The 144,179-nt window shown below is 44.9% G+C and overlaps 1 protein-coding gene across 1 annotated transcript; it reads left to right on the forward strand.

Annotated features, from left to right (window-relative positions):
* The first annotated feature begins 7,562 nt into the window (after positions 1-7,562).
* Adamts16 (ADAM metallopeptidase with thrombospondin type 1 motif 16) lies at positions 7,563-121,520 on the forward strand. Its single transcript, XM_028873676.2, is given in 23 exon segments — positions 7,563-7,790; positions 7,908-8,013; positions 15,337-15,671; positions 45,306-45,567; positions 48,786-48,985; positions 50,745-50,828; positions 54,862-55,021; positions 56,375-56,480; positions 62,389-62,526; positions 67,178-67,331; positions 69,325-69,420; positions 74,765-74,913; positions 76,267-76,439; positions 78,216-78,346; positions 79,764-79,887; positions 80,772-81,016; positions 85,287-85,425; positions 91,024-91,150; positions 108,908-109,109; positions 109,209-109,403; positions 111,597-111,821; positions 118,382-118,529; positions 119,599-121,520. Coding segments are annotated over 23 exon segments (3,675 nt in total). The 5' UTR covers positions 7,563-7,730; the 3' UTR covers positions 119,715-121,520.
* Positions 121,521-144,179: the final 22,659 nt, after the last annotated feature.

Genomic DNA, 144,179 nt, shown 5'->3' on the forward strand with positions numbered 1-144,179 from the left:
AAACAAATGAGTGTGATCCCAAACAGTAGAAGAGCAATGAAGGAAACCGGCCAGGATAAGGAAATGGCAATCGATCACACCTTGGGCTTAGAAGGGACACAGAAAAATGTGAAAAGCGTTACCCACTGCCGCTTCACGAAGGGCAATTTAGAAAAGGTGGTTTGTCCTTCAGTGCTTGGCTTAAGGATTTAGACTTGGTAAGAGTGATATGCCACATATTTGAGTGAGAAAAAAAATGGTAAAGAGGCATAATCTACATTTCCACTAATTTTCTTTATTTTTATTATAAGATCAGCTACTTCTAGGTCACATTATAGGACATTTTGAGATGGGTATCAAACTGGATTTGGCATGTTTATGTGATGCTGGTCAAATGTATCCGTCTTTTTGACAGCAGAGGCACAGAAAACCAGAGGTGCTGAGAAGTTTGTGTTTCTGGTAAGATTCAAAAACTGAGTGGGTGAATTTCTCAGGAAATTATGTCTTAGCTTATCAGAAATCATGAAAATTTGCATATTTCAGAGGTTTTTTTTTTTCTCAGACAATTTTGTTCACAGAGAAACATGAACAGTGAGGTCCTGAGTTCAGATCCCTGACTTCCATGTAAAAGTAGGGGAAGGTGGCATATGGTGATAGTGTGTACCCTAGTAAAATTTGCCTGAAGATCAAAGAGCAGAACAATCCACTAGATTAAACATAGATGCCAGGCAGTGGTGGCACACACCTTTAATCCTAGCATGGAAAGCAGAGATCTGTCTGGATCTTTGTGAGTTCAAAGTCACCCTGGATTACATGAGATTGATTCAGTCTAGGAGAGAAACAGAGTCAGGCAGTGGTGACACACACCTTTAATCCTAGTATTTAGGAAGCACACATGTCTTTAATCCCAGCACTAGGAAGGAAGCAATATGGCTGGGCAGAGAAAGGTATATAATGCATGAGGAGACAAGAACTAAGCCCTTTTCAGCTGGAGATTTTTTTGGCTGAGGATTCAGAGACATTCAGTCGGAGGATTCGTGGAGTTGGAGAGGTGAGATGTGGCTTGTTCCTTTGTCTCTCTGATCTTTCATCATTTACCCTAATAGCTGGCTCCAGGATTTTATATTATTTAGAAATTTGAGCAACATCTGGCTTCTAACTTTTGGAGCATGAATTCACGAAAACTCCACTTGCCTGTGGCTTTGTAGCCACCGGCACAGGTGGGAGCAGCCAGAGTCTCCACCCCACCTCTTGGGATTTTGTTTTGGACACCAAGTGGTCTCTGGGATAGACTTCTACATCTTCCTTAGAAGCTTCCTGTTAATAGCTAAACCTAAAGGTGTGTCTGTTGTGTTGATGGTGAAGGTAGTAAACTGGGAATGTTGGTATTGCTTGACACCAAATTCAGAAGCTAGACAAATAATAATTGAATCTCTGGCTTTTGAAAATGCTAGTGCACAATGCAAAAGGATAATTAGGTCATTAAAGGCAAGAGCGACACCCTTGGAAGAATGGATCTGAGATACAATCGATATTGAATCTCATGACCATGTTGATGCTTGGATAGGAAAGGTGTTGAAGAAAAATTGAAATGTTAAATGCTTCAGTTCTGGTAAACAAAGTCACCTAAAAAGAAACTGTAAACAGGGTATTTCTAGGAACAATGATTTGTTAAGAATAATCCCAACAGAACACCCTTCCCTTCTGGATTATGCAGAAGGTGTGGCAAAGGCAGACATTGGACTAATGAATGTAGATCAACTAGGGACAGTCAAGGTAATCCTTTGGCATTGGGAAATGCCTTGAGGGGCCTCTCACAGGCCCCATGTTAAATTTGGTTCAGTCTTATCCTGTCATCATGGAGCAAACTCCAACAGGGCCCAGGGTGCCAGTGTCAAGAGGGCCCAGGGTGCTAGTGTTTGGAGAGGAGATCAGGACTCTGGCAGATGTCCCATCATCCCTAGAACAGCAGCAGTGTGTGTCTCCCACTGAAGAACGTGTTATCGGGGCCTGGGAGTAGAGGTGGGAGAGAATGAGAGAAGGTATGGAAACTGTCATGTTTCCAATACAGTCATGCTATAAGATACAATCCTGATTTAAGAAATAATACATGTGGGGAAATTAATTTCTTCAGAGAGGAAATGCAGACAAAGAAAGAAACTCATGGCAGCAAAGTGCTGCAGTGTAGGTGAGAGACCTTGCTGCACATTAGACTGCACCACTGTGGTGGGCTCACGTCAAAGAGTTTCAATCAGTAGAAGAGTTCTTTAACTGTAAAACCCAAGAACATTGGTAACACAATGCATAGAAAGTTCCCACAAGCCCCTGCAGCTCTTCAAAGCATGTATTTTCCAGTATATAGAGAGTAGCTGTGTGTGTCTCCCCATTGGTTTACAGGTTCACTGAGGAAGCGTCCTCCATTATGAATTCTCATCAAATACCTCAGCATTTTTAACTAGTAATCCTAGACCTAGGGAGGCTAAGGTAGCAGGATTGCTGTGTGAATTTGAGGCCAGCCTGGAACCACATAGTAAGTTCTAGGTTAGCCTGCACTACAGAGTGAGACCCTGTCTCAAAACAATTGAAAAAAAAATTGCCAATTTTCATACAAAGAAATCCCTTTCTAGGAAATATACATTTTTAAATGGCTTAAGAAGAAAGAAGATACCCAGCCTAGTGGTGTATGCCTGAAATCCCAGCATTTGGGGGCTGTAGAAGGGATGTAGTGATATTTGGGATAGCTGGGGATTCAAAGCTAGGCCCTATCTAATAAGAGAATAAAATAAAGAGGGGGTAGAAGTGGAGAAAGAGAGAGAGAGAGAGAGAGAGAGAGAGAGAGAGAGAGAGAGAGAAAGAAAGAAAGAAAGAAAGAAAGAAAGAAAGAAAGAAAGAAAGAAAGAAAGAAAGAAAGAAAGAAAGAAAGGAGAGAGGGAGGGAGGGTCGATGTCACTCATTTTAACTACTTGTAGACTTTGTCCCCAAACAAGCTCATATTTTGACACACACAAACTTTAACCTATTTGACATGGGGGCACCTGGATTTGATCTACTGCCTTCCAACAACTAGAAATGAAGGTCCTGCTCAGCTCTCCCTGGAGGGTGACTGGAGGTGACTAGGGAGCCTGACTGTAAGAGGGAGGTACTACAGCCCCAACGGAATGAATGTGCTGTTGATCTTTCCGCAGCCCAATCCTGCCTGCTTAGTCACTCAATGCAGAAAACACTCTCCGAAAGCTAGCCCAAATCTCCAGGTGCTGAACGCATAGCATGGTGCTGTGGTTTGAGTCTGAAACGTCACTGCAGGCTGGTGTTTTGAGCACTAGTTAGTAGCCCTGTTTTGGAGCTATAGGTGTTGTAGGAGGCGTTGGCACGTGGATGCTAGGAGTGGGTCACTGGGGAAGACCTTTGACCCTGGCCCCAGTCTTTGTTCTTTGCTTCCTGGTCCACACCACACAACAAGCCCCTGCCTCTGCTCCGTCACCATGCACTGAAGTCTCAGCTTTGCTCCTCACAGTGAGGGACTGTGACCCTCTGGAACTGGGAGCCAAAATCAGTCTTTTCTCCTTGAAGTTACTGAGCCATCAGAGGATGAATACACACAGGGAACAGCAGTACCCACGTAAACCTGTACAAGGAGGAGGTTTTTAGCAAACCTCGGGAGGTTGGAGGTGATAAGAGTCGTTTTCCTCCCATGGCCTCCAGTGGAAAGCCATAGTGTGCATTCCTCTGCATCAGACAACTGGTGAGCATCACTTGGTCAGCAGAATGTGGCCAAGTGGCAGTGTGACAGCCTCAGCCTCAGACTGAGACTGCTCATGTCTCTCATGCAGCTGCTCCCAGGGAACCTGGCAACCACCCTGACAATATTCCCATGCCAGCCTGCAGGGTAGGATCAGGACCACAGGCCAAAATGAAATGCAAGAGAGTGAGCCAGACGTCCTCTCAAAGGCAACTCTTTCACATTCTGATGGTTCCTGTGTGGCAGCAGCTGATTGACAGCCAAGGTTGCCCAGTTACTTCTACCTCTGGGTTCAGCAGAATAAAACAGGTCAGCTAAGCCCCAGTTTGGTGGACTACGGGCTTGGCTGGGAAGTGTTTTTATTTTCAAAGTGTCTTAGCAACAGCTCTATTATACAGTCCACATTATGGGAAGGGGAACAAGGGCCTCGTGGCAGGGGAATGAGGAACTCTGGTACATTATTTCATGTGTGATAGTGGTTATCACAATTTATGATGAAAAATTACTACAGTAACGAGAAAGGACAGAAAGAGGAAATACAGGGGATAATCTTACAGGAAGGAGAAGGAACCCACAGTTGGGAGTCGATGGCAGCCTCTCACCAGCTGAGATTCAACAAGGGCTGTACAGTTGGTGTTTGCAGCGAAGGTTGTCAACATGGACAATACTCTTTTTATATAGAGCTGTCTCCAAACAAGAATGTTAAAATAGCAACGAATCACACTTCATGTCTGGGCATATATGACCTTGAGTGTGGCCTTACTCCCGTCCCAGATAATTTTTTTAAGAATCTCACAATTGAAATGTTACATTGACTATACCCTAACTTCCTGCACATCCTTTGTGATGTAGTGTTTGACCTTGTGAGCTGTAATTCTATACTGCCCCATGCTCCTTGGGAACCATCCTGTGAACTCATTCAAGTCCTAGTGGGCTTTTGAAGAGAATGGCTTCAGAACCCACCAAACACACACGTCACTAATATGAAGACCACCGATGAAGTGTGAGCCTCATCTGGAACATGATTTTGGACATATCCTGTCCTTCTACCAAGAAACCCCCTTTCTATCAGCCATACCCCCACACACTTAGATCTATGTGTTTAAAAAAAAAAAACACTTTAATAAACTCTAACTCGACTTCAGGCCGGCACATTTTGAAATTCCTTCCTGCAGTGAAATCATGAATCCCAGCTTCACCTGAGTGGAGGCCTCTGCCAGGACTGCTGGGCTGTGTGTCTCCTACTGCACCATCGCTGACGTAACTAAAAATGACAGACTTTTAATAGAAATACTTACAGATTGAATACAATGCAGTCACTGTCACAGACAGTGTCATTGTGAGAAGGAAGCACCTGGCAGTGTAAACTGTGGTGTTCCTGCCCGAGCTAAGCCTTGCCATGATCAGTAAGGGAAGTCTACCGCAAGTGTGCGGTTTTGAACTCAAGCCCCAACGTCATCTGCCCTTCTTGCCTTCAATTTTCCTTTCTTCTTTTATCTGTGAACTGCGACATCTCAAAGTGAAGAGGAATGGAAGGCTTGCTTCATGGAGAGCAGCAGACAGCAGGAATCCAGTATGGCTCTCCTGTCACCTCTCAGCCAGCAGGACAGTTCGGGTTCGCCCCAGAGACCCGAGGACTGCAATCCCTACCATCACTGCCATGGTCGGGTTGAACAAAGGGTCTTGATCTGATTTAGGTCTGGGGTAGGACTTTCCATCTGGCGCACCCTGATTTCCAAAGCTATACCTCCCCATATTCACAGGAAACCCTAACCAATAGGATACTTGGTTCCAACCCTTATTTTCTCCCAGACTGGAATTTTAAATTTTCTTCCATAAAAAAAAATTATTATTTTTTTACTGTGCTTAGTTTTCATAATGGAGGGAAATTCTGTTTCCAGATCTAGAAGTCACCCTCTAGTGAGGTCAAAAGAGTAGCTGGGGGACAAGGAAAGCCTGACCTGGTCCCCCCCCCCCCCCGACATGGGACAGTGGTGTCAGGTGTGGTCATGGAAGGCTTTCCCTCCTCTGTGGGACAGCTGCTCCCCAGGGACCTGTAAGGAGGAGCCGGGCACTTCTCAGTCCTGAAACTGCCAAGTTACTAGGCAATACCACATCTCCGGGCCAATGGAAGTGTGTTCTTCCAGTCCTTACAAAGTGCTAAGTACTGACCCAATTCCTTCAGAATAGAACATGAACCTCGGCACCTTTCATTAGATTCTCCTTTGAGTATCCATGGCCACTGAGATCCCAGCTACTGGGCTGACTTCTGTGCAGGGTAAACCAGGAACCACAGGACAGCCCAAGCAGTTATTGTAGCACACGCACACACACACACACACACACACACACACACACACATGGGTTGGGGGGTAGGAAGGAGATGGGAATAATGAAAACAAGAGAGATCTGGTGGAAAAGAGGGGAGGTGAGAGAGGATAGTGGGGGGCTTTGATAAAAGATAATATATGTGCATGTAGTTATAAAAATGAAATAGTAAAACAACAGAATTTTACTTTTTGAAGAAATTTTACGTGTGTGTATGAGAGAGAGTGAGGGGGGGGCGGCAGTACAGGTGTGCACACACACAGTCAGTCTCAATACCGCTCCCACTTTTCTGGAATGTATGACACTTTGGGCCCATAAAGAGCCATCCTGGGGTATCTCAGCTCCATGTAGGATGGGCCAAGGACCCTGCAAACCACACCACTTCTGTCCATGCATCCCCTTTCCATGCTTACGGATCAGGCAAGGTCAGTCCGGCTGCAAATGAGGGACACTAAAATCGAAAGTGCATGGGAGCCTGGGTCCTAGGATCTGCAGAGGGTAAGTGGAAGACAACAGTTGAGGTGGGCAGTCGGCAGTCACACGTACACAAACACCTACCTGTCCACTCAACGCTATATGTATCTGTACCCACACGTTGATGGTCACAAATGGCCTTCATGATCAAAAACATACACAGGTCAGGGATGGACCAGAACATAGGCCTGGAGGGACAACATTCACTGGTTGCCTTGGAGGGACCTGGTTTGATCTAGATTGGCATCCCCAGACTTGCTAATAGGATACCTCAGGAACCCAGTCACCTGACGCCTGCTCTCAGAACAGACCAGCCAAATGCTAAGGTGAACCTGAAGGCAGCCATTGCTGTCCAATACCAAACTAGAGAAGTGGGGGACCCAGCTTCCTCGACAGCCTGCTCTACCGTGCACTGCCCTCACTGCCCTCATTTACCTATCTTGCCTCATTTACCCCTTCACATCACATGACCCAGGACAACTACGGGCTCACATTCATTCATGAGCAGATCCACCGCTCCCTGTACATCCCGCACCAGAAGCGACGGCGGGCTCCAGAGGGACTATGGCCAGGGAACGACAACAAAAAGCCTGCCCCTGTGCTGCCCAGTCCTGCCCTCAGGTGAGAAGTCCCACGGAACTTCAGTGGTATCATAGCTCTTGGGAGTCCCACACCCAGACAGTTAGTCACTGGGCGGTGCAGGGCCAGATGACTAGATACTACACCGTCCTGGCTTTGTCTCTACCCCAGGCTTGCATGTAGGTGGACAAAACACCCTGATGTGTGAAGGATGCCCCTATGGTGGATCTCGGGCCTCTTAATCTCTCTGCCCTGCCACTCCTCCCTGGCCTTTCTCCTCCCGGTACCCCTCCCCCCTCTTTAATCCTCCCCTTTCTCCCCTCCCCTCCCCTCCCCTCCCCTCTCCTTCTCTCCTTTGCCCTCCCTCGCCCTGCCCTCTCCTCCCTCTCCCTCCTCCCTGCTGTCCCATGGTTGGGGCGGGTGCTCCACCGCCCCCGCCACCACTGCCACTCCACCCCTGGTGCAGAGCGAAGCTGCAGTGATAACTGGTGTGCGTGCGTGGTGGAGTCCCTGCGCTTTTGCGGGATCCTGTCCCCTGCTCCCTGGCACACCACTTGCACCGGGACTATCCAGTGACCCAGGGGAGACCGCTGAGCTGAGTCCTGTGAGCCCTCAGGGTGGTGGCGGGGCCATGCAGCCGCATGGTTGTGCCGCACTCTGGGTGCTGCTGCTGGCGCAGGTCAGTGAACAGGTGAGTGAGTCGCGCAGGGACCAGTGGAGTCCCTGATGGCGGGAAGCGCATTCCTCAGGTGGCTAGGCTGTGTATGCAGTCCCGCATTCTCACTGAGGTGCTTTCACTTTTTTCTAGCACACACCTGCGTGCGCCCTGGGACCCTCAGCTGCAGCGTCTGAGAGTCCGAGCGACGCGCACCCTCCTCCGCCATCCTCTCAATCCGGCTGGCTGGAAACCGACGGTAAGTCCGCGAGGTGGGGGGCTCTCGGATTCTCGCAGGTAAGCGTTTGGCAACCCCCTGCCGCTGATCTGCACGCCCCTGGGTGGGTTGGGGGGAGGCGGCTCAGAACACCAAGTGCTTTGAAGATGCTATCTTGCTTTTTCTTTACATTGTGAGCTCCTGCTCACGGATGACCTCCCATCAATACCTGTATCGCATTTCCAGTGAAACGGCAATGGCATGCCAGCGTTACGTTGGAGAAAGAGTAATGTATCTGAGAGTAGGAAGGCTCTAGATCACTTTGTATATTGACGTGATAGACGCGTCGTTAATGTATATACACCAAACCTATCCCAGGCAGCGAAGCCCCGACTCCAGCATCTTCCCCCTCGCCCTCCTCCTCCACTCTTGACTGTCACAGCAGGAGACTGAAGGTGCCCTCCTTAGTATCAGCAGCAGGAGAACATCCCAAGGCAGGGTTCCTGTCCTGGGTCATCTTGGGTATGAACTCGAATCTCAGTCTTCTTCAAGGTAGGGCCTCCTCTGTGGTTCCCAGGTGGCTTTTGTCCTGGCAATGATGCCTGGTGACTGAGAAGTCAGGCTAGCGCACTGGTCGCTAGGAGGTTCTAGTCCGCTGGGTCCGCAGCACAGGCGGGTTGTTACCTTCCCTGCCCTTCCCCGGGATGAAAAAAACTCAGCGGGGTTGGCGACCAGAGGCGAACCAGGTTTAGCTTCTTGGTGGATTTTCAGGAAATTTACACGATTCAAGAATCGACACTTTGGAAATCCTCATTATCAGTTTCTTTGTCGTGGTAAACTTAACAGAGCTGGATGCTCACATTGGATGCTGAAAATTCCCCCTCCTAAATACGGACTGGGTAGTTAGGAAGGGATAGACGAGTCTCGACCCTAGGCCTCTGAGCACCACTGGAGGGCGCCAGACGCAAACAGTACAGTGCCGTGAGCCCGTTTTTTGCGCTTTTGTGAGGGAAAACTGAAGCCCACCTTCCGGCACCGTCATCTCCACCGCGCTTCTGCCTCTCTCCCCCTTCCACAACATCATGACCTATGGGAGGTGTAACTGCTCTAACGTTGGACTTTGGTCGACTTTCACAATAAAACCATGAGAATTCCGTAGGGACGCATGACGTTTTCCACATTGGTTTATTGCATGTGTAGGCTGCAGGGCGCTGTGGAGGTCGTCAGGTTTAGCATGGAGCAGGCTGGGCAATCCAGCCAGCCCACTCGGGACATGTTTACCACACTAATGAAGGCTTTTATAAGGTGATAACATAGACAGAGCACTGTTCAGGAAGAGAAGAGAAGCTTCCTGCCTGAGGTCATAGATCTCTCACAGCCGGGCATCTCAGTTCCCGATCCCAAGGGCTCTGCTTCCACAGCAGACACTGATCAACCTGACCGGAGCACGCAGCACCCACCGAGGGTGTGAGTGATTGCCAGGGCGGTGCTAACAGTGGAGAGAGGATGCCTGCACACCCACCTCCTGATGCTGTCGCTCCTTAGTGACCAAAGGACAAAGTGAGAGCGGACGGCAGGCACACAACAGGGGCAAGATGTGGTAGGACACACAGGGCCAGGAGCACCGGTGACCTTCCGGTGGGGTCTGCATATGGTAGGAAGTCCGGTCTCCATGATACATGCTGATTGTAGGGCCAGGAGCACTGGTGACCTTCCGGTCGGGTCTGCGTATGGTAGGAAGCCCGGTCTCCATGATACATGCTGATTGCAGGGCCAACAGCACCTGTGACCTTCAGGTCGGGTCTGCGTATGGTAGGAAGCCCGGTCTCCATGATACATGCTGATGGCTTAATTAACTTTCAAGCTAGGAGTTTGGCAGAAAGTGAGACTTGTAAGGGTTCCTGCTACTCTGCTGGCTGTATGAGGTAATTATGCAGTCGGAAAGAGAGACTCACACGCTTCTTGAAGCAATGATGGCTAACTAAATTGAGATAAATTTGATTAGCAAACATGAAAGCATCAGTTTACTTTTTTTTTTGATGACTCTGTATTACTTTTTTATTACTCAATGGTTTTATTACACATTTATCTCTTTAATAACATCCATGGTCACCATCAAGAGCATAGCACAGATTTCTTGCTTTTTAAAAAACCTTAGGCTTCCAGATCCAAGGCAAAGTTCAGAAGTTCTTTAGAATTTTACAAAGTGGGGTGGGGGCTGGGGGTGGGCGGTGCTAGAGAGATGACTCCAAGGCTATCTGGGTAAAAAAAGAAATCATTTACTTAGCTAGACATAAAGGATGTATATTTGTGCTTGTATGTTCCAGGTTTACAATGACTTGCATATAGACATATATGCATATATATCCTGAGATAGAGCAGGCCAAGGCTGTGCTCATGAGTGTTAGGGCTTGTAGTAGGCTCTGACTCAAGGCAAATACTGATTCCTGTGCTGTGGATATTTTTGCTATTTTCATTTTCAAACAACCAGTGTGAACACATGTGAGGAGTAGGTATTCCAGACCAGCCTTCATAGGAGTCTTTGCTGTTCCCTCTGGTACATTCACTGGTATGCCTGAACTTCATGCCATCATTTCTGGACAGGAGCCTTCCCAAACGTGAGGCTGTGCTCAAGAAACCTCTTGTACTCAAGCCGCCGGAAGTTCTGAGTCAGGGAGCCTTTTGTGACCTTTTTCTCTCATTGCAAACATCTGCAAGGACCAGGTCTTATTTAAAGGGTTATCAAACTGGGGAGTCTTGTTTCTTTGTAAATCACAAGTCATTGGTTTGGGGAGTGATTATCTTAACACATTAAACATTAAGTTAGGGCATAGCTTTTGGTTTCTTGCAGTTATTCTTTGACTTCATTGGCCCAGCAAGTGCAGCCGGATGCTTGCCTTCTGAGCTCATTCACTGCAGTCTCTGACCCGTTCACATGCATTTGCAAGTATTTGCTTCTAGGTATGACTTCCTTGATAAAATCAAGGTTTCTCAAGCTCTGGCAGGAGTAACACTTCACTCTTGAGAGGCTGTCCTGTCCATGATCAATGTCCACCAGCCTCCTTGATGCAGGGACAGCTTTCTCCTTTCCCCCTCTGTGACAACAAAAACAGCCTGCACAGAGAGCAGAGTTCTTTCCTGAGAGAAGCAGCTGTCTGGAGGAACGGGGGTCCAGGCCACAGCAAGGCATTCTGTCCCAGACCCAGCACACAATATCTCCTGAGAGCTGGTACTGAACTTTCGAGAGAGTTCAAAAGAGACAGTGAAATGAATTATATCCAAAACAATTATTAAATATTGAAATGCCCAAAGCCTACAACTTAAAAGTTTGGGGTATTTAAACCTCCCTTGATGCTGATGTTGTTGAGCCCATGGTGTTTATAGCAGGGTTTTCCTGAATGTTTTCTCCCTGGTGTCGCACTGGTCATTAAACTGTCTCCAGTCAGAGTGTCTGCAAATGTTTATCAATGCCACACACCAGGCCACTCACCCGGGCAGCTTGGTGTCCGACATTTATCAAAACAAGACTTCTTTATATGAAAGGAAATTAGCAATAGTTGCTGGACACAATTAATACTATATGGTCCTTGCTCAGACAATACATATTCTCTCCTCCAAATCAAAGGCCACACGAATATAGGTTATATCATTGACGAGTTGTTCACATTGTTAGGTAGCACTCACTTTCTTCTTCACTGATTGGCATATGTTCATTGTGCACACTAGTGGGCTTCATAAGGTCTTTGGCACATGAATATACCATGACACATTCACTCTCCCACCCTCCTCTGTCCCCCACCTCTGCCTCTCACTATTCTCGTTCATTGCCCCAGATAGTCTCACTTCTAACTTAATATTGTATACGAACATAAAATTTACACATCTGTAGAAAATATCCGCTCTTCAAAATAAGAGAAAAGATAGTGTATTTAAGTTCCTGGGTCTTATTTTACTTATTATGATGATCTATGGTTACATACATACATTGTCCTGCAAGCAAATAGCTTGGTTCTTTACCCCTTCGTGTGTGTGTGTGTGTGTGTGTGTGTGTGTGTGTGTGTGTGTGTCTAACAGCTTCCATATCTGTTCACCTGATGACCAACACCTTGGCTGATTCTGTCACTTGGCTACTGTGGACAGTGTTCAGTGTCTCTGCTGCCTGTTGACTGAGAGCACTCCGGCCACACATTGAGGAGTGGTATGTCTGGATGATGTGGCCATGATCACCTTTCTATGCACAACGAAGCTCACTAATGAGGCTCACAACAAGATTTGTGCCCTTGTCTTTATTCCACACCCCTGCAGGAGGGGGGATCTAGAAGTGGTACGAGGGACTCCCCCATGAGCAGCCAGGTGTGCTAGCTAACGACACCCCAGCAGACATGCCTACCGCACAGTGCAGAGAGCAGTGGAGGCACTTTGGGGAACTACAAACCAGCAGTGTGCGGACAGAGTATGTACCTTCGTTCTCACTTCAGATGTGCTGAGTCCTGGTGTGCTTGCCTCTCCCCCTTCACCATGTACCAAACTGTCTGATCCTCTGTTGTGGATATCATGCTATATATATAAAAAAAAAATGCTGATTGGCCAGGGGCCAGACAGGAAGTATAGGCAGATCAAACAGAGAAGAGAATTCTGGGAAGTAGAAGGCTGAGACAGAGAGAGACGCTGCCAGCTGCTATGAGGAGAAGCATGACATAAGATACAGGTAAGCCACGAGCCACGTGGCAAGGTATAGATTAATTATACCTTATTTAATTAATTAATTAAAATATAAATGGGTTAATTTAAGATAAAAGAACTAGATAACAAGAAGCCTGCCATGGCCATATAGTTTGTAAGCAATTTAAGTCTCTGTGTTTACTTGGTTGGGTCTGAGCGGCTGTGGAACTGGTGGGTGAGAGAGATTTGTCCTGACCGTGGGCCAGGCAGGACCAAAAAAACTCTAGCTACAATCTTCCACACCCCTGCCTAAAATACTATAGAAACCTGTGTGTCCTATACCACCAAAGCTAAATCACCTGCTCTGATGTAGATAGCCAGTCACCTGCCAGAGCCTGCTGCCTCCCTAATCTATGACTTGCTGCTCAGCCCAGCCAGGTGTTCTCACTTGCTAGACCTGTAGATGAAGCTTGGCACTGGAGAGAGACAGATGAAAGCTGGGGTCCAGAAGAAGAGGAGGAGGAGAGAAGAAGAAGGAGGAGGAGGAGGAGGAGGAGGAGGAGGAGGAGGAGGAGGAGAAGAAGAAGAGAAGAAGAAGAAGAAGAAGAAGAAGAAGAAGAAGAAGAAGAATCATCTCAGGAGCAGAAGCCTGGCCTACTCTCTGCTGCGTGGCAGGCACCATGGTCCTCCCATTCCTGTCTCCTCATCTAGCATGGTTGTCAGAAAAGCATCCCAACAAAGCACCCTGCATGTAATCTCCAATCTTCCTCGCCTCTCCTAAACCCAGACATGTGCCTTTCATGGCATGTCACTGGCTGCTGCCCATGTTTCTTTTGTTTCCCCGTTTATTTCTTGGGCAGGACAGAATAGCATCACAGACAAGTGGCTGTATCCACTCACAATAAACTGGTAGTAACTACCTGGATATTGCTTCACTGTAATCAAATAATACTTTACACATGGTCTGAAAAGTGTGTCTGCTCATGAAGAATCAGAAGAGGAGCCTGATTAACAGGAGTCTCTGAGCTACCTCTTTGAAGAAGGAATCTGTTTATAATTCATGGAGAAAATGTCAGTTTAGAATGTTGGAACCTGCCGGGCGGTGGTGGCACACGCCTTTAATCCCAGCACTTGGGAGGCAGAGCCAGGCAGATCTCTGTGAGTTCGAGGCCAGCCTGGGCTACTAAGTGAATTCCAGAAAAGGCACAAAGCTACACAGAGAAACCCTGTCTCCAAAAACAAAAACAAAAGCAAAAAACAAAAAAGAATGTTGGAACCAGTAAAACTCCAAAGGTGCTGTGCCCCGAGTCTGAAGGGTGATCCGCCTCATTGTCAGGTTAGATCCCTCAATTCCCCGTGCTGGGAGTGGTGTGCTCTGCAAGACACCTCACAGTACCTTCAGAGGAAGGCCTGAAACCATGCTGACACGTTTTTAGCTATTAGAAAAAATACAGGCACAAAAGCCTACCAACACTCATATACAAATGGACACACACACACACACACACACACACACACACACAAACACAAACACCATGCTTAATTAAATATTTTAAAGATATAAACTAAGCTAGCTAATCTCAAGTTAAAGTGTTTTTTTAACCTTGTCCTCGACAAAACTACCTTGGCCACAGGTCTCAGCTGATAACATGGCTGAGCAGCCAGCTGTGACCCTGATCTAGAAGTCCAGCCCTTGGCTCCTGCCCTCCTGGAAATAGCCTTCTCAGATTGCAGACACAGAGAAGATATTGTAAATGGTGGTAAGGAGCTGAGAAAGTCCTTGTTGTCACCTTAATAAATAAAAAGATGGTTTCCTATAATGGCAGAAGATGTTTCAATATCCACGGGACCGCAGTGGAGCTCAGAAACAAACCCCCCTCTCCACTTTCTTAGAGAGTGGTGACTCTGGGCGCCGATACTAGATGACTCTGCGGTCTTGGCTGTGTATGTCCGACAGGGTCTTTGAGAGTTTCTTTTACTGTTATGAATTAGTTTAGTTGAATGTGCTTTAAACCTAGATGCCACAGAGTATAGTGGTGAGACCTGAGCCAGAAACGTGCTGCGGACAGTGTCATTTGTCCCAGACGACAAAAGGGAGACCAGGGAAATAGGAAGGTCTGCGGTAGTTCAGGAAGTTCAGCACATGAGAGTATCTCTGTATAGTAATCTATGAGTCCTGGGGTGTGTCTGTAGTCTACATTTCCTCCTGTGTGTTCAATGCTTTCAGAATTAAATAAACAGCAAGAAAATTTATCATTTTTTCCTTTTAATTATGGTACTTGAAGCCAAAATTTCTTCTCAGTCCAGTATAGGTTTTTATACAAAATATAAAGAGTATGAAGAAAGGAATGCTTCACAACTATTATAAAACAGAAGACCGTCTTGCCATTTCCACCCAGTAAGAGATGGGGGGGCGGGGATTCAACATCCACCGAGTCTCAAATTCACACGGAGAGATAAACAACAGAGCTAAGTGAGGAAATGTTGGAAGCAAACTTCAGATAAATCTCTGCTGCCATGACACTTTATTACTGATACAGCAAATTCCACTGCACATTAAGGGGGAACAAAGGCCACATCAAACAAGAATTGCTCTTTCAGATTATATTTCATTACTGATGGAACAGCTAATTTATGTAGTCAATCTGGAATTCTTCTCAGAACTCCGGAATTACTCAGCGTCTTCTCCTTTCTCAATTTCAGAGTACGACCTGGTGTCTGCCTATGAGGTGGACCACAGGGGGGATTATGTATCCCATGACATCACGCACCACCAGCGGCAACGGCGGAGGCGGAGAGCGGTGGCCCAGCCAGGAGGAGATGCCCTGCACCTGCGCCTGAAGGGCCCCAGGCATGACCTCCATCTAGACCTGAAAGCTGCCAGCTACTTAGTGGCTCCTGGATTCATGGTACAAACTCTGGGGAAGGGGGGCACCACATCTGTGCAGATGTTTCCACCCGAGGAGTTCTGCTTCTATCAAGGCTCCTTAAGGTCCCAGGGGAATTCCTCGGTGGCCCTTTCTACCTGCCAAGGTTTGGTGAGTACCAACAGCAGCAGCTGTGCTCTGGGAGGGAGGTGCCAATGGGGGTGGGAGAGAAGAGGCAAAACTAGGTTCCCTGAGAACATTTCCACTTGTTCTGCTACCCCAGTAGACGTTTTTGTGATCTGTGACAGCAGGTGGAAATAGCCAAGTAGCTCTTCAAATGTTCTATGCTCTTTTCTTGGATTAATAGAATGGTCTCTACACCTACCCTTTTGTACTCTAAAAATAAATTGCAAGAACACTTCTGTTTAAAAGAAACACATAAGAAATTGTGGCCAGGTCTGAATACATTAATGATTTTGTTGTTGTTGTTGTTGTTGTTGTTAATTTCATGTGTGGGACCACAGTGGAAACTATAGAAATTGTCGTTGTTTTGGACCAGTCACTTGAATGGCTTGGCTATTTTGATGGGATGTCTGAATCCACTAGAATGTTGCATCTGCTATCTCGACAACTGCTGTGTACTGACTAATCAGGGCATTCATCCATGCCAGGCCCATGCTGGTCCTGTTAGACTGTGAATCTATCTAGGTGCTTCCAGATCTCTGAGTATCTAAGCAGACACTGCTCTCAGCTTCAGGGAGCTCAGAGTAAGGAGCATGCGACCACGTTGCAACTTTGTATCTTAGTCGATTGTCTTGTTGCCATGGCAAGTTGCCCTCACAGAAGCAACTTCAGGAAAAGGTGGTTTACTTTGTTTCCACTTTCAGTTCAGTCCATCATGGCAGAGAAGCCTCGGTGGTAGAAGTTTGAGGCAACTGGTGACAAGACATCCAGAGTCAGGAAGTTGAGGAAGATGAATCGAGGTTCTCAGCTTGCTTTCCCCTTTTTGTACAGTCTAGGCCTTCTGCCCAAGAAATGGTGCCACACAAAATTAGAATGAGTCTTCCCACCTCAGTTAACCTAATCTAAATGGTCTGCCACAGGCATGGCTGGAGGTATGTTTCCATGGCAACTCTTAATCCTGTCAAGTTGACAATAAATATGAACCATCACTGCAGGTATCCCTCAGGCTTATACAGGCAGAAATCTGGATGGGTTTTCTTTTACTTTACTTAAGATAATTCCATCTTTTAAAGAAAAAAAAAAGACAAAAATAATTTTAGAGATGGATGAGAAAAGTAGAATGTTGAGGATTGAAAATACATAGAGGTTGATATTACATTGAATCCAAAATTGTAAGTAGTGAATGAAAACAAAGAATAACTACGCATATGTAAGAAGCTGCCATGATGAAATCTACTACTTGATATGCTGACATTAAAAATTAAATTAAAAATCTGAAAATCAAAAGGATATTAGTCTTTACTTTGCTGACTTGTCAAATTTAAATCCCTTCTGGCTCTTGCTGTAATTTGAATTCATCCCTCAAAATTCATCTTTTGGAAATTTAATTCCTGATGTGTCAGTGTTTGTAGAAAGCACCTAGTGAAACTTCACTTTTTCATGAGAACTTATGGATGAACTCTTGTTGTTATTGAAGGAATAGGTCAATTAGTGTGTGTGCATTTGTGTGTGTGCACACACATGTGTATTTTTTCTTGATAGATTTTTAAAATATTTATATTATTATTGCTAATTATTAGTGTGTGGTGTTTGTGTTCTACATAAAACAGTGCATGTGTGGAGGTCAGAGGAAAACTTTTGCAGTCAGTTCTCTCCTACTTTTACATGGGTTCCAGGGACTGAGGCCGGTCATCGGGCTTGCACAGCAATTATGTTACCCACTGAGCCATCTTGCCAGCCCAGAATTTTTCTAAAACAGTGATAAATTTCTGGAGAGCTATTTATCTAAAATGATAAGAGGCTTTATTTTGAATGAAGGAATTTACTTTTCTTCATCTGCTTTATAATCTAATTTTTTTAAAAAAGAAAAATACATAGAGGATGTTAAAGATTTACCAGAAAATATTTGGGCATTGAGTGCACTTCTAGAAAAGGCTTCTAGTCTGTCTGATACAGAATTTCCTCCTTGGAAATTGTGTCTCAAAAGAAATCTGTGTATGTGTGTGAGTAGTAGATGCCACAAGGATGCTCAAGCCATCACCTTACAGTGCCTAAGCACATGTAGAAAATTTCTAAATGCTTTTAGTATATTAATATTTTCTTTTGGGTGAAATCTGATGTGAGCTGATGTCATGCTTGCTTCTATTTGTAAGAGATCTGGGTTAGAGAGTAGACAAAGCCGTGACCCGAGCTAGGGTGGAGGTTACTTAACATTCTTGTGAAGCATGAAGACATACGGGTGATTTATTCCATATTACCAAGAAAAATAAATCTTCTTCAATTAAAGACCCAAACTTCTCAGGTAATATACACACAAAAATTTAAGACATCCTTGGCTTTCTGGTGGTATTTTATTTGTACTGAAATGTGATTTTATTTGTATGTTAATAAATAAAGTTGCTTGGGCGTCAGAGCTAATAGCAAGCCATAGCAGAGCTGGCCGTTCATGGCGCATGCCTTTAATCCTAGCACTTGGTAGAAGAGCTAGGTAGTAGATCTCTGTGTGGTCAAGGATACAGCCAGCATTGGAGACACACACCTTTAATCTCAATACCATAGAAGACCTGGAGGGCTGTACATACAGGCAGTGACGAGGCAGTCATGTGTTTAGGTTTACAACCAGTGAGAAGGCAGAACAGAAAGACTATATAAAGACAAACACACAGGAAGTAGGTCTCTTTCGGAGAGGTAGGACCACCGCAGGAGGAAGGGTAAGGTTTTAGCTCTGAGCTCTGACCTCTTGGATTTCTTCTTTACATTGGTTCTGTGTTTCTTATTTAATAAGACGGTTGGTTACATCTACAGCTTTCTTCCTAAAAGACTTCATCTAGAAAAGGAAAGTGTCTGTGAGCTATGCCTTTCAGAATTTAGCCACCTTGGGTTTGTCCATAGAGATTGGGGAAGGTGCTTCCAGTCAGCCCTTGGATGAAGGTGCCCTGATGACCTGGAGCTTCCCTATAGCAGAGCCCTCCACAGTAACTTCGTTATCCCCTGAAATCTGCCCATGAGTCCAGATAACTAATTTGAGATTTTTGATTCTCTTTGAACTTGATGAGAATTAACAGCAAAAGTTGTAAACATGTATTGTGGAAGATAGAGAAGTAATAAAAGGTAAACCAGAAGGCTTCCTCTGGGCTATAAACAATGGAAGCTGATATTGGGACCACGAGAATGTGCTTGACCCTTGACCTTCCAAATGCACAGGGTGTGGCGTTTCTTTCTCTCCTAGCAAAAAAATTAGAGGTGTTTGATGTAATGCGGGACAAATCAATGGCATTTTAAACAAAATCACACATGTCCTCCATCTTTAGACAATACAAGTCTCATCCTGGTCCCCTAGGAGCTGTGACTAATTTTATATCAGCTTTAGACAAGCTAGAGTTAAAAGAGGTAACCTCAATTGAGAAAATGCTTCTGTAAGATCTGGCTGTAGAAAAACCTTTGGACATTTTCTTAATTAGTGATTGATGGGGGAGATCCCAGCCCATAAGGGTGGGGCCATCCTTGGGCTGGTGGACCTGGGTTCCATAAGAGAGCAGTCTGAGAAAGCAATGAAGATTAAGGCAATAAGAAGCACCCTTCCATGGCCTCTGCATCAGCTCCTGCCTCCAGTTTCCTGCCCTGCTTGATTTCCTGTCCTGACTTCCATCAGTGATGGACTATGAACTGGAAGCATAAACCAAATAAACCCTTTCCTCCGCAACTTGCTTTTGGTCATGGTGTTTCATCACAGCAGTAGAAACCCTAACAAAGACAAGCTGTTAAGTCTGTTCTGCATAGGAATGGTGGTCATCCTGTCATTCAAATCTTTTCACATTAAATGACATCTCCTTTCCTATTCATTGCCATATTGACTCTCACATTCAATGGGAGTCAATGGTAGATGTCAGCTCTCAGATGAATTCTCCAGTTGTGTTTGTTGTTTATACTGAGGATAGAACCAGAGCCTCTCCGCTGCCAGACAAATGCTGTTCCTTGTGAAATACCCAAGACACGAGCTGAGGTTTGTGCAGGGTTTCTCCCATTGCCCCCCCCCCCCAGCTGCTGCTCTCTAATGGGAGGCAGGGAGCCAGAGAAGCTTTTGCTCTCTCCTTGATGTCAAGCCAGGGCTTACTGATGCACAATCACAGAAATGCTGGGATTTCTCTCCCTTCGCTGACAGTCAGCAGAGAAAAGGGAACTGTAAGCTCAGCTTGGCCTCTTGGATAGGTCTGTGATGGGGTTCTGTGAAGTAAGAGAGAGGAGAAGCTGTTCTTAATTGGATGATGAGGTCAGGCTTTATACTTCTTTGTACAAACATGGATTGTCTCTGCGGTTTTATGCAGGTATGTCAGGTTCTACAGGGGAAATTTTGAAAGGCCTTTACATAGACAATCTGATTTCTAGGCATAGCCAATCTTGTAGAGACAGCTCTAAGTTGTCCTCCAGTGGTGTCTGGAGGCCTTTTCTGGAAAGACAGCTTAAGCATTTTGTTATTTAAAGGATTTGTATCTACTGTGCACAGGCCATAGCCATTGATTTTTATTATTACCCATACTTTGGCTGAGCCTAGTGGATATGCTGGAGGCAATATCTTGTCTAGCAGAAAGTACTGTGTGCCCCCTGCTTAACCCAGCAAAAATACTACTTTTCATTCAAAAACATATTGCTTAAGAATATAGTATGTTTACCATTTGACTAGAGAGAATGGTGTATGTCTGTAAGAAAACACAACTTTCAAATCTATACGTGCAGATACACTGCCCCACCTTCCTCCATCCTCAAATTTTGATCTTGGAAACAGCCTTTTAATAATCCTTTAGGGAATGAGGGTGACTGTGAAAGTTAATTAATAGTGCTTTCCTGTTGGTAATAAATAAATATTCACCAGAAAAAGATTAAGTCCAAGAGGTGGTACAGTGCCTGAATATGTGCCAAACACCTAGCAAGCCTTGAATTCAAATCTGAAAATCACCATTAATGAGAGAGAGAGAGAGAGAGAGAGAGAGAGAGAGAGAGAGAGAGAGAGAATTCCCTACATTTATTTTGGGATACACATGAAGATAAAATTAGTTTTATAATCCATTCCATCTGATTTCTTTCTATGATGAATGCAAACACTCTAAATTCTCCTTTGAAGTCTGTAGTTAGAGAGGATTGACTGGACACTCAGAGTTTTGATAAAACTATTTTAGATGCTCTATTAGTCAACACTTCCAAATGAGTTTGTCTAGAAATCTATCTTGTTGATTATGGCAATGGCATACTTTCTTAAAGTATTTCAGGCTAGCTCTATACTTGGATTTGCCTTTTATCTAAAAAGTAAATGTGATGTCTTAATGATATTTGGCATAATATTTACATGAAATTTAGTTCTCCTGATATATGCATCATTTTTGTTTTTGTATTGCTATATAGAATAGGTATCATTTCTCCTAAAATTAAATTATTCCCTTGTTTTCAAAAATAAGAACATATACATGTCACAATGATCCTTGGTGTTTAAGAGTCCCTTCACATGGTTGGAGAGTTGCTTGGGGAACTGGTTTGAATTGTACTAGGTTGTATTTCCAGCCACAAACTCCAGGAATTCCCTGGAAACTCCAGCCATTGAGAGATTTTTCTAAAGCAGCCAATAAATCCTAGAAAATGCTGAAGTTCTGCCAAACTTTCAACCGATGGAAAAACGTTCTTGGGCCAGGAAAATGAGAAAGCAGGAGTGGAAAGGAGGGAGTTGGCTTTGAGGACAGAGAACAGAGTTTTGAAACATTGCCTGGCAATGGCATCTGCAGGTACTGACTCCACCTTGGGAGGCGGGGCCTTTACTCAAAATAGGTTATGATGAAGATATGTGTCTGATAGCTGTGGGAAAATACCAAGGCATTTCAGAAGTCTCTACTGGCTACATAGGAATAGATAGAATAGTTTAAAAAAAAGTTTGTTTGATTTTTTCAGATATAATTACGTTTAATTTAATTAAAACATTTCTCCCTTTCTTTTTCTTCCTCCAAACCCTCTCATATAACCCTCAGTGCTCTTCTTCAAATTCATGGCCTCTGTTTTTATTAATTGTTATTGTATGTATTTATGTATATGTGTATACATACGTAACCCAAAATATAACCTGTTCAGTTCACGTAATGCTACTCATCTCTATGTTTTCAGGACTGACCATTTTGTACTGGACAACCAATTGATGTGCTCTTCCCTGGGAAAGGCCACCGGTCCCTCTCCCAGATTTCTTCAGTTGTTGATAGTTCTTTGTGTAGAGTTGAGAACTCGTGGGCTGTTCTCGTCCACTTTGGCATGTCCATTGGAGTCGCCCTTGTTCAGCTCACACCTGGGCAGTCATGGCAATGAGACTTTGTGGGTGCAGCCTCGGATGTTCCCAGGAGACATAATCTTACAGAAAACTCCCTGAACCTCTGGCTCTTATAAGCTTTCTGCTCCCTCTTCTGCAATGTTCCCTGGGACTTAGATATGACTTGTTTGTAGACATAGCCATTGGACAGGGTGCTACAACTCTGCATGTTGGATGGTTGTGGTTTTCTGTAGTGTTACCCATCTGTTGAAAACAGAATTTTTCTTTATGATGGGTGAAAACTACACTTATCTGTCATTATGTAAACAAATATGAATAGACTGTGGTTAAAAATTACAGATTGTGGTTAAAAATTATGCTAGTTTGGTAATTTAGTGGTTGTAGATTATCCTCTACTAACCAGGACTTCACTAGCATGGAGTAGCTAGCAGGGTTTCCAGTACCAGGCATGGTTTCCTTCTTGTTGAGAGGATCCTAAGTCCAATTAGAGAGCTGTTGGTTGCTACCAATATATATGTGCCACTACCGCACCCTTAAATTTTGAATTGGAATAAATGTATCCTCATTAGAAGCAGATCAAAGTCATGTTTCATGAAATAACCTTTTGTGTTTGAACAAAATATGGATTTTCCGAGGGGTTTAACATGAGATGCAGATAAGAATTAAGTAGCCAAATAAATTTAACTATAAAAATATATGTTTTATTATTCTTACCTCAGTTTTTGAGGTTATAAAACTGAGATCTTAAGTGGTAGTGTGCTTGGCCAGCACTCCAAGCCAGTGGGGAGTTTAGACAGTGTAGGATGAGGTTACCAACAATGTGTGTGTGTGTGTGTGTGTGTGTGTGTGTGTGTGTGTGTGTACAGTGTTTTGTTCATTGAAATGCTCTGTGTGACATTGTATTTTTGTAAAAACACAAACAACTGAAAGACCTTAAGTGGTAGACATTGTACAGAGACCTTGACAGTAAAGCAACTGGAGCCTTTGTCTGGAGCATGCACCAAGCAGCAGGCTGGGAGGATGGAGTGACCGGCCTCAAGGTTACCCTGTGGAGGTTCTAATTGCCTTTTGTGATGAAGCTGTGCTGCCCCTGAAACCACCCAGGGAAGCAACCACATGCTTGCTTGCTGTGGTCAGCCTCGCAGGAATAATTTCTATAATTGTCATCGGGTCACAGTGCTCATGTGGAGTTCCAGTGTAGCCAGAAGATTCTTCATGACCAAGATCTCTCTAAACCCAGCCCTAAGGACCCCTTTAGACAGACTGAGCATGCTGCAGTGAAGGCTGCCTGTGAGGGGCGGTGTCTTGCAAGGCTGTCTCAGGAATAAGGGCAGCACAAACAATGGTGAGGGAGTAGATGTGTGAGCAGGTCCCAGCCCAAAGCCGAGTCGAAAGAAAAGGAGCACCTTAGAGCCCCAGCTCTTGCCCAAGGAGCTGATTGTTCCTGCTTAGCTCACACAGTCCTGTTTTCTCTCTCTCTCTCTCTCTCTCTCTCTCTCTCTCTCTCTCTCTCTCTCTCTCTCTCTCTGTGTGTGTGTGCTTCCATGAATTGTTCTTCATTTTTTTATTAAGAAAATGTTTCCATTCATTTTACACACCAATCAAAGATTCCCCTCTTCCCTCCTCCAGAACCCCCAGCCTCCTCCTCCCAAACCCCCCCTCATCCCACAAGAAGGCAAGGGCCTCCCATGAGGAGGCACATCCAGTGGAGGCAAGTCCAAGCCCCTCCCCCTGCCTCAAAGCTTCGAGAGGTGTCCCACCATAGGTAGTGGGCTCCAAAAAGCCCACTCATGCACCAGGAATGGACTCTAATCCCACTACCACCCCTCCCCCAAGCAGATCAAGCTACACAATGCCTCACCATGCTGAGGGCCCAGGCCAGTCCCATGCAGGCTCCACCTCCATTGATCCAACTTTCCTGAGTCCCCCCACTAGTTTAGTTTGGTTGTCCCTGCAGGATTCCCCATCATGATCTTGATGTACTTGCTCATAGAATCCCTCTGCTCTCTCCCTGACTGGACTCCTCGAGCTCTGCCTGGTGCCTGGCTGTGGATCCCCAGTCTTGTTTTCTTAAACATCACTGGTATCCTCTCCCCTACTTACCTAACATTGCCTGTGACGCAGGCAAGCATCCTCACAACAGCCTTTACTCTACCCGCAGTCCCACACACTTCATATCCCTCTCTTTGTTTTCTATTTATCAACATGCATTAAGTTTACTAAGGACAGTCCATTAAAGAGACAGAAACTACATAAAACATTAGGAAAAACTGATATAAGACACCATGAGAGAACTGAGACTTCAGGAGACTCTGACGTCTCCATTAAACAGCAAGAAGCAGTCAGTGAAGGCTGAGGGAACTAAGCGAGAGTTTTGCGTTATTAAAATTTAGAAACTGGCCTCAAACCTCTGAATATAAGGAGCTAGCTAGCTGTTACTAGAATTATGAGGCTGTCATGTGTGTTAGGTGGAGGGGGGTCTAATTGAAGTAGGAAGCAAACAGGAAGTCTATAGGAGACAGACAGGAAGTGAGAGGGAAGACTGGAAATACGCAGGATCAGAGAGGAAGAATCTAGAATTCTGCCTTCCTGGTCTCCTTGTGTGGACATGGCAGAAGTTGTTAAGAAGCAGGCGCAAAGCACTGTGGGATGTGAAGAGTGAACTATCAGCACCAGAAAGAAAACCGAGGAGAGACTGTAGACGAGCTCTTCACTGTGATGACGGTGAGGACGTAAAGGGACGTCTGTCTGCATTTTTTTTCCCTTCCTATCTTATATTTTAATTTTGCAAAGAGTGCAATAAAGCCTTCCATGAAAGTTTATCGAATGAATGAATTGTTCTTAATGCAGAATCCAGAATTCTGTTGCTTAACAAAAATATTAGACACAGCCACAGGTTTGCAGGGCTAAAGAAGACCCCATACGTCTCCTGGCAATGAGACCAGGACGTGTCCTGGGTACACAAACTGGCTTTTTAGAGCCCATTCCTATGGTGCGATGCCTTACTCAGGCTTGATGCAAGGGGGAGGAGCTAGGTCTGGCCCCAACATGGTATGCCAGCCTGTGTTGACTACCCAAGGGAGACTTTACCCTCTATGAGGAGGGGATGGGGGTGGGATGGGGTTAGGTGAGGGTGGAGCAGGAGAAGAGGAGGGAGGGGAAACAGAGGTTGGTATATAAAAGGAAAGAAAATATTTTATTAAATAAAAAAAATATAAATAAAAAGAAGACCCCACAAGCTACTCATTCTACTTCAAGACAGGGGAGGGTAAGCCTGTCTCAGGCCTAGGCCTTGTGAGGCAGGGTGAGCTTTTCTGTAGGTGGGATGGAGCTGTGGAGACCTGGAGTACACAGGTGTTTCTCTCCAGGCAGGCTGTGCTTGCCGTCTTACTGGTTAAAAAGTGTGCTCTTTGTGTGAAATGAAAAGCAGTGTGATTTTTTCCCAGGAGGCTTTGAGGCTGTATCTAATGACATGTACAGGGATAAACTGGCACTCAGGGGACTTGTATGTACAAGTGCATGTGTGTGTTTTCCATCTGTGAGTTTGGCAGCTCTAAATCATTCCAGAAGGAGCAACTGGGGAATCATTACCCATGACCTGAGGCCAGAGTCTGAATCAAAGTGAGTTTATACATCCACAGGGGCCTGTCCTTCCTCACTGCGGATGATTCTCAGGCACCAACATTTCAAGAGTGAACTCTGAACTACCAGCCACTGCTGTGCTTGTTACTTCCCAGTTTTTTCAGGTCTATATTGATGTATCAAATTTTGTTGGAATCTAGAATAATGTCATCACTTGGCACTTACTGCCATCTTGCTTTGTTGGTGGTTGGCTTTATTTTAATTTTTAGGAAATTCATTTCTTTAAAATTTTTAAGGAATGACATCAAGTGTTTTAAAAAAAACACTAAACCAAATAAATCCAAGCCCTTAAGTCATTAGCAAAATTGGTGATAATTTCATAATTTTTTTACTTTGATAGAATTATAGGAAATTAAATGTTTTTTACTTTGATAGAATTATAGGAAATTAAATAAAAGATAGCTGGTTTAAAAAACATCACTCTGATTTTGGTTGTGAGCCTAGCCTTTAAAAACTGAGTCATCTTTCCAGCTCAGGAGGTGGAGGAAAGTAGATGTCTGTGAGTTCCAAGACAGCCAGGGCTACACAGAGAAACCCCACTCCCCCCTTAAAAAAACAATGGATTTGTATTTCTCAATCAACATTAAGTAAACCTAATAGAGTTACCATCAGATCAAATCTTAACAATTTTGAAAAAATAAATGCTAATTTGTCACAAAACTCAACATTCTATAAGCTGATTGGTTTTCAGCTTTATGTATATGATGAAATGATTGACAGAAAACTTCATTAATAATTTCTGAATTACAAATTTGCATTGATCTTTGTCTGACATAAGGCATCGATCAAATATGCTTTAGGAAACTACAAGGTATCTGTGCAATTCTGTCTCTGGGCCTTCAGAGCATAATGAGTGGCCACAATGGCTGTGAGAGTCTCTCAGACTTCCGTCTTCCTTAATCAGCAAGCATAGGGCAAGAATGAGTGAGTCTCATGTGTCAGCATTCCAAGAATGGACCTTCCTACCATGCTGAGTCCTCTGTGAAAGTGGCAGGTGACATACTTTCTGTCCTTTCAGGAATGGAGAGAGGCCACTTGGTGTAAGATAATAAACACACTAGAGATTTATTTCCTTCTGTCAGGGAAGTGAGCCATCTAATAAGCAGTTCTTCGACCAACATGCAGAACTATCTGAGTTTTATTTCTGCTGCTGAGACAAAATACTCTGAAAAAAGCAATGTAGAAGATCACAGGCTTGTTTTAGCTCACAATTCTAGGATACAGCCCATGACAGTGTGAAATGAAGAAGCTAAAACAGATGATCACATCACACCCACACTCCGGTGGAGAGAAACGAGTACACACATACCTAGGCTCACCTTTCACCTTCTCTTCTCTATAGTTCATGATCCAAGCATGGGGGGTGCTGCTGCCCATTTTGGATTGCGCCTTTCCATATCAGTTAACATAATCCAGCTGGTACCCAAAAGACACGGCCACGGACCATCCTGATCCACACAACCCCTCACTGAAATTCCCCAGGTGACACTATGAAGATGTTAACATAACAAGGACTAAGTGTGAACATTCCTTTTAGAGCACATACAGTCAAGAATCATAGAGTTTGCCTTGGAAAACAGATAAACTGGGAAACTTGATCGATCACTGCAGTCAGAGAAGAGATTGATGGAGATGGAATTCAACCAAGAAGCAGGAAGAAAGCACAGTGAGAAACAAAATTAGAATGGAAAAAAGGCACCCTGTGTGGGACTGACATGCTTTCATCCAATCTGATGCCTCTCGCTAGCCCGGCTGCTATCCACAGAGCTTCAGTCTCCATTAATCATGGTTCGTAGGGGTCTCAAGTAGATGTGTGAGTGTCAAGTAAGGCTACATCAAAGTCCCTACTGCAGGACATGCAGAGGAAAAGTGTGATCCTGCTCTCCTCAGCATGCCCATTAGTAAAGGATATAGTACAGACAAGGCAAAGAAAATCATCACTCTTTGCAATTCAAATATGGCTGATGCTAACCGTCAGTGAAGTCCCACAATGGAATGCAAACCAAATTCGAAAATAGTTTGTTTTCTCCAGAAACGTTATTGGAATTATAGTGAGCAACTAGAAGTATAAATACCAACCCTTTAGTCAGGTCTTCTCCAGTGTAACCCATCGTTTACACACTTTTAGGACAGCTATTTATGCCCACACTTTGAAAGCAATTGTGTATCCTCAACACCTGGGAGATCACTTTGTGTATAACAAGGAGTCGTAAATGAATAAAGTGCCCAGAACAGCTAACATCTGACTCTGTATTCCCAGTGCAGCAGCCAAAGGAGCTATAACCCTGGTTTTATTTGCAGAGATTATGTAACTGAAGCTTGGGGAGTTTTGGCTATTCTCTCTGAAGGTCATCACTAGGCAATAAAATAAAGAGTGATGGATTGTGGAATAATAAGCCAAAAGAGAAGCTTGCATATTTTACAGCCCAGTTCTATTCCTCATTGAAATGTACACTTGTAGAAGAAAGACTCTAGAAAATAAAGAGTAAATGCTTAACTATAAAGGGCAATGCCCCATGCCATGCACAGGCTCGCAGACATTATCTGTTTCTGAAGGCCAGTTAAACTGCAGTTTAACATTTTCTGTGCCCATATACCACACTGTCAGCATCTCTCATGTTGCTGGGATACATAATGTGGCTGTATGTTTACCACCTAAAATCGGTTTGGATCTAACGTCAATAAGGGCTTCCCTCCTCTTGCTCCAGCAGTCTGATATGCTAATTAGGAAAGAGCTCCTAGTGTTACTCATTTTAGTAAAGTTAAGCACCCAGATAGCCCCGCACTTTGAGGTTTCCTGCCCTCCCTGTAAGTAGGAAAGGCCAGTGGGGTGCTGGTCATGTCTCTTCCTCCTGGAAGGAACACAAACACCTCTGGGGGCTTGAAAGTCTTAGGACTGCAAATGCATTTGTTTTCTAAACAACCTCACTCAACTCTACTGTTTGGAAATAACAGAACATGGATACGGGAGTCAACAGGGCCACAGTGTCCAATGAATTTGAGTCTAAAATACTGATTGGAATTATGTAGTAGTTGGCATTTATTTAAATTAGGGGAAGTACTCCAAATATTGACTAAAAACTGAAAAGTGAAAGGCAAACAGTTGAGAAGCCCCAGCAAAGCTGATTCCTATCAGTAGTGGCTGAACAGGAGAATCCAGCTTAGACCTCAGCAGGGAATCTAAGAACCCTGTGCGCCCTGTGCTACAACATGCACTTGGAAACCGTACTTGTCTGAGACAACTTAAACACTTTTGTTTTTAAGTGTGAGCAAGTCACTAATCTCCCAGACTGTAATTTAAGTGTCAAAAGGTCCTAAAAGCATGCACAATTACAATATGACAATTAAAATTACAGTGTCACTCTCATAAACATATCTCACACTATGTGCGATGTGATATCAATATAAATGACAGCAAAACTACAATGTGCATCCTACCTAAAATCTGTATCAAACCGTGAGAGAAGTGTGATAGCTTCATTTTTAACAGGATATCCTGTTCGTTCGTACTGTTTTCAAATTAATCCTCTTATTTGGCAATTATTCACTGACTGCATTTCTCGATCAGGCCGCCGACTGCAAAGTGGATTAGATCTGGAGACTCAGAAGTCTTTTCTGTTTGACTTTGTTTCAGTGTCAACCCCCAACCACTTTTGGTTTCTCTGGTTCCATCTTCTATCCACCATATCGAAGGTGGAACCATATCAGGCTCTGCCATGGGGCTGAGTGGCCATGACTTATCTGCGATAGACACAGTGCACACAAGGTAAGTGTGTGTTTAGTGTATTGGTACTTTATTCTTGGGTTAGGAGATGGGACTAAAGATTCAGCTGGCCATGTTGCAGCCACAGTCAGGAAGCTGCTCTTCAGCCAGCTTTTCCCTTCTCCTTTTTATTCAGTATGGGACTACAGGCCATAGTAGCTACTCACACTCAGGATGGGCTGCCCTCCTCATGTGTGATTCTCTTTGGAAGCATCTCACAGAAATGCTCAGTGGTGTGTCTAGTAGTTGGTTAGAACTTGAGTCAAGCTGACAATGAATATTAAGAACCACACCGTCTTACACAAAGGGAATCAAGCATGTGACCTGCCAAAAGCTGGCATCTAGCAGGAGGAGCCCAGATTCCAGCCCCATGGCCCATGGACTCTGGAATGTGAGGAATTTTCCACCCAGCACACATTCCTCCTTCAAGGACATTTCCCATCAATGTCTTTGGAGTCTTGGTGACTGGCTGGGTAACAAAGGATCTTATCAACCAAATAATTTAAATATATATAACCCATGTCTTAACCGTTGTGGTGTGTATGTGGGGGACAATTTGGAAATACTACACAACCTAGCTCAGTAAATCATTTCCTTGAAAGAGTTTGGAAGGCATCTGTGGCAATCACAGCTCTAGTAACCGTACTCCTGATACAACATTATTTAGTTGGGGGAGAAGAGGGAAGAAGAGAAGAGGGAGAGAAGGAGAAGAAAGATGAGAAGGAGGAGGACAGAAACACATATAAAGTAATGCAACGCATTATACCAAAAAGCAATGCAGAAGCCCAGAAGTTTGAATCCCACCCACAGTTATTTTCTTACTTCAGGGCCTTCACAGCTGCCTTGACCTGTACACAGCTGTCTTGACCTGTACACAGCTGTGGCCCTGGCAGTAACTCTTCCAGTGTGACTGTGGCAACAATAGACATGAAAAAAGTATCATGGTAACAGCACACCCATATACTCCAACCTACACATCCACACACCATACACATCACACATTCACATTCACATTTTTTTTTTTTTTTTTTTTTTTGGCTTTTTGAGACATGGTTTCCCTGTGTAGTTTTGGTGCCTGTCCTGGATCTCGCTCTATAGACCAGGCTGGCCTGGAACTCACAGAGATCTGCCTGGTTCTGCCTCCCAAGTACTGGGATTAAAGGTGTGTGCCACCATTGCCCAGCCACATTCTTACTCTACACACACACACACACACACACACACACACACACACACACACACACACCTCATGCTCATCCATACCATACCCACCCACACTCACTCTAACACACTTATATGTAATGGCTTTACAAGGCTGTCCTTTCAGAGACGAATGACCTTGGAGTGACCTGAGCAGGAAGGACCTCGATAGCTGAGAACTGTTCTGGGAATGCCATGGTTGACATCTGGGAAGAAACATGACTAACCTCTGTAGACCATTTACTATTTTAAGGTCTTACATATACTCTGATCACAATATTTAGTCATAAGGTTTAAGAGGAGCTTGCTTTCCTGAAGGAATGATTACAGGTTTCAAGCATTCATTTCAGGGCTGGCTCAGTGCTCCAGCATGGTGGACCTGGACTGTAGGAGAGAATGCATACACAGAGCCAGCCTTCAGCCTTCAGCAGACCTTGATGTGTATGAAGTATGGTTGACTACAGAGAGTGGATGGGAGGGTAGCTTTTGGAGCAGGTGGATCTCTCCTTTGAAATTCCACCCACCTTTCCCCAAGGTTCTGTATCTGTGCCCCAACTAATAACTTGAAAACTGTCTATTCAGAGAAATTCTTTCTTTGAGCCAAAAATGTATAAAGAGCTGGCGAGTCTGTGGGGCCTGGATGGAGCCATGGTCATCCTCTTTTGAGTTTTCTGCAAGTCCTAACTCTCAAAAGATGAGAGCAAAGTCACCAGTTAGTCACTGTGTGAGATGATTATAGGAGAGATGACACAGATGACCCATGCTATGTTTAGGGTCAGCTATATTTATGGTTTCTGTGGTTGAGACAACTGCAACCACTACAGCTAATAAAGGAGTTATACAATAAATAAATATATAATAAATCAGTTATAGTGCTAGGTAATATAAAAAGTGTCTTTAAAATTCTGGGCAACCTACTTATATTATCTCCAAAAAGATTGGCTTTCTGGCCATGAGGTGGCAAAAGGAAAATATTACCATGTCTTTGTGGCTCCCTTGAATCTTCAGGGGCAAAATATCCTTTCTTCACTGGAAGCAAAGGCTCCCAAAGACAGTACCACAGTGGCTTAGAGAGACGGCGGTGACTGACTGCAAACCTAGGCTGGGTGGTTTTTTGTTTGTTGTTTGCTGGGTGTTTGTTTGCTAACCTTAGTTTTTACCCTTTCCTTTGCTTGTTTTGTTTTTCACTTTTGTTCTTCTCGAAGCAATGGGTCTGTTCAAGCATTTCAGCAGTAAATAAATCTCCTGCAGATGAAGAATATCCCGGGTTCTTGTGAGCTAATTAGGCTACTATGACATCAGTGTTTTAAGGAGAAAAACAAAATACTATTTGCATAATAAATTCTTGACAGTAGCTTGTTAGGGAGGTGTTCGTTAAAAGTCCATGTGTGTATGTATTGTCACTTCTACAAAGATCTTCTTGAGTATCATTGGTCACATCCACTTGGGTGAAGATCTTGCTATTTGAGTTTAAAAGTCTGAAAATACCATCTGTCCTAACATTTATAATCCTCCTGGGATGCTGACGTGACCAAGAACATATGTAGACATATGCATAACTGGCCTGGAATTTATGAATGGTGCGGTTTGGTCTCCGTAGTAACAAATGTTTAAAGCAACTGCCTAGATTTTTACATGTGTAACAGAAGTAAGATAACACAGTGTTGGTACAGATGACCATCTCCAGGCCATGAGCAAATGGCCTTTGAAGACCGTCTGCTCAGTTCATACAGTGAAAGTAGGAGACAGTGGTCAGCTTGCATTTTGAAATTCCTCAGTGACTTTTGCATCAGGAAGCTCAGGTGTCTAAAGCTAACTTGTTTGAAAATAAATTAGGAAGTTCTGTGGGATATTCTGTACGGCAAATGTGTTGCTCTGATTGGTCAATAAATAAAATACCGATTGGCCAGTGGCCAGGCAGGAAGTATAGGCGGGACTAACAGAGAGGAGAATTGAGGAAGGAGGAAGGAAAGGAGAGACCTGCCAGCCACCGCCATGACAAGCAAGATGGAAGGTACCGGGAAGCCACGAGCCACATGGCAATGTAAAGATTAATAGAAATAGGCTAAATATAAGAGTAAGAGCTAGACAATGATAGGCCTGAGCTAATGGCCAAGCAGTTTAAATAATGTAAGTCTGTGTGTTTATTTTATAAGTGGGTTCTGGGACTGGCAGGACTTAGAGCTGAGAAGAAATTCTCCAGCTACAAGGAAGTGGACATTACATTAAACACAGTATGAAATTGGATTGTGTTTGGTAGATAACTTAGAAAACCACGCTTTTTTTTAGCAGTAGCATCTGCCCTCGGCTCCAGAAAACACAGATGACCAACAGAGCACAGGCACATACATGGGCAAGGCATATGGCTTGTCTTGGTGTCAGAGCTTGTGACTCTCATGGAGCGTTCATGTTCTCATAGCACAGCCCACACCTGCTCATTCAGATCATCCACAGAAGGGAAAGCATCTTGGATTTCTTCAATAAAAGGGTTTGGGCTGTGGGCGAATGTGGAGGAGGTGGCAGTTTCCTAGGTAACACTCTTCATCTCATACTTCCTTCGGTGACAGTTTCTGCTCTGTCTCTACAGCAGGGAACTCAGGGACCTTCTTGCCACCTTCCACTGGGTCAGCATGGGAAAGGTCATTTGCTTTCAGATCCCAGCTGCCCTCTAGAGTGATGGTGCTCAAAGGCATGACAGACAGACCCTTCTGTCCTGCCCAGAGTCAAGGGAAGCTACTTGAGTGCACACCTTGCTTGCTCGTGGAGCCGACTGAGTCCCCATCCCTCCTTGCTTTTCCAACTGTCTTTCTGTAGACAGTGTGGCCCTTCATCAGCATTTAGATATCTGCATGTTGCTGGCTAGCTTGTGTGTCTCCCCAGGATGTTTCTCAGAATGACCTCATCTTAGCTCTGCTGAACTCCCTAAAGGCAGAAACATAGAGGAAGTGGTCAGCCTAGGATCCCAGAGGTGCAGGACCCCCAGTTTCTCAGTCACACCCCCAGGAGCTCATGTTTCTTTATTTTCTAAACACTTTCTTGAGTTATAGTTGATGTAACAAAACCTTACCACTTCAAGTGCATAATTCACTAACATTTGAGTAGTTTACATGGCCACCCAAAAACCTTCTCTATAATCTGATTTTAAAGGTTTATATCTGTGTGCATGTATGTCTGTCTGGTGTGCGATTGTCTGTCACATGTGTGTGGGTACCCCCAGAGGCCAGAAGAGAGTGCAACTGCCCTGCAGCTGGAGTTATGGATGGTTGGGCAACTGTTATGAGTGCTAGGATCTGAACTCAGGTCCCCCGCGAGAGCAGCAAGTACTTTGAACTGCTGATTCATCTCACTGGTCCCCATAATCTGATTTTAGCCATTGTTGTTGTCCCAGAAAAAGCCCATTCCCACTCAAGCATGGCAATCATGCAACCTGTTTCCCACCTCCACCGCCTGCTTTAGATATCCCACCAGCTGGGGAGTGGCTCTGATTCCCTTCTCTCAGCATTGTGTATCTGGACTCATCCACAGGGCAGTGTTTCTCAGCTCTTCAATTCATTTTATTGCTAAAGGGCATCTACTGTGTGTATGTTTCGAGAGTTGTCTATTCACTCATGGGTGGATAGGCATTCAGATTCCTCTGGCTTCCATTTCTCTATAACAATAGCTGCTAAGCACCACTGTTCATCTGTTCCATAGACTCTGGGTGACAAAGTGGGACAGAAGGAATTGCATTATAGGTAATCAACAAAAAAGCACAGTCCTCTAACATGCATAGGTACACAGTACATCCATTCCGGGAGCCTGGAGCTTAAAGGGCTCTGCTGTAGATGATGTATATTGCATGACTTGGGAGAAAGGAAACACTGCCTCAGGGATAGTGTTGACAGGGGAAAAAGCAGCTGACTCATGAGCTAAGTGTCAGCTACATGACCCCACCACAGATTTCCCAGCCTCTCCTTAAGTGGAGAGACAGGAGCCCGGCAGTCACACAGGGGTGGTGCAGGGTATGAGGGGAAGGTGCATGCATTCAGAACCCTCCTGCAAGGCCAAGTGACAAGACCCTCAGGACACACAGCTTCTACTAGAAAACATGGTTGCTGGCTGGCTGTTTCCCGACTCGCCTGGCCACTGTGGCCAACTCCTGCCAGAACATACCTAGCAATGTGTGTCCCAGCAATCAGTGTCCTCTTCTGTGACTTGCCACAGTACCCTTGGAATTTTGGTCACTTCCTCCCAGCATTGAGTCCCACACAAGCTATGTCTGTCCTGTTGGCTGGTTCTAAACAGCACTTCCTTGTTCAAAAGTTGTCCTGTGATCTCAACGGCTAACTCTAATGTTTCCCTCTACCTGTGTGAAGTAGGCATATTGACTGTGCACAGTGACACAGTAAAACAGCTAGATTTATCCTGTTTCCTGAAACAGGAAGCAAGTCTGTCAACATATGCTTATATGCTCTGATACACACGGGTCACACACACACACACACACACACACACACACACACACACACACACACAGTTCAAGCCCTAGAGAAAAACACACCAAGTACTGGAGTCGTCGTCGTGTCCAGTGGAAACCACTGCCAGCTGAGGAATTACAGTACAGACATATACCTGGGTCTGTGCTGGTAGCTGACCCACTGGAGAGTGTGGTAAACAGATACACCCACGAACCTCGATTAAAAGGACAGAGTTTCTTCCACTATATGGACTTCAACCAATGTCCAAGAGCCAGAGAACTTTGGAAAGGTAAGTTCCATCGGTGACATATTTCATAGATTGTGTTTGGTAGCAGCAATGATGTCCAGCGCCTCGAGCAGAGGGTCACTTACTTGCACATTTCTGTCCATTGCTGTTAGTTCACGTAGCTTTGCATCAACCCGGAGCAGTCTTATTAAGGAATCAGTCTAGGATGGCAGGCTCTAAATGTTTCCACTGTGGCAACATTGTTGAAATGCTACATTGCACGGTTGTGCAGATTCTTCTCGGCTGGCCGGAGGCTCCACCCCAGTGGCAAAAGCACCTACCTACCCCACAAAATAAGGTCCTGAGGTCAATCCTCAATCCAACTGAAACAAAACTGTTCCTTGCTGTACATCATATACTCCCCTTCACAGATAAATATTGCAGGAAAATCTCAGACCGTGTTCTGAAACCGGCCCATGACTAGTTAGTTGTTCAAGAGCAGTGCTCTGAGATGGTCCATCGGAGCGTCACACCATGATGGGAATGCATGCTGTCCGATATGCTGGCTACATATGAGGACCGACAGGCTACAGCTGAAGTTTCTCTGTGATTAAAGTTGACCCTGAAGGTCTATTGATCTATGGAGCAACCTCAGAACTGAATTTTAATTTTTTTTTCAATTTCCACTAAATTTAAGTTTACGTAGCGACATGTATTGATAGATTGCCGTATCCAGATAGTGACTGGGCAGGGAGAAGGTTTTGTGTAATGGACTAGATGCTTGCAGCAGGTTGATCAGAGAGAGGAAGACCATGAGGTTGACAAGTGTAGCAGGTTGACGTAGAGTGCAGGCAGTGGTGCATTTAATCTCTCAGAGAGGGGACCGCCACTGAAATTCCCAGCCATATCTCATTACGATGCCAGTTCTCTTGGCTCTCTTTGTGTTTCTGCTCACCACATTTCCACAAGGATGCCTATTTCAGCATAAAAGCTAGATTTGGGGTTGTTGGAGATCATCTGTTCCTTAATTGCATCAATTTTAATTATTTACTTATTCATTTATTCTAAATTCCTTTTACATCAAGCCCTCTCTGGTTTTTGGTGGTCATTCACTGTGTTTTTAAAAACTCTTACATTACTGAAGAGTTTATAACCCTACCTGGTCATTCCTGGACATATACATGTGGGCAATGCTAAATGGATCCATTCATTTATGTGTGTCTATTTAAGTATATATGTGATCATAATAATTGTATAAGAAGATGCCATGAATTTAAGAGAAGAGTCAGGAAGGAGGGATTGATCGGGAGGGAGATGGGAGTGATGTAGATGCAGGGCTCATGTGTGAATTTCTCACGACAGTAAAATAAAAATTTTAAAAGTGATCCTTTGTTTTATGAGTGAGCACATTCAGGACCTGAGAATCCATCGCAGCAGAGTCTGTACAGCACAGCCTCAGCCATTGCAGAGTCTTCCTGTCCTGTTCATCTCCAGCCTCTCTTTGTGCTTTGCTTTCTGATCCACTGGTTAGCACTGGCAACTGACACCACATTGCTTGTTGAACCTCTATCCATGTTGGGTATGTGCCATCAGGGCCTGGCTTGAACTCTACAGTGAATGACGGCACATCAGCTCTGCAGAGAACAGTCATACTCTCATTGGCTCCTGCTAAACTGCTGTGAGATATTGCCTCACATCCACTGAGTGTAAGTCTCTGACTTTAAGGGATTGGTGTCAGCATCAGGGAGCTGTCTTAATGTCCCACTCTCCTTGCTGTTTAGTCATTCTAAAGCTACCACCATGCTCACATTGCTTTTATTTCTACGACAATTATATTTTCAGGGGGTCACATTGACCCTCACCCTTCCATTGGCTAATTTTATCACCCAAAATAGTTTGGAAGGGCAGAGTCCTTCTCAAGGGGGATGCCTAAACATGTGCCATTTTGATTCAGTTAGTATGACTTCCATCTGAAACTTTTACTGTGAAATTAATGATTTAATAAGGCTGTTAACAAGCTGCTGTGGTTTCCTGGTGTGTAACCTGAAAGTTAGGGCACATAACTAACTTAGAGACATGGGACATGAGGCAGCTAAGCGATAGATGTGGGAATGTTCATGACATCATGATGTTTCAACCCTGAGTGGAGCCATGGAATGCCACCACATGGCTCAGTCTCCTGAATCCAGTCATTTTCCGTCTGTGCTGGGTAGTTTTTGTCAATTTGACACAAACTGGAGTCACCTAGGAAGAGGGGACCTCAACTGAGATGCCGCCCCCATTAGTAGGCAAGGCTGATGGCCATTTTCTTGCCTAATGATGGATGTAGGAGGACCCAGCCCCACTGTGAGCAGTGCCATCCTGGGCAGATGGTACTGACTGTATGAGGAAGTGGCTGAACAGGCCACAGGAAACAAAGCAACAAGCACCATTCTTCCATGGTCTCTGCTTCAAATCCAGACTCTAAGCTTCTGCCTTCTGTTCTTACCCTGACTTTCCTGCATTATAGTCTATAAATTGTGAGGTAAGTCAACCTCTTCCTGCCTAAGTCTCCTTGGTCACGGTGTTTTCCACTGTAAGAGGAGCAAACTCAGACACTGCCTGTCTGTGTTTAGAAGACTGCATTGGGAAGAGCCTTGATGATTGATATTTTATACCTAGGAAGAGCTTGTGTTTGTGTGTATTATGAGGAATGTCCAAGGGTGTGAAAGAAAAAAATTACATGGTACATGGGTAATTCCAGCCATGTTGGCATCAGTTTCTGCAACTTTTAAATCAATGGTTAGGACCTTCCGAGTGCTGTGACCCTTTAGTACAGTTCCTCATGTTATGATGACCCTCAACCATAAAATTCATTTCGTTGCTACTTCATAACTGTAATTTTGCTACTGTTATAAATTATAATGTAAATATCTGTGTTTTTTGATGGTCTTGAGTGACCTTTGTGAAAAGGACATTTGACCCCAAAGGGGTTACTACCCACAGGCTGAGAACTGCTGACCTGTGTGCTAATAAATAAAAAAAAATCATCTTGATGTAGATTATAAGTTCAGAAAATGGAAACTATATTAATAATGATTAGAATATTGCCAGGATAAAATTTCTTGTTGTGATGTGTGTGTGTGTGTGTGTGTGTGTGTGTGTGTGTGTGTGTGTGTGTGGCAGGGTGGGGGTGGGGATCTTAGTGGTGATGGGGAAATTGTCCAGTCTTGGCTGCTCTGTGTTCTTATGATTCAAGTCTCAAGTGCTCTCACTGCCAAGGAAGCACCAAGGAAGACATAGAAAAGAATCTCCTCACTCGCTGTCCATTGCCTGACACCCTGGGGCTCTGGGGTAATGTCCATTTATAAGCATAGCTTAGGAATAAGTTATATTTAAAGATCATATGACATTATTGTGCAATTTTTAAAAACAAACGCTCTCAAACCACTTTGAGCACATAGTGCATTAGAATCACCTTCTGAGCAGACACCAGCCTCTCACTCCGAACTGCATGCTGCCCTCTGGGTCTCCTTTTGCAGAGCTTGTGAAGTCCTTGCTGGTGGTAACTTGGTCTCTCACCACATGTGGCTCTCTGCTGGAGCAGTCCCTCCCCTGGGGCTCTGATCTTAGCCCCGCCCCCGGGCTCTGATCTTAGCCCCGCCCCTGGGCTCTGATCTTAGCCCCTCCCCCCGGGTTCTGATCTTAGCCCCTCCCCCGGGGCTCTGATCTTAGCCCCTCCCCCTGGTTCTGATCTTAGCCCCGCCCCCGGGTTCTGATCTTAGCCCCTCCCCCGGGGCTCTGATCTTAGCCCCTCCCCCTGGTTCTGATCTTAGCCCCTCCCCCCGGGTTCTGATCTTAGCCCCTCCCCCGGGGCTCTGATCTTAGCCCCTCCCCCTGGTTCTGATCTTAGCCCCTCCCCCAGGGCTCTGATCTTAGCCCCTCCCCCGGGCTCTGATCTTAGCCCCTCCCCCTGGTTCTGATCTTAGCCCCTCCCCCGGGTTCTGATCTTAGCCCCTCCCCGGGCTCTGATCTTAGCCCCGCCCCCGGATTCTGATCTTAGCCCTGCCCCGGGCTCTGATCTTAGCCCCTCCCCTGGGCTCTGATCTTAGCCCCTCCCCCGGGTTCTGATCTTAGCCCCTCCCCCGCGGTTCAGCTCTGAGCCCCACCCCCATCCTCGCCCTTCTGTCTTTCTTCTCTCTCATTTTCACCGGATGTGCTTCCTGCTTCTCCGTCCACCTGGTCCGTGCCAGTCCCTCCTCTAAGCCGCCATCACCAGATCCTGTGTGTACCTAGCTGCTTATTCACGCAGAATGAGGCCAGGGTGGTGGCCAAGAAGAGCCAGGCATGGAAAGGACAGGAAGCAGAAGTCACACAGCCCAGAGCTTCCTTCACCTGCGGCACTGGCTCCTCTGCTGTAACATTTCTTCATTTATCGTTCACTTCTTTATATAGAAACACAAGAGCAGGGCAGTGGTGGCGCACGCCTTTGATCTCAGCACTCAGGAGGCAGAGGCAGGCGGATCTCTGTGAGTTCGAGGCCAGCCTGGTTTACACAACGAGTTCCAGGGCAGCCAGGGTTACACAGTAAAACCCTCCCTTGATAAAATAAAAATAAAAATAAAAAAGTAATAAATAAATAAATACATAAATAAAAACACCATTTCTCACCTTACATATTTGTTATTTGCACAGAAACAATAAATACTTCCTAAGACTTAGTACAGTCCTGTCCCGTGGAAGATGTCAAAGACAAAGTCACTTCTATATTCATGTTTATTTTCATTTATTTTTATCTAGTTAAAAGTATAAAAAATAAATGCTTTACTAATTAGTAACCCACCTCAAAGCAGATAAGAGGGGATGTGATTTGGACTAGCCTAATAAATTTTCCCTTATCTGTATTATGAATCAAATAAAAAGCATGAACTTAAGAAATGAACTCAAATACTGGACCCAATATTCATATCCTGCCACTGATAAAATTCGTTTTGGAGAATGTGAAATATTCGTACAAGTACATGAAATGCCTAAAGCTGAGCTCCAAATTTAGAGCACACTCTGGTTTTGGACGGCACCACATCTCTGGCTGTCACCCAGTGCACGTGGTTGTCACCCAGGACGGTGCACCCTGTCGATACGCTTGTCCCATGGCCAAGCCCCACTCCTCATGTGCACTTCCTTGGGGCATGCGTCTCCTGAGAGGAAAATGCTATGCTGTGCATGTTCTGGTCTGAGCTCCAACATGCCAGGCAGCCTCTCCTGGAAGGACAAGTACTAACGGGGGAGCCTTCACTCTGAGAAAGTCCTTCAAGCCTGCCTGTTCTTTAGCCAGAATGCTGCTGGAAGTCACAAGCATCGCTGACAATGGCCTACTCACAGTATGACAATACTCTCTATGGCCAATCAGCCTGCAGGCGACTACCAGCACTCAGGATCCTCCTCCTGTGGTTTTCTCTCCTTTTCTCCTTCCCATGTCCCAGCAGTCAGGGCTCCCACGCTGGGCTGCGATCTGGTGTCACTGCAGCAGTGACTCAAGTGTGTGAGAAACCTCATTCTGGTGACATGAGGAATGCCGTAACCAACAAGATTAAACTTGAACGAGAAACCTTGTCGAGGTGTCAAGTGTCAAAATATTAGTGTTTCAAGTTGACAGACAAGCAATTGGAAAGGGTCCAGGAACCAAGGGTAGACCTGACTAAGTCACAAAAAACGCTGAAGCCCAGGTTTGTTTGGGTTGAGGATGACAGTGATCCCTGTGAGCAGCACATCGCCCCCTGTCTGAGAAAGCAGCGCTGAGAAAGTCCAGAGCCTTAGCCAGGTGTGATGGTAAGAGAAAAAGAACCCAATCCGAGACAGCTCGGAGAGGGCAAGCACTTGGGCTTTCTTTAGCTTCTACAATGACCTTGGCTGAATTTCTATTTTCATATGTCATTTTGGAACAAAACTCATTGTGGTTTGGAGTAGATGTGGCAAATGACGTGCCGGTCATGGGACAGGTCCATTTTGATCCTGAAGTTATGAGGAAATAGAGAGCAACTGAGTTTTGATAAATGCTTTTTGGATGCTGAGACTGTTGTAGTGTCTCTGAAGTATCACTGAGGCCCCCTGGCATGGGTATAATGTTGCACCGCAATTCATGCTTTTGAGAACAGAAGGCAGGTTCAAGTAATATCATTTAGGAGCCAAATGGTTGTGTTCAGGCTGACACAATCCTTTCATCACTGTGCCTAGGCGTAGTCAGCTCTCTTGAAAAGGCACATGGTATCATCTGAGAGCCTTTTGTGTGGACTCTATCACACTGCAGGAAAGATGGCTCATGGATGGGACATACAGCTATTTCTATGCCATTTCCATGTGTGTTTGGTCCCTTTAACTTACATGAATACCTTATGTATCCACATCCATGTATGTAGTCTGCAAGTGCACAGGTCATAAAAACCAACCAACTTCTAATTGTGGATAGCAAATACCAGAAAATAGATGTTCCGTTTTGACACTTCAGTAATGTGCTAATGTTACTGAGAAGCAGCAGGTTTCGGGGTTAACATACCTGTGTCCTTCCCTCCCTTATGGGGACAGCAGGAGACTACTAAGTTTCCAGTGACAATGATTGACAGGATTGGCCGGCTGTGAGGTGCAGGCCCTGGGAGGGCTCCTGTTCAAGCTTAGGAGGTACCAACTTCTGCTGAAGCCTGGTTAATAATCTACCCTCTGACAGCACTAGGAGGAGGTGCAGGCAGGGTATGCACTAGATATCTTATGATTAATTTAGCTCCTAAATTAATCCTCTTGGTTCAGTAAAGAAACACTCTGATAGGGAAAAAAAAAAAAAAAAAACATTCATCTTCCATGACTTACTTATTCTCTTGAATAAGCTGGCTGAAAAACAAGGTAATAGAGTAACCTTTTAAAATATTTCATCATCCATTGCTTTTCAATGGTTACCAGAATATCATTTTTATCAGTTACTGTGCTCTAGATGTTTAGTGAAACTGAAACTTATTTAAATATAAGATATCATAATCAATTAAGTTATTAATTAAACAAATGTGATGCTTGAATAATTTATTAATAAAACACACACACACACACACACACACACACACACACACAAATTCCTCTTGCTATCTCAGGACACCATTGCCTGAATGTGAAGTCCATTTGCCCAACCACCAGGGAACAGCTTGAACCTGAGAAGCTAAAGATGATGTTAGTCTAGACAGCCATCATAGAGCACAACGACATCCCACAAGGAACCTATAACAAGCCCGGCACAAAGATGGGTGGAGTTTGAATTGTGGGTTACATGCTACAGGAATGGGTCTTCAGAAGGCCTGAAAAAACCTTTAGAGACTCTGCAGTCACCAGAAGAGAATCTGAGATCATCAGGAGGGAAGAATGGCATGTTTTGTTCTTTCCTACAGCCACCTTTCCCTGACTCTCTACTAGAACATGTGTTTTGAATAGACTACTATCTTTTTGTCTACTAACTAGATGACAAAATACCATGGAGAGGCTTAACAAGTCATCTAAAGTCACATAGCAAATATATGTTAGAACCACAAGATGAAAACTGAGGCGTCTACTTTACCTCTACCCTAGGCTTTCTAGAGAGTCGGAGGATCATCTGTGCTGGACCTTAATGATTTGAGGGTCTGTTTTATTTCCTAAGAGTTATTTTGGAAAGTAAGGGGTTGTCCACAAATGAGAAAGCTTATAAAAGTAGGTATGATTTGTCTTTAAATTTAATACATAAACTGGTTGCCTTCAGTAGTGTAGAAAGCCAATCTGAGTAGCACACGAAGCTGAACTACTACAAAGGTAGAACTACAAAGCAGAGTCCTCTTTCAGCTGAAAGTTCCAGAAGGCCAAAGTTGCTGCTCCTGGGTGGCAGCCTGCTCTTGCTCTGCCTGGTTCTGATCAGACATTTTAAGCATTGCCACTTCCCAGACCTGGATGGACACTGGGCCCCTGGGGGGCCAACCCCCCATGGTCCTGATTGCCTCACTGATAACTTAACCAAGTTTTCCTTTTTCCTTTCTGCTTCTCCAGCAGGAGCTGTGTGGCTAATGCTTAACTCCCCTGGTGTGAGAAGCCCGGGCTTTCTGTTAGACCTCCCACCACTGTTCCCTACAATGGAAATTGGCCTTTCTCCAAGATCTAGAAAATGTTTCTCCATGCCTATCAACCCAGCCTGTGTGAATCTACAAACTCATGTGGACAGCCTGGGAAGCACAGGGTTTCCTTTGGTGCATCAGTGCGTGAGAGAGAGACTCCCTTTCCCCAACCTCCCCATGAGAATGGGTCACAGGATCCTGAAGTCACAAACTTAGCCATGTGTCCACGTCATCCCGCATATTCTGAATCATCAAAATAGGCTCGAATAACAACAGCATAATAACAATAAAAAGTTCCCGCAGACAAGAGCAAGTTAGAGTTTTGAATCTTCTTCATCCTTCATGAGCCTTAATGATGCTCTTCTTGGTGTCCTCTTCAGTCTTCCATCAGCGTGGGACTTTCTCCTTGTGGGGAGCCTTTGGGCTTCTTCTATGCTCCTATTGTGTACAATCGCTTTCCTGGTGTCTCAGACCATCTCCCCACTGCTGATGATTTTTTCTGTGATGACTTTGTGCTCTGCAAATATTTTTGATGGACTCAGGATTCTCTGTGTATAGCTTTTGATCATGAGGATACATAGGCAAAAGGGGAAACTGAGGCCACTGTCATCACTGTCATCGATACATGTAGCTAGGTGACTTTCTCTCTTCCTATTTAAATGTCCTTTATTTCTCTATCTTGGTTGAGTGCTCTGGCTAAGACTGCCAATAATTTAATGAATAAAAGTGACAAAACAGCATCTCTATGTTGCTCCAGGTCATAGCACACATACTCTTTATCATTTCTCCAGTTAGAGTACTGATGCTTAGGTCTGTATTTGCGTATGGACTTTATTATTCTGAGGTTCAGTCCTTTCACGCCTAACTTGTTCAGGGATTCTCTCCTGAAAGGAAATTGAATCTTATCCAGTGCCTTCCACGCATCTGTGGTGATGATCACATGGGTTTGGCCTTCGTTATCCTGATATGATGTCATTAACTGGTGGATATTGAACCATCTTTGTCCAGGTACCTCACTTGATTGTGGTGAATTAGCTTTCTAGCACGCTGTGTTTTCCAATACAAAATCACGCTTACAAGAAATATTTGGCAGGGGTTGTTAAGGCTTAAGTCCTAGACTTGAGTGGTGCGTTTATAATCTTGACATGTTGGATAGCCACAAAGCATGCCTCTTGAGTGTAGCCTAGGTTCCTACTTCCAACTGTTTGTTCTCATTGTCATCAATAGCTGTGTTATCAAACTTTAAAAGTGTTTGCCATTCTAAAAGTCTAAAAAGACAATCTCAGTTTTGTCTCCTCAACATATTTTAAATATCATTTTTCTTATTCAATTATGCTATACAGGCATTTTATTATTTTCTTCAAATCATTGATCTCACATTCCTATAATATCTTGTCTAGAAAGATCTTCTTGTGTGCTAAGATCTTCATGTTTTGTTCTGGATTGATTCTGTTAACATATTTTCTGCAATTTATCATGTTATTAAAAATTTAAAGTTCATTTGAGTAGACCTTTGGAAATTATTAAGATTTTAATTTCCTCTTTCTATTGAGACCACATGCCAATATCAGTATCTAACCCTGTGCACAGGTTTTTCTCAAAGCTCAAGTAATTGTGACTTAAATCCACTGTCTTTGGTTATGACACCACCATATCCCACCCCACCCCACCCCACCCCACCCCACCCCACCCCATGCCATGCCATCTATAAATCCGGTTATATTTTGTGCCCCAAGCTCTCTGGGCAGGTGCAGATGAAGAAAACTCGGGTTGTATGCAGGGACCTTCCTACCCTTCCCCATCAGCCCTTCTTGCACAAGGTTACATTGTTGGGCCAGCCATATTGGAGGAAGAAAGAGAGCACATCCCATCTGTCTAGAGAGCTAGTGTGGCTTCTAACTGTGGTGTGTTTTCTCTCCCCCTCCCTTTTCCAGTTAGGCATGATAAGAACAAAGGACGCTGATTACTTTTTAAAGCCAATTCCTCCACACCTAACAGACAAAGCCAGCAGGTCCACACAGGCCGGCTCTCCCTCCCACGTACTGTACAAAAGATCCACTGAGCCCCAGGCTCTCAGAGAAAATGAAGTCCTGATGGTCACCAGGAAGCGAGATCTGTCGAGACCTCATCTTCACCGTGGCAACTTCCATCTTGACCTCCCACGGAAGCAGCATTTCTGTGGTAGACGCAAGAAATGTATGTAAGGGCAATTTTTGTGCATTTAATGATTTGGATAATCGTGTAAGATAATGGGATACTTTTAATTTATCAAAGGCATGTCTTGCACAAGGTGAAGTGTACTAACTGTCACTGCTGTCATCAAGGGTGACTCTAGTGATCGTATTACATCTCTCATGAGTAGTGGATGGATGTGGCAGATGATTTTTTTTTTTTTTAAAGCTAGGGAGCAGATTACAATGACACACATCTCAGAACTATAGACCCTGCCAGACATCTTACAAAACCAAGAGCCCTGGCATCCCCCTCAGTAACTCGATACTTGAGGTTTAGACATATTAAAGCTCACATAGTTTTCCTGCTGAGGTAACTTATTTATATGCATATTTGGAGCTTTACACTGCCACATCAAAGAGGTGAGTGGAGCACAGAACTTACCTGCAATTTGTCAGCAAGCCTCTATGAGCATCGTGTTGTTTTGACCCCTCAGTGAGAACTCCCGTTTGCATGTTATCCAGTTCTCATGGTCCAGGAAACCCACAGTTCTCTAGAGTCTCCTCTGCCTGAGTGTTCAGGCATCGCCTGATTGGCCCTTCCCAGGGAGCACAAAGGCAACCTAGGCCTCCAGCCCAAACCTACTCTGGCTCTCACGGTTGCTTGATCTACCTCTCTGAAGCAGAAGAGAGAGCCTGGCAGGTGTTCTGTGGATCTTGGTGAGTAAAGAGGCTGGATGAAGCCACTGGTGCTCAATGAAGGGACACGTGTCAGGGACACGTGTCACTGAGGTATCAGAGCCCATGCAGTGTCTGGACCCATTTTGTCCCATGAACAAAATACAAGGGCTGTGTTCAGATGGGCCTGGAAATCTCCGAGTAAATCAAGTTCAGTGGCATTCCTCTTTTGCCTGCTTGGCTTCTTGCAGAGTTGGCGCTGATCTTCTTGGTGGGTCCTGTTCTTCTAAGTGGATGTCACTCATAGAAAGGCTGTTCCCATTAGAACCCCTGCTTTCAAAAAATGTGAGCGTGTTCTCTTTAGAAGCAGATGACCAATGCAGATAATTAGTTAAAGTGGATGTTGAGGCTGGAGGTATGGTTGGTGAAGGAAACTTGATCATCTCAGCTGCGGGTGTCTGCTGACATGGCATTAGCTAGACCCACATGTTCCCAGGGCATTCGGAAAGCACTGACCTAAGGCTGACAGTGTTTGCTCTCAGGGCTTCTGAGAGTTCTGCCCCTGTAGCCAGCACTGGGAATATGGCTGCCCTGCCCTCTGATGTGTCCTGTCTTTGTGTTGCACACATTTTCCCACCACTGGAGGTTAAAACCAAGAGATCTAAAGGTCACACCACACATATCTGAAATCCTTTGCTAACGCTTTCCAGAGAAGAACCAGGAGTTGGCTGTATTTACTCACTTTGCATCTGTGGTCCCACAGCATCCTCTACAGTAGCTGATATAGAAGCCGAATGACCCAGAACAGCCCCTACAAGGGTGTCTATGGGTGTGTAAGTTACAGTGGTCACAAAGCTTCCATTAACCTTAGCTAGGGCTTGTTTAGGTTTGAGATACAGGCTGAGTGAGTCTCCCACAGATGAAATACTTGTGATGGGAAATGTTACATATTTCATCATATTTTGAGTTGTAGAATACTTGTGTGTACACATAATGAATAACCTTGGAGATGAATTCCAAAACTGAACAGAGACTTCATTATTAACAACGTGCCTTAACATGTACCTGGAGGTAATTCTAGAGGATGTTCTCAGTTTATATGGGTTTCAGGTGTGACTTGTCACAAAGACATGGTATAGGATTTCTACTTGTGGCTTTATGTTTCAACTCAAATAGTTTTGGATATTGGGTCACTTCTGGATTCAGAGTTTTTAATTTAGTATGCTCAATTTGTATTTCCAACTTAATGAACAAAAAGATTTAAAATGCATCAGCCGTGAGCATCAATCAAGCAGAGTCATGTTGGTTCATAGCAGGTTCTATAGGTGAGCTTCTATAGTTGGAAGTTTAGGTCACCAGAGTGGGGACTGAAGTAGACTTCCCCATGAAATGATTCTGCAGTTTCTTAGCCATCTTCCAAAGCTAATAATTTTTGATGTAGTGTTAATTGTCGTAATTACAAAAGCATGTTAAAGGAGTCACTGCACAAGGTTAGAGTGTAGTTTGCTCTGTTATTAAGTCTGCTAAGTATTCACAGCCTTCACTAGACTGTTCAGCACCCATCGGGTGCAGCTGCTACCAAGAGTGTACGACTGACTGGGAGGAATATTGGAAAGCTAGTTATGTCCAGATGCCAGCATCAACTGGGAAAAGAAAGCAAACTGCTTGCTGCTCTGCCAGTAACGGTGTGGAGGAGCTCTGCTCTGGAACTCTCTATGCCTTTATGTCCTTGACCCTAGGACGTGCTCATTTTAGATAATAGGATTCGGCTCTCATTTTAAATCAGAACAAAACCATGTGAAGTCAGTTCTGGCAATGATTTCCAAGACACCAAGATTATATGAACCTCATTTAAATTTAGAAGGTGACTTTAACACATCTTGTGTCACAAAGAATTGGCAGTTCTGTGTTCTTCTAATATGAGAATCCTATTGTTGTGCTTTGGTTTCTTTGTGTAGCCCAGGCTGTCTTTAAAACTTGGGATCATCTTGTTCAGCATGAACATTTAAGATGAATATTAAAAGGTCTTATTAAAAAAAAACAAACCCGGAGCCAGATATTGGAGTGAAAAACTGAGAGATCAGAAGAATAGGAAAGCCACAGTCAACCTCACCTCACCAACTCCTCAGCTTCCAAACAGAGCTACTTCCTGTATACCCACACCTACATGCCTTTCTGTTCTGCCATCTCACTTCCTCTCTCTGCCCAGCTACATCACTTCCTGTCTGTCTGTCCAGACCTCCAGACCTCTATGGTTAGTGCTGGGATTAAAGGCGTGTGTCACTATGCCTGGCTCTGTTCCCAGTGTGCTCTTGAATTCACAGAGATCTGCATGGATCTGAATGTTAGGAGAAAAGGCATGTGCTATCATTACCCGACTTCTATATTTAATACAGTGGCTGGCTTTTTCCTCTGATCCTCAGATAAGCTTTATTAAGGTGCACAATATTGGGGGGACACAATATATCGCCATATGAACATTCAATTTTCAGACTTCTGTAGGATCAGCTTTGACTCTGGCTTTGTGTGTTTGCTCTAGCTTTCTCTCTACCCATTCCTCCATAGACATGCCCCAGCCTCCCAAGAATGACCTCTACATCTTGCCTGATGAGTACAAGCCTACCTCCCGGCACAAGCGCTCCCTCCTGAAATCCCACAGAAATGAAGAGCTGAATGTGGAGACGCTGGTGGTGGTTGACAGAAAGATGATGCAGAACCATGGCCATGGGAACATTACCACCTACGTCCTCACTGTACTCAACATGGTAGGGATGGCCTCTTTGAAGTCACAGGCATACGTGTGTGTGTGTGTGTGTGTGTGTGTGTGTGTGTGTGTATTTGTGTATGTGTATGTCCTTGTGTACATTATGTGTATTGGTTCATGTGCACATGCTTGTTTGATTGTGTGTGTGTTTGTATGCACGTCCTTGTGTGTGCACGCCAATATACGTTTCATTTCTTACTTGTATACCTGTGTCTTGGTGTAATAAATTCTTATTTTACTAATTTCCAGTCAAAAGGGGAAATTTCAGAACTTTGGGGAATTGAATGGGGAAAACTAATTGATCATTGTCACAATGTGGCTTATTTCTGAGGCACTTGGGGTACACTGGTACCCTCACATACTAAACGTCTCACCAGGACATTGACACACACATTTTGAGACAACATCTTTATCAGATTAACATGTAATGTTAGGCTCAGATAATGTCTATCTTTTTAAGACTAATAATGTTTGGGTGTTGAATATAAATTATTTTACCTGCAGAAACTGATAAACTCTTATCTTGGAATATCTTCCCAGACGAAACATGTCTGTAACTTAAGGAACACCTGTGGGAGTGATTGTAGCTGTGAGAGGTCCCCTGCCCGCCTCCTGTGAACTAAATCCTCATCACAGAGAGAAAAACTGGGCTGTCCACATGTCAGAGAAAGTTAATCACAGTGTTTTAAATATATGTTTGACCTCCTAAGTCTGTGAACTGAGTACCCCACATGGGTCTGTGTCTCTCTCAGAGTACCCCAAATATGTCTCACTCCCTACATTTACCCCAATTTTCTCTCTCCCCACAAAGAAACTTATTGTATATCTCTTTCCTCACAGAATATTCACATGGCTGTGTCTTCACCAGAGTACCCACATGGCTCTCTCCCCACAGAGTACATGGCTCTCTCCTCACAGAATACCCACATGGCTCTCTCCTCGGAGAGCACAGGCTCTGTGGCTGGACTCTGTCTAGAATCTCAGGGTCCTGATGTGGCAGCTATCATTTGCCTGTATTCTGTAGAAGTGTTCCAATATTTACCTCGGTTTCAAAGAGCCGCCATGGTTATCTGCAGCCTCCAGGATCACCACACTACCCCTGCCCCCAAGTCTGAATGTCACTCTAGGCCTTTGTTTCTGCTTCTGTGTGCCGTCCCACCTTGTGTTCACACATCACACTCATCCTAACTTCTGTTCCCTCCTCTTGGTCTTGTCCTAAGTGTTTCTCCTGTGGTCCCAGAAGCCCTTGTGGTGCACTTGGCATTTGTCATCACCACTAAGACTGGAATTATCCTTCTTGCAAGACACAGTGGTCCATGCGTGGACTCTGCAATCCTAGCACTCAGGAAGGAAGCTGAGACCGATGCAGTGTGAATCAGAGGCCAGCTAACGTACAGAGACTACAAGACTGTTGCAGTACTGATGTTGATGAGGGTGATGATGAGGACCATGATGATGATAGTGATGAGGATGAGGATGAGGAGGAGGAGCACGGGGATTTTTGAAAACTGTCTCTCCTTCATGTTAGGTAACAAATAGACACCCTTCTCCTCAAACTTTAACTTTAGACTTCCAGGCTTCCACAGTAAGGGTTCCACCATCAGCCTTCCCACATATCTATACTGCTGCAGAAATGTAAAGATGATGTTACACTCACTTAGCTAAGGCACTGAAGAACTAGGGTTTACTCTTACAGGCAAAATTTGGGCCACGGCTAGTCTATAGCAAACTCATGGCTAATGCCCATTTTCTGTTTTCAGGTGTCTGCTTTATTCAAGGATGGAACAATTGGAGGAAACATCAATATTGCCATTGTAGGACTCATTCTGCTAGAAGATGAGCAGGTATTCCAGCTTCTAAAGCAGCAGAGTCATTCACAAATGAGTGTGAAATGCTTCTTTAAAAAAATACAGTTGCAGGCCGGGCGGTGGTGGCGCACGCCTTTAATCCCAGCACTCGGGAGGCAGAGCCAGGTGGATCTCTGTGAGTTCAAGGCCAGCCTGGGCTACAAAGCGAGTCCCAGGAAAGGCGCAAAGCTACACAGAGAAACCCTGTCTCAAAAAACCAAAAAAAAAAAAAAAAAATACAGTTGCTCTGTGCAATACATGTTTATTTCTCTTTTACTTGGGAAAAGAAGGATTTCATACTTTGTGTTTAAAATGACTCATTTGTTTTCAGTTCTTTCTAATGGTGTATGTGCATGTGTGTGTGGTTTGTGTGTGTGTGTGTGTGTGTGTGTGTGTGTGTGTGTGTGTGTAGGTGGTGGTGAGGTTGTATTGCCACTGCTGCCTGGGGCGGGGGGCAGCCCCCAGAAGTGCAGGGCTCAAAGGGAAATCCACAGCGTTGGTGTGTACTATGCTTTTGTATCAGAGGGGGTTACAGGAAAAAGATACTCACACTCTCTCTTGATGGTTTTCTTCTTTATTCTTCTGTATTCTTTATTTTGTATTCTATATTCTCTTTTCTTATCTCTAGCCAGAAATGTCCCTTCTGTCTATCTAGGTGCTTTTCTTCTCCTTCTAACTCTCTTGATGTTCTCCTCCTAATTCTTTCATTCTTGATGTTTCCTCCTAATTCTCTCATTCATGATGTTTCCCTTCTAACCCATTTTAACTCTATATTTTTTAATTTACAGCTTATATAACCCAGCAAAATCTTCCAGACAATATAACAATTACAATGTGGTTACATTCTGTTTTTCAAGTAAATGATTACAGTGAATACAAGTAAAAGCAGCATGTTTTCCATGTCACTTACATGATTAAACATTTTAAGTATTACAGGTGTAAAACAAATTATCCCAAGAACCCACATACATTCATACCCAATAACTTGTTATAGATTAACTGTTTAGGCAAGTAAAATATTCTTCTTAGTCAGGTCTTTTACTGGTAGGCTGCACTTTGGTAGTTACAAAGAATGGACCAATTACTTTGTTACTTATCTTGAAAGGTAATCTTATAGGTCTTAGAGGAATCACAAACCTAAATTTTCATATATGAAAAACTGTCAGTTCTACTTTAAATCTTTAGGGTACATACCCACTCATCAATAGTTTTTATATCAGGATATTGAGGTCAGAAATGGGTACAAGGAATTAATCATCACCTTTGGTCATCAACTAATCCTAGCAAAAAAGTGTGTCAGCTAATGATAATTGGGTTGCTTTGTTCTTATTACCTGACCTTAAAGAGTTCCTCACTCAACTATGGCCTTTCTAAAACTTTAGATTATCTTCTTGGGTTTTTTACCTCAAAGCTATTATCAAAACATCTGCTCTAACCTGAAGTTATTATAAGGCTTTGTTTCAGCTAATGCACACCAAAATTTGTGACTGTATTTTTCAGCATTAAAAATGAAAGAATTTAAGCTAATTGGGCTACTGGACTCTTAGTCATGAACCTACACAGTCTATACGGCTCCTCAGTAGAAACTCATGTGTTCTAGCTGTGTGACACTTCCTTGTTTTTATTTTTTTTATCATCAAAACTCAATTTAGACTAACAATTTCTTTCTTTCTTTTTTTTTTGTGTGTATGTGTGTGTGTGTGATTTTTTGAAACAGGTTTTCTCTGTGTAGCCATGGCTGTCCTGGAACTCATTCTGTAGACCAGGCTGGCCTTAAACTCACAGAGATCCACCTGCCTCTGCCTCCTGAGTGCTGGGATTAAAGGCGTGCGCCACCACTACCCAGTGTATGTGTGTGGTTTGTGTGTGTATTGAATGTATGGTCGGGCTGTATGTGTATGGTGCATGTATGTGTGTGTTTGGTGTGTATGTATGTTTGAGTGTGGTGGTGAGGTTCTGTGTGTGTAGTGTATGTATGTGTGTGCGTATGAGTGTGTGTGTGTGTGTGTATGTGGTATATGTACGTGTGTGTGTGTGTGTATGTGCCTGTGTGTATGTGTGTGTGTGGTATATATGTGTGTGTATATGTGTGTATGAGTATGTGTGAGATGTTTGTGTCTGTATATATGTATGTGTGTGTGCCTGTGTGTATGTATATGTTGTGTGTATGAGTGTGGTTTTTTTTTTTGGGTGTGTGTGTATGTGTGGTATATGTGGGCTCATGGGAAAACAGAACTTAGGATGCATTTGTCATGAGACTGTGGGAAGGAAATACACTGGCAGATTGAAAGACGAATGTCTCTTCAGCCACAATAACTTCCTGTGCTGCTTTGCTAGAAGATTGACTGTGTCCCCAGCATGGATGGTGAGCTGTGCTGTCTCCGGCTGTACCGTGTTGTTTACCCTGCCACCTTCTGCTTCCACCAGATCCCCACAATCCTCAGGCTTAGATTCCGTCTTTTCCTTGGCGATCCTGGAAGACAGAACACATTTTCCTTACTGCACGCTGGTCTCAGTTAATGGTGTCTGGGTGGCAGTGGGGAAGGAAGGCCCTCCCCTCCAACCCAAGCCTCCTGTCACCCCACACAGCTGAGTGCTGCACCCCGGGGAGCACCTCACAGCAGCATTCACAGTGTGGAAGTCTTCATTACAAGTGGATTCCACTTGTGTTTCTCCATGCTGATAACTGACTCAGCAAAGGCATGTGGGCCCAGGGCCTGAGCCAGACGCCAAGCAGCCACTCCCACCCTCGATGATGTCTCCAGTGTCTTGTGGTGGCCACGGCGCTCGTGTTTATAAAGCAAAGAATGTTTTGGATGGAATCAGAGATGATTCATAACATCTGTGGGACACCCCTTTTTCCACACAGGTGGGATGCAGCAGGGAGGGCTGTCTAGCCTGTCTAAGGCCATTGTCTGCTCTGAGAGCATGCAGCTGGGAGGCTTTGCTCAACTAGTCAGGCTTCTCAGGTGACAGGTTAATTATTCCCTGTATTAAAAACGTTTTTACTTTGGAATTCATCCAAGCTGCACAGAATAAGCAGCAAGGTTATCGTTTGATCATACACCTGTGTTCACTTTAATTAGCAACAGTTTCCTGGAAATCACCAGCTGAGGAATGCAGACGTGCTTCTGCACTTATGTGCAGCAGGTCGCTTAGGTGCATGTGACTCTTAGAAAACAAAATAAACATTGAAGGGGAGAATGTCTTCAGTGACTAAGAAGCAACTTTTTTCAGTTGTGGCTAAGGCTTTTTATAAGATAGCATTCTGAAACAGGAGCATATAAACTGGCATTCTCTAATTGCCCTTACGACACCGTAGCAAGCCTACAAGTGGGTTCAATAACTCAATGCACCTGTTGTCATGGTGTTCCTGGCCCTCCATCCTCCCTCCATCCCTTATAGTTCTTGACTTCATGCTCATAGTTCACTGCTACTCTATCAGCACTCGATAGGTATGGGTAAGTTTAATGGTATTCTGTATTGTTTCCTTGATGTTTATTTTTCAGAAATAAAGCTTTAGAATTTGACCTTTTTATGCAAATAAGTTGCCTTTGTGTAGAATAGTTACTGGCTTAACACTGTTACCGTAGAGGTGGGGCTGCTGCTGTTATGAATTCACCACTGGTGGGGTTGTGTGTGTGTGTGTGTGTGTGTGTGTTTTGTACAACCCATATACAAAAGAGTCTATTCTAGCTACAATTTTTCAAAGTATTAGTCAAAGATATTTTTACGCAGAAGATTCATACTCATATTTTGTCTTTATTGGTCATTGAATCCAAGAGTCAATAATACACATTCCAATTGGTTGTGTATAGAAATTCACGTAAGTGTGTTCACTGAACCCATACAGATTTGTAGAATACACTGTCATTGGGATGATAATACATCATATGTAACTCTTATATTATGTACCTTCTGGATCCATCTGTGTGTTTTAAATCTCCATTAAGAATATCCTGCTCTGTTGAAAATGGCTTTTGCATATTTTCTTTACATTTCCATGGGTGTCTTGGCCTCTCTTGCCTAGCCAGGGCTGGTGATTAGTCACCATGCAGACCACACTTTAAGCAGCTTCTGCCAGTGGCAATCTGGACTGATGGGGAAAGATGGAACTCGCCATGACCATGCCATCTTACTGACTGGGCTGGACATATGTTCCTGGAAGAATGAACCCTGTGACACATTGGGTAAGATTCTCCAGTATGATTTGGAGGGATGTGGAAGGGTGTCCCATCGGAGGTTGATGTGGTTACCATCACTACAACCAGTAGCTTTACCTATCAACTGATGTGTTACAAGAAAAAGTCCCACCTCAAATTCCAGAGTCCCTACCCTTTCTCAGGTAAGAAGTGACCTTCCCCATCTTTTCCACCACTACGAATGGGACCAGGAGATTCAAACCTGTCTCATGATGTGGTAAGAGCACTAGATTTGTTAATACTGATAAAAACGCCACAGTAATATTGTACTGTCCATTTCCATATTTGTCTATAAAGATCTGAGCATCAGCAATCCAGTTGTGTTCTAGACATTCACAGAGTGATGCAGCACTTTGACATTTCCACATGGCCAAGGAGTGTGCTACTAACCAGGACTCTACAGAATATTTCTTTTGAACTCTATTTCTTCCCCAAATTCAGAGGAGTAGTTTTATTTTAGAAGCTTCTGGATAAGACTCAATCTAGCAGAGGTTAGCTCTGCTTCTCACCAAGGCTTGCTTATGAGGCTGACCCTCAGCTAGCCCTAGAAGACATGTGTTTTATCCACCCTAGTCAGCAAGGCTCATATTTGGACTGCTTGGACACTGCTTACCATCTACTTTCTTTCTCCAGAGGTCTGAAAGTTTTCTATGTGTCAGGCATGAAGTACCTCCATTACCAGCTCCCAGGGACAACTGTAGACACTGAGAACCTAGCGATGTTTCTGGATAGATGGCTTTACATGGATGTTATACTTCCTTGCTGGGGACATCAAGATGCCCCTGTGTGATTGCCCTGTGGGAAGTCTCAGAAGCCCAGCATGGTTTCTCCTCCTGTCTCCCATGAGCTTTTCCTTCTCTGCTCTTTGTCTTTCTGCAGTGTTAAATCATGAATCACAGACAGCAAGTGCTTAGCATTGCAAAAGTGAATCACTGAGCTTGGGGTGTGACCCTGAGGACCTCACAACACACTCATTCTCTACTGTTTTTCCCCTGGAGGCTTTAGTGGACAGATATTTCTAGGAAAAGGCAGAAACCATCCTCATCTGCATTTAATCCTCTGTTCTATTTCATGCCAACTTTAGTCTTTTCCAGGAATATTGCATAGAGACTGAGCCTGTTTACCAGAAGACAGAGTCCACGGGCTCCTGAGAATACATAAGATATATCACTTCCCCCACAGCAGCATATCAGATTCACATGACTGTCCAAAGGTAGCCCATCTCACACTTCCCCAAATGAAGATAAGAACCAAACTTTAGCAAATATTAGAAAACAAATACATAGTCACTCATTCTCCATCAACCATGCTGTGCATCCTCTTTATCTTTATGTCTTGCAGGGTTCGCACCCATAAACGGGATGTGCAGTAAGTACCGAAGCTGCACAATCAATGAAGACTCGGGACTTGGACTGGCCTTCACCATTGCTCATGAGTCTGGACACAAGTAAGTCTGTCTCATGGGGAGGGAGGTGCTCTGCTGACTACATGATCTTTGCATTTCAGTACCGGTTCTGTGGCTTCATCTCATTTTCCAACTGGCTGCTATGGTGGTACTCTATTTGACTACAGAGGAACAAGGCTACTACTCTGGACTCTCTCTCTCTCTCTCTCTCTCTCTCTCTCTCTCTCTCTCTCACACACACACACACACACACACACACACACACACACTCATATATGATCTGTAGACATGCTGAACTTGGAGGCATACAAGTGGAGCTTGGGAGTGAGGTCACTGAGAAGTTGCCCTGGTAGGACATGGTTGACACTCCATGTTCTGACACTGACTTCCAAGCTATTGCCTATGAAATGAGGTAACCTCAGGTTGTGCTGTGAGCTGGGTGCTTCAGCAGCCTGGATTAACAGGGCCCTAGACAAACAGCAATCAACAGTGATAGTGTTGGGCTAGTCAGACGGCCCAGTGCTTAAGCTGCTTGCTATGAAGTCTGACTCTGAATTTGATCCCAAGACACACATGGTAGAAAGAGAATCCCACTCCTGCACATTGTTCTATGACTTCTACACTCATGCCTTTTTATGTGTGCACCTACACAAAGACACATGAAGAGAGAGAGGATGGGGTGACAAACAAGTGTGATAAGTCACTTAGGGTGTCCTTTTTTTTTTCATGTAAAAAACCTTAAAATTATAACCACACTGGCTTATAGAAATCAATGTTCTTATACAAAATTTCATCCTCATAATCCTGTCAGCTGTTTCACCTTTGAGCATGGTCTACTGAAACTTTTCCAAAGGCCCCATTGGCTCTCACGTTGCTACGGACATCCTCTGAGAACCCTGAGGACTACAGAGCCCAATTGTCATCATAGAAGTTATTTCTGCCCTGTTGAGACTGTAATTTCTCTTAGAAATTTCTCTTAGAAAATGAACAACTTGGGATTCCCCTTTTCTGCTAATTATCTTTCTTGAAGCTCAATTTTCCTGTCAAGAGAAAAACAGAAGCAGTGTTTTTTATTTGTATTTTGACAAGACTAGTTTTTCTACTTCCTATTAGAAGACGAACTCAATTCACCTGTTCTCAGAATAACATTCACATGTGTGTGCTCACATGCATGCACATGAACACACACACACACACACACACACACACACACACACACACACACCACAGGTACAAGTGTGTGATCCTTTGTTCAATCAAATCCTACAGAGGCCCCTTAGGTTTTGACTTTGTGTAAACTCTTGACCTGAAGACAAAGCTGAACACCGCGTTACCATTCCCTTCATTACCACAGGTAGTGATTGATGATTTCATTGCCTAGAAAATTACACCTGCACTCTGTAAGGCTTTCAGTTAAAACACAATTGTAATTTTAATAGTCCTCTAGAGTTAAAAACTTTCATTATTATAATGACACTGGACTCTTGTTGTCTTCTCAACTGTACCTGACCTTAATTAAAGAATCAAGGCAAGAAATATGTAAGTCACTGAGAACTCAGCCTGCAAGAGTTTCATAAGTGGTGAGATAGAGACACAGGCATTGGCAGTACTAGCCACTGCTACAGGGGTCAAACTTAACTGAAAGGAAGTGTGATTCTTCCTGATTGAAGCTCTCAGCCTTCGGTCTCACCTGACCCATTCGCTGGATCTGTAGGACATGAGAGCTGGCCAGCTCTTGACCCATGACCTAGCCTAGTGATCATCTCTGCCCTCAGAGGAGACCCAGTGCTCATGTTGGGTTATCCGTTGCCATTCCTCTTTATAGTTCTTGTATTTGAAATCGCCTGGTATTTGACCATTCACCCCACTACCCTACCACCACACATATCCCCACTTTCGGTATATGAAGATGTCTCTGTGTGGGGTGATGTGTCAGGAGCACAGTGCATGTTCAATATACATGGAGGGCTTTGTCCTCTAAGTTTACATAGGGAGAAACTGAGGCTCAGTGAGTTCAACCATTTTGCCCAGTACTAAACAGCTCATGTATGATTGAGCCAAGATGTTGACTAAGCTCCCTCCCTCAGTGTGCGTGCACTTGCGCACACACACACACACACACACACACACACACACACACACACACACACACACACCACATTTCCATAGCTCCTGCTTACTCCAGCAACCCATCTGAAGTCTGCTAATCCCAGCCCAACTGGCGTTTCCATCTCTGCCCCATGCCCCCTGGTGAGGGTGCTCTTCTTACTTAAGGAAGTCTATGTCAGAGCTGTGGGCATCCTGGTCCTACCTATGGTCACCCTCATCTCTCCAAGGGGAATCAGCATCTGGATGGCATTGCCCTCTTGCCCCACTCAAGGGCATCTCACTTCCTCAACCACGCTGTCCCAACAGCCTGCACCATTTGCTAACACTGCTTGCAGTTCATCACTCTGGAGACAGGTTAGTGATCAATAAAGTACTTTCTCACAGCCATGGGACACACAGAGAGAACAGTGGAAGACATGAAAGGCACTGAATGTTGAGTGTACTTCTAAAAGCCAGTTTATCTGAAATTATGTTTGCAATTTTTTGTTTTCTTCATGTTATTACTATTTAGTTATTGTGCTAAATAATGGGTCTTTGATGAGATTTTCTTATACATATATTATTGTACCCTGTTCTTATTTTCACTTTCTACTGGCTTTCGCCATACCCCTTCCTCTTCATAACGCCTTCCTGATTTCTCATCTTATATATGTATTTGTATGTGTACATATGTCCATACATCTGTATTCTCCATGTGAAAGAAAGCAGGCATCATTTTCTCTTTCTCTTCACACTATCCTGTCTGCTGCTTATCTCTTTATATTCTTCCTCCACCCTCATTGTCCACCTTATACTTCCATTTCATATTGTATGTATATATGTAGGTAGGTAGGTACATAGGTATGTATATATACGCATGTGTGTGTGCAAATATATACATTTAAATCTAGACTCCAAATACAAGAGAAAACAAAAACCATTCTGTCTTTCTGAATTTGGCTTGTTTCACTTTACAAAGTGACCTCCAGGCTAACACTTTTGTATCTGAGTCACAGTCATTGCTGGAATATTGCCCTTTAGTCAACACACAAAAAACGAATAAGCTCCTAGGGACTGTTGTGTTCATGGGCAGCATGTGTGTGAGCCTAGGTGGGAGACATCTAGATCCTTTAGGAACAAACTATTAAAGATGAAGGGACAAATACTAATAATTGTTTAACCTATGGGATGATAACCATTTTAAATAGAGTGCGATGGTGCATGGGAAAAGAAGTGTAATCTAGCACATATAGCTTGAATTATACTTCTTGGTAACAAATACCAGTCTTATCTTTGAGATATATCTCCTCTTTCTTCCGTGACTTTCACATTAATATCACATGTGGTCCCTGTGACATTTTTATGTAATAGACACATTCATCATGTCTGCACATGGTGCACTGATTTGAATGAAAACTTATGATATAGTAGGGCACAGATTTTGTAGGCACCAGAATCATATGCAGTGGGTGAGCACACCGTCAGATGCTCACTCCTATTTCCCAACCTACTAGTAAGCCCGAAGTCTCCCAGGGCAGTCTTTGGGTAGCCAAGGGGTGTGGAATATTTCTCTGATGCTTTAATACTAGCAGAATTTGAAATTTGATCATTGAAAATACCTTTGATAAAAAAAAAATAAATAAAAACCAAGAATCTCCAGCCCCGAGGCACTATTATTTGCGTTCCTTAGCATGTGGGCTGAAGTGGTGGTAAAATTATGTAGGTCAAGTGCGGGGCTGTAACGTTCTCCACTGAGAGCAGGTCGAGGGCCAGCCAGGACAGCGTGCTTTGGCATTCGGTTGTCATTGCTCTATCCCCAGTGCAACCTCCCTTCTGGGATTTCAGCCCAAATCCTTCTCACAACCATGACACATTTCCCCTGCCATGTGGTTGCCTTGGCCTTGATTAATTGCCTTTAAAAGAACTTCAGAGAATGGGTGGAGGTTAAAATGACCACATTCGCATCACCCTTGGTACTGACCAGGAATTTTGCAGAAATCTGACAATATTTGCCTGTAAGATCTCCTTGGATACACCCTCCAATCACACTCTACTTGGACCACTGCATAGATCCTATGGGCCTTGATATCTGAGGTCTTGGTTTCGTTCTGGGTCAAGGGCTCTCCCCAGTCTTTAGTTTTGTCTTCATTGGGGTGTAGTATAGTAAGACAGCAATTATATGCCATATGTTTAATGCCATGCAAACATGGCAGACATCTACGTACATGCATGTGTTCTCAGCCTCTGTACATGGACATAATCTCTTGTTCCCTTTAGAGAACCCCACCACCACTGAAGGTCTGCCTGTCCTTGTTGACTTCTAGCTACTCATGATGGGAGTCTTGACAGTGGCTCTCTAACCAAGTAACCATCTTGCCATTTTCTCTCTTGAGTCTTTCCTCTTCCCCATGACTCTCATTCACTCAACACCTGTTCTTGGGGAATCAATATAAAGACAGAGTATCAAACAGCAGTAGCCAGTAGCAAGTGGCCCTCCAATAATGTGCTTACACTAATATTTTCCAGATCATGTGGTTCTTTTAAGTATCCCAGGTTTTCCTTCGAGGTAGTTTGAACTACTTTCTAGGGGAGCTGAAAATGGTGATGTGAGTTTTTCTGCAGTCAAAACCCTGGGAATGTAAAAGATGCAGAGCTTTGGTAGGAGGTGGCTACTTGAACCACTGGTCCTTCTAGGTTCAGGGCTGCCATTACCACGACTCTCCTGAAGAACATGCTGTTTGGCAATGAGGGATACATGGGCATCTGTAATGCCTTCATTCATAGTTACCTTAGCTTGAGGTGTGTTTGTACAGGAGGCCAGCGTAGAAGCCCCAAACTGTTCTGATTTCCACTCAATCAGAATAGGTAGCTATTTAAACAATTCCCACCTATGCTCTTATCCTTGCTCACTGTTTGCAGAGAGATGCCCTCTGGAGCAATAGAGGGATTTGGGTCAGGGAGTCAGGTACTGCCTGTCTGCCACAGCCTCCAGTTGTGAGGAACTAGAACCAGGGAGCACCCTTGCATGGTTGTGAAGGCGAGTGTTACCTGCCTGGCAAGTACCTGTGACTGCTCAGTAGTTCTAAAATCAATCTAAGCATTCGAGTCACCGGGGGACTTATTTGAAAAGCTCAAACACCTCCATCTTTTTATTTTCTAGCTGGAAACCTGGCTTCTGTATTTCATTTTCTGATTTACATTTTTATTTTTTTGAGAATTTCATATATGAATAACTGTATTCATATATTTTCTCTCTCTCTTTCTCCTCCTCCAACTCCTCCTGTATGTATCCCACTCCCTATCAAATGCATGACTTCTTCAATTACTGTTGTTATATATAAACACACATGTATATATACATTTGTATATATAAATACAACCTGCAGAGTCCACTTAGTGCTAATTGGAAGTTATACACATGAAATATTAACAATATGATCACCTAAACAAGACTAACACAACAACAGTTGACATTCCAACATGGATGGGTGAGCACCCCAGATCAAGAGTTACAGGTAATTAATGTCTCCTGAAAGAGATTCAGTGTACTCCAGGGGAAACTCTTTGATATCAAATCCCAAGCTGTCAGCCCTAAACACATATACATATGACTTCTGTATTTCTAACAAATATCTCTAAAAATTCTCCCAGGCCTGGTAGCATCCATGAGACCTCTGGGATTTGATATGTTGCCCTTTGAAGCTATGTGATAAATCATTTGTTCTTCCAAAAGGCTCCACAATTTGGAACACACAAATATTCTCCACAATTTGTCTTCATATACTCAGCTTGCCCTCACAGTGAATAATAGGTACTATAACCCAGTCTCTGATTTGAAATAACCATTTTCTATCTTCCTTAGCTTTGGTATGGTCCATGACGGAGAAGGGAATATGTGCAAAAAGTCTGAGGGCAACATAATGTCCCCAACACTGGCAGGACGCAATGGCGTCTTCTCCTGGTCCTCCTGCAGCCGTCAGTACCTGCACAAGTTTCTAAGGTATGGATTCCTCGAGCTGGCTTTGTGCTCACTCTGAACTGGGTAGGGGGGTGGCTTTTTCCTTTTTCACATCAGCGTCCTTGATTATTTTACATTTTTATGTGTTTTTTATTATAATATTTATTTGTTTGACAATTTTATACATGTATATAAAGTGTATTTTCATTATTTACACCCCCATTATCCCCTCTCATCCCCTCCCACTTACACCAGTCCATTCCTTCACCCCAAGTTCCCCAGTTTCTGTCTGTCTGTCTCTGTCTCTGCCCCTATCTCTGTCTCTCTCTGTCTGTCTCTCTGTCTCTCTGTCTCTGTCTGTCTCTCTGTCTCTCTGTCTCTCTCTCTCTCTCTCTCTCTCTCTCGTGTTTGTGTGTGTGTGTGTGTGTGTGTGTGTGTGTGTGTGTGTGTGTGTGTATGCATTTGTATGAGAGTAGATAAGTATAGGGTTGGGGGGTAGGCCCAAGGCTGACATCAAGTATAATTCTTCAATTGGTTTATTGCTTCCTACCTTTTTTTTGAGACAAACTTTCTTCCTGAACCTGACATTGAGGTTTGACTGTGTTGAAATGCCAGTGAGCCCCAGAAATCTGTCAGCCTTCTGGTCCCTTGCCACTCACCCTACAAGGTTGGGGTTACAGACACCTCTTGTTTACCTGGTTTTGCATGAAAGATGTGAGGATCTGAACTCAGGTGCTGACCTTCTGTGTCTGGCAGTTTCCAATTATGCAATCTCCCCAGCTCCCCACATCCCTTCTGTTTCTGGTTTATTTTCTTATTACTTTAACTTTGTGACCCACTGAGTTTAACTGGGGTGGGCTCTGTTTGCAAGGGTGGGGTTTACTTATTGGAGCATGGGTAAGTTAATAGTGGCTATACTGAGAAAACGTATTTCCCCTTCCAACAGTGATCTTTAAGTGGCTATGAGTCCTTAGAGATAGCTGAGACTCCATGTTGGGATGTCAACAGGTCCCAGTCTTGTCTTGTGCAGAGAACCAAAGTTCCTATGAATTTATGAATGCAATGGCCATGCCATTCCCAAAGGACATGAGTGTTTCCTAGCAACCCACCTCCCTCCCACACCCTACATCCCCAGGCTCTTACAATCTTTCTGCACCCTCTTCCACTTAGAGGGGATGATGCTGAAGTCCCATTCAGGGCTGAGCATCCACAGCCACTTGTTCTCAGACTTAGACTAGTGTAAGGCTCTTGCTCACTGCTGCTGCGTTAAACAAGGTGAGAGCAGCTTTGATTAGCCTCTCATCTGGATCCCTTCTCTTCACTGAGAGTTCCCTGTGATCTCCCTCCCACACTGGGGGCTGGTTGGAGTGTCTTTAACTCTTTCTTGTAATTATTCATCTTTTTCCAGTCTAAGTGAAACTTTCTGTAATGAGGAAGAGTTTTTCTCTTTAATGTGACTCTGCACTTATTTATATTAACAGGGGAGATTTGGAGTTTCTTTACTCAAAAGCATTTCCATAATTTTCTTGGTTCTTGTTCCAAATTTTACAGAGCTCTCTTTCATCTCAATGTCTATGAGACAAATATCTCAACATTTTTAGAATTTTAAATTATAGTCTCACAACTTGGAAAATTAGAGATGAAAATTTGGGTATGTAGTAAGAATTTGCATCATGGGAGGGCCAAAAAGCAAGCATACAGATTCATCACAAGGAAACCATTGCCCAGTCACAGAAAAGTCATCTGAGGACATTAGAAGTGTGCCTGCAATCTTCAAATCAGAATGTGGCTCTCAAAATTAGTATTAAGATTCTAGAATTAAAATCCAGTTTTGTTCAGCAATACTGAAAGAGGAAAATTAGATGCTGAACTATGCTGGTCTGTTTTATGGTAATCAATAAAATGTTTTTCAGTGATTTTTGTAAGGAAACTATCTTCAGGGACTTTACTAATTTGTAGATTTTGTAATTACAAATAAACATGCAATATTTTGCACCATCTTTTTTTTTTTTTTATGTCAAACTTTCCAAGAGAGCATCTCATTGTCAAATCACTGTGAAGGTTCATTTAAATTGAGAGCATAGTTTCAAATGGGACAGCCTCACATGTGTGAAACTCAGAGTTTTCAGTCTTGAGGAACCTGAGGCGGCCTGTCCGCCTGGAGTGGTTGCTGGCTTCCTGGTTTCCACATAGTCAAAACAGTGTTCTATCCTCCACCAATTAGGTAGCTGTTGGGATTCAGTCCCAGCCATGAGTAAGCTGCTGCTGCTGCCCTCCATCAGCAGCCCAGCATGTGGGAAGTGGAAAAACACATACCAAAGGAACCTGATGGGTCTGGGGTGGCCAGCAAGGCTTTTCTCCATTCTAGGTGGAGTCCAGAAGGACAGAGACTTGTTTGGAGAAATTCACTCAGTGAAGTCATGTGTCATTTACCATGAATACACACAAAGTTCTTCAATTACTCATGTCTGAATACAGGAGTCAGTGACCCAGGGAGACTCTAGCCTGTCATGGTGCATTTCACAACATAGACTCATCTTTATTTTTTTTTCTTCATTTGGAATCTTGCCTCATAGACCAATGCCTATGCCTACCCTCTCACCGACGTGAGTCTATGAGTTGAGTGCATAATGCATTGGAAAGGAACTGGAGATGTGAAGGGGAGTGGATTCCCCTGTCAAACTCCATACCACTCTGTGGGTGAGGAAATGGGATTCGCACTGAGAGACCATTGGGATGCTTTCCTTTTCTATTGTATCCAGAAGCTTTTCTAGTATTCACCTTGAGGAATGCTAGCCATGGCTGACATTGGTGCTGAAGACATGAGACAAGAAAGCAGGGACCACCATGCAGAGAAAGAAAAATAGAGAGATAATGGTTAGTAAACCACTGAGTCACAGTCTGTCTATGTATGATACCAGGACAGAAATAATGTTATGAAAACAATGGCTGAGGCCAGAGACAGAATGAGGGTGTTTCAAAATCCTCCCCTGCTCCAATGACTGCAACATACAATGTAAAGAGCTTAATATTGTTTAACTCAGTCACAATCCATCATTTTCCAAGTGAGAAAGTGGGAGATCTCAGAAAACGTTATCTGCTAACACAGATGTCTCTGAGAGGTGGGTTTAGATAAATAAATGTTGCTCTGCTTACTAACTCTTATCTTTATAGTCTTTATGAAGTTGAAAGGATTTTCTTTTCCTCCTAGTTTTCCAGGAATGGGTGTCAGATTTTACTACATGTTTTTCTTGCATCTATTGATGCCATGTGATATCGACAAAGTGGATTATGCTGACTGACTTTCAATGTTTTTAAATTTTTAATTGTTATTTTATGTGTAAGGGTGTTTTGCCTGCGTGTATGTATATGTATCATATGAATGCCCAATACCCACAGAGGCCAAAAAAGATGTTAGGCTCCTTGGAACTGGAGTTATAGATAGTTGTGAGCTACTGGAAGAGAACCCAGATCCTGTGGAGAAGTAAACAGTACTCTTAAATACTGAGTTATCTCCCCAGCATGCCCTCCCAACTGACTTTTGAATGTTGAATTAGGATTGAGCCCACATGACTGTGCTATATGCTATATTTTTGAACCTAGGATTCAGCTTACATGGCTGTGGTATATAATTTATTTTATGTATTTCTGAACTCCTCACTAATGTTTTGTTACAGACTTTTGCAACTATCTTCGTGACAGATTTTTGTCTGCAGTTTCCTCTAATATCTTCCTCTGGACTTGGTTTTGGGTAGTGCCGACTTCACAGACTTGGTTTTGCCCCCATATTCTGAAGAGATTGGGGAGAGCCACTGTGCTTTACCCACAATGCTTGGTGGAATCTGCTGTAATCCCTTTGGGACTACACACAGCCTTTGATGCAGACTGATGAGCTACAAGGTGTGGGACCGGAAGTAACATTAAGAAGAGTACAGCCAAAGTTCTCCTAGTCAGGGATTCGGTCTGTGGTGATTATAGCATTTGGGTTCAGTAAGATGGTTAGAGAAATGTGGGCTCTTGGAGCTCATAGGAATGACTTGTTTGCTACTTGCAAGCATAAAACTATAAAACATTCACTACAAATGCACAAATTACACCAGGTGTTCCGGACTTGGACATTTACCCAGTAACCATCTTGAGTACAGACGATGTCTGCTGGAAATTCAGTCCTTGAAGAAGAAGCTGTAGATGTGGTGTAGGTACCCCTCAGCCAGGGCAGAAGTGGAGGGAGAGAATAGGAGAAGGGAAGGAAAGAAAAGAAGAGAGGGATGGAGGAAAACAAGGATGGAACAGAAAGGAAGGGAAGGGGAGGAAGTGAGCTGGTATATCTGAGATAGTTTGATTATGATTTGATTTTCACAGCAATTTCTGTAGTCCAACTGTTTCTGGCAAAAAGTGTGTGTAAGTGTTTCTGTGGTAGAAACTCTCACATTAAACATCTGGTTCCAATTATTCAGTTTCATTTTCCTTGATGATAAGCTTGAGATAGCTAAGGAAGAGCAATTTGTCTTAGATAGGTAAAATATTTTATGAATAATTTCAGAAAAATGTGGCTTCTGTACTGAAATAGGATTAAGAAAGATACTGTGCTGGACTTGGAGGGAAAGAGAATAAGCTTCTCTAAACAAAATGTGTCATCAGTTTGCATGAGGAAGGATGTATGTATCTTGATAACTCCTCCTGTTTGCTTCAGCACTGCCCAAGCGATATGCCTTGCTGATCAGCCGAAGCCCGTGAAGGAGTACAAATACCCCGAGAAGCTGCCGGGACAGTTATACGATGCGAACACACAGTGCAAGTGGCAGTTTGGGGAGAGAGCCAAGCTCTGCATGCTGGACTTCAGGAAGGCAAGTGGATGCTGTCACATGCTCGCTACAACATGATTCATAAAACCCTTTTATTTAGTGTAACTGACAGTGATGTATTCCACATTTATTGGGCACCTACCAAATGTCAAATCCTATATGCCGGGACTGGCCCCGATGTAACAGGGAACACATGCTTTGCTGGCAGAGCCGATGAGGGTAGATACTGCTGTGGGTATCGGCTTTCGTTTCAGAGCCGACTTGGCTTGTTAGGTCATATCTTTCTTTCTGATTTATCATGTGGGAGCACAGTAATAACTTTTAGTTGGTTTAAGTTGGCAAATTAATACTCTGCATTGTATTAAGGAAACAGTGTTCCCCCACCCCCATCCCAACATGAGCGCAGTCTACTGGAAGGCGACCGTACATCACGGGGCTTCTGACTGTTGAGTTTCCCAAGTAAAGTATTTATAGAGCAGTTCCTCACAAAAGGTGATGCCTCTGCCGCCCCAGGGATGTCTCCTCGGAGATTTCCCGCATAAATCCTTCACAGAGCACAGACACACACTCTGGCTAGACAGGGAGCGTCCAGATTTTAGGAATTTGCTCTACTTAAAACCACAAGGAAAGCTACTCATAAATCAAATGAAAGTAACTACTTTTGAGGTTTCTTTTATTCTAGTTTATAATGAAATCAAGAATAAAATACACAAAAAATACGTGCAGGCTTCCAGAGAGCCCTCAGCATGTCAGAAGTGTTAGTAATGCCCCTGCCTCTTTTCTATCTAGCACAATCATCTCCTGAACTCAGCTGGGGTTCTTCTAAAGGCCAGTTGCCCTTTTGTGGGAAATACCAAGAATTTTCCCCCCTACATTGCTCTTATATTTGTTAAAGAGATAAGCATATAAAACTAAAGTTTTTGTTTAAAGCTTCGACTTTCCAGACTGTGCTTCCAGCCTCTATGCTGTTGACTTTGTGACTGTGCACCATGCCATCAACAGTATCCCAAAGCCATTCACAAAATATCAACAACACCAAGCTAACTGTGGGTTGTCTGCTTATTACTGATGAAATAGTTACATGGAGTGAAAGGAAATCACTTTAACTCCAGTTTGTTACAGAATATGCATTGCCTTTGTCAGCATCCCAAACAAGGTGTTTGCTTAAACAAGCCTCAGGCACTGGGACATCAGTTCCGAGCATATTTACTGTTCAACAAAACTCACCTTTGTTTGACGATATTGCTTACGTCTTGGACCTCCCTGGTGCCCTCTGTTTCAGCAATTCAATTGAGAGGGGCCTAAAACTTCCCACAACGCCCCTTTGTGTCTCCATTTCTCCTCCTAATTTTACTTCTGCTAACTGCTGCTTTGTGTAGCCGGAAACTCTGGCAATAAGTGCATATATGGTGAGAATTCTGTGTTCCCTTGACTCCTGAATGGATGGATCAGTGAACAGGTAGATGGATGCATGGATAGACAGATGCATGCAAGCATACACAGGTGAATAGATGAATTTATATGCCAATAATGTCTTGATCATTGTTAGTTCAAAAATCGGAGAGTAGGCACAGTGCTAAGGAACAATGGTGTCAGATATTCAGGAATCTGAGGTAGGAGGTTCATTTGATTCTGGGGTTCAGGGACAGCCTGAATAACGGAACAAGACTCTGACTCCAAATATAAAGGAATTAATAAAGAAAGAATAAAAACAAATTTTCCTATGTGAGGAAGTTAATGGAAATCGAGTTGGAGAAGAATATATAAAATGTTATTTGGATTTTTTAAATTATATTTTTATGGGTTTCCTTAATGCCTAGGTTAATCCTATGTTACCTTTTGGTTTAGAAAATGCAAATAGTAAAGTTGCATGGCTGGAATTAGGGGGAGTGGAGGTCAGGGTTCAGGTTTTCTGGCTTCTTCTTGACTTTTCCTCCCTGTGGCTGAGGGGACATCCACTCCCACTTCTGACAGATTTGGGATTTTGTCACAGATGGGTAGTGCATTTGCAACACTAATGCTTCTCCTCCTTTAGGATATCTGTAAGGCCTTGTGGTGCCATCGGATTGGAAGGAAATGTGAAACTAAGTTCATGCCAGCCGCAGAGGGCACCCAGTGTGGGCAGGACATGGTAAGGTGCTGCCTCCAGCAGCGTTCTCCACTCAGACCTCAATCCTGCAGCCCACACACCCTTCCTTCTCTTACACTGGCATTTGAAAACCAGTATTTCTTATACGCATGTGCACACCTACACCCTCGCTGAAACACTGTAACTCTTCCATGTCGATATCTTTATTAGTAAGCTATATAGAATTAGTAGACTGAGTAGTCAGACAGTAGGTGACCTCTGGATGGACTCCATGAAGGGAAAGACAAACACCCAATCCCCGACGGAGGAAGGACCAGTTTCAGTTTGCTTTGGCCTCAGAGATATTGGTGAAAAACCAAAGCATACATTCAGATTGAAGCACTACAAGGAAGAAGGAGGTGAACTTCCTGAGGCTAGCATTCCATATCCACTCAGCCTAGCAGAGTGTTAATCAGCTGTGTAGCTGAGTCCCTCATTGGAAGTGAAACTCACAACTGGCAGTTCAACAGTTCTAGTGATCCAAGCAGCTGCCACTCAATTGACTCACAGTAAAAGTCTCAGAGAAAGTGTTCGTTTCTTGGACGAGCCCATGAATAAAAGGAAGCACTGGCTGTGGAAGTTTCAGTTGTCAAAGACCCTTGTGTAGCGTTTCCAGGTGTTCAAGTGCAGGTGACCACACACAAACATGGCAGCGAGTACCAGCGATAATGCGACATAAGGGACACAACCATGCCTTTCTTTGGAAAGATGTGTGTCCTTTCTATGGCCACACTGAGTTGTCCTTCACACTAGACAGGGAGTTGCATCCCAGACACTCTGTGCTCTTTACGGCAAATACTGTCCTTTCTGGGTAATACAGCTGTTGTGTTCCTTCAACATAACGTGTATGTTCTTGCTGCATTTTATTTAGCTTAAAAGTTCATTCATTTTCAATAGTATTTTAGGTTATTTTCCCCTGTATTTTAAATATTGCCTTTTCTCCACTTCGTGTTTAGAAGAATTAGAGCCAGTTCGGCTGAAGTGGTTTCTTGAGAGTTAGAGAGCCGAAGCACAGGCTGGATCAACAGTGTTGTGCCCAAGATCCCACGGTGCCTTGTCCTAGTGACGTTTCTGTTACTGTTACAAAAGACCCTGACCAAAAGCAGCTCAGCTCATATTTCCAGGTTAGAGTCCATCAGACCATGAGAGTCAACGCAACAGTACCCGAAAACAGCTCATCACATCAGGTCCACGGTCAAGGGCAGAGAGATGGTTACATGCATTTCTGATACTCAGCTCGCTTTCTCTGCTCTTATGAAATGTAGGGCCCAAAGTCAGGGACTGACACCATCTCCCACAGACATGGCCACAAGCTGATGTGGTACAGACCATCTCCCACAGACATGGCCACAGGCCAACATGGTACAGACCATCTCCCACAGACATGGCCACAAGCTGACGTGGTATAGACCATCTCCCACAGATATGGCCACAGGCTGACATGGTACAGACCATCTCCCACAGACAGACATGGCCACAAGCTGACGTGGTACAGACCATTTTCCACAGATATGGCCACAGGCTGACATGGTACATTGGAACTCTTCTCAGATGATTGTAGATCAAATAGCAAAGATGGGGTATCCTCCCTTCTTGCATTCCCGCAGGAGCCTGGCCCCACCCCTGAAGCTTTTCGAGTGCTGACTTCAAGAACATCATGTACCTTTATCCGTGCATATTTGAAATTTTCCATTTAAAAATTTGTTTTAATTAAAAAGGAGATAGAAAGCTTTTCCAATGTCACCACCCATTTTCAATATGTAGACTCAGCCAGGACATATGCAGGAGTGCTGTGATCCACAGCAAGATGGCCTGCAGGCACCAGGAAATGCTGTGCTTCTCCCATGCAGCGAGCTCCTTGCCTGGGAGACAGGCCCGGGCCTTTGCTCACCTGCCTTGCTCAGGAGCTCCGATCTCCTGTTTTCATACTAAGACAGGCCTGCCTGAGAGTATCCTCAAGTTGGTCAACCTGCGGATTCTGGCTTTTGCATTTGCTACTCGCTGTGTGGAAAGGCTTCAACCAGCTGGTTTTAAAACTGAATAAAATCAGCAGCAAACACACCTGACCCCTTCCTCCTCCTACCAGGGGCCCATCCATGGGTGCCACACCTTGGCCTGGTTCCTCTGCATTTTGTCTTTCACCTGGGATGGGGGGTGTCTGAGAGTGGGAGTCCTGTTCATTCCCAGCTCCAGGAACCTCAGTGAGCAGAGGTATCTCTTAGAACTTTGTTTTGTCATGTGGAATGAAAGCAGATGATGAATCAAGAGAAAGATTTTCTTTCTGTATGGAGAGAAAAATAAAGAACTACACGGAGGAGATTTTTGAAATTATTTGCTTTTTATATATTTTTTGATTAAAATATAATTTCATCACTTTTCCCTTTCACTTTCCTGCCCCCAGCTTCTCACAATACTTTTTTCCAACTCCTTCCATGTTCCTCTCACTTTCAAATTGATAGCCTCTTCTCCCTAATTAGTATTGCTTTTACATATATATTTATATACATAATACAATTTATATAACATAAATATATAGAATGCATGTATATGTGCACAAATATATAAATACAACCTGCTGAGCCTGTTTTGATTGTGTGTGTGCATTTTGTTTCAAGGCCAACCACTCTGTACTGGATGACAAATTAGGGGTCTCATCCCTGGGAGAGTCTAACTCTCCTTCTCCTGGCCGTAGTTCCCTGCCTAGTGGTTGGGCCCTGTGAGATTGTCTCCTTTCCACATTTTCGTGTGTATTGATTATGTTATTGGTCGGATATTGTTTCTGCAGCCATTTCTACGAGACAGTGTTTCACAGCAGACTTCTTGGCATTCTGTCTCTTACCTTCTTTCCACTCCCTCTTTTGAGAAGTCCCCTGAGCCCTAAATGCAAGAGCCGTGATGTAGACGTGTCCACTGAGATGCAGCCCGCAATAGATTGATCTCTGCATTGTGCCCATTCCTGGCTTTCTGTGGTGTCTCCATTTACTGTAGAGAGGCTTCTTGGATGAGGAGAGATAGCTCCACCTATCCATGGGCGTGAAGAGAAGATAGAGAATGCAGTTAGGAACTGAGCTGCTCTAACGGAGAGACAGTAGGTTCTCTCCCAAGAGAGAACCTCATAAGCACCAGAGAGTTGTCTAGGTTTCTGGTACCACATATCTTTTCTTCCTGTTGAAAGGAGCATAGGTCCAGTGAGACTGCTGCTGGTTACACACCACGTATGAGTGGCATCTACTGCACCTTTACTAATATCTCACCATGTTGAGCACTGCTGTGGTGTCACAGCTGGGTGCCATGTGGTCACTGTTGTGATGTCACAGCTGGGGGCCATGTGGTCAGTGTTGTTGTGATGTCACAGTTGGGTACCATGCTGGTCAATGTTGTAGTGTCACAGCTGGGTTTTTTTTTGTACCATGCTGGTCATGTTGTGATGTCACAGCTGGGTGCCATGTGGTCACTGTTGTGATGTCACAGCTGGGTGCCATGTGGTCAATGTTGTTATGGTGTCACAGCTGAGTGCCATGCTGGTCAATGTTGTGGTGTCACAGCTGGATGCCATGCTGGTCAATGTTGTGATGTCACAGCTGGGTGACATGCTGGTCAATGTTATGGTGTCACAGCTGGGTGCCATGTGGTCAATGTTGTGGTGTCACAGCTGGGTGCCATGATGGTCACTGCTGTGGTGTCAGAACCAGGTACGACCGTCAGTTTTCCTCCCTTAGCATCTGGCATAGGATTTTCTGACACCGTGGAATCTAGACAGAAGAGAGACTTCCGAGTCAGATCCAGCTTAACATATCAAAGTCCCGTATCCTAAGTATGTAGTGTCTTCAGCAACAGGGTCTCATCTTCAACATCTGAGAATCAGCTATTGGCAGCTGCCACATTTTGTATTGTTTTGAGAGTCACTTGGACTACCCTGGCCAACCATTCTAGAGGGGATTTCTAGTGCCTGGTACTGGGGGTTCTGTTAGTCTATGACAATGTGGAGAGCATTGTCAACCTTGGTGGCATAACTTCCCTTAAGCTACACACACACACACACACACACCACACACACACACACAACACACACACACACACACACATGTATATATTATGAATGTGTGTATATGTACATACATATATGCATATGTATTGTGTGTGATTTAGGTCAATATAAAATAAGACTCCTTGAGGCTTTTTCAAACAACCCTGGTGTTATTTGCCCATCTTCCCCCCTTCTCCTTCTGAATTAACCCCCTTTGAGTCCCTGTCCCCATTTTTCCATTTCCTGCTCCATATTACGTGTATCCTGATATTTCTTAAACATCGATTGAAACCATTTGCGTGTATCAACAACAGTCAGAGGTCAGTAGTTGGTTTGATGTGTTTTACCCATGCATCAGAAATAGGTGATCGAAATGGTGTCATTTTCCTTTTTCAGAAGAAGCATTGCTTTCTCTGAGTGCCAAGCTATTGGCTTTTATCCTAGAGATGGCTGTGTGATGTGCACCTACTGCTCATGAACCAGGATCTTTTTTGTTTTGGTTTTTTTTGTTTTGTTTTAATGCAGACAGAAAAAGAAAAGGCATTTGTCTTCCCTGTTCTTAATAGATACCCTGAATTACTGTGCTCCTTGAGGTTAAGGTCATACTAATACTACAGGAAGTTCCAGAGCACAGGATCAAAAAGTAGCAGTGTGTGTGTGTGTGTGTGTGTGTGTGTGTGTGTGTGTGTGTGTGTGTGATGGAGGTGAAGGTGCCATATGGAGTCCAGTGGGAATTGAGATCAGTGAGCTATTCTTTTACAAAGGGGGAGCTGGTAGCATCCATCCCTAGTCTCATGGGAAGAGATGGATTCCTGAGCAATTGCCTCATCTCTGCGGAAAGCTAAGTGACATCTAACCTGCTCTAAATGAACAAGATGGCTTCCCCGAGCCCAGGTGTTTTATAGTAAAATCCAGGTGCTGACCAGAAATGACAAGGTGCTGAGTCCCAGGTCTCCTGCAGCTGACTCTACCTGAGACCTCTTCACAATGCAAGAAGAGAAAAGAAGGTTTGTTTTTAGAAGTCAGGGGTCATGACTTCGGAGATGAGTGATCATGTCAATTTTTCACTTCTGTCTGCATTGACACTGCAGAGCTCAGGCTTCTGCCGTGACTGACCCCTGCATCCTCCCTTCACAGGGATTCACTGGGTGATGCTGGGTTTGGAACGATAAATGAAGAAACACTAAATGTGACTTGAGTGTAGAGGTGCCAATGTTTGCATATTTTACAAGACACCCTCCCCTTGATAATACAAGAGAAACGAATTCAACTATGCGGGACTCACGTAAATTATTTTAAATTTATGTTTAAAATATTTAGTGGTGTCGTGGAGGACAGTGTGTGAAGTATGGTGATGAAGGCCCCAAGCCTACCCATGGCCATTGGTCAGATTGGTCCCCCTGGTCCCCCTGCTCCCGGACCTGTGGGGGAGGAGTATCTCACAGAGACCGTCTCTGTACCAATCCCAGGTATGTACATGACCTGCTTCCTTCCCTCCGAATGAGCCTTCCCACAGCATCCAAGTTTGTTAATACCAGCACTATAACATACACAATGTTTCAGAGAACACTGAGAGGGAAATTCCACTCCATTCTATAGCAGTAATTAATGAAGCAGTTCCACGTAGTTTATCTGGTAATTAAAAGAGGTTTATTTCAGGGGTAACTCACAACCAATAAGGGGTCGATTACAGGATCTGGGAGAGATGAGGTACAGTCCAGCATAGTTCTCTGGAGAACTCTAACTTGGTCTGTAATCCAGCCTCCAGGACCATGAGGAGCTAAGAGAGCAAACATGTACACATCTCGGGTCTTAAGGGGTCTCCTCTCGGCCACGCCCCAGGGGCAGGTCATAGGCAGGTGTGGCAGTTACCTGCTGCCTCACTAGGGGCAGTGCTTCAAGGTCAAAGCTGGAACAACTACTCACTACACCATTCCCTAAACAATTTTCTCTCTTTCATGCGGTTTATGATGCTTACCACTTCCTGACTCCCAGTAAAATATAACAGAGCCAGCAGGGTCAGGGCAGAACTGAGTTTTAACTACATGACTTGAAATTAAGATGCTATCTAACTGGCTACTTTATTTAAAGAAAAAAGAAATAGAGTATGGATCAAAAACTCCAATAAGAATAATTCTTTCATGAAAGAAAAAAAAACATTGCTTTTTCATCAAATATTTTCACTTTTACAACAAGCAGAATAACTACAAGGACTAGACGGGGAGAGACAGTCACCTAGCCAGGGACATAAAGGGCTCTCTGGCTTGTTTCAGAAATAAGTCATGTTACTCTGTTGCTCTTATCTGTAAAGCATGAGGCCCCAAAGTCGTCAAAATCACTCCACTGTTCTCTTGAGTGTGCCCACCCAGGCTCATGGAGACTCTCCAGAAACCAGCAGGCTCATGGGCTGTCCAGTGATTCTTTGACTTGGTCCACAGGCCTAATGTCCTGGCCTTGTCACAAGGGATCTGGCAGTAGGAAGAAGACAATGTTGACTTTCTGCCTCGGTATCTCACTCTGACTGAGGCATCCTGGAAAGCCAACCTCATTCTCAGCAGCAAAGCTACCCACCTATAGGGTATGAAGAGCAGCATCTCACTTTCTGCCTCCTCCAGAGGATGCTGGAGGACAAGGAACAAGTACACACAAGCCTGAATCTTGAACTCCACCTTGTCCTCCAGCATCAGGACCATAACACGCAGGATGGATTCAGGATGCTTCCCTTCACTGCCCACCCTAAGCAGTTGATATTATCAGCTATGTCACCCCAGTAAACATAGCGTCCAGGGGGAGCTGATCTCTGGCTACGATGTGCATTCCAGACCATCTCATGGAGGGAAGTTCTGCCAGGGCTCCACACGCACGCTGAAGCTTTGCAACAGCCAGAAATGCCCCCTGGACAGTGTAGACTTCCGTGCTGCCCAGTGTGCCGAGTACAACAGCAAGCATTTCCGAGGGTGGCTGTACAAGTGGAGGCCTTACACCCAAGTGGAAGGTAAGTTTCCAGTCCCACTCTGTAGGGCGCCCCATGTTTCATTACCTGTGTTTAATACATCATATGTTAGCACTGCCATGTTCAAACATACAGATACTGTAGACCTGGGAGCCCATCGTAACATTCTTTTCTTAGGGGACTGGTTTGATCTGGCCTACGCCACTGCCATTGCGTATTACCTGCACTTGACCCATGGCCAGAAGTCCACAGGCCAAATACATTAAATGAGTAGTTATTAAAAATCCATAATGACTATTTAATGCTGATGTTATCACAAAAACACTATCCACTACATACTTAAATATTAAAAGCTGAAAGAAAATTATAGTATGCTTTATAGAAAATGAATAATTTTTCAAGTATACTAAAGCAATAAAATCTTACTCTATAACTACACAATAAGAAATTTATTCATGAAGTGAATTAGATTCCCAATGACCAGTGGGAGAGACGTGAGCAAGGTGTTATGCTATAGTAGCTAAAATTATAAAAAATGTTGGTAGTTCAAGAGGCATGGTTCGAGTTTATTTAAAGAACATGTAATTATCTCACTACTTGAAACTGAGAATTCTGTCCAGGCAAGTGGCAGATGTCCAGGGGAAGTACAAGAGCAGAGATGCTCCATGTGGCTATGTATCCAGCATTTCAGTAGTGGGTTTTGAAATTACTCAGCCCTGTGTAGGGAGTTGCAAGCAGTCTCCCAAAAGCAGATTTAGTTTGGATCTTATGTATAAACTGTAAAACTAGATAAACAGTCTATCAGAGTTGAGGGAAATGGGACTGACCTGTGACAGGGTGAAATGTGTGTGCTACCCCTGACTACGATAGTCTGCGAAAATAATCATATTAAGCACATGCAAATTTTATTTGTAAAATCCTTAGGTAATTCTCACATCTTAAAAAACAGCACAATATCTGTGAGTGAGTCTTAGACCTGAGAAAATTCCCAAGGCAGTGAGGCTTCCAGAGTCAGCTGTCCTGATTTTATCCAGAGGAAGGAGAGGTCCCTAGACCTGAGAAAACTCCCAAGGTGGTGTGGCTTCCAGAGACAGCTGTCCTGATTTTATCCAGATGAAAGAGAGAAGGTCTCTATGAAAGCTTCAGTTAGACATATGATCTGCAGAGACTTGAAGCCTGAGGGATTTCAGATCCCCGGGGTCCTACCAGCATTCCTACAGAACACATCATACCCTGGAGTTCCCGTTTAACCCTTCTTCTATCAGTTTAAAGACAAAGCTTAATGTTTATTGCATCTTAATTATAAGAATCTTGCCCAGTGTTACCAAACACTCCTGATCAGCTTACAGTCCTGTAACATCATCTTTGTATCATGAATGTTGTAGTCCAGTCAACACATGCTTATTGAGTGCCTACTGTGTGCCAACAACTACATAAAGGAACCGTTAGGCAAGGGACATTAGAGAAAAAATAACAGTGAAGCATTAATAAATAATAATAATAAATTTGAAGGATTTTACCCAAGATAAACATTGAAATTTCTTTGCCACAACCAGAATGGTGGCATATACCTTTATTTCTGTTCATGGGGCCGGGGGGGGGGGCCAGAGGCAGATAGATCTACGTGAGTCCAAGGCTAGTCGGGGATGCATGGTGAGGCTCTGTCTTTAAAAAAAAAAGTCTTTGAAATGTGATATTGTGTGGGACTTACTTTATGGGGGGAGACAACCAAAGAAAAATCTATCTAAACCTCAGAGCAAAAGAAACCGAGCTTAAGTATCTTTCTCATTTGTGTTTGTGTGTGTATTTCTTTTTAAGATCAGGACTTATGCAAACTCTACTGTATCGCAGAAGGATTTGATTTCTTCTTTTCTTTGTCAAATAAAGTGAAAGATGGGACTCCATGCTCGGAGGATAGCCGTAATGTTTGTATAGATGGGATATGTGAGGTAATAATGATTGCTTATTCATTCAACAAATGTCTCCAGACAGTCTGCTTTGTGCCAGGCATCCTGTAAGGGCTAGAAAGACCAGACATATGAGAGGAGCCCTTTCCCTCCAAGTCCCAGCCCAGGGGGAGAAAGCCAGAAGAGCTCATGTTGATGGCACTGCTTTGTGATTGAGGTGTGTACAGAGCATGAGCAGAGGGGAGAGCTGATTCTTAGATGTGGGTCTGGAGCATTTGTGGGTACCTAGGAGGAGGGAGCATCCACACCTGAGCTCTATCTGGAATGGTGCATTGGAACAAAAGGTTACTGAGAGCAGAGCACAGTGGCTTTGGAAAGCCAATGGGATACCCAAAAGGCAGTGGGGATCTCAAGGTTCTGAGAGCATGAACTAGAACTCACAAAGGGTGACCACTGCCATGTAGATTAGAAACTGGGTTTGGGGTTAGCAGATCTACAAGGGGTAGAGTTTCTAGGCAGGGTTATGAGCAGTTGGGGGGGTCACTTTTCAACTATCATTATGATCTCCACATGATGGACTGTCTAGACCTCAGCTGCAACAGGGCAAGAGGAAGCAAATGAATCCAAAACCCAAAAGTCTGGGAAACTAACCCAAAAACCTAGGAGAAATTTGGGAAACCTGAATTAGCTTGGTGGCATAACCTTCCCTGTTCTCATGTATAACTGTTGGTGGGCTTTCTTCCTCCCATTTCATGTAGAGATTTGCGGTAGAAATATCAATGTATACTCTATAGAGCACAGCCTCAAGCCCCTGTGGGGACCCACATACATGATAGACTTGACACAGTTGATCTAAGTTCACACACAACAGCATTACAAAATATGTCTGGCCCTGAGCATTCCCAGCATGGGACTAAGACCATGACTGGTTTATTTCTGAATGGATTTTATTCTTAGACATTCATTGATAGGAAATATGAAATCAGCAAGCATCACAGAAAAAAAACTGACAAGCTCTTTAATTTTGCAACCTTTCACAAATCTAACTTCTATAAGTCACTGATGGGGAGAATTTCCATGCAGTGTCAATCACTTTCAGTTATAAACCCACTTCAGCAGAGCCTCGTGTGAACACAGTGATAGTCATCTTACCAAGTCAGTATTGCTCTGAAATTGACTCCAACACAGTCTAGAGCTTTAACTTACGGCTCAAGTGCTACAACTGGGGATGGATACTACAGATGACAGAGAGCATATTACAAGAAAAATGATGCTGGGGGGGGCAGGAGCAGCCATGCTGTGCACATACTTGGTATCTAGCACCTATATGTTAACTATTCTATGTTGGAAACATGTTTGGCTGGAGTGGGAGGAAGAGTTTGTCACGAGGTTGGTGATGTTGTTGCTTGTATTGTCTTTTTTTTTTCATGAATGATTTGTGACCTTGTGGGGCCTCTAGAAAGTTGGCTGTGACAATGTCCTTGGGTCAGATGCTGCTGAGGACTCCTGTGGGGTCTGCAAGGGGAATAACTCAGACTGCACGATGCACAGGGGACTCTACAGTAAACATCACCGTACTAACCGTGAGTAACTCTGGGTCATGCGCTTCCTAGCAAGGGGGTGGGTGGGTGGTCAGAGCTTCTGTTGGGAGATGCTAAGGAAGAGGAAACAGGGAGTGATTCCAGGTCCTCCATTTCCCTTTCCTTCCGGAGCAGTGGTTCTCAACCTATGGGTTGCAGCCTCTTTGGGGATCACATCAGACCTTCAGAAACACAGATATTTACATTACAATTGATAACAGTAGCAAAATTATAGATATGAAGTAGCAACAAAAATAATTTTATGATTGGGAATCACCACAACTTGAAGAATTGTATTAAAGGGTCGCAGCATTCAGAAGGTTGAGAAACACTGGTGTAGCCAAAGGTTTTCCTGTGTCCTACAGCCACTCGGTCCCAAGTAAATACACAGAGGCTTATATCCATTACAAACTGTGTGGCCTATGGCTCAGGCTTCTCATTAACTAGCTCTTACAACTTAATCCAACCCATTTCTATTAATCTATGTTTTGCCACATGGCTCTGTGTTACCTGTGGTCCACTACATCTTGCTCCCCCAGCAATACTCAGCGTCTCCTCTGACTCTGCCTTCTTCTCTTTGTCTCTCTGCTTGGATTCCCCACCTGGCTCTATTCTGCCTTGCGATAGGCCATAGCAGCTTCTTTATTAACAAATGGTAGCAACACACATTCACAGCACACAGAAAGACCATCCCACACCACACTTGTCTGGAGCTTCTGGTTTTATCTGGAAGTGGGTGCTAGGTTCTTTGAATTAAAATGACCCTTAGGAAGATTACAAGACCTGCCCTCCACCTGATGAAAAAGGACACCCAGAACTAGCAGCAGCTCTAAACATCCCATTGTGGAGAAACTCGGTTCAACTAAATGCTGCATTCCTCTATCCAGAATACTACCAAGTAGTAACCATTCCTTCTGGAGCTCGGAGTATTCACATCTATGAAACAAACATATCTACCTCCTACATTTCTGTGCGCAATTCTCTCAAGAGATATTACCTGAATGGACACTGGAGTGTGGATTGGCCCGGACGATACAAGTTTTCAGGTACCACCTTCAACTACAGACGGTCCTACAAGGAGCCTGAGAGCTTAACCTCCACTGGACCAACCAACGAAACACTGATTGTGGAGGTAGAGACCAGCTTTTGGTTCTGGGGCTGGATTTGGTGGCCTGGAGCTTTTGTGAGCTTATTATTGTGCCCCTAATTGCAAGTATGTGTAGGAACTGTAGCTACCAGAAACAGGAGCAATCCATCCAGTGGTCTCAAGGGGGCAGTAGACTTACTGTTATTGTCTTCCCTTGCTTGGTGTATGACTGTGTACATGTACTCACCTGTGTTAACTTCTCTGGGTCTTTATCAGTAAATTCTATGGATGATAGCTGCTTTATTTTAATTAATGTTTTATTTAACTCACAGACTTACAGGTTTTGTTATAATATGGCTGGATGTGTGTGTGTGTTCTTGTGCTTTGTATTCACTCCCTCATTACCCTCTCTTGTCCCTTTCCCCTCATGCTGTTTTTCATCCATATGGTGCCTTTCTGATTTAAGGTCATGGTTGGATAGAGAAAGGTGATATATAAATAGAGATAGAAGATAGATAGATAGATAGATAGATAGATAGATGATAGATGATGGATGATATAGATAGATGATAGATAGAAGATAGTTGATATATCATTAGATAGATGATAGATGATTAGATAGATAGATAGATAAATAGATGATTGATAGATAGATAGATAGATAGATAGATAGATAGATAGATGAGATAGGTAGATGATAGCTAGAAGATAGATGATTAGATAGATAGATAGATGATAGATGATTAGATAGATAGATGACAGATAGATGATGTAGATAGATAGAGAGATAGAGAGATAGATAGATAGAGAGAGAGAGAGAGAGAGAGAGAGAGAGAGATAGATAGATAGATAGACAGATAATCAATGATAGATAGATGATAGATAGAAATGTGGGTATTAGGCAGAAATCACATATGAAGATGCTATTTTGTCTTTCTTCCTATTCCTGTGTCTTGATTCCCCTCTTTCTCATTTTATGTTTATTCTGTCAGTCCATCATCCTTCTACTTTCATGTCATATATGTGTGTGCATGTATTTGTATCTCAAAGATAGAGAAAACATGAATATTTGTCATCCTGAGATGGACTTACTTGTTTGTATTGTGATCTCCATTTCTATCCATTTTCCTTTCAATAACATAATTTCACTTTTCTTTTTGGCTGAATAAAGCCCCGTTGAGTGTATGGACCACATTGTATGTGTACCACATAGTGTATATACCACATAATGTATGTACCACATAGTGTATATACCACATAGTGTCTGTACCACATAGTGTATATACCACATAATGTCTATACCACATAGTGTATGTACCACATAGTGTATATACCACATAATGTCTGTACCACATAGTGCATACACCACATAGTGTATGTACCACATAGTGTATGTACCACAGAGTGTATGCACCACATAGTGTATGTACCACAGTGTATGCACCACATAGTGTATGTACCACCTAGTGTATGTACCACATAGTGTATGTACCACAGAGTATATGCACCACATAGTGTATGTACCACAGTGTATGCACCACATAGTGTATGTACCACAGTGTATGCACCACATAGTGTATGTACCACAGTGTATACACCACATAATGTCTGTACCACAGAGTGTATGTACCACAGAGTGTATGTACCACTTGCCCATGGATGGACAGCTAGACTAATTCCACATCTTGGTCATTGTGGATTGCGCTACAATAACCATGTATGTACATGCATCATCTCTGTGGTGTGCTGACTTAGATTCCTTTTTTGTATACATCAAGGAGTACTGTAGCATGCAGTATTCTAGCATTAGTTCGGTGAGGAAACTTCACACAGCTTTATACAATGGCTTCGTCACTTTTCTTCCCAACAGCAGTCTCTCCGGGCTCCACTTTACCCATATCCTTGACAATGTTTCTCAAGCATCACTTGTCTTTCTGATGACAGCCATCGTCTCACTGCGATGATAAACTTAGAGCAGCTTTAATCTGCATTTCACTGATGCCTAGGGATGCTGGACACTTTCTGGCATTGGTTGGTCATTTGTATATCTTGTTTTTGGTCACTGTCTGTTCGGTTCATCGGCTCGTATAATGACTGGATGTTCTATGTTTACACAGTTGGGTTCCATGGCTCTGTATGTGTATTAGATATTAATCACTGGCCTGGTGTTTGTGAGCAATGAGTTTTCTGTCACTCATCTCCTAACGATGAGATGGTTTCTTCTGCTGTGCTCTTCTTTTATAAATTGATTTTTTTCTTACAATGTATTCTGATTAGTTTCTCTCCTTCAACACCTCCCAGATCCCCCACCCCATGCAATTCCATATCCTTAGTTTCTTTCTCACTGGAAAAAAAGACATAATCATCATAATCATAATAATTTGTTTTGTCCTCTTCTGGGTTTTGTTTATTTTATCTGCTGTGCTGTTGTTTTTAAGATTGTGCATTTCCATTCACCAGCTTTTGCTATTTCTTGAGCTATGGAAGCCTTTTTGAACTTTTTATCTACAACTCTCTTGTGAACATAGTCTTTATGTTTTCCTCTGGCGATTTCTGAGATTCTGATCTTATAATTAAAGCCATTAATCCATTTTGTGTTTTCTTTTAAATGAGATGAGATCTGTGAGTCCAGTTTCATTGCTCTACCATGGATATGCAGATTTCCTAGCAGGATTGAAGATGCTGTCTTCTTTCCAGTGTATGTTTTGGAAAATTTGTTGAAAGTCAGGATGCTCTATCTGAAAGAGATTAGTTCATTCTTTATTTTGTTTCATTGGTCTTGATATCCATTTTTTACCAGTACCAAGCTGGTTTTGTCACTATGTCTCTGGAATATAGGCTTACAGTAGTAATTGTGATGCCCCCAGTATTGATCTTTTTGTATGGGTTGTGTTGGCCATCCAGGATGCTTTATGCTCCCTAGTGAGTTTCAGAGTTATTTCTCATATCTCTGTGGAGAATGTCATTGGAATTTTAACAGGGATTGTACTGCATCTGTGGATTGCTCTTGATGGTGTGGCCTTTCTCACATGGTTATTTCTGCTGAAACATCGGCTCTTTATGCATTCTAGTTTACTTTTCAATTTCTATATAAAGTATTTTGAAGTTTTCTGTATTAAGGTCTGTCAGCCACTCAATTAAGTTTATTCCTCAGAATTCTTTTTAAGGGATTATGAATGGATTTGCTTTCCTGACTTCTTTCTTGGCATGCTCACCATTTGGAGAGAAGCTACTTCTTTGTGTATATTTCTAGAATAATTTCCATTGGCTTCTGAGGGCGGATTGATTCTGTCCCTTGGCTGATACATTTTTAGGTATCTGTTAAGTTCCTATGATCTGTGCTATGGTATGAGTTTGAGTTTTCTTTGTTGCTTTTGTTGTTGTCTGTGTGTTCTTTTTGTCAGTTTGTTTTCACACATGTGGAAAGTGTGGCCCTGTTGTCACCCACTACTGCTGTCACTGGACCGGCCAGTGCCTCCATGCCTGTTTATGCTTTTTTTTGTGAATTTGGATTGATCAATGTTTGATGCCCATGTATACATGATTTTTATATCACCTTGGTGGGTTGTTTTCTTTATTAATATGTACCAGCCTTCTTTATCTCTTCTAATTTGGGCTTAATGTCAATCTATCAAAGAGCATAGCCTTCCCTGATGTTTTTTCTGCCTCACTTCCATATCTTCACTTTCAGGATAGATGCATCTTTGCCAGTTTCACACAAACAATCCATTCTTACTGTTTAGTTCAACCAGCTGCTCCACATCTTTCAACTGGAGACCTAAAGGTGTTCTGTTCAGACGGATTTATTGAGCTCTGTAATTTTTTCTTTTCTTAGTATATTCATTTTTTCCATTTCTTTCTCCTTTATTAGTATTAGGGTTTTGTTGGTTTACTGTGTGGGACATTGTAGTGTTTTCCTATGTCTCCTTTTCTCTATATCTTCCTCATATAAAACTTATTCTTTCCTGAGTGTTTTTAATGGATTCTGCCTTTCTTCCTTGTCCTTGTATAATGTTCCTTTAACTTTCCTCTGCAATGGCCGCCTGTGGTCATGTCTTGCTTCAGTTATACTTGTCTTGATATGTCTTTAGTTCTCCACAGGTTTCACTCTATTTATTTACTTATTATTTTGTGTGTATTCTTCCTGGTTTTAGAAGATAATTTTGTAGCGTGTATCAGACAGACATTAGAAAATAGACACTGTTTTATCTATCATATGATTAGTTTTTAAGATATTATTTTATATACTAGTTATCAGGTAGCCATTGATTTTAATTTGTAATTCACTTTATGTTTTCTCTTTCTTCTTCTGCAGCTTTTATTCCAGGGCAGGAACCCTGGTGTGGCCTGGGAATTCTCACTGCCAAGGTCAAGTGATAAGAAGACCCCAGCTGCCCACCATAGCTACACATGGGCCATCGTACGCTCAGAGTGCTCTGTTTCTTGTGGAGGGGGTAAGTCACTTCTTATGCAGCCCCAGAGGAGGTATGTAGGTACCAAATCAATGTAGGTACCAAATGCCCAGCCTAGCTACTCATGGGCCATCATGTGCTCTGAGTGCTCTGCCTCCTATACAGGGGCTAGGTCACTTCTTATGCTGCCCTAGAGGTGGTGTGGAGGTACTGAATGAAATCAGGCCACTGGTGATGAGAAACAGGATCATACATGGAAATATAGTGATAGAGTATGAGATTTTTAACTCAATCTTATTCATAAAATTAACTGTAAAGTAATTTGTCACCAACTCATAGACTCAACTCCACCAAGAAACTTTATGAATGTTATAAAAACTATCTTGATCATGATAATAAACATCATGGCAGAAAGACATAGTAGATAACAGACTTACTACCTTAGCACAGAAATTTAAGAGTGAGAGATCCAAGAAATTATTTCATTTTTTTTTTATTTTGGGAATTTTCTTTGTAGTTTAATGTATCATCCATCTTTAGAAAAAGTTCCATGAGCTTCTGAAAGTAGGTTTGCTGACTCTTAGGTTGAGTGTTCTGAAGACACATTAAGCCTCTGGCCATGTGCACATGATGAAGAAGGGCCAGCATTTAGAAATCACATCCTAGGGCTCAGATTACCAGAGACACCTCTGTTTGTATTGATGCAGATTCACAGTCTGATCCTGTTTTGTGTCTATCATTATGATGAAAGTTCACAGCAAAAACTGACTTACAGGAGCAGGGGTTGGTTTCAGCTCACAGTTCTAGGTTCTAGTCTATCACTGTTGGCAGGAGCTTGGAGTATCCATCACATCACACCCACGGTCAAGATCTGAGAGCTTGCCTATGCTCAGCTCAGTCTCTCTATTCATATATGGTTTAGTGCCCTCTGCCTAGGGAATGGTGCTCATCTGCAATGGGCTGAGTCTTTAACTTATCAATTAACTTAATTCAGACAGCCTCCCAAAGACATTTCCACAGGGTCAACTCAACATATATGTATAGGATATAGGCCCTTATTGAGACTCTCCAGGCCAGTCAAGTTGGCAATAAGCTAACTGTCATATAATTCTCTCTGTCTCTCTCTCTCTCTGTCTCTCTCTGTGTCTCTGTGTCTCTGTCTCTCTCTTCTCTCTCTCTCTCTCTCTCTCTCTCTCTCTCTCTCTCTCTCTCTCCCACCTCCAAGGAGCATGCTACGCTCATTGCAGTCAAGATAAAAATCCCACATTGTCGTCTATGTGCACTCACTGTGGTCTCATATACAGTATCTTGTAGAAACCACAAAGGGTTCAGAGTAGGACTCTTGTAGCCAGCTCAGATTCCAAGGTGACTTCTGAAAAACATTTGAGACTGCCTTTTCTCTGTACAGCTGAGGTTCTGTGATGATAAACACCAGGACTCAGTCACCCTAAGCATCTTGGAGATGTTGGTATTGCTGTCTCTCTCTATAGCAACCAAAAGTTTGGGAAATGGCCCAAGACCACCTAGCAGATAACTTAGCTTGAACTCATCTGCTGAGTACCACGTACATGGTCTTCCCACTCCAGCAGACTCCAGATGGATGTACTTTTTTAAAGTTACATTTACTTACATGTGATTTATGTGTGTGTTTGTATGTTCATGTACACATGTCACCATGGTGCACATGAGGAAGTCAGAAGACAACTTGTTGAGGTCAGGTCTCTCTTTCCACCACGTCGGTCCTAGAAATCAAACTCAGGTCTTTAGGCCTAACAGCAAGTGTCTTTACCCTCTGACACATCTTACTGGCCATGACTCCACTTTAGAGAGTTATGCCCATCAGTCCACAAGAGACTTGTATCCAGGAAACATAATGTTTTCTTCCACCATCCTCCTTTTTATAATATTTTGTTGACACATGAATGTATACCTCACCTACAGGTGATGCAGATCATGGCCATTAAGGATTTATTTAGTCTCATCTCCTTAATTTCCCTTGTGGAACCTCTGTCGGAAGGCATAAGCAATGTCCATATTTATTTACTGTTAATTAATGTGACTTATTTATGAAGTGAGGACTTTTCTTCTCCTACATTTAACCACCAATTCATCCAAAGTGGTCATCTTGATGAAGTAGTTTATTAGAATGTATTCTCTCCACTTCTGAACCTTCAGAGTTTGAGAAGTCAATGGAATCCAATGGCATATATCTTTTTACACATATATAATATATTTCTATCATATTATCCCCTGATTTGGCCTTTCACTCTAGTTAGTCCCTTTCCTCTTCCCAAGTAGCACCCTCTTCTAATGTCATGTCATTCTTGTGTGACTCAATGAGTTACATCAGAGTTGTTCACAGGACATAAACCCCCTTACCAATGGCTACACTACTAAAGAAAAGGCCCCTCCCTCTCATGAAACATTAACTGTGTATAAATCCTCAGGTGAGTATGGGGCTTACAAGTCTTCCTGTCTTCTATGATGAGGTGTTTATAGGCATGATATTGCACAAGTAATCACAGCTGCTGTAACAACCATGCCATGGCTGTCAGTCAGAGAAATCCAGTCGAAAAATGATTGATTACTTCTGACACTAAATTGCCACTATTGCTCTACTAGGTATTTCCTTCCTGGGTACTCAAGTTTTTGCACATGAGGTCTCTGAGTCAGATTGCTTATAACAATCCCATCCAACTTATCCTATAGACCATCTTCTAGCACTTTGAGAATTAGCCAACAGGGAGGAAACTTCCAACCCAGTTCTGACTTGGTTTCTCTTGATCTTATCACCAAGAATGTGGTGTGATGACATATGGACTTTAGAATGGAATTCTTGGTTTCCCTAAGTTTGTAAAATTATTCAATACATTCATGCTGTTGGAGCTTTCTAAATCCCAAAATCCAAGTAGAATGGTTTAAATTATATGCTGCCTGAAAATAACTTATTCACCTGTTATACAATCAATATTAGAGCATGAAAATCCAACATCAGTATCATTTTCATATTTCCAGTTCTTGAAGAATGATAAACTGCTCATGAGTCTGATAAGAATATCTCTTGATCGTGTCTTCCTTTCTCAATGGCTTTGCATGGTTCCTTGCCTGGAGGAAAATTTGATTTATATATTCTGTACTTTCAAAATCATGTCTCATACAGACTTTTCAATGTGCTGTGTTGCATCATCTTCTTAGCTATCTACAGATATCTAGTTCCCAAATCAGAGAAGACATTTGGAAATGTCTTCACCTCTTGGTTCAATACTTGTCACCTGGCATCAGCAGTAGGGGTCCTCCTTCTGGATTTACAAACAGCCCTTTGATCTTCTGTCCTGACTCTCTAGGGAAATGGTGTCCTGGTGGTCATGAGCAGCCACTGGTCTCCACCTTCCTTTCTGGCTACTTTGTTTGTCCCTTTGTGTCTGGATTGGCAGTGAAACATCATTGAATTTCATGAACATGAATTAGTGACTTTTTAGTAGATAGCCAATATCAGTGTGGTATACCAGGACACCTCCGTGAACGAAGTGGGTATTTTTATGAACTCATTGTTTTTTAAATGCATATTGATGACCAGGGCTGGGACCTGAGCCTTTGTGTGTGTGTGGGTGGGAAGTGCTTGAGGAGGCCCGAGAGGGAACTGATCTCCAGGATATGGGGATTGTGAGCTACTCAACATGGGTGCTTGGAAATGAATTTAAATCCTCTGCAAGAGCTGTATGCACTATTAACCAACGACCCATCCTTCTAGCCCTGGTTTTAGACATGTTGGACCCACAAAAACACACTCAGTCTGGAGTGGGATTTCCCTAGTCTCCATGTGTGGTGATGGAAGATTGTAATCCTGTTATATGAAATGATCCACAAGGGAGCTCAGTGTGACATCACAAGTGTGTGTCCTGTAGAGCAGTGTTACAGAGATAGCTCCTGGAGAGCAGCAGGGCTCTCTGGTCCTACTGCTTTAATTGTCTACACTTCCCCATCTGCACAAGACCTGTCTATTACACCCTCCTACCTTTGCCTTATGTGAGACAATGTTCTGAAGCTCGGCATGACTGCTTCCCTCTTTGGAACTTTACCAGAGGAACAAGGTGGCAGAGATGAGCTGGAAATGATGCTGTGTTTCAGTTACCTTTGAGCTGATTCACTACCTCTGTGTCCTTGGCCAAGAATCTGATAAACTCAAACTGAGTGTCTATCCTCAATCTTATCTCCCTACCAACTAAAGGAAAATAAGTGAAAGAAAAAGAGTGTGTGTTCTAGAGAGGGAAGACACTTTCCTCAGTGGACCTGAGTTGGATTGACACCACACAGGTGTCTTCAAGGATGCTTATAGTTCAGGGTGGAACAAAGAAGCCCCCTTACCAAGGAGCACTCACCCTTCCCCCCACAGCCTCTCCATCAGGGCACTAGGGTCAAGCGTCTGTCCTGGGCCCTGGGCATAGGACACTTGCCTTATCCTGGTAGACATAGCCATCTCCTCTCTACACCCTCCTGGGGTGTGTACTCATGCATGCAGGGTTTCATGTCTGCACATTTGGAACCTGAGAAGGTGGGCCATCAGTGTTTATTACCTGCACATCTTCTCATTTCAATACGGATTTTTATTCCCCCAAACTCATGCAAGAGTTCAGTCCCCAAGGTCTCATGTTAGTGCAACTAACAGAGTAGAAAATTATTTCCACTACAGTATTTAGTAGAGGAAGCGTTGGGAAAAGATTAAATTCAGCTGCTCTGAGGATCGTTCTGCAGGAGTCACACGCATAAGGAAATCCCGAGGATGGAAGGGTGGGTGGAGTTGGATACACTGAAAGCACAGGAACTCATAGGAGAGGAGGGGTGCCCCGGGTGTTTTCAGCACCGATGCAAAAGTAAGGGGATGTCATTGAAGGACACATATCCTGGACTCTCATGGTCTGAGATATAAGAATGTAGCTGTAAAAGACTAGAACCCTAATCATTTAAAAGGTCTACCCTCTGCTGAAATATAAGATGAGCATAATTAATATTAGTATTTATTTAAATCAACTCAGTAGGTTACCTATATTAACAATAATAATTAAAGATGATGAAGTCATGAATTTGAGATGAAATGAGGGGGTATGGAAGTAGAAAAGAAAGGGATGGAAATGATATAAATGTAGTATTCATATATAAATTTTAACTAAATTAATATAGCTGAGAAATTAGCTTTTTTTGTAAAATAATTTTTTTAAAGATTTATTTATTTATTATGTATATAGTATTCTGCCTTCATGTGTCCCTACAGGCCAGAAGAGGGTTGTAAAATAATTTTATCTCATCAAATGAATGACAGCATTGGTTGCAAAACTATGTTAAATTTATTGTTTTGTTTATTCATTCATGACAGTCCTGGGTATTGAGCCTAGGCTTTGTGCTTATTTTAGGAAAACATTCTACCACTCAGCTATACCCTCAGTGTAAAACATATTGAATTTAAAGATGTTAAAATATAGAGAGAAATATGTAAATTCTGAAATATTGGGCATTCACACAAAGGCATGCAAGCATAGCATAGTTAAGGTTTTTCAAAAGATTTTAAGATGGTTTTGCTATCTCTTCTGCACTTTTATCTCTGGGCATGGCTGCAAGTCTTTATCACATGCTCCCTTTCTACAGGCAAGATGAACTCAAAGGAGGGATGCTACAGAGACCTGAAGGTGCAAGTGAATGCATCCTTCTGCAACCCCAAGACACGACCTGTCACAGGGCTGGTGCCCTGCAAGGTGTCAGCCTGTCCTCCCAGGTAAGAAGGCTCGGGGTTCACAGATCATTGGAGCTCTTGAGTCTGGAGCCTGAGAAGTGACCATTGCCAGCTCCTGTTTCATTTCAGGAAAAAGACAAACGGAACAAGAGCTGCCTTAATGTAGGACCAGGAAAAAGACTTTAGGGGTGATAAATAGCCTGGAAATTCCTTCACCTGTGAGAAGGAGTTCTTCCCTTAGCATCCTGATGTTTTTATAAGCATATCTATAGCAACAGTGGTGGATTCTCCTGAAGTCACTGGTGTCAGTTGCTACTGTTTGCTACGTACTTACTAGTGACGGGTACTGAAGAGCCATCCCAAGGTCTGCCTGGAGTATTGTCACACTCTTGTGCATGGGTGAGCCAGGCTGTCTGTCATCTCCTTTCTGCCCTGGAGACTGCCACCCCTCTGTTCTCTGAGATGTGGGGTTGGGAAGTTTCCTGAGAGACAGGAGCCACTGGCCATGTAAGACCTGATCCTAGACTTCACTGTCTTTGGTTTTTATGCGGTCAGTTCACAAGGAGAGGTGAAAAATCACTTGAGATGATGAAACTCTCGCTTCACTTGGCCCCTTCACAGAGCCAAGGGAACTCAGACACTTAATAAAGACCATTGTGACAGGGTGGTGGTGGTGCCCACCTTTAATCCCAGCACTCTGGAGACAGAGGCAGGCAGATGTCTGTGAGTTCAAGGCCAGCCTGGTCTACAGAGCGAGTTACAGGATCTCCAGGGCTACACAAAGAAACTCTGTCTTGAAAAACAAAAACAAAAAACAAACAAAGACAATCCAAAAATATCTTTACGTGATGATCCACAAGGTATAGCAAATGGATCCTCAGTTTGAGAAAATGCCCTGCCGAGGTACATGACTACAGGAGGGCATGATGTCGGCTCTCTACGGAGCTCCATGAGAATCCACACACCCCCCATCTCCATAGCAATGGAGACACTGGAGACACATATAACAGTTAAGCTTGGAGTTGCCTCTGCCAGAGCCTTCTCCAGAAGATGATGCCATCTCAACAGAGATGTCCCCAATGTGTGTGGGGATCTACTACTTTTCTAGGCCACCAGCCCCACCTCAGCCATGGTTCCTCCACATCACATCTCATGGCTAGCCAGAAGTTAGACAGGATTTGATGAACCCTCAGTCACTAGGGTCTCCAAAGATATTTTTGGATTGTTTTTTGTTGGTTGGTTGGTTGGTTGGTTGGTTGGTTGGTTTTTTGAGACTCTAGGATTTGTACTAGGGTGAAGGGATGTTCTTAGAATCCATGGACCCTGGGGACAATATTCTGTAGTAGCACTAGTCATATAGCTTGTCATACAGCCTGATAGGCTGATAAAAGACCACTACTGGCCATCTCTTATCTGAGTGTCCCACAGGCTGAGCTGAGCCAGATAGAAAGAGCAGAGTATGCCATGGGCTTGATCGGGTCCTGTGCGTTTAGACTCATAAAAATTAAGAAGATGGACTCTGTCCTGTCAGCTGGAGAACATGCATGGTCCCTCTGAATGTGATGACAGTTATGTGGCTAGATATGTTTGGGGAGTCCTGGGCAGTGGGACCAGGACTTATCTCAGTGCATGAAATGGTTTTTTGGAACACATTCCCTAGGGTGGGACACCTTGCTCAGCCTTAACACAGGTGGGAGGGGCTTGGTCCTGCCTCAATTTAGTATGCCAGACTTTGTTGACTCCCCAAGAGAGGCCTTGCCCTCTCTGAGGAGTGGATAGGGGGTAGGATGGAGGAAGGTGGGGGGCGGGAGAAGGAGAGGGAGTAGGAACTGGGATTGGTATGTAAAATGAAAAAAAAATTAAATTAAAAAAGAGACAGAGATTCACCACATACTCCATACTAATCAACAACATCCTCACTATAAACCTATCAACACTGCTAGTATATGATGTAAGTCAGATGGATATATTTTTGTGGTATGTGCCTTTGTATGTGTGTGCCTGTGCATGTGTGCGTGTGTGCATGCACATGCGCATGTGTGTGTGTGTGTGTGTGTGTGTGTGTGTGTGTGTGTGTGTGTGTGTGAACAAAAGCAGAACAATATCTTGGAGATTTAAAATATTTCTGCTTTTCAGGAAACTTAGGAAATTCCTCATGTTAAACCACATATAAATCTCTCATAATATTTTTACTGTTCTGGTCTCCAGGTCTCAGTTTGACTGACTCCAAAACGTCCACATTCCCTCCATACTCAATATAACTGTCACCTGATATTCCAACCTATGACACATGTCTCAAATACTTATAGAAATGAGTAAATACACAGAATAAATAGAGCTACTGACACACAGATGATCAATAAATTCATAGACATATAGATAGATGATAGATGAAAAATGGATGGTAGATCTTAGACACAGATTTTTAGATACTCAATTCATAGATAGAGAATATATTTATAGATTACATATATAGATATAATAGATGTATGATAGAGAGATAGGTATAATTAGATAGATAGATAGATAGATAGATAGATAGATAGATAGATAGTTAGATAGATAGATAGATGATAGACAGATAAATAGATAGGTAAGTGATAGATGATAGATAGATAATAATTAAATAGATAGATGACAGATAGATAATAGATAGATGATAGATAGATAGATAGATAGATAGATAGATAGATAGATAGATAGATAGATAGATGACAGGTAGAAAAGGTAGAGGATAGACACCTACATGCAGCATACATAGCTGACACCCAGAGAGGCAGGTTGTACTGCCAACTGGTGTCTGTTTTCACATGATCATTGCATGTGTTGCTCACTGGAAGCTTTAATCAGAATTAGGACTTTGGAGGGGAAATCACGAGACACTGGAGGATATTGGGCACAGTTGGTCCCATTACTTTTTCCTCCGATCCTGAAATTATTCAAAGCTGTGTCTCTGTACTTTTAAGTTTATTGAAGTTTCCAGATGGAGATTCTCTCTCTTTCAAGCATTTTTACTTTGCAGAAGAAGAGCTCACATTATAACATTTTGGGGGGTTTCGTCCATAGCTGGGGAATGGCAGGCTTTAGGGCTCTGTGCTCTGTTCTGCAGAAAGGTCATTTACATGACCATCAGATGGAACGCCAAGGGTGTCAATTTAAATCCCTCATACCCTTATTTCTGTTTGTCCTGTATATCAAAACCCCACATTACAATTGGCCATTTCTCAACACTTTCTCATAAACTTACTTCCTAACTGACTTTAAAATTGTACCATGCCATTGGGGTTGTAGTTCTGCCGTGAGTTGTTGTGTTATTAAATGGGGACCATCCTCAGCTCTGAGGTGGCTTTCTGTCTTGCAATCTGTATTATGTGGCATGAACATGATGGAACCAGCTTTGTGTCCTCTGTCTTGGTTCAGGCTGATGCACTCCGGTACTATTTATTTTTAAATAGCTGTGCATATTCCGTCAGTGGGTTTTGTTTGATCAAGTGAAGAATATCTTTTTATGTGTAAATGTAATCTACTTTTATGAACTGTGGCCACAGGTGAGGTCACTTTGGATTAATCTGTTTATTGTGTCATCCATCTACCAGATGTTTCCTTTGTATCTCACACTTCCTGCCATATCTTAAAATCAGTCGTATTTAGACTATAGATGTATTTTTGTTCACTGTTTCCAAACCTTTTTGAAAATTTCATACATGTATATAATGAAATATGATCACAACCATCTCCCATTTCACTCTTCCAGCTCCTCCCCTATCCTCACTAATGCCTGGTTTTTGTAGTTTATATTAACATTTTCTAAGAATACAAGCTACATTTTAGTGATTTGTTAAGGCATTTAATTAATGAATCGCCTATAAATAAACAGTGCTTTTCAAGCATCTTCCCTTACAATGTGAGAGTCTAGGAGAAAAGGATTATTCCTGCCTTTTATTGATTCGACCATGACTTTTGACAAGTATTAATAAGATGACTGAATCTTAGCATTTTCTCATCCTTTGTCCCCTCCTGTCTGTTTATACACAGCTTTATTTCACTAGTGAAGTTTCCGAGGAATCATGCACAGTCTTCCGTTACTTCCATAAAGCTCCCATGTATTTTAAAACAATATTCCTCAGGTTGTATTTTATATTAAAGCCTCACTTTCAAACAAATCCTCCCATCACTGTATAAACAGTGTCTCAGGGTGAGAACACGATCACAAGACCCCCTGAGACCTCATGAAGTCAGTTTGAGCTGTTTGCGCAGCTCCCTTCTAAGCTCGGTGTTCTCCTCTGCCTGCGCTCAGCTCAGGCCCCGACCATGTAACAAGTGTCTTTCTCCATCCGCTTTGCTCTGTATTGCTGTCACCCTTACTGCGTTCTGCCTCCTTTCCGTAATCACAGCCTGTTGATCTGTTTCACAGCCCCGACAACATCTGTAGGGTTTGGTGGTCTGTTCAAATAAACCCGGTGGCTGGGCCCGTCTCTGAGCTACAGTTTCCTCACTCTGCAGTTAGGTACTTCAGGCCTTTGCTGGTTGGAGGGCATGAGACTGAAGAGGAGTCTCAGAAGGGTAATTATAGTCTGGGATTCTCGGCCGTGCTTCTCCCAGCTCCAGTCACTGCCCTGTCTCACTCTCTCTTCTCGTTGTCTTCATCCATAGAATCGGCACACCAACATTTCCTAAGGGAAGTCTAGCTGGTGAACCTGGGTTTGCTGGAGTCAGCCTTCCTACAAAGTCTCTATTTCTTAATTGTGCGGTGCTATGTACTCCTGACATGAGTACTTTGAAGAAAGGGTGTTTCCGGGTTCTTTTCCAGGCTTCTTTCACCTACTCATTCAGTCTGGGTCATCTCCATTGTGAGACCTCAGGTACATGTAACCGCTGCTGCCAGCTCTGTGCTTTCCGGGTGCATTGTGGAGCCAGTGGTGGTGTATGGTATAAGTTGTGTCTAGCAGTGGGTGGGGATGGGGGTGTTTTGTTGTTTTGTCTCCTTGTTTGTTTTTCTTCTTCTTTGGGTGTGCTGAGTCTCTCAGCTATGGGCTTGACTTTTGAAAAGAAGAATCTGTGCTGTTTAATTTGAACCATCATTTCCACAGTTCCCACCATGGCTTTTAATTTTTAAAAAAGGATCAAAGATCTGTGTTTTCTTCATGAAGTTATCAATGTGATTTCCATCCACCAACTACTGTCTGCTTTTCAAGCTACCGACAGCCTGCACTCAGAATTCAGTCTGTCTGTCAGCAGGAGCATTGCTTGTCTCTGAAGCCAGGCCCTGATCCCTGCCTGGGTAAGGGTGCTACTGAGGGGCTGCCACCAAACTGGAGGTTGCCACTCTATCTTGGTTCTCATTGTGACCACATGAATGATGTGTCTCAGCATATGACTCTCATGATCATCCAAAGAATAGGTGCTGCTCCCAGACTATGCCTGGCCCCAACTCTGTCATGGCCCTTGCATATTTTGGGTACATTGTAACCTGCACCATTTAATTTTGAATGGGCATAATTGGCCTGGCACAAAACTATAGATAGATTTGTTGAACTTGTATTACACCTCACCACTTTGAATTGCAGATTTGTTATACATATTAGAATTTCTACAGATTATACACCTCATTTAGCCACTAGCCATCATTACTATAATATTGAAAAAATCAATAAACTAGATGGATTTGGACACTGGATTTATCAGCACAGATCATTTGCAGTGTTTGAGAATGTTGGAGTGTGTGTGTGTGTGTGTGTGTGTGTGTGTGTGTGTGTGTGTGTGTGTGTGTGTGTATACACTGCCCAGACATTGCTTCTACACCTTGTCTATGATCCTTCGGAATGAATGCTCACTGACTGCCCCTCTGGCTGCCACATACCAATCATTTAGACCATCTGAGCTAGGGGATGAACAAGTCCTTAAACATGGATTTTCTTTGCCCCAACTTAACAGAGGAATATCAGGCATATGCAAAACCATTCAAATATAAAATAATTTTGTATGTCCACCATACAAAATTAGTATTATTGAGCATCAGACTTTTAACAGTATTGACTGGTGATTATATCAATTACAACACAGTCAGTTTCACTAAGGAGACACCCACACACTTCAGCTCTCCTCATGCCTTCAGTTTCTGCACAAGCACTTGAAGAGCACTAGATGACATGACATTTGCAATATGAATCTCTTGAAAACTTGGGATGTCAAGATTGAAGGAGGATGCTTCCAAAGGATGATACAGACACTGGAACTTAAATATTTAGTTGGTGTCTTGGTCACTGTTCTATTGCTGTCAAGAGACACCATGACCACAGCAACTCTTATAAAACAAAGCATTTAATTGTGGCTGGCTTACAGTTTCAGAGCTTTAGTCCATTATCATCATAGCAGGAAGCATGACAACATTCAGCCAGACACAGTGCTGGAGAAATTGAGAGTCCTACATCAGCATCCACAACTGGCAGGAAAAGAGTCACTGTGCCTGACATGGGCTTTGGAAGCCTCAAAGCCACCCCATCCCCCAGTGACACACTTCCTCCAATAAGGCCATACCTACTCCAACAAGGCTACACCTCCTAATCCTTCTCAAGTGATACCACTCCCTAATGACTAAGCATTCAAATGTGTGAGCCTGTGGGGGCCATTCTTATTCAAACCACACTGTTAGTTAGGTGTAATAGCTAAAGTGTTATCTAATTAGATCATCTAATGATAAAAGCAAGGTTTTCAGGGCTTGCTTGACAGTGAGGAATCCAGCCAGTGAGCACTTAAGGGTTCCTAAGGAGAAAAAGAAAGTAACTAATCTGCAGATGTCCTGAGATGAGTGACAGTATCTGAAGAGGTGATTTCCATGGAGTCAGGAAATTATGTCATTGTTATCTTACCTGCCCTATGGATTTATTTCCTTGAATCAGTCTCTTCACACGAGAAGACCTGCCTGCTGCAAAAAAAAATGGAATTATCCAAGCTTTCACAAAAATGAAAATTCTGACTCTTTTAAACATATATGCTTAGCAGAGATCCGATCACATACTATCTACTGACCAGAAAGAAGTGCCCACAATCCCCCAGCCCTTCAAGCTCAGCTCCTACTCTTAAGGATACTACTGTCACTGTGTAGCAGCCACAGTAACTACTGCTGGGTCTGCTGCTGCTGCTGCTGCTGCTGCTGCCCCACACTTCCCCATGCTCACACCCACACCCCACCATCCAGTCCTGACTGACAGCTCTCAGTTTTTATACAAAACAAGGAAATACAATGCTCCATTTTTTCTTAGCAAGCTAGTTTCCTTGAAGGCAACATGGACTGAGTTCTGAAACTGGCATGCACTTACTGTCCCTCTGCATCCCTTGATGCAGAGGGCTGTAACTGAGACTCAGGGAGGGCCTGAGCTGATTTCACACAGTATGTCCAGGAGGCTGGGGGTCTGACTCTGAGAACAAGCACATGCAATCTGCTTCTTTGGTTTCTCTCAGAAAACTCATTGTGTTTATGGCAATTTGTGGTTTCTCAGTCACTGCGACTCTAGCATGGAACTTGAGAATCCCCCTAACTAGAGCTTTCTAAATCCTGAGAGTGTCCCCACTGGCCATGTTTCCAAGCCTCGGGGACTGAAGGGCTGTCTCCAGACTCCCACAGTCCAGATGCACTAGACAGAGAGCACCTGAAATGTACTCAAGAGCATGGTGAAGATCCCTTCTACATACTTGCCTAGGAATAAACATCCAATAAACTGAGAGGTAGCATGTCAGAAAAGCCTGCAACAGAAGGAGGAATGCCACCATGTTTACATCTTTGTGGAAAAAGGAAGACCCACAGCAGGGAAGCTCTGTCTCCTAGGATGGAACAAGGTCCTGATACTCATTCTATAGAATGTTCTGGAAAAGGAGCCAAGTGGTGGTCAGTGAATCCTCTGTGCCCCAAAACTGCACTTTGCACCTTGAGCAGTGAACAAAGCTTCGTGCTGTGGGGAGATCATACATGACAGAAGAAAGACAAGTGAACCCAAGTCCTCCGTGAAATGTTCATATCCATATTAGACACCTCAGCTTTCCCCCAGGGCCATCATAGATCACCTTCTAAGAAGAGACATCTCAGAGGCTAGAAAACAGGATGCTTCTGATGACTGGGAGGAACTGTTTTGAACAGAAAAAGACACTACATCACTGATCCAAGACTGACTGGAAAGGAAGTTCCGAGGTCCCTGTTCCTCACGGACAGTCAGCCGTGAAGAGCCACACACCACTCTCCCCTAGAGCAATGAAGTGTGCACAGACGGAGTGTGAACAGATACGTGTGACAAAACTGCAGGTGTGCAATTAGGATAAGCAAGCCACAGAGCCCCTGCCAAGGTGCATGCCCGGGGCGCTTTAGAACTGGGTCGAAGAGACAGTACTTACTACTGTAGATCGCTTGACCGGCCTTGTAAAAAAAATCTTACTTTTGCAGCAGTGAGTGCAATAGAGGAGGAAGGAACAGAGCCTCGCTCTGCCCTTCTCTACCCCTGCTGCTTCCAGATGCATGTGCTTGACCATCATGGACTGGGTAGCTGCAGCCAAGATGCTCAGCATCCCTGGGCCTCAGTCTCCTCACCTGCAAAATTGGACTCAATGTCCCCTGGTTCCTAAGGTACTAGGAATGTGAATGCAGCTCAGAGCTTTGCCTGGCATTGGCACTCCGTGGGCTGGCTGTTACTTCAGGGGATTCACTGTGAGGTGCAGTGTGTGGGGCCACCTGGACAAGCTCATTTAGTTCTTTAATATTTGTCCTGGGAATGTCAAGATTTGATGCGTGGGACTTCGAGGCCATTGTTGTCTCACTGTTGGCTACCATGGGCTTCCTTGTCCTCTTCTCATAGGACTCTAAGGCTGTGCTCCACACGTGTCTTGAGAGATGTCTCAGCTGATGTCTGTAGCTGTGTTCAATCCTTTTATTCATCAACAAAATTAACTAAATCATAAGGGTAAACTTTGGCCCTATGGGCCCAATCCTGCTGCCACCAAATCTGCATATATGGTTACAGTTAGGGCTGAAGGTGATGTGGTGGGAACACCTCTGCTTCCCAAATGGATCACTAAACTGAACCTTTTATTATCTGGCCCTTTTAGTAGGATATTTGCCTCCCCAGGCCAGGTGACTGCATCCCTCAGTGAGAGTGTCTTCATGGAAAGCGTTGTATCTGTGACACCTCTTGTTGAAAACAAAATGATGCTGTTTCCCAAGCCTTGGATGCTAGACTGCTCAGCAAAATCTCCTGGGCATCTTTTGGGGTGATTTATATAATGTGTCCATTAGCAGGTTCATCTTCTGAACAATTTGGGTGGCATCTCTCCTCAGCTAGGAACATGGCACATCCTAGAACAGGGAAGCTCCCAAGGGATGAAGCACCTTAGATAAGGAATTGTCACACCTAGGTAGCATGCAAGTTCACGTTTGTATAGATGGTGTTCACCTAAATATTGTAAGGAGGATATTCCCTGGCCAGCAGATAAGATGCCTGGGGGATCCCACAGCCTATGGGTGTGAGAGTGAACAAGAGGAAGAAAGACCTCATCCTCTTTGGGAGCATCTAATGGTGCTGCCTAAAAGCAACACAAAATAGCCCAGGCTTCTCATTTCTTGACTCAACAGGCCTCTGCAGCTTCTTCTGGAAGCTGTTCAAGTACTTGGCTATGTTTTCTCTATGAAGCACGAGATTCATGAGAGCTACTCACAGACACTTCTTTCCTATGCTCACTCATCTTCATGAGCTCTGGCACACTCTTCCAGCAGAGATGGAGGGCACTTTTGCAGATCTCTCTGGTATTTCTAGTTCAGTGAATTACTTCTTCCTCTTTAGAAAGGTGTTAATGCACTTGGTTTTCTTTCTTCATTCATTCTTTTCCTTACTCTCATTTGCAGAATTTTAAAATTTACAATATTGGCGACAGACTGAATATTCCTGCAGAATAATGTTCTCTTTATTATGTTATATGTGACAGGAAAACGGGAAGATGCTACACAACCAGTGTTCGTGTCTCTGTGGTTATTTTTGGCTTTACAATAATTCATGTTGATTGGCCATGTTTTTAATGGCCTTTCAAAGGTTTTCCAAAAACAAACGTATAAGTAATGCAATATGGAAACATAGTTTTATCTCCTTGTTTGTGTGTGAAGTTGATAAGGAACTGGGTTTATTGAGTCCTGTGCACCGCATGGAAGCATGCTCACTTTTCTGGAAAAGGGCTAAGGAGCATGCTCACTTTTCTGGATAAGGGCCAAGGGAAGGATGAAAAAGAGAGGGTGGGTGCCTCCATGAGAACTGCAGCTCCTGGTTCAGCAGCTCCTGCTGTATGCCAGCTCCTGTTCTTCTAAACACTCCATGGGGGAGGGGTTGTGTTAGGATTAACTCTAGTCTACAGGTGACGATACAAATAGGGGTGTTCATGATTTTCCAAAAGCCTCCCAAGGAAGAGGAGCAGAGATTTAAACCCAGGCATCCTGACCTAGGGTCACTTTTCTATCCCACAGCACGCTACCCCTGTGTTCAGAACCCAGATGGGCAGCAATGTATGCAAGGTCAGGAGCAAAGACAGGCTTTGATTAGCACAATCCTCTTGGTACATGGTTACAACTTGAGGGATTTCTATATCCATAGGAAAAATGAGTTCTCCGCAGCATGGGTTCACTGTGGTGAACCCAAAAGGAAACTGTGAGGAATACCATAATGCTTCGCCCATAGCAGCCTCATGTTTGTGCTCGGTTGGTGGAGACTGTCAATGTGTGAGACTTTGCATTTTCTTCAACCTGTGAGTTTCACAAAGGCGAGCCAATTCTGGAGCATGTGTTTTGTGGACAGTCGGCAGGAGCCGCATCGGTGAGGAACCTGCCACCAGCACCCTGCCCACAGCCACAGTCATCTCCAGGGGCGCCGTGTCTGCTGACCCTTCCCACAGACACAGAGCCTTTCTCTAGATGCCGTCCAGTCTGTCTCCCCACCGTCATTGTCTAGAATCCCAAATACCATCTAAGGCCCCCAACTCCCCACAGTCCTCACAGCCACACCCTCGTCCTCTCCAGTCCTTGGTTCTCTAAGACCTGTCTCTGCCACACTGAATTCGCCATGCTGTCTGTCACCTTGGGGGCCCATGCAGCCCATCTTAACCCTGCCAATTCTATGTGGCCGTCATTCCCATGGGCTTTCTCAAAGTCTATCTGGCTAGGCATGCTGCCTGGTCCATAGGCAAAGGCCCGTGGGCTCCCCTGGGGACAGCGTCTCCTCAGCTAAGTAAAGGGAAGGCACGAAATGGCATGATGCCTCACGGCTGCAGTGAGGGGGTTTGCTTTGCTGGGGAGTGGGACAGTGACTGTGGTTTAGTAGATAGTGGCTTCAGTCCAGGGTCCTATGCAGGTGCCAGGAGCCGAGATGGGCCACTGACTACTGAAGGAAGTTACTCTTAAGCCGGGGTTCCGCGTGGTGGGTCAGGAGTCATCAAGACAAGGTCTGTCTGTCTACCCGCTGTTTTTTAAAAATCGGTGAATTTACAGGGGGGCTTGAATATGTATCTTCACTTGAGATCCGTAACGGTGTCATCTGCCGAGTTTCTTGATTAATGGCCCAACCCTTTCGATGGATAAGGATCCACCTCCAAGCTCAGAGCACCGGGTTTCCAGTCTGAACTACTCACCCCACTCATCTCAGAGCAAAATCGCTTCGGTTTTTTTTTTTTCATTTTTCTCCATGTTTTACTTTTTCCTCAGCCACACCTAATTTGACAGCACTCCCACTTAATGACTGGTCTTTACTGAGTCATTCCCGAGACTCAAGTTCATTTTCTTAGAAACAAGCCTCTTTTTTCATGCTCATGTTTCACAAAGTGACACCAAACCTAATTACATTACATAGTTCCAGTGACAAGACCAGCTGGCATAAACAGGTTTTAAAGGCTGACGCAGCGGGATGGATGGAACCCAAAAGACACCAGTTTCAGCAAAGGGCTGTGGGCATCTGAGGGCAAGCTTGGCATCTCCAGGATGGTGCTTCAGTGGTGAGCAGGTCCAGAGAACTCCCTCGGGGTGAAGTCTCGGGGAGTGGATGCCTCCGTTCAGTGTGAGTGCACATCACCTTCTAAAGAGGCCAATGTGAGCTCATGGGCAGGGAGGAGACCACCCAGGCCATATGGCTGATGTCTTGTGAAGAATACAGCAGGCACAGGGAACCACCAGGACAGATTCCCATCTGAGTGGCTCTCTACCGAGAGAGGAACATGAAAGGATACTGTGAGAGCCTGCCTGTGAGAAAGTGCTTATGCGCTTCTGGTGCAGGATGGTGTAAGTACAGTCTGGGTCACCTGGGCCAATCCTCAACTGTGAACATCCCCCTGCCTCAGCCTGCCTTGTCCAAGCAGTGGGGATATTTCTTGGCCACTTCCCAAGGTGGATTGTCTGAGAGACTTGGAGGAATGAACTATTGGAGACAATTTCCCCCAGCTTCCCAGGTGGCTTTGCTTTGACACCAGAAGGCATATAGACTTCCACCAAAGCACCAAGGGTGGCTAGGTTCCTGGAGGACATCCTAAGCAAAGGACCTTGCAGACCCAAGTACCTAAGGCGTAGCTTCCTCCTTTGCAGTAGGTCAAAGGAAGGCATGTGGTGATATTTTGTGTCTGCTCTAACAAATAAAGCTTGCCTGAAGATCAGAGGGTAAAGCTAGCCACTCGTTAGTCATAGACCCAGGCACTGGATCTCACGCCTTTAATACCAGCACTAGAGCAGTAGACACAGGAAGTGATATGGCTGGACAGAGTGAGGAATATAAGATGGGAGGAGACAGAAGCTCAGATTCCTTTCAGCTGAGGACTGTGTAAAGGTAAGAACTAGTGCCTGGCTGCTCTTTTTCTCTGATCTTTCAGCTTTCACCCTAATATCTGACTCTGGGTTTTTATTAACAAGACCCATGCTACAGAGTTGCTGCCACAAACTGAAATTTGAACACAGGAAGCTCTAGTTATTTCCAACAGAACAAGGGCAAATGTCGACCTTGGTTCTGTCTGGGGACAGAGTCTGGGACTGAGACCACTGCCTGCTCCAGTTTCATTTCACTCATGCATTGGCCACCAGACCTCTGAGGCCAAACTTCCTCGGAGAAAAGCTGGTAAACAGGAGTCGCTTCTGCTTCCATACCAAGATCAAACACACCCTTCTCTTCCCATTCCTGGTGGAAACTGCATGGCGGGCAGACTTCCCAGGAACCATGACTCCACCTTCACTCAGGAACTAATCAGTCCCTCTAAGGCATCATGAGAAGTCACTGCAGCAGCCCAGTGTTCTGCAGAGAGAACGTGCTGAGATGGACAGCTTTTGTTAGAACCTGGATGAACTGAGACCATCCAGAACATGGAGGTCAACTTGCTGTTTGTGTATCTCCCAGAATTCTCTCCTCCTTGTCTTTACCTGCATAACCGAAGCTCTGTGGTCCTTGCTGATTATTTGTAAAGTAATGTGCAATGACAGGACAGTAAGAAAAGAAAATCTGGGAAAAATAGCATTTTGGCCTCTGATAAGTGAACCTTTACACGCCTTTGGCTCCCCACAGTTTGTAAAATTAACACCACAGTGACTCCTTCAGAGCAAGCATTTGATGTCTGGCTTTGCACGCTTCAGCAGAGAAATCCGCATCTAGACATGAGAACAATTCTGGGTCTGTGTCTGGCTCATTATAAATCTCTCCTTTAGCTCTACAAAGGAAAAAAAGGGGTCCAACTTTTTGAAGCTAAAGAAAATGAAGTAACTGCTAAGTGAAAATCCTTAAGGTGCCGGGAGGACTTGGCTGCCGTCACTTGCCCCTTGCCAGCCATTTGTCAGGAGCGGGCTTTCTGTTCTGACCTAGAACTAGACCCTGCACGAACTCCTAGAAGGGCATGTCACAGGTGACAAAAGAAGGTCGTACCTGCTGGTCAGCGTGTGTCTGACATTTGTGTAAACCACCTCTGGCGGAGAAGGTCGGAGAGCATGCATCAGCCATGCTGCACCATGACTTCTGAGCCTTCGGGGCTTGCTACGTGTTAGGAGAACCTGGAGATCCTGGGTGCATTGATTCTGGGTGCCTTGTTCGAGAGATTGGCACATGCTCAAAGACCATAACAGTCTGCCACGCCTGTGCACCTGGTCCCACAGCTCACACTTGTGCATCCGCTTAGCTAACAGGTCCACTGGCTCCTACAGAGCTGGAACTTGTTTGGGGGCTGGTGTGGAGAGATGGTGACAAAATGGCGCTGGCAGAGACCAATCCTAAATTCTCATCACTTGATAAGAAGGGGCAGCTACAGGGCCTTGGCCACCTGCCTCCTGTACGTCCTCCATCTTCTGACCCCAGCCAGTGTATAGTCTGCTTGTGCTGTAACGAAACTTATTTTTGTCTTGTGGAAGGGCAGCCACTTCAAAGTGCCCGTGTTTACTGCTGAATGTGAATTGTCATATTTAAAACATTTCATTTGAAAAGGGTGGTGGGTCTCAAATGACTTACACACGAAGATGAGGTTTATGTGGCTTCAGAGCATGACCAGCACCCATTCTCAGACCACAGAAGCAGCTGGAATCTGCTAAATGCTGAGTGTGTATGTGCCCTGGGTGGGGGGTATCATAGAGCTCATTGGGGCTCACTTACAAATGTAAAGAAGATAGCTTAATAAGAAGGAACCTGAGTGCTGTGACAGATGCTATTAAGTGTGAAAGCCAGGTTGCACAAGATTCACCTGGCGACAAAGGCCAAAGCTGAAGCCTCTAGACGGTGACTGTCCTCTGTGCCCCCATCTGTCAGATGACCTCTGTCTGTGAGCACGTAACTCTTCACCACAGCTCCTTACAGGTGTGTTGTGACTGGGATTTGTGTGTTCATCATTCCCCATGTTTACTACACCCAAGAGCATCCACTGAGAGTCAACGAAGACAACAGTCAACAGGATAAAGACACACGCTATTTTTGTCTTTAAAATTGGACTGGACAGTGAGGTGCAGGGGGTGGGGATTTAATTGAGACACATCTAATACTTGGTGTGTCAATCAGCGCTCTGTTACTATGGCAATGCTGGGGATGAGTCAACTGAAAAGGAGAAAGAGTAACTCCAGTTCACAGTTTGGGAGGTCTCTATAGCTGGCTACACTGTTGCATGGCCTTGTGGGAAAACATCACATCATAGCAGAAATGTGAAGCTGAGAAAGCTGCTCTCTCACAGGGACCCAGAAGCAGATGACAGACCAGAAGAGTCTGGAGTCCCAGCATCTCTTTCAAGGACATGCCCCAGTGACCTAATTCCATCACAAAGCCTTACTTCTTAACGTGTCCTGCATCACAGTAGCACCGAGGAAGGGCACCAAGTTTTCAACACCCTGGCCTTTGAGGAATAGTCCAGATCCAAACCTTAGTAGCTGTTGACCAATACAGTTGCTTAGTGTGGAGCAAACGATCCCAAGGATATAACTTACAATCTGAGAGAAAGCAACTCTGTCTACGACTCACAGTCATGGTGAGATCCACACATGTGGGCCCTGTGAGGGAGCCTCCACAGTGGAAGCTGTGTGTACCCATATCCTGCCTGGGAACCCTGACTGTCTGAGGAAGAGCAGCCTTCTTGTTTCTACTGGCAGACACAGGCGAATTAAACAAAGCAGTCATTGCTGTGGTCCCTGGTCAGCTGCTGAATGAGGCTTGCTCGTGCATAGGGGACCCTCCCCCGGGCAGCAGCAGAGGAACAGTGTGGACTGCAACTCCTTTCTAGGCTGGAGTGAAGGCATTTCCCCTGAGCTCTCTCTGTGAAGCAAAACAGACACTTGGCGCTTGCAGAAGCAATCTGCGTGATCCCTGTTCAGAAGGCTTTTCTTAATGACTTGCAGTTAAGGGAGATGGGTAGAGAACAGATCAACCCAGTTGGAGTGGCTTGAGATGGTGGAGACAGGAGACTTAGGGAGGAGGTGTGGAAAGCCTGTGAGCAGCCAAGATGTCTTTCACAGCCCCAGCGTGGACACCAATTACCATTTATAAGGCTCCAAGGCTGAGAGCAAGCCTAAGAAATGGGAAAATATAAAAAGACAACATGAAAGTGCACTGAGGTGGCCAAGGAGCAGCCACGAGGACCCGCGGGCAGAGCCACCACACCACAGCAGCAGACAACAGTCCCTCACCAGAAGGACGCGCCGTGGGTTTGTTTAGCATGTAATGAAAAACACTCCTCTTGCTGATACCGAGAATCTGAAGTCTTCCCACAGTTGACGTGGGATCAGTTGCTAGAGCCCTCGTGTGTTTTCTTTTTATACATTTTAAAACGACAGGGCTTTTACAATTTGCTTCAACGTGTAATGGAATCTTTTCAAGAATAAAACAGCATAAGGCTTCTCCAAAACAAAACTAAGCACAAGCACCCTGATGCAACTGAGTGATTGGGCATCATGGAATTCGGAGTGGGTGTTTCCCTTTCCCAGGAAGTGTCGTCAGCTTCCTCTCCTTTCAGAACTACCACCTTAGTCTTAAGACAAAGGAGTCCCAAGCTGGATCAAGGAGATAGATGCCCCCCCCACCCCCCGCCACAGTGTGTGTCCTCATGGCCTCTGTACTGACTGAGCATTGTGGCCACACGGTAGTGTGTGTCCTCATGGCCCCTATACTGCTGAGCATTGTGGTCACACTACAGTGTGTGTCCACGGAGCCCCTGTACTGGCTGAGCATCATAGCCATGCCAAATGTGTATCCTCATGGTCCCCTGCATTGGTTGAACATCGTGGCCATGAAGCCCTCGTACACAAGGCTGTGAAGCCCTACCCAAGCTTAGCTCACACCTAGCAGGGCACCACTGGGCTGAACTTGGACCCACCTCCATTCCATCTCCCATCTCCAGCCAGCACATTCATTAACAAGGATGCCTTAAAACCAGAGAGGGAATCCACAGTGTAGGATTTGGCAGAACACACTGTGAAGAAACTGAAAAGATGATGAGATGTCACAGCACCCTATCAAAAGGGTCTGAAGTCTTGAGTGACTACAGGTGAAATCAAATCAAATCTGAATTATCCACCCACTAAGTGACAGGAACGACAGAGACACAGTCTCAAAATCCCATGAGCAGGGGCAGGGGGCAGGCTGTAGGAAGTAAGGAAGATACGGAAGTAGCTCCTGTCACTGACCGGAAGTAAATCGGTCCTTTGAGAACATCATTTATTCATACAATGTATTTTGATCATACTTCCCCCACCCCACCCCCAGCTCCTCCACATCTCTCCCCCATACACACATGTTAAGTATAATGTGTTAGATATCATCATGGTACTGGCTGTGGTTATGTTTTTAAAATCACAAAGAATTTGAATTTTCAAGGAATGCACATAGAAATCCCTGTCTGAGATTTGCATGCAAATGTTATATTGAAATATCTGTGTCTGAGATTTGCATGCAGATGTTACAGCGTTAAGTTAATGCTGGTGCGAACTGATGACCGTTGAAGCTGAGTGGGTGTAAGCACAAAGGTCTTTTATTGGGGCATGTGATTGAAGTTTTCTATTTTTATAACAAAAAAGTTTAGAGGGAGATGAGAGATCTGTTCTAAGGTAGGTTATTTGCTAATATAGGGAAACTAGATCCCCCCGCCCCTTAAAGTTTGAGAGACATATCCAGCACCAGTGACGCATGGGCACAAATGGCCTCTCTGTGAAAACTGGGAAAGATGACATCTGTCATCTGTCACTGCAAAACCACGGGCCACTTGTCAACACATGCACGCAGATCTATTGACTGGGAGCCGTGACACCATCCCTCCCTCACTATAGGCTTCTGTGTCCCCTACCAGCTGGTCTGTAGGAAACTGGAGCTTGTGCAGCCGGACGTGTGGTGGGGGCACTCAGAGCAGGCCTGTGCAGTGCACACGGAGGGCACACTACCGTGAGGAGCCCATCTCAGGCAGCCTGTGTCCACAGCCTGCACCCTCCAGCCGCCAAGCCTGCAATTCTCAAAGCTGCCCACCTGCTTGGAGCACCGGGCCCTGGACAGAGGTAACCCGGTGGGACTGAGAAGGGGCGGTGGCTGGATCAAACACTATGGGAGTTTTCCTGCCTTTTCTGTACGTTTCGCTCATCTGCTCTCTTGTTCAGTGCTCACGGACCTGTGGGAAGGGGTGGCGGAAGAGAGCAGTGGCCTGCAAGAGTACCAACCCCTCAGCCAGAGCCCGGCTGCTGCACGACACCGCCTGCACTTCAGAGCCCAAGCCCAGGACCCAGGAAGTGTGCCTGCTCAAGCGCTGCCACAAGCACAAGAAGCTGCAGTGGCTGGTGTCCGCTTGGTCTCAGGTATGGCCATCGGATCCCCTCAGAATGGGGTCAGCCTCTTCTCTCCAAGCTGCCCGCTTTGCTTCTGCCTACTCTACATTCAGTGTGTCTTCTCACACTGCCCAAGTTCAGTTTCCTCTGCTTTGAGTCCATTACCTCTGTCAGTCATGGCCTCAGATCTCCTGCTTCCCTGGCATCCATGCTGCCCTCCCTCCATGCCTAATCGCTTCTCACAATGACACCACTAATGGAAGAACATCAGTAGCCCTTTTCAAGCCTTGTGCAGATCAGGGAGGAGATGTGTGAATTCAGAAAGCACAGAACTCATTTCTGATGATAGTCTCCATGGGCAGCCAACTCCTGTTTGTAGAAATGTCTTGGGTTGCATGTGCTGAACCACTGTCTGTGTAGCCAATGACAGAAGGGTGGAAATGAAGAACATGTCCCCATTCACACTGCTTGGAAATGTCCGGACCCCAAAGGAGGACTAGTCAGGGAGATCTGAGCTTGGAGTATAGAGGTTTCCTGACTAGCTTTGGACAAGGTGAGGCCAAAGGAGCCTCAGAAACCTTTCCATACCAGCCAAGGGTGTACTGTTCCCCAAGACTAACCCTCTACCTCCCCATGGTATCTGGGAAAGAAAGCCACTAACTGTTCCTGCTCATGCTTCTCAGGGCAGGGCCAAAGGTGCTGGATTTCTCCACACTCCTTGAGCAAAGCCTTGTTTAGGAAGGAAGATGACCCCCAGGGCTTTGCATCTTCCTGAGACACTGTTTGTCAATGAAAACTAAATGCAGCATTGTCCACTGTGTACAGGGAGCTCACCACTGCTGGTCAAGTGCACAGGTTCAATGTCACCCAGAGCAAATGGATGAGTGACTCTGGATGGATTTCCATCTTTACTAGAAAAGTCAAATCTACTGGGCAAACCTCTGAGCTGCATGTCTAGATAGCAGGAGGTATAGGTTGCATAGTTTATGGGCTGTCCAGGGAGAAAATTTTTGATGTGGAATTTGAAACACCACACACACACACACATACAGAGAGGGGGGGGTATGATATATATATTATGTATATTTATAATATATATATCTGTGTGTATGAACATACCCATGCTATATATATGCATATATATGATATATACACACACATATACACACATGCACAGAGAATATATATACACACACAGTAATGCACAAACACACACACATACACATACACATACAGACTTACACACATACACCATAGCTTATCTCTGTGCCATACTCAATAGGCAGCATAGAATAGTCTTCTAATGGAAATTCTATCTAGGATGTAGGGGACACAGAAGGCACTTGGAAGCCAACAAGTGAGTGTGAGGACTTCTGCTCCCTTAGACCCCCTGCTGGCAGCTTGGCCCAATGGTCCTGGGCTACCCAGCATTGCCTGTCTACCCCAGCAGAAGCCAGCAGCAGCTCTCAGAGCTGGGGTCCCTACTACAGACACCAGCACCGGCCTGGGGTGTAGAGGATGTTGCTTCACGTGCCATTTCTGCTTAGCAGATGCACCAGCCTCTTCTGTCCACTTACCAGGCTGTCCACGGCTTCTCCGCTCATGCAGGAGCCAGGCAGAAGGCACCACTCGAGCTTAGCATGCAGCCCAGAGGAAGCAAATGCTCTCACCCCCTGTGCCTGGTTGCTTCCTTTCCAGGAACCACTCAGGTTTCTAGGGGAGGCTTATGAACCCTGGAATACTCTAAGGGCCCATATCGTGGCTGCAGAGGAGGTATGGGGGCGATACAGAGAGCTGTGACTCACTACATATCTTTGTTCATAACATTTTTCTAATGTGATCAGTGACAGCCCAACATTTAAATTTCTCAGTAAACGTGTCCTCAGAATCAGCCCCATGTGGTTTCTGTCTGCACTGCCCCTATTTATTGCCCATAATTCCATGCTTCTATGATCTATTGTTTCTGGTTTTGTTCTGAGATGGGGTCTTAAGTTTGCCATCCTCCGGCTTCAGTGCCACACGTGCTGGGAGTTACTGTGCCACAGTACCCAACCTCAAATCCTCCTTACTGACTTTAATGTTGGATATTACAAATGCCTTTTGTCAATGCCCAGCCCCAAGCCAAGACGTGTCTATATCTATATCAGTTAAAGTTGGTATCATCAGGGAACACATGGGCCACTGAGTTCTCTCCAAGGCCCTTCTTTGCCCTCTTCCTCACAGTGCTCTGCGACATGTGAGAGGGGTACACAGCAGAGAGTTCTCAGGTGCGCTGAGAAGTACGTCTCTGGAAAGTACCGAGAGCTGGCCTCCAAGAAGTGCTTGCATCTGCCAAAGCCGGACCTGGAACTGGAACGTGCCTGTGGCCTGTTTCCCTGTCCCAAGCACCCTCCGTACGCTGCTGCAGGTCCCCCAAGAGGCAGCTGGTTTGCCTCACCCTGGTCTCAGGTAAGACATGGATGCTGGTGGCTGGCTTACATTGGGAGGGCAGCATTCCGTTGGAGTATATTCCCTGAAGCTCACTGAGGCTCCCTGGCCTTCCTCTCTCACATGTGGGTGGCCCCTCAAGGGTGGGTGTGGCAAGCTGAAGACGGACTCCACATGTTGCTGAACATTATTGGACCCTTGTGTATCATTGCAAATGTTTATGCCATCAAGTGTAAGGAAATGTAATACTCTTGGTAAAACCTGGGCAGGGATTCCCCAGAGATGGGCGTGAATGGAAAAACTATGAGATCTATAATAAATCAGCAGTGGTTAGTTTATAGCTAACCAAGTAGCTATGAAAGTGAGATGGGGATTTTCATGTCATGCCTGGGCCCTTGGAGCAGCAGCCTTGGCTGAGGGTATACAGGGTCTCTCTAGCACAGTGGTTCTTAACCTTCCTAATGCTGTGACTCCCTAATACAGTTCCTCATAGTGTTGTGACCCCCAACCATAAAATTATTGTCATTACTACTTCATAACAATATTTTTGCTATTGTTGTGAACTGTAATGTAAATGTATGATATGCAAATGGTCTTAGGCACCCTCTGCAAAAGGATGTTTGGACCCTAAAGGGGGCACAACCCACAGGTTGAGAACTACTGCTCTAGGGGCTTTTGGTATCCTCACACTCTTCTCCTTACCCACTGCCTCACCTCTACTGTGATCGTTTTGCCTTGCCTTCCTTCCTTGTCTTGTTTCTGCTTGACTTCCCAGCAGCTTAGTCCTGTGGGCTTCTGTTTCTCAGGCCCTGGTTTCTGGATATCCGTCACTCATCTATGTCCTGCCTCCTTTCTTACTGCTTGGTATTAGTGCTGCCAGATTGGGTGAACTCAGACCCTAGAACTGCTGAGGCGTGCATGCAACTGATACCTCCCGCCACCTGCTCAGCATAGTCCTCTCATGCCTCTCTGTTCTAGTAGCCAGAGAAAGGCACACATCTCAAGACCCCACCCCATGGACCCATGCCCCACTTCCTTTAGCCAGGTCCTACCTCTCAAAACGTTCACAGCCTCCAAAAACAGTGCCACCTGCTGAAGACCCAATGTTAAAGCACCTGATCCTATAAAGATGTCTCACAATCCTGTGAGGATGTTTCACAGTTAAACTTGAACAAATGGCTGCAGTTAATCAGTACATCTCAATCTGATGATCACCTACCTAGTTCAAAAGGCTAGTATCTATTTTGATGTAGGTAAGTTTATAAGGATTTAAGAGCTAGGCAAACCACTGCTCGCTACAAGCAAAGCAGTGTCAGTATTCATACTTTGTGCTGGGGAGGAAATGACTGTAGGAATAGATGCTTAGTCAAAGCCCTAAAACTAGACAGGGCTTGTGGTCATGTGACCCAAGTGACTCGTGGAGCTGACCAACCCAGATGGTCCATGTCAGCAGTGACCAACTCTCTCCAGTCTGGGTCTCTTCTCTTGGAACATGTAAAGCTTTAACAATACTTTTCTTGAACCCAAACCTAAAACTTAGCATACCTCTTCAATAGCTTCAGTAGGTCTGAAATGCCTAATCTGTCTAATGGGTCATTTGTATCAACTGACTATAGTTTATATCCACTGAGATTCTCTTGTTGATTTACTATTATAACCTTTATAGAGCAAGCAATAACTCATGGGGTATATTTGCCTTAAGCATCTGTACCCTTGACCCTGCACATAAACTGTGGAAATTTTTCGGGCTGAAAATTTTTCAGGTAGTAATGGATGGTCTGTGCATGGCTGACTTTCCACTGCAGACAGGCTTATTCTTGTCCCAGTTAAAGGACACTGTGGTGATTTGCTGTCTGGGTTCTCTTCAGACTCAAATAGCTTTGTTTATCTTCTCATTTCATGGTGCACCATGGTATAAGGTTGGCCTAAATCATTTCAGTCATGTGTACTGAGGATCTACTGGTTCCCATGCTGTGAGGTCTGGGAACAGCTTCAATGTGATCACCTGTTGGACCCTTCTCACTTCACATGTCAGAGATGAGTGTGTCAAATGTTGGCAGGGCAGGGCCACTTCACTAGGACAGTCCAGGTTATTTGGGGAGGACATTGACTGTGAGGGGTCAGCAGCTGTGTCACAGATGACAGCTATGACTGAGATGTTATAACAACTGCAGAGAGAGAGAGAGAGAGAGAGAGAGAGAGAGAGAGAGAGAGGAGCATGCACCAAGTACAGACAGATGCAGGAAGATTACAGCTGGATGCTGCCCTGTACACGCAATGCAGTCACTCATCTGCTCTCATCTCCCAAAGCTCTAAGGGAGCATGCAAAAATAAGAACCATCTTAGAGCAATTGATGGATAATTCACAATCTACACTGAGTGACTTTGCACAACCCCATCCTTAATTATATCAGAAGTTGTTATGAGTAAGGCCACTGAAGCTTGTGCAAGCCCATTCTGAAGAACATTGGCCTGTCATCTTCATGGCCATGGGAAATGCTCTGGATTTGGAAAGGAAGATACTACATTAAGTGACAGACTTAATGGTCCTTCTCAACAGAGGTTCTAAAGAAGAGAGGTAGCAGAATGGAACCCTTGGTCCCCAGCACTTGGGTGTGTGTACTTCTGTATCTATCTATTGTCCTTTGTATTTGAGGGCTGAGCTTTGCACTGTATGAAGCCCATGGTCTCCATCTCTGTGGTCCTATGAATTCAATGGAATCCATCAGCTAAACACCAATTCTTCCTGGGGGATTAGCAACTACCAGGTTCCAGAAAGACCAATGTTACAAAGAGGCAGGCTTGCTTTCATTACATCCAAAAGTTCTCAAAGCAGACACTATTATTTGTGTTGCACCTGTTTAGTGTCCTCACTGATTGAGTAAATCCTTCTTGCCACTTACAGCATCTAGTACCTATCGTGTGTAAATTGTTGATCTCTCAAACATCAGGATCACTTCTGATCCAGAGGCATTCTGAAGTCTGAGAAGCAGAAAGGGAGACAGTTTTGGGTAAAAAGTGGTCAGCAAATGTCTTCAGTTAGTCTGTCGAGATATAAGTAGATATAAGCACATCTGCAGTGTTCTCAGACTGGAGAAGTTAATTCCATCCTGGAACCACAAGAGGACCACACTTGCTGGACCCTAGAAAGGACCATCTTCCTGGACACAGATGGTGGCTCCTTGTCACATCCAATCTCCAGAACTGGGCAAAATCTTTCAAAGAGTTCTTGGGTAGTGATCTGCTGTATTGAGTTCTCCAAGTGGTTCTAATGTGAGAGCCACAGGTCCAGCATGAAACCACCAGACCAAGAGGTTTGTATAGGTGTCTGCAGCAGGTGGCTGTGTGGGATCAGCTGAGCTGGTATAGAACAAGGTTACAAAGCAGCAGGCTGTCTGCACCACAAGCAGATTGCTCAGCAGAAGTCCTGAGAAACTGCAGGAAGATGGCCAAGCTTTGAGGTTCTAGACTCTATATTGAACATTCTTTCTTTCAAAGCTGCTGACATTGACTTGTCCACAGCAAACAGCCAACTGAGCCTTCTGGCCCCTGTTCTCCCCCTGTCTTCTCCTGGCTCCTGCCACCTCAGGGTCTTCTCCTGGCCTCTGCTGTCTCCCTGTCTTCCAGCCCTCAAACTGCCTGCTCTTGAGGGCTCCAGATGCCTCTTGTCTGTTTGTAAATGGAGGACCCAACAAGAACTCTGTGATAAAAATCCTAAACACTCAGCTGAGTTTGAAGCCACTGGCTTTGCGTAATTGATAAACAATTTCCATCCTTCCCTGTCTTGGAAAGAAAAAGAATACACATTTTTAACCTTCATATTTTCTTTTCATCTCTTTGTATATTGCAATCTTTATCAATTCAAAACATTTCCAAAGTTTTGAGCCAAGTATCTTTTTTCTTCCTGTGTAATGTGGAGAAATGCAAATGTTGGGAATTTGAGAGACTGTTTCTTACATAAATATGCCTTTTTTTCTCATGAGGCAGTCTCAGACTATCTAAACCAGAGTTTCTGAATCACCAGGGATGGTGCCAAGCCTGAAGCAGGGAGGGGTGGGAAGCCTGGGGGGAGTGAGGGTGCCGGAGCTGGCACTACTGAGGGCCTGAGCTTCCACAGCTGCTGACACTGCCTGGCTTAGGACCACACTCTGGCCAGCGGCTTCTTCAAGTACCCTGAGGCCAGGCGCTGAGTCACCTGTCTTCATCACCGAGTATCGAGTACCTAGAACATTGCCTGGTACAGGAGTGATGAGTGATTGATATGTGTTCATTAAAAAAAAATCCATGGCAAAGCACACCAAACCGCACATGAATGGTTTCGAAACTGTGAACTGTGTCCAATCTGTGGCCCTCAGCTAGCAGAGGACAGCTGTGAATACAGTCCAACTCAGAATCATAAATATATACAAAACATGAGAAGATTTTTGTAACTATTTTTTGGAAGTTCAGTTGAGCAGTTCACAAGGGTGAGCCTTGTAGAAGATGCTATGTAGCTGTGTCATAAGGTTAGATACATCTCACTGTCACCCTGAGTAGAATCCTCAGCTGAACAGGAACAGGTTCTATTTAAAGGATGAGAGGCAGGTGGACAGAAATGGCTGCAGACGTCCCCAGTGAGACCAGGCCCATTGCAGGCTTGGTCCCATTCGCCCGCATCCCAAGAGCTCTCAACAGCCTGTGAGCTGAGTGGGGGGCCTGACATGCACAACGCAAGGAATGAAAGGCTGAGCTGAGCTTTTGCAGTGTCGAAAGTATGATGCACAGTGGGGAACATCTGCTGACCCATCTGATCCTAGCGATTCAGAAACAAAACGTGTATCTGCCCACTGCGTTGTTTGTTCTGGTTGCCATGGTTGCAAGTGGAAACTGAGCTGTGGGTGACTTTCACTAATTCTGATCTTGAAATAAAGGAGTACAATTCTAGGAAATGTTCCAGACACGGGCTCCAGGCCCGACCATGCTTTCCCGGAAGAGGAAGACATGAGCAAAAGCGATTCCTTCAGCTTCAGATTCCCAGCACTCTGTGTGTCCAATTTCTCTCCTCACTGGAGATGGGAAGGTGATTAATTTGGCGTGACAATAGACTCAGGGAATCTGAGATCACTCTGGATGCTCTGAGGGTGGCAGGCAGTAAGGACAAGTTCAGTATCCAGTTGGCTGACACTGGCATGCTATTTTGGGTGAGTGAGTTGGTCCTTGCCTGATGCTCCAGGTCCCTGTGGTGGGACTCGGCCTTGAAAGTGTGTGCGAGAAACACCAATGAGTCATGCGTGTCCCAATTTCTCACAGAATGATTCCTGCCAGGTAAACAACTGGTCAGTTTGTCTGCCACACACGGGGACGTCCCAACTGAGAACTGACCTCATCTTCTTCCAGGTGTCCCTTTAATTGCCCACATTCTTGACATACTTGAACCACCAATCTTGCGTAAACAGGACTTAAACAATTCATTCTAGACTTGTGCTGTTTTCTTTCTTGGGCAGATTAGTCTCCACAGGCCCATTAAAGTTCCTCTGTCAGTCTAGCGGCTCATCCTTACATTTTTGCACATGGCTGATGTCAGATGGCTCCTACGTAGTTTTCATGGAGTGTGCACCTTGACAGCTAGTAAACAGGTCTATTTAGCTCTCTCTGTCCATTCTCCCTGCGTTACTTCTGCCTAGAGTGCTGAGACAGGATGCCCTAACTCAAGGAGCTCCTGGCTGGCAGGCTGGGGTCCAAAAGGGTCTGGCCTTAACACCTCTGAGGCTCCCCAGGCGTCTCAATGAAGGTGCCATCTTGTCCCAAAAGACACTGTGCCCTCATGCCACGAGAAAGCAACCTGGTGTAGCCTCCTGCAGGCACTAACTCCCTGGGTCCATCGGACCATCAGTGACTCATCCAAGAACATTCTAGACAGAGGTTCATATCTGCAGTTAATCCTGAATGTGGCTTCCTGCAGGGTAAATGAGAGTAGGGGATGGGTCAATAGAGTTCTGGCTCCATGGGCATGGTAAGACCTGGTTCAAGACAAAGCCCCACACAGGCGAGACAGTACCTGGCACTGGCCTCAGTGTCAATCAGCAATTTCGTTCTCTCAAATACCTTCAACAGAAACCATAATGACATGGGGGGAAAGCTTCCCTGATTTTTTTTCTAAACATAAGAGTAACCTGTGATCACTTCCCTGGAGACAGGATCTGAGTATTCTCATTTTTCACACTGTCTATAATTTGAGGAGCTCCTAGGTGAACCCAGACACCTGTGCTCTTGTGCAATACCCTGATGCCTTTAGCAAGTGTGTTATGCCTCGACATGCTGATCCCAGGAAACCTTAGTCAAGGCTGCAGTATCAAATCCCCACCTGAGCGCATCCTGACAGACCAAGGCTGTCTTCTCTTGGTCCTCATCATGGGGTAGCCATATCGTGGGCCGGTTTGTGGTGCTCTGGTAGAGAGCCACACGTCACCTACTTCAGGAGTCTTCGTCCCCATTCCTGTCACTCTGGTGTATGACACGGCCCTCTGATAGGCGGACCTGCCAGTGGATAAGCTTGTGCTCACATCCTGGCAGCGTGTGACGGGTCTGCTTTGCCTTCACAGTGCACAGCCAGCTGTGGGGGTGGTGTGCAGAGCAGGACCGTGCAGTGTTTGCTGGGGGGACAGCCAGCCTCGGATTGCATTCTGCACCAGAAACCGGAGACCTCCTTGGCCTGCAACACCCATTTCTGCCCTATTGCGGCGAAGAGAGGTGAGTGCCAGAGCCCCTTTGCTGGACCTGGAGTTCCAGGTGGTGGTGTCAAACTTCTGGAGAAGTCCCTTAGAAGGTCCCGGGAGATGGGGTGCTGGCTGGAGCACCCTGGAGCTGGGGCCTTGTGTCTGTAATAGTCTTTTTCTTCTTCTCACCTCCTCTACTTTACAATGAAATTGTCACGATGCTCTCCCTGCCACTCTTGTCCCACCCCAGAAGGGACAGGGCCATTTGTGATGTGTCTGTCCTTTCAAAAGCATAGGCTTACCTCTTTCTATATGCTATATGGTATTCAGAAAGACAATTTTAACAAAAGTCCCCTTGAAATACACAAAACCTCCTTACTCCTTGGCTAGACTCTAAAAGCCATCCTTGTGTATTCATCAGGTGCCTTAGGCAATCGCCGAGCCTGATGCCCTGGCTGCCTGGGCTGGATCTTAGGCCAGATTGCCTGGGAGTAAGGGTGGTGGCTGGACCCACCATGGGAATTAGGCATTTGGCATCCAGTATCCATGTTTTGTGCATCCTTCCTGGACAGGGAGCTGCGCCAGTGTATTTAGCACCAGAAGACCCCAGTTTTGTAGGGAGGGTTTTATGAAAACAACGCCCTGCAGACCCTGTTTACACCAAATGCCTGACAGACAGCGTCTTTATGGACTTAGCGATTTTCTTTGGCTTATAGTTCCAAGGAATACAGTCCTGGTGGTGGGGGTCAGGGAGATGGTGGCAGGAGTGTGAGGTAGCTGGTCACATTGTATCCACCGTCAGAAAGCAGAGAAGGGAAAGGAAGTGAGGGCCAGGCTATGCAACTTCAAGACCTGCCCCTTATGGTCCCCATTTTCCAGTCAATCTCAACTCCCAAACGTTCCACAGCAACAACAACTGGGGACCCAGAGTTCAGACAAAACAGTCTATTGGGGACATCTCTCATTCCCACAACAACCAGCCTGGAGGGGAGCTCCTCCTCGACCTTCACAAATTCACTTTTCTTTGTGCAACAGAGACAGCCAACAGAGTCCAGTGCTGCTCCTAGGAGCCTCGAGCTAACGCGCAGTGTGCTTGTTTCTAGACACCTTCTGCAAAGACCTCTTCCACTGGTGCTATCTGGTTCCTCAGCACAGCATGTGCAGCCACAGGTTCTACAGTAAGCAGTGCTGCAACACCTGCTCCTAGTCCAACTTGTAAGCTGGGACCAGTCCCAGCAGACAGAAGATGCCCCGGAGGACGGCGGAGAGGGGCCAGACCGGAGAGCTCTGCAGTATGCATCGGGATGCATCTGAGAAGATGGGAGCTGGAAGAAGAAGGACAGTTGGGATTTTGACCCAAAGTGCACCCATGTGTTTCCGAGTATTGGAACACATACTGCACCCACAAAGACACGTTCTGTTCTCCAGTTAGGTGGGAAAGTAGGGTCCTGCTGGTTGACCTCCTGCACACGGACAGGAGGGCCTGTGCTATAGTTCGCAGGAAGCAACTTTCCCCCATGTGTCCATTCAGCCAAACCACATGCCGAAGACAGGCATAATTTAGCAAATGCTGGATGTATTTCTAAACAGAGAAGGGCAAGTAATCAGAAAAATGTGCACAGCATCTGCCATCCAGCACACTGGCCTCCCTCCTACCTCGGAGACCCCACTATCATCATGAAAGTTCTGTGAACACTGAAGGGCACCTGGGAGATAGCTCGCTCCTACCCCAGTGGCTCCAGGAGCTGGTACTTGCTGGGGACTCTGACTTAGGATTCGCATACTTGGAAATGGAAAACCAAAATTCCCACTAAGGTGCTTTCTGTACTTCCAAACCCTGGGCTGGAGGAGCAACTTTGATCCTTTGTTTTCTTTCTCAGTTATTTACAGTGAGTTCTTAACTCAACCCATTTCTCAGTGATGTTCTGTTCTGTTTTAAAGGGGGGATCAGAAGTACAGGTGACACTAATATCTAGGTGTCCCTGGAAAGGCAGGATCCCCAGTAACAGATGTCAGTCAAGTGGCTGATGTGCTGGTAGTGTTGAGCCCTAGGCTGTGGTTTCTGTGTTGAATGGTTTTAAAATACATTCCATAGGTTTGATTGCTTCTGAGCTGAGAGCAAAGGCCAATGACCTTCAAATGAAAGGCCTCGTGGCCACCCTCCATTCTACCCCCATACCTCTCCCTGTCATTATTGGTGCTTCTTTCTGATCTCCCCACCTAGGGCCTTCCAAATAGGCTCCTAGATATTTATATTTGCTGAAATTTTATAATAAATTTTATATTGTATGGTATGCTTTGGAATCGCATCATGGTTTGTCCCGAGGTTTACTTCTGAGGTGAAGGGCTGGCAGAAGATACCAGGAAAGCAGTGTTGAAGAGGGTTTTAGAACATCATGGAAAGTTATCCAGCCCCGTCACAGATGAGAGGATAGAGCTGCAGGAGAGATGGGCAGGTGAAGGTGGCGGAGGCTTTGTGCTGAGCAGTAGCGCCTATGCAGCAATCCTTGCTGGCTCTATGTGGGGCTGTCCTGAGAAGCAGAGCCCACAGACACTATAGAGAGAAGAGAGGTCATTCTAGGGACTAGCCACTGATTACAGAGCTCAGTCACCTTGAGGTCTGTAGTGGAAGCCTGCAGTCTGGAAATAAGAGAGTTGGCATTGCCATTTTGAACACGAATCCCAAAAGACATCAGGCTACAAACTCGGGTACAACTTTCATTCAGGCTGGGTTTTAATCCACTATGTAGCCAAGGATGACCATGCACTTCTGATCCCCCTGCCTCCATGCATCAAGTGCTTGGATTATCGGGGTGTGCTACCGTGCCTGGCTTATGATGTGCTAGGAATGGAACCATAGCTTTCTTGGTGTTCAGCAAGTCCTCCATCAACAAAGCTACATTTCCAGTGTTGGCCCACCCTTTTCTGTAGGGTCCCTCAGCTGGTCTGCTAAGGTCCACTCACATGCTGGAGCATAATCATCCTTTAAACGCTAATAATAATAAAAACGTTAGTCATGTCTAGAAAGCACTTTTCACAGAGCATGTTGTCTCGCATTTATTTGGCCATCACAGGCCTTGGCCAAGTTAGCCCATCAGAATAACCACCACAGCACTCCCTCTGGTTCAGAGGTATCCAGACCTACCTGGAGCCCACAGGAAGCCATTGCTGTTCCTAAGGCTGAGGCAGACCACTTCCCACAGGGACTCATCACCTAACCCACTGTGGGAACGTCAGCTCCCCATGACTGGCCCACTTACCAGCAGTCTGCTTTGCTTGGAAATGACACCTGCTGGTGCAGGAGCACACCACAGCATTGAGTACACAGACCATCTCATCTGCCTGAATGGAGAGACCCCATTGTAACAGTTTAACAAACAAGAAGGTGACCTTCGGCAGATTGGAGCCAAGGGGCCCCACAAAGTCACACCATGCAACAGAGCTCACACGGGAGGCTAGTTTGGAGGAGGTGAAGAGGTGGCCTCTGAGCCAGAGCAGGAGGAAAGAGAGTGAGGGGTGTATGGGAAGATGTTGCCTTTTATAAGGGGATACAGTGAATGCACATAGGTAGAGCACTCTACTTGGTGATGGTGTAGCTACAATGTCACATCTTGGCTACTGCTGATGACGTGCCCTGCTAGGTCCCTGAGAGCAGGCCAGTGTAAATGCCTGAATGCTAACACCCACAACCCATTTTATGGACAGATCATGAAAGAAGTTCTATGTAGTATTCCCTGAAGACACAGACCAAAAAAGGGATTCATAGGTTTCTATAGGATGCTGTGTAACTTGTGTAACTTAGAGTGCCACATTCCACAGTCCTAGTTCTCCTGATCTTACAGCCCTGTGGATTCACCAACCTCTAAGGCAGTTTCCAAGCTGCTGCCGACAATTCAGATTTCTAGGAACCAGTTCCTAAGATACCTGTTGGCCTAGTTTTGTGAAAAGGGCAAATATGATCAAGATGTGGTGCCAACACCATCTTGAGATAGTATGCAGTCAAATTGACATGAGCAACCACAGCAGCATTCCACAATGATAGGGCCAGGCAGACAGGTGCTGCCTTCGACAGGGAGCAATAGTGATAGAGAGAAGCAGCCTTCCACCTGGTGCTGAAAGTGAGGATGGAACAATAAGAAGAGGAGGTAGTGAGTGAAGCAACCACCACTTGCCAGTGGCTCTGCTCTCAGGGAAAACCATGAACAGAGATGCTGAACTACATCTGCCAAAGTCAGACTGGTAAGACTAGAAAACTGGGGCCCTTCTCAGCCTCCCCACCCCAGGCCATCACCTACTCCTTGTCTTCTTCAGAACTGGACAGAAAGGATCTCACCCAGACTGGGCCAGGTCTGACCAGAGTCTTTATCTACTCTCTGCTGTCAACATTTGAATGTGCAAAACTGTCCAGGACTGTGTTTTGCTTGGGATGTGTTCCGTGTTTGCTGAGTATGGAGCAAGATGTAATACTAAAAGCACTGAACCTGCAACTCTCACTATGAGGAGCCATTCCAGTTTCAGAGGGAAGAGTGGTTCCCAGGCCACCAGGATGTAAGCTAAAAAACTGATTGGGCCAGAAAACAGGAGCTCAGCAGCGACCGCAGTCACAGTCTCTGTCTTCATGTCCACAGCACATATTTTCTTTCCACTCTGTCTGGTCCCTTGGTGGACACTCCTGTCCTCCACAATGCTCTAGCTTCATTGCCTCTGTGCCAGGCATTCTCAGTCCGTCATTTTCAGTAAGGCTCCGGTCACTTGAGCCATCTGCAAACGCCACTGACTGCTCGAAAAGACATAGACATGTTGCTGCCTCCCACTGATAACCCGGGATTTCCTTAAAAGCAAGTGCTGGGCTTGCCCTCTGCACCAGGACCCACCCACTGGACCTGGATCCCACTATACTCGATCTCCAGTGTCCAGAAATACTGGGTTATCAGATAATCTCTTCCTAACTGGGGGACATTTCTCAACCTCTTTCAACTTGTGTGTTCTGATGTAGTCTCTAGCTTTGGGACAGAAAATGGTTCTAGGGACAGAGCATATAAATGCCACAGGGATGATGAACCCAATTCCAAGTAGATGGCGGGGTCCTGTCTTCCTACCTTCGTCACTCCCCCCCACACACACACACTCCATATGAAATGTTTAACACTAGGTACCAGTGGACCCATGGAGGTGCTCAGCATCCCCCACAACCCTCGCTCCTTTCTCAGAACTCTTCACTCACCTCTGACCACTCATACTGCCCTGGAAGCATTGTGTGGTTCTGAGCCCCAAGGAACTGTGGTCACTTGATTGAGACAATCCCGGTGTGTTGTGTACTACCCTCTTAGCAGGTGACAAAGGAGCCAAAGCCGGAGCAACAGAGAGTTGAGAGACATCTTTACAGCCTTGGCATGCTGGGTGATGGATGAGTTTACAGTGAGTAAGGGCTCTGGCTGCTCCTTATCATGGGGGCTTAGGCGGGATTTTCTCTGCTCCTTTGTCAATTGTCTTCAGAAGCCATGGCAGAGCCACAGACAGCCAATGTCCTGTCTCACTGGCCTCTTGGGAATCATGCCAAGTGCTGCTTTTTGGAACCCAGTGGGATGAGGCCAGAATGGCCCAGCAACAGGCACCACAGCCATCTGGACTCCTCGCAGACCCCAGGAATTCCAGGCTGTGAGGGAGGCAGACAGCAGACAAAACAAAGCTGTGGGGAGACAAAGTGAGGAACCAGCCCCAACTGGCCAAACCAGAGCAGGCGGCACTCCCCTCCCTGTCTGCCTGTCTGTCCCTCTGAGTCCCGCCAAAGCTCCCTGTTGCAAACAGCTCCTCCCAGCCTAGCCCAGCAACTCCAGTGCCCAACATCTGTAGGAGACTTTAAGATAAAGAAAGCATCCTACACCCCCCAAAATTCCTATGACAAAACTCACCCTTCCCCACCCCATACCCAGTATTGCTGCTTATCTTTGTAATTTTGAGCCTGTCTGGGAAGCCAGAGCAGCCACATTTCAGCTCCTGGCTTTACTCCTGGTAGGGTCTCATGCCTCGGAATCTCAAGGGACACATCAAAGCCCCCTTGAGTCTGTTTCCCGCAAGCCCATTCTTGTCTTGGGCAAGCTTCCCATCCTCGCTCCCATCCTCGCTCTCCTCCTGTCTTTTTGGACTCTGTTCTTTGTACTCCAACTCTGATATGCTGCCCTTCTCAAAAGCTTCTTGTCCTCTTCCTTTACAGTAAATGTTTCATGCCGTGAGAACTGTTTCTCATGTACTTCAGGAGGCTGAGGCTAGTGAGCCTTACAAGTGGTGGTCCCCAATGGGAGCAAGGACCTTGACGATGCTTCCTGAACATCAACTGCAGGTCCACCTACCAAGACACCTGGTTGGGGGGAGGGGGCTCTCCACCCATTCCTGATATCTCTTTCTTCTCTACATGCAAAAGGAGAGGTCAATCATTCTTTCCCACGATGGGGCTTCTCTGGCCGAGTCTGTGTGAGCCATGGGCAGAGACCAGAAGGTCTTCCCAGTAAAGGACAGTCCCTGAGCATCCCTGTAGGCCTCTCAGCTCTGACCAGATAAGAACCTAAATTCCTGTTAGTGTGGTGGTCCCTGACCCCTGCCAGGGTCCACCTTAGAGGTCTGTGTAGTCTGGCTCCACCGTGTGAATTCCAGGTTCATAATATTTCAGCCAGTGGGAGGTTATGTCTGGACTCTGGAACAGAAAGTGGAGACCAGAATAGACATTGTTGCCAGCTCATCGCTGCCATCCTGTCTTATTACAGAGAAAATAACTCTTCTAGAAGGAAGATGGCCAGATTTGACAGACCATCAAATACCCCCTACTTACCCATTGCATCTGGCTTATAACCTTGCCATGGCATGGCTATTAGAGGAGGCACTAAACACTTCCTGGTTGCCAAAGCAAAAGCCAATGCTGCATCTCACGTGGATCCCCTCATGCTTCCACTCAACAGACACCAACCCCAGCGTAAAATTCCTCCTCACTTTAAGCACTGCCTGTCCTGTGGTAAACGCAGACACTTCACCACAACATACCCCAGGCTAGCCTCCTCCTTCCCCTCTACTTCCATAGGTATTCCTGGTGTCTGCTGTAACCAAGGGTCATACTCAAAATGTTCAAAACCAGGAAGTTTGCCATTGTTCTTGGAGGTTCCTCCTTCTAGGGCACCTCCAGAATCTCTATCGCCAAAGCACTCACTGACCGCTGATTCTCCCCCATCCGGCATGCCTTCCATTCCTTTCTCTAGCCTGGATTGTCACAAAGGTCACAGTCTCCACAGCATTTCTTCTCTCATCCTCTTCCCAGCTGGTGGCAGGAAGGACTTTCCACATGGTTCATACCTCATGTGGTCCACACTGCTGCTCACTGATGACCACCAATGGCCTCCTCTCCATCTACTTAGCAGGAACTCACATGGTCCACACTGCTATGCACTGAGGGCCTCCAATGGCCTCCTCATACATCCCCTACTTTGAAGAAGTCTCACATCACCATTTACCTAAAAATTTCCTTTCTTTTCTAACACAAATAGAACACCTCACCTCATTCTTTTGTTGCTGTGATAGAATTCCATGGCCAACGTATCTTACAGAATGAAAAGTTTATTTGGATTTCAGAAGGATGAACCCATCGTGGCAAGGAAGCATGGCAGCAGGCAGCTGGAGCAGGAAACTGAAACATCATGTTTCCACCCATATGTCAGACGCTGAGAGAGTGACCTAGAAGTGGTGTGAGGCTCTAACCCTCAAAGCACCCCCCAGTGATGTGTTTTTCTCCAGTGAGACTCTATTTCCCTGAAACCTTCCCAAAGAGCACATGAATGAGTACTAAGAAGAGAGAATGAAACCACAACCTGTAATTTCAGAATCCTGCTTTGTTTCTCTATGCATGTTCAACTCTACAAAATCAAAACTCAAGTGATTCTGGTATATTTGAAGTCAACTCTTTTCTTGTCCACTGATTTTAGTTATCTTCAGCCCAACACTATCAAGATTTTTTTTCCTTCAGCTAGTTGTACTTGCTAGTATCCAGATTGGGTAGTTTTGTATCTATGTCTGGGTTAACCCTAGGGTATCCATGTGTTTCATTATCAAATAGAATACCCCTGAGATAGAAAAAGGGCTCATTGCCTGCACATTTCTGGAAGGGGGCAGTACAGGACTTATGGACATAACACATATCTACCTTGAATGGCTCCCAGCCTTCTGAAAGTGAGACCAGGGAGCTGGAGAGATGGCTCAGTGGTTAAGAGCACTGTCTTCTCTTCCAGAGGTCCTGAGTTCAACTCCCAGCAACCACATGGTGACTCACAACCATCTCTAGTGGGATCTGATGCCCTCTTCTGGCATAAAGTTGTACATGCAGATAGAGCACTCATATACATGAATAATAAAATCTTAAAAAAAAAAAAAAAAAAAAAAGAAGAAGAAAAGAAAGTGAGACCATAGCCTCTCTTGTGCTTATGACCCACCAGATGTTTTCCCACGGCCAGAAGTCAGCATGGGAACTCATACCTTCTGTGAGTTACCAGATATGAACAGTTTATCTGTATAGTTGCTCAAGACATACCCATCAGGCAGCTGCAGCAGGCTAGTGCTACACACACGTCAAGCTGTCTCCATGAGAATGCTGATCACCTCACATCCCTCATCCATGTCCATATTCCTCCAGTGTAGCCTCATTTATCCTAAATGACTCCTAAAGCAGTGGCCAAAGTGTGAATGAATACCGCAGCAGTATGGAGTGTGACCCTCGACAATCACCCTTCTTTTTTTTTGTGGCTTTTTGAGGTTTCTCTGTGTAGCTTTGCGCCTTTCCTGGAACTCGCTTTGGAGACCAGGCTGGCCTCGAACTCACAGAGATCCGCCTGCCTCTGCCTCCCGAGTGCTGGGATTAAAGGCGTGCGCCACCACCACCCGGTGACAGTCACACCATCATTGCACACCTTCTCTTTCGTGTTCACCCTAATAACATTCGACTTCGGACTGGCCATTCCATATGTGGACTGCACAGTGCCTTATGGTTGTTTTGTCCACCCTCCAACATGGACATACTATTCCTTTGGCTCAGGAGAAAGGGTGAGAAGCTACTGGACCCTCCGTCTTCCTGTGTGCTTCTGCTCTGAATGGCAACACTGTCCTCTGAGCACACTGTCTGCTGGCCAGAGCAATGCATGACACCCACAAGGCAGGGAAGGAGTTCTGGCAGGGTGGCCCTGTGCGGTCCTCAGCAGTGCAGGCTGTCTAAGGCACTGCCACCCAAAGAGAGTGAAGAGCAGCACAAGGCTACAGATCACATCTCCTCTGTACCAGGTCCCTGCTGTCTCAGCCCTGCCCTACGACCTGTGGTGTGACAGGGGGTTACATTAGCTTCGACTCTACCTGTTGGCTTCATTGTCTATAAAACAAAGGAATTCAACCCCTGTGGCTTCTCAAAAAATTCTAAGATACTAGCCTTTCTGTTTTACTGACTGCCATTGAGCTAATTTGTTTTTATGGTTATTTTATGGTACGTGTTTTGCTAGCATGCATGTCTGTGTTCCTGTGCATTCAACACAATGCTTGCGTAGGACAGAAAGGGTGCCAGATCCCTGGAATTGGAGATGGAGTCAGTTAGGAGCAGTCATGTGGGTGCTGGGAATGAAACCTGGGTCCTCGGAAGAGTGGAAAGTGCTCTTAACCACTGAGCAACTCTTAAGGTCACGAATCAGCCTTGAAAATCAGAGACCTCATTGATCAGGTAGCTGGTTGGAAAGTGTTGCTTTAAAATAGAAACAAAATAAGAAGAGATTCTGTAGTTTTTTCCGGGATCATTTTGGCCTTGACTGCTGAAATCCTTATCCCCAAACCCAGCCTCCAGGTCACAGGCAGAACAGGAAGAGGACAGGTCTGTAGAGTTCAGGTTACCTGGCTGCTTGGGAAGGGAGGAGATTGAGAGCCTCCTGAGAGTGTCTCCCCCACAAGCAGTCTTTTCTATGTGCTCGTGCCTCTTGACTGGGCCTGAAAGCAGCCAATCTCCCTCAAAGCCTGGATGCAGGACTGGAGATCTCAGGGCACCCACCTGGGGGTTAGCATTGAGTCATGACTCACAGGGATGGAGATTTCTCCCTCTGATCTTGTGCTTTGAACAGCTGGACGAAGCTGTTCCCTCAGCTGGGGACCACAAAGGATCAGTGGAGGGTATGCAAATCATAAATGCTAATCTGAAGTGAAGGACGAGCTAGGCACAATTGTGTGCCCTGTGGCTAGGAGTGTAGAGAGAGCTGGCCCCTGCCATGCTTCTAGGCAGGCAGCCTGGTGTCCAGAGGCTCCACCGACCGACCGAGTCTGCCTGCTGTGCTTATACAACTGGTTACCACCACCCTATTTCCAGCGCCAAGGAAGGCATGCTGCATATGTCTCTACAAAACCCGGGAGGATTACTTCCTCTGGCTCATTTCTCCATGTGACTCTGTGCCAAGGGATGCAATTAGCTGCCAATTCTCACTCACGCTGGACTCCACGCCTTCTGTAGAGGCATTTGATATCACAGAACTCTCCTCCCTAGAGGAAGCATCTACGATACAAATGAGGTTGCACAGTTCTATTTTCTTCAGTAGCTGGGGCACATCCAAACCTCCCTTGTTACCCTGACAACGTGTCACTGAGAGGAAAAGAACCAAGTGTTTGTTTCATTCCTCTCTCCCCCCTCACTCTTAAGTGACTGCGAAGGTTCCGGAATTCACTGTGCTTGGCCACGCTTCTGGCCTTGTTACCTTGGCTTCCAGGACCCTGGGAAGCTCAAGATCTCTTCTCCCTCCTCTGTACATGTTATACATGGAATTATGTGTGTTCCCCCCAGTTCACACATTGACACCCTAAGTTTCAGTGTAGCTGCCTTTAGGGATAAGATTTTAAATGAGTTCAGTAAAGTCTAATGAGGTCATGAGGGTGGGACCCTAATGCAATAGGAGCACTGTTCATAAGAGAATGGCCAGTAGCCGCCCCCCCCACCCCCGCAAGCAAAGGCCATGTAAGGACACAATCAAAGATTGCATCTATAAGCCAGGAAGAGAGCCCTCACCTGAAGCCAGCCCTGGTGACATCGGAATCTTGTACCTCTAGATCTACGGAAATATCAGTCTCTGCTGCCAGGCCACCTATAGCTTGGTCTATCTCCTCTTCTCTCTGACCTACTGGAAGAACTCTCTTACTGTTTCTTTCAATTTTGCCTTTAAATGGCTGTTGTGTATTCAGTACCTCAATCAGCCGTGGATAAGATGGAATGAAAAAACAAGAACATAGCTTGCGAAGCATATGATGTTGTTAGAGATGTGTGGTCACATAGAGGCTGAGATGCTTGGAATAACCATTCATTTCAAGTTTCATCACAATAAGCCAATATGGTACTCCAGGGGCAGAGGCAGTCGATCTCTGTGAATTCAAGGTCAGCCTGGTCTACATAGCACATTCCAGGACAGCCAGGGATACACAGAAAGATCCTGTTTCAAAATAACAACAAAGCAAGAGGAGGAGGAGAAGGAAGAAGGAGAAGGAGAAGAAGAAAGAAGAAATAGAAGGAGAAGAAGAAGAAGAAAAAGAAGAAGAAGAAGAAGAAGAAGAAGAAGAAGAAGAAGAAGAAGAAGAAGAAGAAGAAGATTCTATCTGCACATATGGGTTGAAAGCCGGTGCTCAGCACTCTGTATACTTTCAGGGTCAACATCATTTCTGCTGAGGGGACACCATAGGAAGACATCCCTGACACATGGCATTGTCAATACTGAACTATGTGATAAAGCCCAGTGAGAGGTGTAAAGATCATCTCATCATAGGCCCGTTGTGACAGGACCCTGGCCAATGATGTAGACGCCTAATACTGAGATCACTTATCTGTGTGCTTGTGAAGGAACCTTCTGGCTACACAGTGACAAGGTAATTTTCTCAGACATCACCAAACAGACTTCATTTTTGAAGCAGTGTTTCAAAACACTCAGGGGCCTCTGTGCTCTGGTGGAAATTTTCATTTTCAAAAGGAGTTGAGATGCAGATGAGGGACACCAGGGTGAAGGAGTCATCGTGTGTGGGCACTTCCACCGCCTGAACTTGCTCACGGGTGGTGTTGTCAGGGCCAGTGGGAAGCTCCATTCTTCCAGCTTCAGAAAGTCAGGACCTAGGCCTGAGGATGTAGCTCTGTCTGTGAAGTGCTGGTCAGGGAAGCACAAGGCCCAGAGTTCAGTCGCTGGAACCTGCATAGATCAGAACCATGTGAGCATGATGGCGTGTGCTTGTAATCTCAGGGCTGGGGAGGTGGAGGTAGGCGAAACCCTGCAGCTCAGTGGCCAGCCAGACTCACAATGGCAAGCTCTACGCCGGTAAGAGACCTGTCTCCAAAGCAAACAAACAAATAAGGTGAAAGTTGCCTGAAGAATGACATCCCAGGTTGCTTTCTGGACCAGGCAAGCAGGTAGGCATGCCCATGCCCCCAGGCACATGCCGTTTGGGAAGCTTAATCTAGCCAACGGAAGGCTTGTCCTGATGCTGTGTGGCTTCCCTAAAGACTCAGCCGCACATCCTCCCCAGTTCAGCTTTCCTGGACCCTCCCAGCTGCTTCCATGGGCTCCTCTGTGCCACTTGCTCCCCTCAAGGTCTGCAGCCTGGGAATTCTCACCCCATCCCTTCCTCGTCATCCTTCCTGACGCAGCCCAAAAGTGAGTATATCTAGTCCCAGTTCCCTCCAAAACAATTCCTAGCAGCCCGGTACACCCCTGAGGCCATCTTCCCACCTGCTGCCACTCTTCATAGAACGAGGGCCCTTTAATCCCACTCCCTCTTTCCACTTATATCCAAAGTACCTGGTTTGAATCTTTGGCTGGCACCCTCACTACAGAATGGACTCCTGGTTAGGATATCAGAAGTTAGATGAGGATACAGATTCTCATCATCTGTCTCATCCAGTCTCAAGAGAAAGAGCCCTAGGAAATAAATGCATATTCACCATGCTGTGTGAGCACCTGCACTTTTCAGACTGGGGCAGGATGCAAAGAACTTTTGTTTAGGACTCACTCAAGCCCTGCTGCTTAGGATTTCTTCTGCAGTAACTGAAGGGATAGAAAATGCTAGAAGGCCCCATTCAAAAGACAGAGGCCAGGAATATCAGGGACTCAAGGAGTCTCTGGGGCTAGAGGGGTAGTTCAGGTAGAGTGCCAGGCTCACATGTTCAGACAGAGCACCAAGCAGGCATGCACAAGACTGCAAGTGTGAACGCTAGTCCTACACAGAAAGAAGACTCTGCACTGTCAAAGTTAATGGTGCACAGCCCAAATATCTCATACTCCAAGTCTTTCGGGCAATGGAGCTTGCAGAAATGAAAGGATGGCAAACATCACAAACATTCCCTGAGCATCACAAATGGGCCAATACGCAGAATGGAAGAGCAAAGATTGCTGTCCAAAGCAGCGCGTTGTTGTCAGGGTGGAGGAAGGCGTTGGAATGGGGGAAGAATAAATGAGTGGGTGTGGGTGAACATCGATTTCTTTGCTAATGACATAGTAGATGTTAGGTGACTACTGGTTGGGAAGTCTATGACAAAAGAATGTGTGAAACTGTATGACCCATATCTGTGCAAACAAGGTCACAGAGAGGGAGAGGGCCTCTGCCTGGGGGCGTGTGTTCCCCGCTCTAGCTTTCTTTTGAAAAGTCAGTAGTTGAACTGCACAGAAGGTGTGGGAGGTAATGTCTCTAAAATGTCAGATATTGTTAGTTCTGAGCCTTCTGCCACTCAGGGTGATTAACTACCATTTTAAAAGAAAACTCAGGCACATACCTCGCGTCCCCTGGAATCACTCCTCCGTTCCTACCTGCAGATAAAGAAACACTGAGTCACCACTGGAATGACTTTCCTTTGCCCTGTCCCAGCCATGGCATGCTGGTAGTCAGTCAGTGCTAACTGAGCAGTGGGCATGACCAGAAACAGTGAGTATGAATGCTTCCTTTACAAGGGGATTGCCAGGCACAGAACCAAGCTGCTGACTCTGAGATTGCCTGCTGCTCCCGTGGGCCAAAGCTCTCCTCCCCAGAGGTCGCACTCTGATGAGTCAGGAGACATTCCTTGTGGGTGCTCCCAGGTCACAAGCAAGAGCACATTCCTCTGGGCTCATCAGTTCTTGCTGAGTACCAGGCCCTGAAAAGCTGTGGTTCTGGGGTCACAAGACCCATGAAGCTTTTCATTCCAAAAACCTCTGTGGATCCTCCTCCAATTCCCATTTTTCCTTATTTTTCTCCCTTTTACCCTGTTCCACCACATCAAAGCTCCTGAGACAACAAACATCCAAATGCCCAGTAGCTCCTTGCGCTTGTGCAGTACTGGCCTCGGAGTCTTGAGGACAAAGCATGAGAGGTTTGGGGAATAAGTAAAGCCATCCTGCCCAAGTCATCAGGAAACTCACGGGCCCCTACTGTTTACACAGAGTGGCGCTATGGGGGCTGATGCATCTGGTCTCTACCCTTGAGCTGCTGCTTCCTGATTTATCATAAAAGGGTTTGCGGTATGAGTCAAGGAGCCTCTAACAGAAGAGCGGTGTGAATTGGTGTGGACGTAGACATACTGGGTACTGGGCACTGAGTTCTCTGTGAAGTTGGAAAAAAGAAGCCTATGTCTGCGGGGAGAGGCTGGAGACTCTGGCTGGCATCAGCATGGGAATACAAGGAGCTTAAGTCAGAGGTGTGTGTAGACACATGGTGACCCTTGAACAGTGCTGACAAGACAAGGAGAAAACGGGGGATGTGCAGGGAGAGAACCCTCACTCAAGCCTTGGAGGCGAAGCTTGGAAGCAAGGAGGTGGCCACTGAGGAAGCCGCCACGCATATGTCATGGGTAGGACATGGATGGTGTGGTGAGGACAGGGGTGGGAGTGGAGCAGCAGGAAGAGAACAGAGAGCTCACTCCTGCAGGTGGAGAACACTGGAGGGCAAGCTGAGCCAGCGACTATTTCCAGGAGCAGCCGAGACGGGAGCCAGGCAAGCGAAAGGTGGTGGAGCAGGAGCATGCAGAGTGCACAGGAGCCATCCTGGGCTGCGACAGACGCCTGACTCCTCTCCTGGATTCTCCCGACACTCAGTGAACTGGTTACATGAATAATGGCATCTCAGAAATTAATGGAATTTCGAGACATTTCATAAAGCTACCAAATTTGCCTTTAGGGGTGAGTTCTCCTGTATAGGTTCCACTACTCAGGGCAGGATAATTCTCCACTCTGAACAATCATCCTGTGGGATGTAAAGAAACTCCAGGCATACCCTCCAGGAACACCTAATGCCTCCCAAGGAAAGCCAGGTGGTTCTAGGAGAGCCTTTACACCCTGCTCAGCCCTGGGTGCCCCACGTACACCTGAGAAGGTCTGTATCTGCTCACAGGAAAACAGGGGCTGGAACCTAATGAGCAGTGGTGATTCCATGAGGACACATCTACTAGCAGAGTCACATGAAGTACACACTCCAGAAGCCCGTGAATACTCAGAGGATGCCCAGGATGACCCGGCCAGAGGCCAAGCTTAGCCACACATAGTGAAAGGATTACAGGGAACGTTAGCGGTGGGGCAGGAACCACAGAGGCACTGGGCACTGTGAAATGTTTGCTTGCAGAGCCCATAGTAAAAGCTTCTCCACACCCAGAATCTGTACCCAGGCTCAGACCACTTTTGACATAACCGTTAAAGTCAAGAAGAATATTAAGAAATACCACCCGGTGGAAACCAGCAGACAATAATCCAAAACTATGACATTAGAAAAGGAAGTCAGATACTAGATTTTATTTACTATGAAAGTTGGACCAGGACAATTCAGTAGAATAGGATCCTGTTTCCAACACCAGACATTCAAACAAACCCTGGAGCAAAAGAGTGAAGTTGGTCTAGGTTTCGTGGCCCATGCCTATCATCCGAGCATTTAAGATGTGCAGGCAGATGCATCAGTAGTTCAGGGTCACTGTTGCCCACACATCAAATCTGAGGCTACATGAGATCCATTCATATATGTGGGGGGTGTGTGTGTGTGTGTGTGTGTGTGTGTGTGTGTGTGTGTGTGTGTAGTGTGCGTGTGTGTGTGTGTGTGTGTGTGTGTGTGTGTGTGTGTGTATTCGTGTGTATTCGTTCCAGTGTCTGACACTGGAAAAACAGACACTGTGGCGATGACTCCATGGTAGGAGCCATCTGTGAAAGCATGAGTTTGAATTCCCAGCATCAATATAAAAACTCAGGCACGGCTTCATACTCACCTAGAACCCTGGTGCTATGAGGGTGCAGAGGCAGCTGGGTCCGGGGACTTACTGGATTCCAACCTATCCAGGTTCGGTGAGAGACCTTGTATCAAAGGGGTAAGTCTGAGGGGATAGAGCAGGATTCTAGATGACCTCCTCTGTCCTCCCAGCACACGGGGTGGGTACACTCACACATGTATTCTACACAAACATACACTACATATAGTCACACACATACACACACACACACACACACACACACACAGGAGGAGGAAGAGGAAGGAAGGAAGTGGGCGCTGGACCTCACCATCACTGAATGTTCTCAGAGGCCCCTGTGCTCAGGATTTTCTCTCCAGCAACGTGACACTACTGTAAGGTGAGGAGCCTTCAGTGTGTGATGCTTCACCTCCTAGAAGGAATTTATACAAGTAGAGGCGTGCCTTTGAGAGGAGACAAGGATGCCAGCCCCTTTGTTCCCTGGTTCCTGGATGCTGAGCAGGAAGTGGTTTTTCCCCTCCACATCATCACCACCATGAACTACTCTCCTCCTTTCTGATCCTTCACCATCTAGGGACTGACGCTGCCAAGGCTGAGTAGGCACAGAGTGGTCTTTCGGCTGATATTCTCCAACTTCTCAGGCCCCAGAGCTGCGAGGCAAACACTGGTGTGCGGATTTCTCAGTCTAAGGCAGAAATGACCTCTGCTTCCCAGTGAACCAGCATGTTTTCAACTTTATGGTGATGTAAAACTATCCCCACTTGCCTGTTCTTGTCTCCTTTTCAGTATAGCACTAGGTAAGTTATGTGGGCCACACAGCACTTTGTCATACTGTGTACAATGCAGTTAGAGGACCAGATCTACCTGTGGGCTGAAGGAAGCGTTCAGAACACATACGATGCAGCCGAAGCCTAAACCATGTCGGTGAGGCTGGATGAATGAAATGTGTTTTAAGTTTAACGATATTTTCGACTTAATACATTTATCGTGGCCTACCAACATCCCAAGTAAAAAAGAAACTATATGATGTAATGGCCCAAAATGATGAAGACCAGATCCACTATCTAGAAATGTGTAAAACTTTTAAAATAACAAAAGGGCAAATAGCTCAAAAAAAAAAAAAAAAAACCTCATAGAAAAAAATTCTAAACTGTTTTTCCAAAGATCCACAAATGGTCAGTAGGAAGATAAAGAAGATAAAGAGATGGTAAATGTTATTAATCATCGGGGAACTGCAAGCGAACACCACAGTGAGCCAGCACTTCACACCCACGAGCAGAGTCACAATAACAAGTTCATTATAAAGTCTTCAAGCGCCAAGTATTGAGAACGCAGAAAGCTGCAGCCAGCCCCTGTGGAAAGCAGCTTGGCTGCCCCTCAAAAAGCACAACAGATTTATCACACGACACAGCCATGAAACTTTTATGCATAAGAGCGAGGAAATTGAAAACATATCCACCGAAAACCTTATGAATATTCATGGTGGCGATGTTCACCACGGCCCAGCCTGCACTCGGGGACCAGCCACGAGCACGATTTCATGAGAATGAATCTTGAGTCAGCTCATGAATGACCCACTGCGATTCTTGTCCCTTTCTTATTAGTCAGGGAGAGCCTGCTTCATCAGCAGAGAGATAGGCATGGCAGACAGGCTGCGGTCCGGCTGCAGGATCTCCTGCCCACAGTCAGAGCTGCCCAGGGGGAGCAGAGGCTGGAAAGCTCTATACCACACTGCCACTGTACCTCTGCAGTCTCCAGGTCTCAGCAGCCAAAGCCCAGGAGGCTGTGTACCAACATTCCTGCTCAGATGCAACAGACTCAAGTCTAAATGCCCCGCCCCCGGGCTTCTCCAGGGCTGTTTCTCTAGTTGCTTCCCAGAGTCAAGTCTAGAACTCACAGGCAAACCTACCATCACATTTCTTCTTTATCTCGCAAATACCATTGTGCCCTTTCGGAAGCAGCACCTTGTGGTGCTGACTGCTCTATTTCGTGGTGAGACCTACATTGTTCAGGGTCCAAATTTACAAAAGAATTATCGATTGACCACTTTGGTTTGTATCAAGGAGCTCAGCATCTTCGTTTTGGCATTTCCCTCTCCCCTAAAAGGGTCTGGGGTCAGAAGAGAACTGTGTGAGTCTCCAGGGAGTCGAATTCTTGATAATGGAGGGGGATGGAGAGAGGATAGAATCTCAAAACCACACAACTGAGAAGCGCAATTAATCCACCAACCCACGCAGGCAAAATTTACTGCGATGAGATAGCAAGAATTCTACAATTAGCAACAAGGGAGCATGGTGCAGATGAGGCTGAACACTAGCATCTTTTTCCCAGCCTGCCCACCCACACCCTGAGTTCTGTCCCACCAGGCCCTGCTCCAGCCTCCTCCATTGGTGGGATCCTCCATGCATTTGTTTCCCGTTAACATGACTCATCTTGTAATTGCTCGGCTTTCACACGGCATGGGACCCCTCGCATTCCCACAAGGCTGCAGACTACCCCTTCCTGACTTCTCCTCTTAATGGATTCTGATTGGTTTATCTCTAAGTGTATGGAAAATCAATTGCAGATGGAACCTTATAGCCTTGGACTCTTCCTCTCTGTGTCTTTCCTGCAGCCTGTGTGGCTTCTTAGAGACTAGAAGTGGATGGTCCAGGAATGAGTTCAGAGAAACAAGTGACCTTCCATTCATGAGCACTACCTATGTGTCCAGCCCCTAAAACTGACGAGAAATTTATTTGAGAAAAACTAGTTATCCCAAAACTGTGCAACATTAAGAATTGGTAGGCTGGGGGATCTAGTGATTGTTCTATGCTTAAGAGTATTGTTTCTCTAAAGGACTGAGGTTCAATTCCCAGCATCCACATAGAGGCTAACAATCATTTGTAACTCCAGTTCTAGGTATATGATGCCCTCTTGTGGTCTAAAGAGGCACTGCATGCAGGTGATACACAGACTTGCAAGTAAATACTCAAAACACAGAAAAAAAGAAAGGAACAAAAGAATAGGAGGAAAGAGGGAGAGAGGAAGGAAGGAAAGAAGGAAGAATAAATTGGTGGGCAAATAATCAGCCTGTGTCTCTGAGTGTCCCCACAGGGGAGGAGTCAGGCCCCACCAACACCACCACAGATGCTCAGCAATAAAAGCCAGCTCCTGTGACAGAGCATTTAAAGGAATGTTCAATGTCTCTGGGGACAGCTGGTAGGGAGGCAAAAGCATTCTTGCTTTCTACACATCAATTCTTTGCTGACTTCAGAGCCTGCTTCCCCTGAAACTGACTGCTCAGTTCCTAGAGAGAGCCAAGGGCTCCCCTGGGAGCAAGCCACCAGCTTTAGCTCCCATGCTAAGCCAGTATCTACCTTGTCAGCAACTAGGAACTACCCCTGGAACCCAGAGTCTCCAAACCATGCACATGGCCTTGCCTTGACTGACTTTCTGACATAAATACAGCCAGGGCTCTCACCTAGGCTCCCCATCCTCCTGCTTCCTGCCTCCCGGCCACATGGGTGCCTCTCTGTGTGGTCCTCCGTGGCCTGGTGTGCAATCCTTCTTCTTGGACATCCCAAGTAATACAACTATTCCCGCCATATTTCCGTGTCTTAACCTCCTGTGTGAATACTCAGTTGCCTTCATGAATCAGAACTCTTGGCGCCTTCTCACTTTCCCCATATACAGCACTGTTGATGTTGACCGAGCCGCAGGAATAGCAACCTCCACCTAGGGCTGGGGCTGGTTGGCTATCCTGGGCCACCCTCACCCCTTCTACACCCAGGCATGAGCTCTTTCCTCACTGGACTGTTTTCTTCATTAAACCACTGACAAGTCCTGGAGCCGGTGGGCTGTGCTGTGCACGTCTACACAGCACCCGGAACACCGGCAGAAGTGTGAACATATTCCTGTTCTGTCCCTGAAATGTGTCAATTAAGGTTGGACACTATACAGTCAGTTGTTCTCTGCATTTTGGCCAGATGTGGATTTCTATAATAGTCTCCATCTGCTGCAAAAAGAAGTTTCTTTGATGAGGTGTGAGAGCTATACTTATCTGTGGATATAAGGGTATGTTTTAGAAGGAAGTTAGAAATACTGTTTAGGACAATAACAGTAGCAGGTTCTCTTCTGGGATCCATGATTTCACCTTCCAGAGGCAGTTGGCCAGGTTTACAGTACCAGGGTTGATTTCCCCCTATTCTGTTGACCATAAGTCCAATTTGACGGCCATCGGTCACCCCCAATGTACAAGTACCATTATTGCACCCTTGAGGGTATCCAGCCATATTGGTTATTGCTTGGGTTTGTAGTCATCGTAGCTAAAGAGGACAGGAAGAGCGAAAGTGGTGCAAATACAGAAGTTACATATGAAATTCCCAAAAATTAAAATAAAAATGAAATGTCTAGTAATGATCTGCAGTTCTGTTTCTTTAATGCAGCTCCCACTGGCTTATTTACAAATGTCCGTGAAGCTTTCTCCTTCTCGGCTTTCTTTAAAGTCAAGACACAGTGCATAGTGCCTCCAAGACTGCTTTAGTCTATCCACAGTTCTCACCGCCTCCCAATTCCAGAACATTTTCATCATCCCACAAAGAAACTCCATCCTATAGCAGTCAGATTCCCAGCCTCTGGCAACCACTAATTGACCTCCTGTCTTGATGATTTTGCCTACATAACGTTTCATGTAAGTGGACTCATACAGACCATAGCCATTGTCTGTGACCTCTCCCACTCCTGGAGTGAGCAGGGTGACCTTTTTCTTCTCACAGCTAATGAGAGCTGACACTGTGTTTATCCACTCTTCGGTTGATGGGCACTCGGGTTGTTCTCATGCTTTGGCTGTTAGCACAGTGCTGCTCTGGACATTTGTGTGTGCACATTTGGGCGAACGTGTGTCTTTGTTTCTTTGGGGCTTGTCACTAGTTAGTGGGTCCTGTGGTAACTCTGTTTAACTTCGGGAGGCACATTCAGCTCTCAAGGCAGCTACTGCATTTCTGGCATGGGCCAGCACTGTATAAGAACTTTATTTTTTTCTACATCTTAACCTGCACCTCATACCCTGACCCTCTGAGATCAGTTGTCCTGATGTGGGCACCTCGCACCCTGACCTTCCTGAGATCAGTTGCCCTCTTGTGTGCAAAGAGATAGCTCATTTCGGTTTTGGTTTGCTTTTCTCTAATGACTAGTCTATTGACCTTCTTGGATATATGCTAATGAGATGCTTTATTTTCTTCATCACCTATGAGAAGCTTTTTTGCATTGTTGAGTAATAAATGTTCTTTATATATTGTGGATATAGTTCCTTGTTGAATGTATGGATAGTTTCCTCTTTTCTGGGTCTTTTTCCCCCTACTACTTTTTTTTTCCCAAGACAGGGTTTCTCTGTGTAGCTTTGCGCCTTACCTGGAACTCGCTTTGTAGACCAGGCTGGCCTCGAACTCACAGAGATCCGAGTGCTGGGATTAAAGGCGTGCGCCACCACCGCTCGGCTCCCCCTACTTTCTTGATACTGTCCTTTAAACAGCAAAAATGAAGCTTGATGGAGTCTGGACTCTCTGTGGGTTTCTTTGTCTTTGGTTGCTTTGCTTTCGATCTAAGAAATGACTTCTTAAAAAGAGGTCATCACAATGCATGCCTGCTTTCCTGCAAGAGTTTAATCCTTCTGCACAGCAGCCGAGTCCCCAGGTGTTCCTCACTGTTCAAAGAGGATGAGAAAGAGTTGAGTGAGTTCATCTCATTCTCTCTCAGTTCCCAGAGCGGCTGACCTCTGACCCCGGAAAGGACCCACACTTAAGGCCGATGGGAAGTGGTTGATTGTGCGGTTGGGGGACTTTGCCAGTTTTGCAGTGTTCTTTCTTTACAGTGTTGATATCCTGAGGTCCTTGGGGTGTACACGGCATGGTGTGGTTTGAGTGAGCACGGTTATCAGCTGTGGGTAGCACAGAACCCCACCCCAAGCCCCCAAGGCCTCTGGCACCTGTCTCACTGAAACTCTCCTTTGTCTCTCCCATTTTGTAGTCACAATGTTGCTGCTCATGTGGCCTGTCACATGACTGTCATGTGCCAATAGTGGCACACAGTAGGTGTGCCTCTCAGGATCACATGGTACTGAATAGTCAGTGCTTCATTTCCCTGTGCCACGGGAGGATAAAAACCTTTAAAAGGACCCGTCTGTCTTTCTCTGGTCCTGGATCACCCCACACCCATTCCTCTGACCACCAGACATTTGCTCTCTAGGATGTGCTGCACACGCCAGAAAATTAAGTTTTCCTCATCTGTTCAAGAAAAGGGTCTCCATCTCTGGTCCAGCCATGGCTGTAAATGGAAAGCTACTGTTAACTTCCATAATCTAACTATCTAAGGTGACCTAGGTCATTCATGAGGCTCACCTTAAAGTGTATCTGCTAGAATGTTTTCAGAATCGATTTACTAAGCCAGAAAGACTAACCCTGAATGTGAGCGGCACCATCCCAGGTTCCCGGTAACGGTAACACCAGTTGGCATGCCAGTGTGGAAATCTCACAAGGTCCTGCCCCTGGAAGAGCTACAGGCAACCAATGCCTAAGGAGGAAAAATCAGCTTTCTCCAGGTCTAGCCCACAGGTAGATTACAAATCCCTAGAGATCAACCATCAACCTGTGCATATGAGTATACTAAACAACTCAGCTTGTTATGCACATACACACCATATATATGCATATATATGCAACAATAACAGAGAAGAGGTCATGTATTTGAGAAGGCATGTGGGGAACAGAGGAGGAGTTAGAAGTAAGGAAGGAGGAATGATGTAAACACACTACTCATGTATGATATTTTCAAAACAATATAATGAATAAAATTTAAAAGGCAGGGGCTGGAGAGATGGCTCAGTGGTTAAGGACACTGGCTGTTCTTCCAGAGAACCCGGGTTCAATTCCCAGCACCCACATGGCAGCTCACAACTGTCTGTAACTCCAGCTCCAGTGGATCTGACACCCTCACACAGATACACATATGGGCAAAATACCAATGCATATGAAATAAATTTAAATAAAATATTAAAAAAAAAAAAGAGAAAAAAGGCAAAGCCAGCGGAGTATCAGAACTCATCTCTCTGTGCATCCTGGACCAGTCGGGTGTGAACATGTAACAGAGCTGGCATCATCATCCTTCTTCTAGACTCAGTTTCCCAAAGTGATCTCCCAGGATGCACGCCCTTCTCTTCCTTCAGTCCTGTAGCTGCCAGAGTGTGCTCACCAAGACTGTGGTTCTGCCCTGCCCCCTCCACAGCCCCGCCCCCATATCCCAAGGGTGTGTGGCACCACTGCTGATCTCTATGTCTAATTTAGTGGCCGACTCTGTCCTCCGATCCCCAGATAAGTTTTATTGGGGTGCACAATATATCACCACCCTCTGGGACTCACAGCTGTCACTCACAAATGTCACTGACATCTTCAGGGAATTAAGAAAAGTGAAATAAAAACTCGTTCAACCCACACATGCTGCTCAGGAAGAATCCTGTCATTGTTCTTTCCCAGGCAGCATCCCTGCTTACAGATCTTATCAGATCTGTCCCCAGAGGCCAGGGCTTCTCACTACTCATCAGTGATTCCTGGAGAGTGTTCGACTTGGTCTCCCTCTTGCCAAGCCTCAAGGGTCTAGAATCCAAAGCCAACTTCTAGCATGTAACCACAGTCTGAATGTCATCCATCCAACCTTTCTATTCTCCACCAAATTATTTCTGATAGGACAAAAGGGAGATATTCTCTCTCTCTCTCTCTCTGTCTCTCTCTCATCAATAATACCTCAACTGCATTCAGCTAACAGCTCAGAACTTCTAGTCATACTGTGTGACAGGCACAGTGCATTTAATCTTCACATTTATTGAAATGTCACACCCTCCTTGCAGCTGCTGCCCCCACCAGCTAGCTGCTCTACTGCCACATTCTCAGGAGTCACTGGATAGATTTAAAACAATGCAAACAATAAATGCCTTCCCGGAAGCTTCTGTGCATCTAGATTGTTCACACTTTAACCAAATCTAGGACCCAAATCAATCAAGAAATTTAAAAGTGAAACTGTGAGCGGTAGATAGTAGCCAAGAAGTTTCTTCAGAATCTGCAAATGAAAAATACCCAAAGTTCTCAAACTATATGAACAAAGCATCACAGGCCCCCGGGAATATAAAGACTTGCTAAACAAGTGTTCCCCTCACGTTTGAACAACCAATTGCTTTGACTTGATGTTTGAGGCACATGAGTTATGCCTCAGAGGACGGTTACCATGGCTTTTAACAGAGAACTGTGGAACAAGCAACATGTTCAGGGTTTATACATAGGGCTCCAAAACTTAGAAAACAGTGTTACTTTCATTTATGGAACTGTAGAATTAGACATTAAAATGTCTCGTCATTGATTCAATAAATCAGAAGCTTATATGACTGAACTTCCAATTTATCTTCTTGACACCCTCTGTCCCCTGAAACAGAACCTTCAGGAAGGATGGAATGGTTGCCATGGGTTTGACAACCACACATTTGGCCCCCTAAATCGAACTGGTACCATAGCGAACCTTGTTTGAACAAAAGGTTTATTTTAGATTTGAAGCCAGGGTCATGAAGCATGGTTCTCTGGCTGTCCACAGGGGTGTGGTGGTAACTTCCCAGGTCAAGAGTGTGAGAAGCATCAGCTGGATGTACAAAAACTTGTACTTAGAGTCTGGGACACTGAAGGAAGAGGCCAATCTAGGGCTGCTTTGTATTTATTGTTAGTACTGGTGTGCACATTCTGTTCCCTTCTAACACCTCTAGCTCACTAATGGCCTCAGCCAAAGCTGCTGGTGACTTGATGGTGAGTTTCTCAGCAGACCACCTTAAACACGGGTGCCCTGTGGTCATCACTGACTCCCTGAGTCTGAGGCTTTTTTTATGACTCTGCCACAGCAGTCCCCAGTGAACATCAAGCCTCTCTTGGTTGGGGCTGGAGAGATGGCTCAGAGGTTAAGAGTACTGGCCACTCTTCCAGAGGTCCTGAGTTCAATTCCCAGCAACCACATGGTGGCTCACAACCATCTGTAACATGACCTGGTGCCCTCTTCTGGCGTTCAAGCAGAACACTGTGTACAAAATAAATAAATCTTAAAAAAAAAAAAAAAAGACTCTCTTGGCAGCCCGCTAACATGTATCAGCTCTAAAAGCTCTGTACCTGGCTGTGCCATCATGCATTGCTTAGCTCCATCCTGGTATTCACTGAAGGTGGTGGAGCCAATGTTCCCCATCCAGGATCATGTAGGGGTGCACCTACAAATCTGTAGATATCACAGTTTCATCCATTCACAAGGAACTGAGCCTGCCTTGTTCAGATACACTTCAGATAGAGCCAATCAGGCGTCATCATAGTTCCCAGATATATTGGAGTTAGTATACAAGTTTATAGGAGAATATGTTTGCTCACATACCAAGTTAACTGTCTTGGAGAACACCTTTAATAA

Source organism: Peromyscus leucopus, chromosome 19, assembly GCF_004664715.2.
Source record: "Peromyscus leucopus breed LL Stock chromosome 19, UCI_PerLeu_2.1, whole genome shotgun sequence".
Taxonomy (NCBI): Eukaryota; Metazoa; Chordata; class Mammalia; order Rodentia; family Cricetidae; genus Peromyscus; species Peromyscus leucopus.